The 142,485-nt window shown below is 40.1% G+C and overlaps 3 protein-coding genes across 5 annotated transcripts; all 3 read right to left on the bottom strand.

The window, feature by feature from the left end:
• Positions 1-60,253: 60,253 nt before the first annotated feature.
• dusp7 (dual specificity phosphatase 7) lies at positions 60,254-67,122 on the bottom strand. 2 transcript variants are annotated; one of them, XM_030777036.1, is made up of 3 exons: positions 66,361-67,122; positions 64,667-65,095; positions 60,254-60,738 (listed from the first exon to the last, which is right to left on the bottom strand). In XM_030777036.1, the coding sequence occupies exons 1-3, from the start codon at positions 66,761-66,763 to the stop codon at positions 60,431-60,433; spliced, it is 1,140 nt and encodes a 379-aa protein (XP_030632896.1). In that variant the 5' UTR covers positions 66,764-67,122; the 3' UTR covers positions 60,254-60,430. The 2 variants fall into 2 exon arrangements, with proteins under 2 accessions (XP_030632896.1, XP_030632897.1); XM_030777037.1 differs by lacking the exon at positions 64,667-65,095.
• Positions 67,123-75,292: 8,170 nt separating this feature from the next.
• On the bottom strand, positions 75,293-122,830 carry poc1a (POC1 centriolar protein A). Its single transcript, XM_030778252.1, has 11 exons — positions 122,816-122,830; positions 122,475-122,559; positions 122,099-122,270; positions 116,402-116,581; positions 115,689-115,796; positions 115,444-115,559; positions 113,545-113,678; positions 106,996-107,064; positions 106,325-106,477; positions 93,822-94,052; positions 75,293-75,427 (listed from the first exon to the last, which is right to left on the bottom strand). Exons 1-11 carry the CDS (start codon positions 122,828-122,830, stop codon positions 75,293-75,295), a joined length of 1,398 nt encoding a protein of 465 aa, XP_030634112.1.
• An 11,055-nt stretch (positions 122,831-133,885) lies between these two features.
• Positions 133,886-139,471, bottom strand: alas1 (aminolevulinate, delta-, synthase 1). Of its 2 annotated transcripts, none has more exons than XM_030776176.1 (11): positions 139,296-139,471; positions 137,879-138,095; positions 137,601-137,777; positions 137,353-137,487; positions 136,991-137,213; positions 136,699-136,883; positions 136,396-136,575; positions 136,128-136,292; positions 135,023-135,291; positions 134,528-134,690; positions 133,886-134,188 (listed from the first exon to the last, which is right to left on the bottom strand). In XM_030776176.1, exons 2-11 carry the CDS (start codon positions 138,072-138,074, stop codon positions 134,028-134,030), a joined length of 1,854 nt encoding a protein of 617 aa, XP_030632036.1. In that variant the 5' UTR covers positions 138,075-138,095; positions 139,296-139,471; the 3' UTR covers positions 133,886-134,027. The 2 variants fall into 2 exon arrangements, with proteins under 2 accessions (XP_030632036.1, XP_030632035.1); XM_030776175.1 differs by having other exon boundaries at positions 137,879-138,090.
• Between the last annotated feature and the right edge of the window lie 3,014 nt (positions 139,472-142,485).

Below are 142,485 nucleotides of genomic sequence, written 5' to 3'. Positions count from 1 at the left end.
TCTCATCTGCTATGCAATTGCTTTGTGTGATAGTTTCCTGTGTGGAGGATGTGACTGTTTGTTGGATGTGAAGGGCGAGACAAACCAAGCTTTCTGCTTCTGGGACTCAGAAACAGCCTCTGTTCAGTGCTTAACTTTTGTTTTAATTCATTCAAGGACACAGATAGTGAGTTGAGTTGAGGTCTGTGTGTGTGTGTGTGTGTGTGTGTGTACGGCACGGAATATCGAATGCTCAGAGAACAGGAGCTGTTCCTCTGGGACCTATCCCAGTCAAACATGCATACATAAGCTTTTTATACATGACAACCGATAAGTCATTCTATACAAATCACAAACATCCTACTGAAATGAAAAAGAAATGCATATATTTCAGAAGACAATGACGTAATTGGACATTATCCATAAACCACCAAAATAAAGAAAATGTACTTTTATATTTTCTTTACATTTGATGCCAAAACTGGGTCAGTCCTTACTGACTCACGGCAAATACATAACTAATAAATGAAACATTAAACATATTAAACGTTAAAGCATAAATTAAACGTTAAACATATGAGTTGTTTCTGTCAGACATTGTTTAGTGTGCCACTGCAGAGCAAAGTCTGCATCTACTTGTGTGCTGAAATTGCAGTTCAAAGATTTGGTTGCTGAAATGCCATAGATCTCATATATATTTGATTGAGGCCTCTGGTCCTACTTTAGCACGGGCGCTAGCAACCGCGGCCTGACGCCAGCAGAAACAAGGTACAGATGGTGCATCCGTTTAAAGCTGAAGCCATTAAATAACACAGTAAAAGATGTACCCCTCCGCCACCCAGTTCCTATAATTACCCCAGTTTGAGTGTGCCCACGCAACAGAGCCCAGAGGCATTGAAAACACACGCCCTCCATCCCAACCAAGATCAATTGAGTCCCTCGCTTTATACGTTCCCATCTACGCATATGGTTTGTGTTATGGAGACTGTTTGTGTTGTGTATTGTGTCCTATTACAATGAGCCTCTGGAGTGTGGGTAAGCTGTGGTTCAAGGAAGGAGCCATTTTCAGGCAAAGTGGTGATGGGAAGGCATTTGGAAGGCATTAAAGAGCAGGCTTCTGTAATCAGTGCCGTGGGCCTTCCTCTTTCTTCTTTAATCAGAGGCCTGTAAAAGAGCCTCCCCCACAGGCCCTCAGCAGCACGCTGGGCCCTGCTCCGACACACCACGGCCGCCTGTACACCGGGGCTCAGAGGGGCTCCACACCTGCCGCACACACAAACACACGCACACACGCACTAATGCACAGACACACTCACACACACGTGCATACATACACACGCATGCATATAAACACACACACTCATGAAGATATATACATACACACACTCACACTCACATACATACATACACACACACGCACATACAAACACACACACACACACACACACACACACACACACACACTTACACATGAAACAACTGCATATACACACAATGCACGCATACTCAACATCCTGCCACCCAGTAGCGGCAGGGGGCATTCAGGGTCTCGTGCAGCGCTGTTCACTTCGTTTAGTGCCCTCTCTGTGTGAAGGCTGTTGTGCTGTAGGGCAGCCTAAGTAACATTTGACATTCTTCATCCTCCATGTTGGAATAGCTCCCAGCCCACATGCATCAGAAATCAGTCGTGTGGCGCGCACTGGATGCCAAGTGCTCAGTGCTGAGGGGATTGTTCAATGGTATTCTGTCCTGAACGCTCATGGAGAGAGTGTGTCTTTGCTCCCTCTGCGCCATGCAACCCCCCCCCCCCCCCCCTCGCCTGCCTGACACCCCCTACCCCTCCCACCCCGCCAACTGAATACGTCACTCAACCTCACATCCCTTGCTCTAATTGGCTCGTAGCTGATACTGCATTGAGGGGAGGGACCAGGAGGCCTACGAGAATGGGAGAGGAGAGGGGAGGGCGTGGAACGGGGAGCATTGACGACACACTTTGAAACGAGGCGATCTGATTGGCTGGCCCCTAGGATGAATGAAGGCAGATGATTTGAATGAGAGCCAGCTGTCCCAGCGCATCAGGGACTGGCACGGTTGGGGCTAGGGATGGTTCGAGCGAGGATCCGGCATGAGGTATGTGTGAGTCACTCTCTCTATCTCTCTCCCTCTCTCTCTCACACACACAAACCCCTCCTCCCTGTGGGACCAGCTGATGGCTGCTCTCTTTCCCCTTGCCCCCTCTCCACTGCAGTAGTATGCATGCAAACACACATGCAAACACACATACAAACACACATAACTGTGGGAAATTAAGGTGTTAGACAGGAGTGCAAAGAGAGATGTAGGTATACAGACAGTCCATTAGTGTGCACCAAGCTGTTTCTCTTAATTAGATGTCCTTATTAAGTAGTAATCTGAAAAATGTACTTTGCAAAATGTTGTTCATCATTTAAAATCTAGTGCTGCATGCACAGTAATATTTCTTTGGAAAAAAAAAATGAAAAAAAAATGAAAGTCTACGTTTTGTCCTAATTTCGCTAAAGGAGCACTTACTTAACCCTACCTCTCAAGACTAAAATGGAAGACAGGAACATGCAGTAGACTTTCTAGCCTGTGAGACAATGAGTCTCTGGGCAAAGTGATTAAGTTACGTAAGGAACGTCTGGTGACTCATGCACCTTTGCCTCATCTCTCTCTCTCTCTCTCTCTCTCTCTCTGCCTCTCTATCTCTCTCTGCCTCCCTATCTCCCGTTTTGTCCTTTTCTCCCATACACATACACACACGGAGACTCGCACAAATCTCTGATACATACATGTACATGAACATATGACATAGCCTGTTGCAGTATGTTTAGTACATCTATATTGAGTATTAGTCGTCTAAACGAAAGCTTCGTGTTCCCGATCCCTTTTCTCTTTGATAAGGTCACCCTGCTCTTATTCCAGTAACCTTGTCTAAGACGGTTCCCAATCATAGACAGAACTTTTACTTAAAATACTTCCCTCTGATTAATAAAATTCAAGTTTATTCTTATTTTCTCTATGAACCACAAGGGGAGATTCATTAAATAGTCCAATATACTGTCTGCAACTGCACTACAGCATAATGATCTCATTTTCTTTGCTGTTTATTCATCAATGTCAGGGTTAGATAACAGTGCAAATGAGCCACTAAAAAGCTCCATAACCAGTTCTCTCTCAAACAGCCTCTTAAGCTTTCAAAATTAATATTATATTGAGCAAGATTCTGCTCTGAAGGAGCTGTATATAGCTAGCTAGATAGCTAGATAGATAGATAGATAGATAGATTCTGTAACTATGTGTGAAAAAAAAGGAAAAGGGAAAGATTTTGCTGGAGTGCTTAGAGTGTTGTGAGCTGGTTGAGGAGAAAAATAGGGCAAAAAACCATGAGAAACTGGTCTAATTGCAGGTTGTTAGTGTGTCAGGTACAGCTATGCTGCCAAGACACACCCTCTCTGCTAAGCAGCCATTTTCACACTTCCCACAATCTGCTGTTGTTCTTGTCTGTGTTTCAAGAATTTCAATGGCATTTCAATTACTTATAAGAAAGTCTGGAAATTTCTCCCAGATTGTACCCTGCATAGTTTCTCTCACTTTTGCTCCTAAATTACTATCTACACTTGAAGATCAGCTGTCAGTCTTTTGATTGTTCTGATAACTTTATCAGCTGCTATAGCACAGTATGGAGACAGCAAGAAACCTAATTCTGAGTGAGAGAGAGCCCACAAAACACATGGGTAATACAGTGATTTATGGTATAAACAGATTATGTAGAAGCCTGGTAGGATTTTTCCTTTTTAAATTTTTATGAAAACAGTAGATATGAACTTGTACCATTCTGGACATGAAAGCAGGTACAGATTACATCTAGCCAAAATGCATTTAGGAAAGGGCAGTATGTACTGTGTGTTGAATCTAACATCACAAGTGAAGCAGGCCTTACTAAATATTTTTGATTCAGCATGAAGGGCAGTACAAGATCACCTGAATCTCCCACTCAAGCAGGAGTTTAATAAAAACTAATTCCAACTCGTTAGAGGGGTTCTCATTCATCAGCTAAGGAAATCTTGGCTTATCACAAGGAATACAATCATGGGTCTAAAACAACAAAGACTGCTTTGGCGTTGCTCAACAAATTGTACCTTCCTAATCCGAATCCACCAATGGTAGCAAGCAGAGGAAACATGTTTGAACCTGCAGTGAAGGGAGACTCCAAGTTACAGTAGAGTTTCTTTAAAGGCTGACCCTTGGATACAATCTACATACTTAAAGCAAACAAATGACATGAATGAACCAAAGGATAAAGATAGGGAAAAGGATTAAGGATAATGAATGCATCTATTCCACTGTGGCAAAAGGAGCAAAAGATGGTACAGAACTTATTCTCCAGATGTAATGGTTCACTGAGTGTTTGGCTATAATAGACTCAGATCACAACCATGAGTTAATTGACCTGAAAAACAGAAGAGCGGGGAGAAATTAATAGTAACTGAGATGAGAGTAATCTCAGACTCTACTAAGAATCATTTAGCTGTGTTATTATAACTAAGGCAAAAATGATCTTTGGAAAATTCTTCAGAATAGACTGTTCTCATTTCAGAAGGTAAAAGGGGATGTGTGATTCTTACGAAAGAGCCTCTTGGGAGATGCAAAATGAAACAACAAGAACAACAAAACATTACAGTATTTATACTGCTAATATCACAGTTCAAGTGTTTGACCCTTGTGGCTTCGGGAACCAACAAGCCCCTTAGCTAAAAAGACCAGGGCAAGGGAAACTTCGTAGCAATTTTAAGAAAAGGTATCTAAGATTGTTTTAAGAATCACTGTATCATTATGTTGTAATGATGAAAGCTTGGGTATTCACGCAAACAAAACATGAGTTGCAGAGAATTCTTAGGAACAAACGGCTGTCAGGAAAAAAAAGAGGATGTATGCTTCTCAAAGCTTACTAAACCACATTATCTATCGGGACTTTTTGATAGGTATGTCTTCTGTTAGCTGTCTTTCTCACGGTTAAAGAAGACTCTTCAGACTGAAGGAAATTAGGATGTTCAGAAGCTAAAGTTTTGCAGCTGTCCTTACTTGCACTTTGAGGACTCCACAGGTAAAATTCACTGAGAGAGCCTAGTTATAATATCTGTAGTCATTAACGTCTGTAGTTGTTATTAATATCTGTAGCATTTTCTCAGCTTTGAACAAACTACAATGTAGCTGCCCATGCGTTGGTTTTCAAGACATTTGTGCCACAAAATTTATGATAAGATAAACTATACCCATTTCCAAGGGAGAATTCTTTTGTGTATCGGCATGGAAAGGTCAATAAAGAGAGAGAGAAGGGCAAATAATTGCCAACAGAGAATACAATAGACAGATGATACAATACACACTATACAATAAACGCCACATCCTGTACATTATACAATGTACAATATGCACACAAATGTACAAAATGCACAGTACAATACACATTACATAATAGACCATACACTTTCTAATGCCCAACTTATACAACATACCATAAACTGTTAAGTACAATATGATACAACATAGAACAACACAATACAACACAAAACTACTGCAAAGTGCAGTACTGTGCATTAGGCAATACAATACAGTACACCACAGTACACAGTGGACTTTCATAGTAAAGTTCCAAAGTTCAAAAGCAAAAGAAAGAACTACAATTCAGTGCTGAGTAGAGTGTCTTATTAGCCTTATTATGTTGTTGAATAGTCTGATAGCTGTAGGCACAAAGGACCTCCTAAATCTCCCCTTCGTGCACCCAGGCCGTAGCAGTCTGTTACCACAGGAGCTCTGTTGCTTGGTCATCGTGTCACAGAGTGGGCGATCAGTGCTATCAATGATGACCGCTGGTCTGATCACAAAAGGCACGATTATTTTATAAGATAATATTCATAATTGTATTAGGTGCTTCATCCGGTCCAAAAAAGAACCACGCTGCGGATGATGCCTGTCCATAGAGGGAAGGAAAGACTGACCAGCTAAAAGAGGCAAAGAGGAAGAGAGAGGAGAAGCGGCGACTCCAGCGTCTCTCTCTCTCGTCGGCTGTCAGGAGGCTGAGTCAGATCCTGGCTCATGACAGCCGTTCCAGATTACAGGGTTCAGACCTGCACTTCCCTTCCCACCAGCGTCGCCTACACGGGCCGTGTGGGTTCTGACAACTCTAAAAACGGACCCTGTTTCCCGGCCGAAAAAAAAAAGGAAAAGAGAAATCCTGACCGCAGGTTTTCTTTTCCTAAGAAAAACTAAGGTGGAGATGTTTCGTGCATTATGTCTCCTACACACACACGCACACACACACACACACACTCTTAACTCGCACCATTCTAAACCTGTCGCACTGACTGACATTCAGGGCCCGTCTAACCATAATGCTGTGTTGGTACTGTTGTTGCTATGCATCAATGTAGAGAGACATCATCGTGGTGATTAATTTGGGCGTTATTTATTATGGCTGTATTGAAACATGCCTAAAGCATGTCACATAAATCATGTTTTCTTTTTCTAAAAGTAGGAAACGCTCTTTTGTAACATTTCCTGAGTCAGCATTTCGTCGGTTTTCTGATAAGTCTTAGCTCACATAAATCACAATCAATTATTTCCTTGTTCCCAAAGCAGCATGTCTCATGTAACCTATTCGTGACATTTTTTTTTGTAACATGTATTTCCCTGTGCAGAGAATTGAGAAAAAATGTAAATGGTGTTGAATTTGTGTTCTCTTGTGACCCTTGTTATGCAGTATCTTAACTAAGTGTAACCCGTTGAGCAAGCCTGCTAGCTTGTTCACACCTCACTTGTTTTTCTGTGTTATCTCTGGATTAATCAGCACAAACAAGTTGTTGTGATCTTCTGCAGTTCAGTAATAATAATAATAATTAAAGAGAAGCCATTTCTGGCTTGAGCACCAAAATTTCTGATGATTTCTATCGCAGCTGAAATAATGTCATAGGTGACAGGTGGCAGACTGTTACAACCTGTGATCCATTTTATTTCTGTATTTTCCAAAACATTTTCAAACAAAGACATATATAGTAGTTTCTTAAGATATAGGTAAGTTAGTTAATGATATCAAATTAGTGAGACATAAAACTTACTAAGATCTTGATTCAGTGCTCTGGCATGGATTTTCCCATTTCAGACCATATTCCTGCTTTTACTTCACCATTTCTGCGGACAGAAATATTTGTGTATACTGTCTGATCTGCTTTGCTGTGTAAAAACCTAATAAAACATTAAAAATCTAAATAAAGGTATTATTTTTACTCATTGAAATGTCTGTACCCTGTACATAATATAAGGGAATCTACACGATGCTGTTCTTTAGATTTGTCCTTAAAAATGTCTGCATGTTGTAATCAAACCCTTAAAAAAATTGAAAAGAGCGGAGTCTTTTTGAAAGTGACCTGGATTACAGAAGCCTATCTGTGGTCTCCCATCACAGGAAATAATCAGTTGACAAATGGAAGCAAACAAGCATAATTACAGGGTTGATACAGAGTCATCTTCTAGGAAAACAAGCTTTTAAGAAGCAGAAGCTAAGAAGAGTGAATGCAAAAAGACATACATGGTTTACACGTGTTTCCCACGAGTTAACACGGTGAAATGTATTCATTTTTAATGGGATGTTAGACGCACCAGGGGCACGTTCCTATTTGCCTTTGCTAGCGGCTGCCCATTGCTCCCTAGTCCTTAGTCAAGCCTGAATGATAGCTGTTATGAGCAAAACAGCATACGGTAATCGACCCCACATCCTGAGGACCCATGTTGGGTAGATGCCTAAAGCACCAGCACTGCTCAGGATTGTTGGTTATGTTCTGTGTTGTGTGCAGAGGCAGGAAGTAGGTTTTTAGTTCTGTGAGGTTTCTCTGGAGGCCTGTTCCTCTGTCACCGGTCCTCATCCCGTGCGTGTCGGTGCAGTCTTTCTCTTTCACACATGCCGTGACTCTCGTTTGATGAAACAGTTTGAAATGTAAGCTCGTTTTGGCAGATGACAGTATTCTGTGTTCCTGAGGGCCTTTAAACGTCATGCTCCGTTAACAGTTGCACTTCATTTGCGACACGTGCAAAAAAAAAAAAAAAAGAAAAGAAAAAAGAAAAAAGAAAAAAAAAGAAAACATGAAAAGTTAAATTTGGTAATAGTTCAATGGAGCACTAAATGAAAACACTGGCACATTGCTCTACATGAATTATCCTGTATGTGCAGCACACAATATTTTTGAGCACTTCTCAAACAGAAGCCATCACAGTGAACAGTAAAGAGTACAAAATGATTTCTAAGAAGAACAAGAATTAACTAACACTTTTGAAATGCTTAGGACAACAAAGTATCACACAATGTGAGAGACAGACAATTGTATCATTTGATATGAATGGGTGTGTGTGTCCACATTATAATAAGACTATTGCATTTCTGATACATTATGTATATGTACACCATAAATGCACACAAAGTATTTAAAACGTTTCTATAACAGTGAGTTATTGACGGGCGGTCAGAGGTATCATCTGGACAAGCCATTTTTGTGTTTAATGGTGTGAGACAGGACTTTCTGGACCTCCCACACAGTCAAATCCACTGCTGCGGAGATGACGTGTGAATAGGGTCCAGTGTGATATGGCACAAGCTTCCCTTATCAGCAGGCTTGTACCGCCATGAGCTTATGCACTGCTTTATACAGCCTCCCAACTGAAACATTCAAAAACCTGAATGTTGCCTGTGACCTCCTTTCGTGCGAAGCCCTCATCATACTCACGTAATGCCTGTGAACGCTAATGGAGAAGTAAAGAGAGGGAAAAGTGAAAAAGGAGAGAGGTGTACATTTACAGCACGTCGCATGGATGCAAGGTTTGAATGAAGCAAAAGATATGCTCCAACATGGTGTGTGCTGCTTCCAGTCTCTCACTGTGGTCCCTGTGCGCGCTTGTCACGTCAGCCGACAGGTAATAGACATTATGTTAGCAGGGGACAAGGCTGCTAATGGGTTGCCTAGTGCATGCAGAGGGAGAGAGAGAGAGAGAGAGAGACAGAGAGAGAGAGAGAGAGAGAGAGAGAGAGAGAGAGAGAGAGAGAGAGGAGGGTAGTCAGTGCAGTCTGAGCCTGTTACTGCAGTAGAGTTAGTCATTCAGGAGCTGCATTAGATGGAGGAGGGGAGCACTCCCATTCAGCTGGTCACACTGCCAGATATCATTCAGCTCAACACAGAGACAGAGAGAGAGAAAAAGTGCACGCATGAGTGTTTAAGTGTATGAATGTATGAGTGTGTGTGTGTGGGGGGGGGTGTGCATTTGAGAGAGAGAGAGAGAGAGAGAGAGAGGGTGGAGGATTAAAAAATAAAATTATATATATATATATTTTCTCGTTATATAAATATATATTTAATTTCTCTCTCTATCTATATATATATATGGCTTGAGAGAGATGTGTTGCAGAAGAGAGAGAGAGAGAGAGAGAGAGGGAGGGAGAGGAAAGCTTAGGCTCAGGACTGAGAGGGAGGGAAAACGCCATGGGGAGTTCTCTGATCGGTGTACACGTTTTCAGCCCATTGATTGCCCCGCTATGAATGGAGCTGTGAGGAAGGTCACATGACAGGGCTACATTCGGCGGCAGCGGCGGCAAAGGCAGTGGGTGACTAGCTGCTCCCGTTCGCCCCACCCACCGTCATTACTGAGCAATCAAGTCCCTGGATTTCTGACAGGAAGCCTGCACGGCAAGAGATAAGATGGCTTAACAGGAACTAGATCTAACCGGTTTGTACCCCTGAGGGTTTTCAGATACAGCAGTGGATGTGATGATCACATTGGTACATGCACTGAGAGAAAGCGAGAGCTGGTGGATAAAGGCAGAGAATAAGTGGAGGTCTTTTATGAGAACCGATCATTTCCTTGTTCGCTTTGGATGACGAGCTGAAAGACTGTACTGTGCTAGACTATTCAAAACATTAGGAATAACACCAGATTTTAGGAAAATTCAATGATCCATGTGACAAAGTGAAAAGTCAAGACACATACTCAAAGGAGGCTGACAATAGCTAAAAAAAAGCTGAGAGACAGAAATGTACCATTCCAGTTAAGCAAAGACATGACATTGCACTTGGCACTTTTTGGTATGCATATTGATTGACATGAGATTATTCATCTCTTGCTGAAAAATAGCTTAGCGCTGACTCCAACATTTTGTCTTTTTTTTTTTTTTGTAAAGAAAGAGCAAAGAGTCACAATCATTAAGGTCATCAGAACCATTCACACGCACATACTCATATTGGATAGAAATGAAAGAGACTCAGCATTAAGAGTATGGTCCCACTTAACAAGTCATGAAAAAGGAGAATCCCTGTTATGTGTAATGATGACACAGTTGGCTATGGTTTATCTTGCTAATTCCTGGAATACAGCTGCACAGTTGAAGCTCTGGGGAGGAGAGGGAGGGAATCACCTGTTCCCGTTACCCTCTGCCTTTTGCGGAACCATAACTATATTTCGTCACACAATTCTACTAAAATGGTTCACATTCTGTGAGTTTGTTTGTACTGTGTGCACGCATGTATGTCCACACATTGTGTGCAAGTGCGTATGTACAAATTTTTGGGATTAAAGGTGTTCTTCCTTATTATTGATCATTTGTATCTTTGATTAGTGTTTAAGCATTACTAAAATCAGTGGTAAAAACTTGGCTTAATTTCAGTTTAAAGTACTGTACTTCCCCTTCCATTTCCACAGTGTGACCTCATGCTCCGAGAGTAGAGACATACAATTATTATATAAAGGAAACAACATCCTCTTTTTTTCAACTGTTACCGTCAATGACCACATTCCTTTTGTACTGACAGAAACAAAAAAAGGGGAAAAAAGGAAAGAAAATCCAAAATCAACAGAACAACCCTATTTTGTGAAATTTAATTGCTCTCCTAATAGTACAAATTGCATACTATTTAATGATTTCTTTCTTCCTCAGTAGGAATCTGGTTTTTGTCAGATATGAAATGATGCTATTTCAGACTGTCCTAAACAGCTCAGACCTTAGCTCTGAGACAACAGTTCCTCTGCAGGCGTTACATACTGACACCATTAATGTAAACATGTTCTATGGCTGTGTTCTTAGTTAGGGAGAAAGAACATACCATTCTCTACCTGTGTTGCCAGAGGGCAAGTCAAGAAGAGGTAAATTCCTCAAGCTTTCTTTCTGTCTTTCTAACATACACACACACACACACACACACGTCTCTCATGTGACCAAATAATCACTGAGTGTTTTCACAAGTATATATTCATCAACTCTAGAGTCCTACTACTAGTCTTATTTGTGAACGGAGGTTCATTGGTACCCTTCTCTCAGCAATTAACACTGCCATCAATACAGACAAATTCTGTCATAATAGTGTGCAGTTCATAGCTCTATACTTTAACATGGCTCTTTTTGAGACTTTAAATATGTTCACTTTGACTGAGCTTGAACCATGGTAAATTCCAGAAGCTGATCATTTACCAACACTACTCAGTCAGCTAACAGACATCAAAACAGTGTGACTCACTCTTCTCAGAATGATCACGAATCTTAATGTTTGCCCAACCTGTTTAAAAACCTTTCACTCCAAGTGTGCAGTTCCAGTACAAAAAAGATCTGTGCTATGTGATTTTATTGTTCACTGAAAATGTTGAAATATACTGTCTACCTCAGTCATGGTAAAAGTTGGCGTATAATAATCACAGCCAGTGATAATTGGCAGAGTAAATACATTACCAGCACCAGTGAAGGGAGGTGAGAGGAATTTACAGTGGCACACTTTAAAATACATTTGATTAACAAAATCTGCAATGCGGAATTTGTGTCTTGCTAGTTAGTTATTATCAAATCAATAAGACAGAATTGCTGTTTGTGTACAATGATAATGGCAGATGCTTTCTTTCCTTATAATTTAAGCGATCTGACAAGAATGTAAAGATGAAAACAGGGACAATGTGGTACATGGTTTAATTGAAGTAAATCTGGTTGAACACACTGTCAGAGTTTCCCAATGTTCACTCAATTCAAACTTGGTTCACTACTTGCAGTAATAAAACAGCTAAGATCTAAGAATCCATGCAGCTAGATCTAATGTTTTTCCTGGGGAATGGAATGACAATTTTCTTACAATGACAAATGACACAAAATGTTGACACTCTGGACAAAACATAGGATGCGGATGTGAAAATGAAGCACAGCTGTGAAAAAGAAATAAAACCTTGAGCTGTTATGAGAGAGGGGAGAGAAAAGTCTCAAACACAAAGAATGAAAGGTTCTTTCTTCTGCTTAGCGGATGTAAAATCAGCTTGCAGTATACTTAAAAAAAAAAAAAAAAAAAAAAACTCTACTTATGAATGGAAAAAAAGCCTAAAAAAAACGGACTAATCTGAAATTTCTAGCTGGCTAATCAGTATTAAATCCTCAACACGGACTTCCTCCTAAACTACTAAGTTTAGGTAATTTACAAATCCACCTCAAGCTTCCTGGGAACTGGTGTCATGAGTGTGAGTGTGGGTATGAGTGGCACACAGCTGAGGCCGTGTGGCCAACCCTCCTAAGCTAGCACTCCGCTTTGAGCAAAACAAGACCAAAACACTGGATCTCCTTGGCTACGGAGAGTATAGCAGGAATGTCTCTCTTAGTATTACAAGTGAGGGTGAGTTTAGCTCATTAATTAAATAATTAATAAATGCTTTAATATTTTCAACAAGAAATTACATGCCAAACAAGAATTAAACCAAAGCGTGTCAAATTAATATTTTCACCTATTATTCACAATATTATTTTTTAATTTAGAAGTTTAATAGTCCTGTACAGAATATTGGGTAGATATTAGAAAGCTAGCATGTCAGCAGTTAAAGGGCTATAAATCATTTACTGGTTTGGAAAGATCTCTCATTGTTGGAAATATCATTATAGTCAAAGTTCATTTTGACTGGCAAACTTTCCAGAGAAAGTGAAATCACATTTTTTGACTGTACTATACTGGCCCCCTGAGGGGAGGTCCTTGTGCAGCTCACAAACACTCTCTCTCACACTTGGCTATTCATGGGCTTAAGGATTGGGTTTCAGTCTGGCTGGGTATGCTGTTCTCTCGCCGCTTGTGTGGGTGAGACAAAATTCCTGAGCTATTCCAACCACTCTGAATGACTTACACCAAGAACATTACTCCAGAAAACAAATGTGTAACAAATATGAGTTTCACTCCTGAAGATGGAGAGGAATGTTGTATTGTTCACGTGCATAGTTAGGATGTCAAGGAATATATTTGTCTTTACAACACAGACCCTTCAAGAATCTCTCTCTCCCTCACTTTCTCTCTCTCTCTCTCTCTCTCTCTCTTTCTCTCTCTCTCTCCCTCTCTCTCTCTCTCTTCTGTTCCTTTCTTTTTGTTTCCCCTCCCACCCTTTCAGCCTCATACACACACACACACACACACACACACACACACATACAAATCTAATCCAAGCACTACACACTACTTGGCCAGCATTTCTTGCTGGACTTCAGAGGCCAGAGTAATTGGAAAATAAATAAAGTTTAGTCTGCAAGCACACTGATGATATCAATACTGTTGCGTAGGGACAGTGACCTTATTAAATTTCCTACAGATGGCCCCAGCAAGGCCAAGCTAAGCTATAATTTCCGGGCGCTCGGGCTGGCTGTTTGTTTAAAACGGTTTAGCCAAAAAGCAGCGCTAATTTTGTGGCATATATTGTTGTTTAGATGAAGGGTCTTGACTCTGCCACAGGGAGAAGAACAGGTTCATTTGAGGAGGCTCAGAGAGGAAATGAGTGTGGAGGAGCCCCAGGGCTGTCTAATCTGGAAAGCAGTGTGAGTTCAGCACATCTGGCTCTTCATTTAGGGATCGGCTCTGTGAGGCCAACGAATGGAGTCCTCTCCAAAAAGCACCCTGATTACTGTATGGGCTACTTGTACACCTAAGATGTTTGCTTAAATTTTTTTTTTTAAATCTTCTCCATGTCTTTGTACAATTAATATCCAAGAATGAGCATGGAAGAGCTCTATGACTAAAGAGAAACCCAACTGTGCTTCTGAGATTTCACCTAGTTTGTGGTTTTTAGATCAGTTATCACACAGGAAAGAAAGCCTACAAGGAGATGAGTGATAAAACCCTCCTACTCATGCCTGCCTTGAACACAGCTCTCTGTCAGCCTCAGAGACACGTTCTTCTGAGAAGATGTCATTCATACATAGTACCTTGACTTATATGAACTGTAAAAACTATAATCAAACACACAACAGCACATTGAATCGACACAACCATACAGTACCAGGCAGGACCCACGTTCGCCTGTTTGGACCACGGATTCCAGCATTTGTTGGACAAGTTCAACAGGTTCATCCATGGTAGTACACTGGTGTCGCATGTTTGAGGCAGAACAGCGGTACATTCTTGCTGTAAATAGACCATTTAATTTCTTCCCAAAGATGCTCCTTTGGGTTGAGGCAGAGGGGGGTGCCATACATGACCACTCAACAGTAAAGTGCATTTGATGTCATGTTCCTGGGAGCACTGTTGTATACTACACGCTTTGTCACATAGTTCATTATCCTACCGGAAGGACCCAAGTGATGAAAGGTAAAACGTAGCCAGGAAAAGATGCGTATGGTCACCATCAGTGTTCAGATATGCCATGGCATTCAAATATTGCTGAGTTGTTATCAAGGGACGTGTGCCAGGAAAACCCTCCAAACACACTCTACCTCTGCCAACAGCTCGTACTGTCGACACCATGCACTCATGATGCTTACGCCAAATTCTGTCTCTGACATTAGCATGATGTAAGAGGAACTGGGTTTTTGTTGGACCATGTGATGTTTTTCCACTCCTCAATTATCCAGCCTTGTTGATTGCTTGTCTGCTGAAGCCGCTTTTTTGTTTTATCTTCAGCCTTTCTCCTCAAAGAGCTATTTTTGCCACAGAGAGTTTTTTGCTCATTTGTTTGTTTGTTTGTTTGTTTGTTTGTCGGACCATTCATAGTAAACCCTGGGCCCAGAAATGCTTGAGAAACCCAGGATGACAGTCATTTCAGATCATACCGTGCCCAAAGTCACTTAGATCACACATTTTGCCTGTTCCAGTGTTCTAACAAAAGGCAACTGGATCCTTCAATGAACCCAATACTTGCTTTACACAGCAAACCATGGCTATGTGACCCATTGTATGAGGGACTGATCATTTTTCTAGGTGATAATGCACTTAAAATGCTGGCCAATGCATGTTTAATGTAGTCATGAAATAATTTTTAAAACTTTAAAAACAAACAAACAAATAAATGTAATTTCAAATTTTGCAGTATTTCTAAATGACTTGATGACCTTTCTGGGTGAAGACTCAGCTGGATGAGAGCTACAAGGGTCCACAATGAAAACAAATTTCAAATCTGTACAGGCTTGACATCTATTTAGGGTGTTTTATACTTTATATTTTGGAAACACTGTTAACCAGAATGACATAGAGGGTCATGCAATTATCTTAGGTGAAGCGTACTTTTCACTTATGTTTTCAGCCACCTGTGATTTATATATATATATATATATATATATATATATATTTTTTTTTTTTCTTTTTTTTAAAGAAGGGTTTATTTATGAATGCATAACATGGATTAGATATTGAGTAATATTATTCTACACAGTAAGATGAATATCTGAGTAGCTGGAATGAAGTGATTTAAAGGAAGTTCCTGAGAGGCCGTGTCATTCTGTTTCTGAATGGTTCCCTGTCACTTGTCCTTGGCGTCTACAGTTAGGCTACTGAAAGAGATGACTAACTGAGAGCTGAATACGGTCAGAACTGTACATATGTCACATAAAAGCTATGTGAAGTCCTCATTACAATTCTTTTACCTTCAAAAGCGATTCACATGCTTGGTCAGTAGAACCAGAAAGATGTCAATTTCAGTATGGGCTGCAGTCAGACAACTTTAAAACCGAAAGAGCATCGGAGCTTCCGCTGATGTTTAGGGGCATAGGTGAATGCAGTAGTATCCACTTATGCCTTCATTTGTGATGTATGTTTGATATATGTTTGTGCTATATGTCTGACACATGCTTGTTAAAAAATCAAACCCACCACCCGTCCAAATCCACCACCACGTTAGATATGTTCTGTATTTTTGGTAATTTCTTAAAAACCCAATCTCTGTATATGGCTTAACTGTGAAACTTATTGATGTTTACATTATGACACTTCAAAAACAACAACAATGACAGCAACAGCAACAACAACAACAACAACAACAACAACAACGAAAAAAATTAGACATTTGAAGATGTTAGCTGCATCACCTGAAAAAGTACGTGTGTTGTATGTTCAGTTTTCTCAAAAATGATTTTTTTTAAATCCTCTCCATTTCTTTGTATAATTAATATCCAAAATGAGCATGGAAGAGCTTTATGACTCAATTAAAAGCCAGAAAATCCAACTCAAATAAAAATTTCACTAAATCTGATCAACAGCAACATCCTGTTTTTGAACCCCGACATTTGTGTGATATTTACTATTTTGTCCTTATCTTATGTTGTAGTGAATGTGTGATTTGTGCTTTTTGGCATTTTTTAGATGAAAATGTTTGTTAGCCCAGATAATTTATGTAACATTTTGCAATTTATAATTTATTACAATTGCCTCATTGCTGAAGTTTTCTAACTGTTCCTCTGAACCACTTAGTCCAGCCTACTTTGCACAGTTTTCTTATTTTGTTTTTCTGCAATAAGTTTTGGCCAGCAAGCTACTTGTCCTGATATCATTGCTACCTGAATAAAATTTTTCAACTTTGGGTATTTATGCCTACAAATAAGACATAGTTTCAGTGGTAATCCTGTGATCAGCCAAACCATATTATATTGGATCATTCTATGTCTTTTCAACATGGCTAATTCAGACAATGCTTTCTCTTTTTTGATCAAAAGTAGCTTTGCAAAGTGGCATAATTATTGTGGTTTAGCTTTACTAGCATTTTCAATATGAGGACTACACCAACATAAGACGCTTCATCATCATTTCCTCCTGTAGCCTAAGAGTGAACAATGTAGTTAGTCAGGTTTTTTTTCTCAGAAATTATATATTTGGATAATAACTGTTATTTTCATTTCACAGTGATGTGATGCCCTGTATGTTTGGTTGTTGTGGTTGTGGTTGTGGTTGTGGTTGTTGTTGTTGTTGTTGTTGTTGTTGCTGTTGTTGTGTGTGTGTTTGTTTGTGAAAGAGAGAGAGAGACGAGTGGATCTTGTCCTGCATGCAAACGTTTCATTTATTCAGAACATCAGTATGAGGTTAATCATAAGCACAACATTTAGATGAAATGATATTTTGAAAGTGAGAGAATGGTTTGTAAATGCATATGCAATGTCTCAAAGAGTTCTGATGATGTCAATTATATCAAAATATGCGCTACAGAGAAATTTCTCTTTCCTGATTTAAATTTAAAGTTAAATGGTAACTAGCCTATATTTCACAGCGGAGAGAGAACACTTAGACTGCTCATTTCAGCATTGACATTTAAGTAATAAATCTAACCATGCAGACAGTTGTTGGTCTACCACAGTCAACAGTAGAGTGGTAAAAATGTGGTGTATTTCCAAATTTCAAAAATCGCAGAATGCAAACAGTAACTCAGTATAATAAGATAATTATACTGCGCACAAATCATTAACTTGCTGCATAATCAAAAAATAATTTATGATGCAAAAACTGATCATAAAAATCAAAGCTTTGTACTACAGAACACAAACAAATTCACCGCTGTCTGGTGTATGCCAGTTTTAAGGCGAGATGATTTTAACAAAGTCCCTCCGTACTCATTGGCCCACATCTGTTTTAAGTGGCATACTCTCTGCTATTCTTATGACATAGTTTAAACCGAGATGCTCTAGCCCTAAAGGCTCCCAGTTGTCAAAGTGCCAACACCCTAAGCATCTACTTTATTGATTTCAGAAGGCACTTAAGAAACAACAGCGTTCACTTGAGCTTCTCCCTCATCTCTAAATGCTATTCAGCATCCCAGAGTAGCTGGAATCTATCGATTTAGCCCCCTATTATCTTGTTACGATGATGTTCATTATACTCTGGTTATGTGCAATATTGTTTTAAAGGCAACTTTCATTTCTCATCAGCACGGTGAGCTGAGAGAAGATGGCCTGCACATGGCGCATCATCGATCTCCTGCAGGGATTACATCATCATTTTGCCGCTGTAATTCGACATGATGGCTAGCGCTCTGACAGTGAGTGTTAGAAACCAGAAACCCCTGTAAATCATTGATGTGTGTCATACTAGAGTTACACCAGACTCTCAAGTGAAGACAATAAACAGGACATTTAAGCAGAAATTGACCCTTTTTGATAGAAAAAAAATGTTTTAGGCTTACTGGATATAAACCTTTTTAAACAAATATTTGTCTTGATTTGAGTTGGAATAATGTCACTTTAATGTCAGATAAGTATCTCTGAGATAAGTAAACTAGAATCATTGTTGAGTAAGGAGTATAAAAAGTGTCATTACTGTTCAATATATTGAGGATTTTACAGCCATTTTAGCGTGTAATTTGAGAGAGAGAATTTTGACAGGAGCTGATGCAGGTTTGTGTGAGGTCATATGCTCTATCTGCCCAACTGATCAATTTAATCAGATTGTAGGCTCTCTCTCTCTCTCTCTCTCTCTCTCTCTCCCTCTCTCTCTCTCACGCTCTCTCTCACACACACACACTGTATCTGTATCAGATACTAGGAAAAGCCTTCGAATATAGAAATAAAAAACAGCCACTCATCTCACTTGTTGGTTCGACTTTTCTGCTGTTTTCTGCTGGTCGCTATGAGACCACAATGGTACTTAAAATGATGAAGGCCAATTCATGCCATAATGCATCCACATGGTTTTTCCATGTTCTGTGAAGAAAATACACTTCTGGATATGAAGTGATATGACTCTCTTAGATTAATGCAACAGAATGCCATATCTGCTTTTGTACAGGGACATGGATTTTAGAATACACAATTCCTCTTGTGAATGAGGGTCAATTTTTTCTTTAAAACAGTGATTTTTTTTGTTGTTATTGTTGTTTGTGTGTGTGTGTGTGCATGTGCGTGTGTATGTGTGCATGTGTAAAATACTACTTTCAGTTCTAACAATTCAAGTTAAAGGTTTTGAGGGCAAAAAGAAACACTGTGTCACCTGGGACATTAGTAGAAGACAACTAAATATTTTGGTTTACAACAAAATATATCAATTCGGACCGAAACTAATTTAGCATAATACTCAAAGAGCTCGTTTAAACAGTAGTTTTTAGTGTCTACTTTTAGCCTTAGTCCATCAAAACTAGACATGCTCAGAGCCACTTACAGCACAGACACTCACTGTATCATTCCAGTGATTGGTATGATTGTTATTATACACAGATTTAATTTAAGTTTATTCTATCAATATACTTTTTTAACTTTCTAAAACAGTGTAATTCAATGAGGGGATTGAATAATAAATAATTCACAATAATGTTGAATTTCCCTGGGGATACTTATGCTGAACTACAACACACAGAGTCTTGTGTGACACGGAACATGGCTGGTCTTGCCGCTGTTTTTTGTAAATAAACTTCTTGTTTCTTTCAAGGCTTGAATAGCTCATGTGACTGAGTTGTAACAGTCGAGCTTTCTTTTCTCCTTTTGACTCAAATACAACCACTTCCTTTTCTCTGTGCAATGCTTTATTCCAGCATTTTCTCAACCAACGTCTCTGGACAGGGGCCAGCTTGCCTAATGAGCCTGGTTTGTTTCTTCATCTTCAATTAAGGCCTGAAAAGACCCAGTGGTAAGTTTGGGGCTGTAGGAGGTGTCCTATGACCCTCCAGCCCCCTTCCTCATTCTCTCATTCTCTGTCTTCCTTTTCAAGCTGAAAGCTAAAGACTTCTAGAATGTATTCCATGGTCTATTTCCCTGCTTCTCAGAGAAGAGAACCAAAATAAAGAGTAATTTTTGCCACGGGTTTTGTCTTTCCAGACCTAGTGTTCACCGCTGATTTATGAAATTGTGAACTTTGAAGTTAAAAATGCATAAATTGAATTGCATATGTTCATAATTTAAATATAGTCATTAGACATGGGCAAAACCTACATTTCTATATGTGGAACTGCTCTTCTTTAGTAATTTTTTTAAAAATAAAATAAAATACAAAACCTGCAATGCATTATCTTACACCTCATAGAGTATAAGGCATTTATCCACTTTATTATTTTGAATGGAGTGGACATTTTTTGTGTTTCCTTCATAGTCAGTGTTTTGTTAGGTCTATTCCACATGTATAACACATTAAGATGACACCTAATCGTCATAATAATGTAATTCATTTTTGATGAAGTGACAACAGTTTGTCTTGCCCTTGCTTAAAGTGCTGCATCAGGCCATGTACTGTATGAAACTTAATCGATAAAAGACAATGGGTATATGTTTTCTTTTGAGGATATTGAATTAGCATTAAATATTAAGATCATAACAACATTACACTGACGTAGAGTACTCGCTCTTCCTCCTTAACGACAAAAAAGACCAAAAAAAAAAAAAAAAGCTAGCAACACACAGTAGTAACTGATTACCATAAAAGAAATGTCAAGTTATTAATTTTTTAATTTTTGTTTTATGAATGAGGGTATTATGCACACTGGTGCTATAACATATAGCCACAATGTATTGCCAAATGTCTAAATAATGTTGTTTATGGAGGTATAGTCAGATGTTTTTCCCCTCAGAATAATACACTGTCAGAGATATTTTCTGGTCAGCTCCACCTCAAAGTCACCCCAGCTGTCCAGGTGTTAACAAGTTGTTTACAGATCTTCAAAATAGTAACCTATGGGATACTGAAGAGTTAATGAGATGAAACTAGTAAATCAGATATTATATCATATTTAAATGGCATGTATGTTTGTGAACGATTCTCTGAATACATGCCAGTGAAAGCATGCTAAGACCTACATAATGTTCATCAACAACCAGAAGCCCTTTACATTAAACTATATGCTTGACTCAAAGCAGTTTTAAACCATGGTGAAAAGATATGTTAATTTTCAAACAAATACATATTCAGATGTGTCAAAGTCATTTATTATAAATTTATGAAAAACAAAACCCGCGTGAATTCCAGTCAAGTCTTTGAAGAAAAGACGATTCTTATTTACTGGGGGGTAATTTTCATAGAGTGTTATGCTCTTTGAATATCATTTTAGATTCTTCTCAAGCTGGTCTTTGTCATTACTGGATTTACAATGAGTGAGAACAGTGAGAACACATTCATACACTGTCATACACTCATGAGCCTCTTCCAACAGCCACTTTTCTGTGGCTGAGGACAAAAGCAGAAAATGAAATTCATTCTGTAATTTCTTTATAAATCAAGGCCTGACCCTTTAAATAATTCAAACAAACAAAACCCCAGTACATTCACCTGTATTAGCTATGCCTGCCATAAGTCAGACGAGGGTTTTGTTTTGTAATATTTCATATGTTAATGCCTGCTAAATGACATGTCAATGCCATGTTGTCAAAACATTTTACGATCTCGTTCCTCTTTAAAGGAATACCAGAAAACCAGTTTGTTATCATGGCACATCATGATTTGTTGTATCAGGTACTAGGTCATTCTGAATGCAGAGGTATGTTTTATGGTGGAATAGTCCTGTATAGTGTTAATGTAACATATCTAAACGGAGGCGCCAGTCACCTAATACTTTCAAGACACTGATGGCATGTTCTAGAAGAGTTGTAATGTTAGAGTGTGAATATTATATTATTCACACACGATATATACATGATGATACCTTGATATTAGCAACCAAGGTAACTTAATATATAGATTATGGCCCACAAGATGGACACCAGATAACTGTGTGAAAGTATGCAAGGATATAAAATAAAATTCATTCAGTGAATCCAGTCAGGGCATTATGGTCTATTCAACAGCGCACTTAAAACTAAAATAAATGGAATAATCATACCTTTTATCTTTTATGAAATAAAGAGATGGAACTTCAGACTCCATGCATGGAATTTTATTTCCTTGCAATAATTATGTTCCTACTCACTTAAGTGACAGTTTGTTCATTTGGCAGATGCTGTTATCCAGAACGCACTTGAAGAAGCACATTCAGACTTGGCAGGAAAATTAAAAAAAAGAACCTTTTTTTTTATGAAAAAACACTAAAAGTAATTAGCACATGTGCTTAGTTTTTTGTTTGTTTTTTGTTCATTTTGAGTGTGTTCAAAGTTAAGGAGCAAGATGTTAGTGAAGAGAGATTGTTTTGAAGTATGTCCTGAAGACATGTGTTTTCAGTCTGCTTTGGAAGATGGCAAGAGATTTCACAGCGCTTGCTTTAACAAGGAGGTCATTCCACAGCCATGGAGTGAGAGGTGACAAGAGTTGAGTTCTCGAGGAACAAGACTGGGGAACATGTAATGATGGAAACTGTCAGGGCCCAGGATATGGCAGAACAGAGTAGTCATGCTGTGGTGTAAGGGTAGTTCCTTGTATTTCAATGGACAGGTGCAGTTCTCTTCATACCACTATGCAAGAACCTTGAATTGAATATATCGACAGAGGCAGCCAATGGAGTGGGCTGAGGAGGATGGTAACCTTTAAAAATACGAGGAGATCCAATACCAGTCAGACAGCTACACTCTGGACAGGATACAAAAGCGTAATGGCATAGGTAGGCAGTCTGGCCATAATAGTTTTGCAGTAGTTTAGAACCTGTGCCATTTCCTTGATAAGAAATGGGGGAATTCCACGGATGTTATACGTGCAAGATGCTTGCAAGGCTGAGCTGTAAAGGAGACGTGAAAGGATGCATGATTCACCAGGGTCAATTCAAGACTCTCGATGGCCATGGGAAGAGAGGAAAACTTGACTGTCATCTGTGTAGGAAAGATGTTAAAATCCATGTAAACAATGACAGAATCTAGACACACTGGGTGGAGAAACAACAGTTGGGGACCAAGCACAGACCCTTGAGGAACAGTGTGCTTAAATTTGACATTGAGCATCTCTGAGTGACATGGTATTAGGGATGTTTTAGATAGGAAGCACACTATGATGTGACTGATCCTGGGATTCCTATGTCTGAGAGATCAGAGAGACTCATCAACAGTGATCATCAGTGTGAAACACAGCAGAAAGGTCCAGAAGGACAAGCACTGACAGAACAGAGGCAGCTCTGGCAAAGTGAAGTGTGTCTGTTGCTGTATGGAGAGTTGTCTCTGTCAAGAAGAAAGCTTTGGATCCTGACTGCTGCAGATCCAGAAGGGTACTCCAGGGTAGGCAGGCAGAGAGTTGATTGAAGATTGCACAATCCAGTGTCTTGATGAAAAAGAAGAGACTTACTTAGGAGACTCAAAAATATCCATAGGTTTTTGGTAACAGCTGGATCCAGTTTTGATTTCTTGAGAACTCTGATGACCTTGAGGTCAGCTGGTAAAGGGAAGCGTAACAGTTGAGAGTGCCTGGGGGAGAGATGAGGGCATTGGGTTCACACAGAAGGTAGTGGGTTTGCTAGACATTATGAGTTGCAGGACAGTGTCAGGTATGAGGGGAGTGAGTACAGCGAGTTTGTGTGCATAGTATGTGTAATCTTGAGAGGTGTTTCTTCAAAAGACCTCTGGGTATCATCAATGTTCTGCTTACAGAAGGTGGTGAAATCTGCAGTGCAAAAAGAGGAGGTTGGATTAGGGGGATGGGAGGTGGCGGGTGCTGAACAAGAAGTGAAACTTGAAAACAGTTCACAGAAATTAAATTCAGAGATGTTATTTAGAAATGTGAAAGTTACAGTTAGATGTAGAAACAGCAAAAGAGAGAGCAGCAATCAAAGTTCGATAAGATCCTGGTGCTGGGAGGATTTTTTCCATCTTGCAGCTTTGCATGGAGTTGCCCACATAGTTTGCAAGGACTCTGACAGCCAAGGAGAAGGTGAAGAACACTGGGCCTGTCTGTATTCGTTTGAGGTTCAGTACATACATGTCTTAGTGAGTGTTAGACTGTTTTGATTGGAACAGTTTGTTTTAAACAAATACCAGAAGACTATGATAATTTCAAGTAATTTCTCTCATCTCACTGCCTTAGAGTCTATCCATTTTCTTGAAAAGTTAGACATTCAGCAAAGACTTCACTTTATTAAATTCCTGTAGCCACTTTTGGATGACCTAAAGAAAGCTTTTGGATCTGTTCACTATTAGTTAGGTGGACTGATTCAGCTCAAAACATTGAAATAATAACATGCCATTGTACAATTATCAAGGCTTTGAATTGGTTCAAGGAACAAAAACAAAAACCAGAAACAATCGATATTTCGCTAGGAACAAAAATGAACCAGAAACTTTTTATTTTTTTAATGTTCTGGAACAGAAACATTTATTTGAAGTAATGGTAATCGGTTAATAACATTATTTTTTTGTTCTTTTATTCACTAAAACAAATTAAAATATGTTCTGCTTAGACATCAACTTCATCAATGTTTGATAGGCTACCACGTAAAGAGAACTAATGTTGGAAATAGCTAGCTAGCTCCATTTAGGCTTAACATAATGTGCCCCACATAGCCTATTAGCAAGCTTGTTAACTTCAACATTAAAATAGGTTCTCATGATCGGGAAACCACAGTGGATACCGGCCCAAAGACAGATTGGACTACAACGCTCCTAGTTAGTGATGCGATTTGTTTGTGTAATGTTTTGTGACATTAGCGATAGAGACTATAGAGTAACATATTTATCAATAGACAGTTTTATACTGCTGGAAAGATACCTGGTCATGTTGCACATCCCTACATGGAACGTTATTAACCGGTATTTTATTTGGTTCTAACCGGTTTGGGAGCGACAGTTTTAAGGTGGAACGCAAAACTGGAAAGAGCATTTTAAGAGCAAGTTCACTTTTGGATTTTGCGCTTTTCCATGCAGATAAACTGGAATGACTTAGAGTACCGACTCATGTTCTTGCTACTACCACTTTGGCTACATTTTATCTACCAAACTTATGCTATAACCATAATCGCAATGCATGGTTGTACTGGCATTTGAACAAAACCATATCAGGAAATGGGCACAGACTGCTGAGAGAATGGAGGACTCTTACAAGATGATATGTTTTTGGTTGGGAAAACAATTAGGTCTACATGTGATGGTTTATTTATTTATTTTGTACCTTCTTGGCATCAATGGATCTGATCCAACTGTAATCTGGGATTCATAGATCAAATCCCTGTTGCACCACTTTCTGACTCTACCTAGTGATTCAAGGGAACACAACCTTCTGTGTTCTCCTGAGGGAGGTAAGTCAGTAAGTCACTTTGCCTTTCAGTTCTAGTTGGTGGTCAATGATTGCCTATGTAGCTGCTTGAATCGTTGTACAAATAGCACAGTCCTCCAGGCAAGGTCATTCAGTTCATAGCAGTAAAAGATGCACTGATTGGCTTAAGACAAATCAGTGGAAGTATAGGCCAGTCTTAGACACCTTGACCTGGGCATGTCAGCAAAGCATAACTGTGCAATACAGTTAATCCAAATCATGCTCTATAAGGCTGAGTTCTTCATTAGTGTAATGTTCACATAAAAACATGTGCTCGATCATTTTGATTTGGATAATATTGTTGAAAATCATGCCATCTGAACAGTGTCATAATAAAGCACCATATTCAGATCATCACTGTAAGACTCTGAGATATCTATCCCCATAAAACAACACTAGGTGATATAATACTACATGTGTTATAATATAATAGTGTAGTCATGTTGTTCCATAATACACAAATTCACATGCTTAGAGATGTGTTGAACTATTCACTGCACTTTTAGAATGGTTCTCTAATCAGATTTGAGCAAATCAGTCAAGCACTGATGTCCATGACCTTTATGATCTGTCAAAATTAGGATTATGAAAAAAATATTTAGATTCATTTCTGTTCATATTGTATTAAATGGTACTTCACTTGATGAAAAAGACACTGGTGACGTTGTACTGGTGATACTGTTGGGACAATCCCAGTTTAATACAAAAAAACATGAAAAAGGCAGGTACTTCTGTGTCAAACTCAATCCAGACACTTCACTTTTCATTTATTCATATATTTTAGAATGTTTTCATTTAGTTTGTATTCTTGGTCATATGTGGATGGGCTTGGTGAAAAACAGCTTTTTGGAGCAAACTGATGTTTTTCATTTGAATTGTTCTGTATACCAGTTCCCCAATATATGCAAATATGATACATTACTCAATGGATCAGTCTTTAGAACACTGAAAGCGAACCCAGATAATTCACTCCAAGAGTGTCTGCTTCACCGTCTGCCTTAGTTGCATACTGTAGCTAATCGTTTAACAGTGGGTGATGGTGGCAGCACTTTGCCTCGGCACAGATCAGTAATGTGCCAATAAGACAGAAGGCTGAGACACTAGACTGTCAAACTATCACCGGAAGCACCCATGGGGCTAAGCCACTGGACCTCTCATTAAAGTGCTACTCATCTATAAAACAAGAGGCTGGCCAAGAGGTTTCCGATACAACTTGAAAATTAATGGGCTGAGGTGCTGTGTTGGCCCCTGCTTATAGTTCATTAATGGGATAGGAAGAGCCCCATGCAACCTGACACTCCGGCCCAGTATTAACTTTAATAGCATGTAGGGTACCTGCCCTGATGTATTTCCTGTACAGTAACCTCACACCAGCGTGCCTAGCCTCGTGATAGCTACGGTTTTTAGAATGTTACGATAGTCGCCGCGACTACGGATCAGCTCATGCCAAAGCATGATATGTTAGGCAGCTGACTTGGTATTCCTTTCTGGTTCATTAGCATTGGTTAATTAGTGACTGATATAATGGCCACAAACATCCTGCATGGGTTACACTAAATTAAATATTGTATAATTTAGGACACCACAGATTATTCTTCAACTAAATGTATGAAGTACTATGTGCAGTATTGTACAGTGCCATACAAGGTTTTAATGTGCTACACAAGACATATTAAATTGCTCTGGTGATTATCAGAGCACCCTTAAATTACTAATATTTTCTGATTAAAATTTGCAGGTCCATACAGTTTGTTTTTTTTTTAGGTTTATAACAATAGACTCTGTTTCAAATGATCAAGGTCTTGTCTGAGGGATAACAGCTGTTTTTCAAGACATTTGATGACTTTTGAAGACATTGTCCTGTGACAGGGAGCTGTGTTCTATCTGTTAGAGACATGCTGCTTTCGTGAATTTGTCCATCCCCTGAAAGACTCAGATAGCTTTAAATTCCTTTGGGCTTTATATCCATTACATTTTTAATCTACTAAATTTATGATGTGTGGAAATTAGTTTGACTTGTGTACTCTGACTCACAGTTTTACTTCCCTTCTAAACTTTCAACAATACCAAAGGCCATCTATGTGGTCTCCAGAAGAGGGAACATGTCCAGAATGCTGACCCCAAAAAGGCTAAATATACTTGATGGTGTAACAAGCCTCTTCCTGCTTCCTCGTTATGGAAACTGACCTGGCCTGGTGGCTTTTTTTAAATGAACTAAAACAAAGTTTCCTCATATTTACATTTTTCACATGCTCTGCTTCTCAAAACCATATAAAGAACCCTTTATTGTAACCGTTGCCATGTGTTTGCGTGTATTATTTGATTACCTTAGAAGAAGAGTGGAGTTTTTGTACAGTTTTATTCTTAATTACCCATGCTCTGTTTGTGATCTGTTGTTTAGATATCAACAAGAAAGATCAATATGATCCAAGTGCAATTTTTATTTCCCTCCGAAGGTGAACGAATTCTCATCTTTGACCCATGTCTGTCTCCTCGTTCCGGACCTCTGGTCTTTGGAGTGTGACACGGAATCTGATACAGCAGCTCTAATTGGTTACAGTGTTCCTGTGAGGACAGCCAAGGCCGTTATGTCCTTTGAGTGAAAGAATCTGAGACATGTGACCCAGACGCGACTCGGCCCTGGGAGAACACTTCCGCTCGGTGACATCATCTGCTTAGCGTTCCAGAGTTTTTGCTCCCACGGTCTCAGATGCAGATCATCAGCAGCATAATGTAGACTGTTACATTCCCAATCCCTCTAACAGCTGGAGAGCTGACCGTTAGGCAATTCAAATGATTTTCCGCTCGAGAATATTTATATTCGCCGTTTAGGACATTTAATTCTCCGTCAATGACTTGGGGAGATACACAAGTAATTAAAGTGTAATAATATGATTTTCATACAGAAATATACAGCATAACTGTACATTATTTTTATGTAATCAACATACATATAAAGTCTTTTTCAGTTATTGACACAATTAATAAAGCACATTAAGTGGAGACATTTCTATACAATAAGCCTGAGATAAAAACCCCTCAGTCTGCATTTTACAATATTGAATAGTAAAATGGGACTCTATGGTGTGTTATCATTCACATCCATATCCTAATAAGCTTTCCCTAAAAGATTTCCATGGAAATGTTTGGGAGTGAACAGGGGGGAAAGAATGACAAGGATAGACTGGGAGACGGACTTCAGAGACCAGGCTGCCCTAAGAGAGCCATCTCAGGCTGCAAGCTGTTGCAATGTAGGAAAAAATTCCTCTGTATTGCTTGTAGTGATCACTGGTTTTTTGGCCATGAACCAGTCCCAAGCATGTGGAATCAATCACACAGCTTAACAGAGCAATAATATTTTGATTGCTATAGCTTTTTAGACGATTGATATCATGGTAATACACGAGACAGAACCAAACTTCCATGAAAATGAGAAGAGATTTGTTTGAACTAAGCTTGTTATAGCACCTTCGCCAGTGCCCAGCAGTTCCCAGTCCGCCATTAAGTGTCACAGTCTTTTACACGTGACGGTGTGCTCTCAGGCAGCCCTCATTAACCACGCAAACATCAAAAGGAAATCAAACACCACAGAGCCAGGAGAGCTGCCAGTCAGGAGAGAGACAAACTGAGAAAAAAAAAGAAAGAAAAAAAAAAAACAGAGACACTCTGGAGCTTCAGACAGACATCCAGCGCACACAGCTGATTTTCCCACGACTCACTCACAAAGAGAGAACAAATGCAGGCACACTTAGGCACATGCAGTCATACACAAAGACTGTTATATATTTTCCACTCAAAAAAATCACACACACACACACACACACACACACACACACACACACACACACAAGCACACATTCATCCATACACACACAAACAGACAACATGGAGGTGTTTTTCATTTTTTCAGTGGAAATGGGAACACTCTGGTTCATGTGATCATGAAGAAGAGTTCCTGTTCAGTCGCTCTTTGTCAAGGAAGAAGCGTATTCGATGGGGCTTGCAGTAAAAGAGCACCATGACAACCGAGCTTTTTTTTTCCCCTCCTCACGTGAAATTCCTCCAGATAACTGTCAGTGTGTACCTGTGAGTGTGAGGATGTGTGTGTGTGTGTGTGTCTGAGCGTGTGCGTGTGCGTGTGCCTGTGCGTGTGCATGTGCGGGTGTGTGTGTGTGTGTGTGTGTGAGCAGGCAACCTGCCACTCTTGCCTCAGACACATGTGATGGAGGTTTATTACTGTGTCTGGTGTCAACAGACACTAAAATAAAGGTTTCCATCTGTGCACAGGCGCTCACTGCAGTCGCTGCAGTTATCTTCTCACCTCACAGAAAAACACCAATAAGGATTAAAGCAAAGGAATTAAAGATTGTAGATTAAAATGATGTTTTCTACCAGTTCATCCTAAAGCCGTTGACATCCACATCACAAGGCACACCAAAAACTATTCACAAGATATAACACGCTAACATGATTTGTGCAGTCTGATCAGATTAAAGTCACATTGTTGACTTGTTTTTATTCACAGAATGAAAAAGAGAAAGAAAACGATAAGTGAGATAAAAACGATAAAAGAGATAAGTGAGTGGCCAGGGATCTTCTTGAAATTACAGCAAGGGACATAAGTTCATTAGGAGGTTATCTAGAATGGCACCTGTCATACCATCTCTATTAGTGTCGGAAAAAAACTTGTCCATGGTTAATGCAAGGCTTAATTTTCATATTTGATGAGCCAGCTGACTTTATTTATTAAATAACAGAATATTTAATTAACATTTATTCCAGAAAGACCCTGATGTAATCCATTGCTTCATCTTAATGCGTGTTCATTAACAAACGAATCGATTGCATTTAATATAATTTACTTTCCTTACAAACTAAAAATGTGAATATGGTAAAGAAAGATGATGTATTGATCAATGATAACTCATGGGTTCCTTGCATATCAAAGATTAAATTTACACTTGTGGTGAATTATGACCAATACATATCAAAAACTCCAAATGTAATCAATTCCATTATAATAGTAGGTATATTTGTCTCACAGAATACTGGGTTGTACTGAATTAATTTAGTTTGCATTGATTTTGTCATTCCAAGCTAGCATTACATTTAAACCATAGCCTGTTGGCCCAACCCTTTCTTTGGGGGTACAATGCACAGTGTTTCTTTCTTGCTGCTTTTGGTGTAATTGTAAATGACTGCTTAATCACAGACTCAGAGTTACAGTGTGTCATGGCAGTGTAGGTATTCATGTTCACTTTATAAAAATATTATACGTCTAATTCAAATAATCTATCTATAATTAGGCTACAAGGCTGAGTCTGCTGTTTCTTACACTGTCCTCTGTGACCCTGAGTGACTACTAGGGATTGGCGCCAGAAAGAGGATGCATGAAATGATATAATTAGAAAAATATGAATCGTATTTCACAAGAAAATCACAGTAGCTGTTCTAAAGGTCTTTTCAGAATTGCGTAGAAAAAGAAAGAACTGCAGTCAGCAACCGCGGTCATATCAAACAAGCTCGAGCACGTCTTTTTACCAACATGTTTCCGACCCACATGAATGAAAGAGCTGGTGGAAAGACTATCATATGACACACAAAGACTAAACAGAGGCATCCACCGGGCAGGAAGTTAGGGCTCATGTTTCAATGCATTGAAGGTAGTTAGTTATCCATCTGCCTGTGTCATGACTCAATACTCCATAATTAAACCGGCTGAAGAGGTACACTGTGTTCACCTTCAACACACCATAAGACGTGCCAGTCATTCTTTCCCAGACAGCCACTCATACACACTCAGGGCCACTACTCAGCATTACTAATGGGACGGCCTCCCACACAGGATGCAAGGGCTCCATCTCACCGTGGAGACCATCCAGAAACAAAATATGCATACGCGGACCTTCATCAAGATCGCTCAAGGCCAACACACAAGCCTGGACTTATACAGCCTGTTGGATTTTTAGTCAGTACTCACCAGGCCAGATTTTTGAAGCTCGTATAACAGATGGACTTTTGCATTGTTTTTATCTTCTAAACGGGACAGAAATACCATGTTAGTGAACCAGTAGTTGGTCTTTCATCACGTTTTGTCCTTTTTGTTTCTGTTCTTAAATCACATTTGCTTTTTCCCTGTCTCAGATGAAAAAAAAAGTTACAAACAAACATAACTCTACAATAAGGTAGTACAAAAGAGCAGTCATTTGTAATTTTCCTATTGCCAGTGTACCTAAATATTTACAAGGGCATGTGCACTAGTCACAGTATAATTTGCTTATGAAGACTCGATATTAGAAGTCTATCCCTTACTCTACACCTGACCAACGCTGAATATGTAGATAATTTAAAAAGATAATAGCCAACAAAAATGTATGACCAAATACCCAATTTCTTATTTTTTCTTCTGAAGACACAAAATGAAAGGATAACTCACTTCGAGATACTAAGCAGTTATCTGACGAATATAATGATGCATTAAAGCCCACACAACTGAGCAAAATATTAAACTATTCATCTGAACGGATTTAAAAACTGTTTCAACGGCAGTGAAACTAAAAAATTGTTCAAAAATCCGGGCCACTTTTTTCTTTTGAAGTTTGGCTTATATCGATCTCCACACCTCTGTTATCGTACCTAAGGGCAACCAGAAGCGCATAACTATTTAAAAATAGATATTGTTCTTTTTTTCATACGGAGGAAGTTGCGCGGCTTTTTTCTCTCATTACTTGACAATAGTGTTCAGACACTCTCCGGAGGATTCTGCCTAGGATTTCTCGCCTTGCCATGATACTTTTCACCGCTGGAGCACTTCCGCCACAACAGAAACAAGAGCCTCGCAACAGCTTCCCGTTTTAATTTGCACCTAACCGATGCTTTCTCCTGCTACTCGCTTCTTCAGTAGAGGGGACGGGAGAGGAGGGGAGGGGAAGCGGAGGTTATTAAGAGGACACCGAGACGATGGTAGTGTCTCAAAAGAACAAAACCCTGAAGCGCTGCAATTGGTATTGTACGCTTAATCAGCAGACATAAAGACACGGAGTTAACATTTTTTTGTACTTGAACAATTCAGTAGAGAAACATTATAACCGTGTCGAAACTACAATTTAGGGCTATTAAAGTTCCATCAGCTCCATCTGAAGTGTAACAGCAGATGTTTAAAATGTGGCATGCGATTAACATGAGTAAAGAGAACATCTTTCACCGTGAAAAAGATTAATTTAACATTAAGACTTAACTGACTCTGATTTCATAGATTATGTGCCATCTTTCCATACCATCACTCGTCAGTGTGGTGCAGTGCTAAGAATTCAGTCCTTCATATTTGACGTGGAAATCTATAAGAACAGCCGGTGGGTTATTAATGAGTGTTATAGTGCAGGATTTATGATGAAACAAACAATGAACCAAAAATCCCTAATAACAGCATGTACCATGATGCATTTTGTTCCTAAAGTCCCCTGCAGTTCAGTCTGAAATGGCTGCTTTGAATCTGAAAACCTGGTATTGGTGTCTAAGTTTGTTAAGGTCAGTTTTCTGAGAGAATGTTCCCCCACATTTAGTCCATGCATAATCATAGACAAATATTAGCATTTCTCTGATCTTCAGAACAGTCTGTTCAACAACCAGGTGGTTACCTGGTTATCAAAACTGGCACATTATCAAACAAATATTGCACTATTCGACCAGAATTTGATATACTGGCCACTAATGGCCAGACAGGGCACTGAAATTGTTTTCTCAACAATTATGAACAGAATGGGTTACCCTGAAGAGCACACAAAGTGCTTAGTGGCAAAATAAATGATGAAACAGCTCTTCACGCTCCTAGACTCCCTGTGCTAATTGGCCAACCAGACGCACTGTGAACTCGACATCTAGGTTGGAAATGCCTGCACTCGACATATGAACACGTCAATAACTGACATTGGGTTTCGCTCCCCTGACCTGATGAGAAAATCTGGGAAATAATGAGGAAAAACTTTTTCTTTTTTTTTTTATCTGGTTCAGTCAAAGGGAACTTTGCATCCAGATCTCAGCGCCACTGAGACGGTTTTGCTGTCGGACACAGCAGACAGAGCCGCCAGACGCTGAGACGTGCCAGCGCTCAGACTATCCAGGCAATTGTGCTTAAACAATAAGGGAGGCGAATTGGAAGAGGGGCTCGACGACTCGTCATTTTCAGCGGAGCAGCGGCGTGTGAGTCATTCCCCACAGCAGCTGTGCGCCTGTTCTCCAAGGTGATGTGTTCACTGGCCCGCCACATTTAGCACTCACTCATCCTGAAACTGATAATTAATTTCGGCTACACACACACACACACACACACACACACACACACACACACACACGCATGCACATGCATGCATGAACCTTGGTCTGATCCTCAATTTTTTGGATATCCGTGAAAGAAATCAGTGAGTTCAGCTCATGTTATACTGACAAAAAAAAGGTCCAAGATTCACAGTCCCCTGGGAAATGTGTCCTGATAAATGTATATTTCAGTTGTGCTGATTATGAGCAGAATGTAAGAGATACTTTGACAGGCATCAAGGCGTGTTAGCATTCTCTCAAGCACTGTAATCCTAGCAGTTCCCCAGAGCCAAATCTCTGGCCTCCTGTGTATATTGGAGGTGTATAGTGGTTATTAAGTCTTCAACAGAGTAGTCTACAAGCTAAGCAAATACACAAGTTGTACTCTGCTCTTCCAGAGAATGATGATATCAGCTGCTTGCTGTTACATACTGTCACTGTTGCATTCAGATTTATGAAAGATATCCCTTAATTAAAATAAAGCATTTATTTCCCAAGAGCAATAGAACGGAAATTGTGGCTTGGAAATAGTCACTGGTAAGTTTGTATGGAGTAGCTATGCATTATTGATGTGCTTGCAGGTTGTTTGAAGTTAATAACATGAATATATAAGTATTATACATTTCAGGAGGTACATAGCAGCTCTATATTCTGAAATATGAGAACACTTTTTTTTTTTGGCCTCCTACCTGTTTTCAGTGTATGTGTGTCTTATACTGATATGAGTTCATAACATGTAATGCTTCACTCTTAACCATTTAACTATTCATTAAACACGGTTTATTATTGAAGAGGGTGGCTGTGATCTCTTCCTAATCCTGTAAGTCAACATGTCTCAAAACATCAGAGAGAGAGAGAGAGAGAGAGTCACAGTCATACTGTGGCCAACACACAACGTAAAGAACACAATGGGGATGACGACAGTCTGTGTAAGCTCCTGTCTCTTGCTGGATGCATACGACGGCTTCCTCTTTATATTTAGTCCATTTATAAATGAGTCTTATGGAATTACGCCCTCATGCCTTGCATTTCCGACAGTCTCAGACAATAGTGCAGTTCTTAATGCTACTTCATTCTGATGCTGCTGCTCTTCAGTCAGTCTGAGATGCACCCACTTACGTTCCCTTTGTGAGGACATGCTCCTATGTTGTCCCTCTGTCATTCTGTGAAAGCATGACGAATTCAATGTCATTACAATCCTTCACTTGCTTTTCTTCCTCTCATCATTTCCGTTCTGATGGCATGGTAAAATATGTCAACATATCATGCTGGAAGTTAGTGTTTTTGTTTTTGTGTCTTGTTGGGAGGGGTACTGTGTGTGTGTGTGTGTGTGTATGTGTGTGTGTGTGTGTTTTGGTAATAGTGTTCCATCTGAAGCTGTTTCTACAGTGATTAAATAGGAATCTAATCGGGGTGAAGAGGCTGCTGTGAAGAGAGAGAAATTCTCTCCATTTCACTGGCAACACTTCAACATCTGATAACCACTCACTGTCTGCAAAAATAGGACTCAGCTCCTCTTTTTACACTCCAGAAAAGGTATCTTCATGTTTTCAGTACACTTCAAAGGTCCATCACAGTTTAATGTGTGAATGATTATATTGCATGGGAATTTATTAATTATTGTTTAGTATCAAATAACTGATGGGTAACATTTAATATATCAGTTGACTGTTAATCGAGTAAATTTCTTAAAAGTGTTTGTTTTTTTCAATAGAAACATAAAACATGTAGCTTGGTTTCAGAAAAGTACTTAAGTTGTTGTGCTAAAGCAGACATCACTACATTATCCACAGCAGCAAATGAGTAACATGCCTTTAACTAATAGATATCAGAAGCAGAGTCTCGCCACTAGAGATGACTGTGCACACAACCTCACAACGCTGACAACTTTGTCCTGAGGTCAGGTTTAAACAACTCACAGTGAAACCTCTTCTGTCAAAACTAACACAGAAAACAAGCACCACATCAGCAAAAACACTAAAGAGCATGGAAGCGTAATCTGGAGAAGCAACTTTATAAATGATCATTTTCCATCCAACAAATATTGTCAATTATGATTTAGAGGGGGAGTACGAGACTGGTTTAAATGGTGATTTGAAAAGAGGGGAGTTGTGTAAAGATTTTTAGTGTGTTCATAAGGGAGAAAATAATATAAACATGGATCAAACTGCATTGGATTATGTTAGTGCTGTCAGTCATTGAGAGGTTTGTCAGTTAAGGACTAATGCCTGATTACAGAGTGTATTAGAGCACTGCAGGGAAGCAATTAGCTAGGAAAGCCACTTCCTGTTTTCTCTCCCCTCGGTAAAGATAATGTTCTGTCGACATTTCATCTAGTCCAACAGATACAACATCCTCTCTTCAAATCAGAGGAGGATTCAGAAGCAATATATTCAGCGCGGCTTCCTGTCCATTATCATCCAAATAACAAGAAGGTGTGAGATGGAAGCGTGTGTTTACAGGGATATGCAAAATTTCTCAGAGGAAGTGTAAACAAGTACGTGCTAAATCATCTCACTTTATTTATTTGTTTATTCATTTTTTTTTGTTTGTCTAAGGTTGCCATCTTTAATGAACAAATAAATCAATGTACTGATAGATTATTGTAATTTTAATTGGTAGGTGGACCTTGTGGAGGAACAACTGATGAAACAACTGAAAATGAATTGACCGGAGAATGAATTCATTGATACATGAATTGCTTTAATGGACTATGGTATTGTGTATGCATGCGGTGAGTGAATGATGGTACTGATCTCTATATTTGTCTCATAAGTTTTATTTTATAAATGTCAAGAGTGACCAGCCTCTTTAAAAACCTCCAATGGTGCGTGTAGCCACAATCAGCACTTCATCTGGGTTTCACAGACTCTGTAATCTTACACCATCAGCAACTTAGACTGCAAGCTGTTGTTTCAAAGTATTCTGTAGTTTTATTACTGCCTATGCCATTTAGATTTGAGTTTTCCATCTGAAGACGCAGCAGTACGGCAGTGCCCTCCTGGATGGTCAGGACCCTGGAACAGCCCTGGCCTATGGATGGAGTTTCGTTTCGGTAACTTTAGTCCTAAAGTCTCACAGGCAGGAAATGGTTTGTTGACATGTTGAATTTTAATGCGGCGGCTATTTTCAGCTTCAGCAGCGCAACACGACTCTCTCTCTCTCTCTCTCTCTCTCTCTGTCTCTCTCTCTTTCTCTCTCTCTTTCTCTCTCTCTCTCTCTCTCTCTCTCTCTCTCTCTCTCTCTCTCTCTCTTTCTCTCTCTCTCTCTCTCAGCGCTCTGGCCAGGAAGCCAGGGTGCTAATCCGATCCGCCTGATATCTGAAGAATTTGTCAGCGGTAGAACACAGTGGGAATGTGCCTAGGACACTTTGGCCCTTTCTCAGAGAGCTACGCTCAGCAACACTGAGCATTTCCACAGCTAGAGGCCAACGCTCAGAGAAAAAAACATTTTTATTACCTATATAATTACATCATAAAACATTTCAGTTACAAGGAATTAAACAGTGTACCATCACCACCCATACACTAATACATTTTATTGCATCTGTAAACACATACAAAGTCATATCGTGCAACATATAATCTTTGTGTAAACGGCAAAACATCCATATCCAGTTTCTCTCTCTTTCATAGATGAGACATATTTTGTCATACATTTGCCGTATAATAGACTCAGAATCAGAGCTAATAGTGAGACAGTGAGTTTTTCTCCTCATCGCCTGGTACACCTGTTTGGTTGCTGAGGAAAAGTCTATGTGGGAAAACATTTAGCAGTGCTAAGTCATATCACAGCAAATCTGATGGTCTGTGTATCTGTTTTTCTTCCCATTATCCCTCAGTTCTTCCTTTAATAGGCATAGCATCTGTGTGAAAGACAGGCCGGGTTTGACCCTGTCAGAAGAGTTCGACTTGCTACGACTAAAAATATCTCTCAAAAAAGCCCCATTGAAAAACAAAAGCTGCTCGTCACTTTGACAAGAGCGTGGTTGGAGAACAATATTGAAGACTGCATGCTGTTGCTGCTGGAGAAGGCTGTATGTTAGATACTTCTCCTGTGTATTACATGACAGACTGCTGCATTAGGGCTCAGGAACTATTGTATTAACTATGCAATGGGTCAAAGTTAGGTCGTCAAATAAAACAATCAAGACAAAAAAAAACCCCAAAATAAATAAAGTTTGAAGGTGGACCTCATTTGTTAAAAGAAATTATAAGGAGGATAAGAGGGGGCAGAAACGGCAAAAAGAGCCCAGTTCCTTTAACACCCCTGAGATGAGGAAAGTCGTAATTAGACAAAAGGTTTGTGAGTTACTGATGGCCCTGACGGTAGAAAAGCTGCTCTTTGATTCTCTGAGGGCTTTGGAATGCACAGGCACATGAGAGACAGTGTCCAAACTAAGCGGTTCAAGCCTGAATAATTACAAAACACCTATTCCAGAGGGGGTAGCAGGGGCCACGGTACGAGGAAGCTGCAGGCAGACTCACGCTCTCTGCTAATGGGTGTCAGCGAGACTGTGGGCCAGGCTGCAGTAATGCCTAAATCAATGGAGCTCAATAAGGCTGTTAGCCAGAAGCCCAGGCAGTGAGGGGAATTTGTTGCTCATTAATGGAGCACGGGCGAGACCTCACTGCCCTGTCTGTATTGCTCACCGTAAACCAAGGCCCTGTAGGCTACTGTTTGACAGGAAATGACTTGTTGACATCTCGATATTAAATGATGCTACTATTTTGCCCCCCAGAAAATAATACTGTTCCATAACCAGAAGAGGGGTGCGGGATGATGAGGGGGGTGGGGGGAAGCAATATAAAAGGATCAACAGAGTTTTTTTGTATTCAGCTTTCATTCTTTCAATTTATCTACTCCTTACAGCTGTCATTTCAACCCACACAGATCTGGCTGAATGTGCATTTTAGTATGTTTATGCTAGCCCACCTCAGTGTGTGTGCTTGGGTGTGTGTGTGTGTGTGAGTGATGAAAGCACTAAAGCACAGGGCAGAAGTGAGATTGCTGTGGCTGAGCTATGTTCCCTCTGGCACATTATGAACCTTATCACTTATTCACTCCTCCTGTCCACCCTGTCACACACACATGCACACGCACACATGCACACGCACACACACAGACACATGCACACACACACATCCGCATTCATAAATCACGCTCTCTCCCTGAGCCAAGCTACCTGGGAAGCTCTGTGAGAGTGTGTGTGTGTGTGTGTGCGTGTACGGGTGCGTGTGTGTGCTCAGGTTTGTACATGTAAGAGGAAGGAAGGGCAAAGAGTTCATTTCATAGAAGAACAAAAGTGAAGAGCTTCCAACCAGATTAACACACCAGAATATCTAATTGACGCACAGCATAGGCAATTCACAACTGATGTGCAAACTCATTTTCCCATTCCATGTGCCTCCATGTATAACCACAAAAATAATCAAACGGATTAAGCAGTAACACTATCGGGCCCTGATAATAATTATAGCTACTGTTGTGACAAGGGAAAGGCATTATGATCGTAGAACACGAATACAAGGATAATCAGACAAATGTAAATAAATATGATTAAGTTTGAAATTAATCATATTTATGACGGGGATAAGGATTAACCATGTACATAAACATTTAATAAAGGAAGGGAGTATAAACAGAAACACATTAGAATACATTACATCTGCAGAGACTGGAGACGTGTGTGTGCTGAAGCAAAATGAAAGCTCTGGTGTTGTGTTGTGTTCTTTTTTTTTTTTTCCTTTTGTTGCAATAATTTTCATATTTGATGACTTCCCCTGAGAAAAAAAAGGGTGCAGTGGGAGATTACATAATCTGCCTTTATGAGATGTTTTCCGTCTAAAGAGAACACATGAATAAGTTACAACACGGTTCAGCTTCCTGAAATGCCATGGGCTTGAGAGCCACTCTGTGTTTTAGTCCTGCTAGTAATAACGTGGCTAATCCATGTGTGTGGTCCCCGTAGACACACACACACACACACACACAGAGCACTCTCGTGCTGTGGCACAAGCACTAATGATTTTCCCTCCTCTTTGCCTGGATGTGACAGTAAAAGAGGATTTTATTAGTTAGTAAGTATTCCACCAGGCATATAGCATGTAGCGTCAAAACACAGAAGAATAAGAAGATGTGTGTTGGTGCCAATCAGATTAATCTGTTAACGGGAAGATACTTATCCTGACATGAGACAGATAGGAGAGCCTATTTCATTCCCTGATCCCAGGCCAATCAGCTTATGACTGGTTGAGGTTTGTCCTGATTGTTAGATTACACCAAGAGACAAATTTAATTCTTGAAAATCAGATTCTAAACTCGGATAGGTGAGGGGCAGAGATGCTACACCATAACCATAAAGACATCTAAGCTTTTAACGGTTGTGTTGAATGTCTTTTCAACATGCGTTTCCCTGTTTCACTGATAGATCAATACATGCAAAGCAACTGCCTTTTATCAGGAAACAAATCTACATTAGCAAAGCATGAGCTCATTTCCAAACAACTCTCTGTTTGGAATGGTTTGCACATCCGGTACGGTAAATATGCGACTTGAGAGTAGGTGTTGTGCTGTCAGTAATTTCCATATCCTAATCCCATTCATAAGAGCCACACATAGCTTAATGTGAATGTTACACACACTTGTGCTGCTTGTGTTTCGTAAGCAGTATGAAACTACAGTATATGAATGCCAGTGTGTGACATCTATCTGTGCACAATCTGCATTTATCTTCACTGTTTAAAAATTGCAGGTGTTTCAAGGGATTCCTGTATGAGATATTTTTTTTCACTTATTGGGGATTTTCAGTGAAAACACAATCAGTCCACACACAGTCTCTCCCTGTCTCTCTCTCTCTTCCTCACTTCCCCTGCTGTGGCAGAGAATTGAAGTTAATCCAGTATTATGGGCCAGGCTTCATCCATCACTGAGATGGGTGGCAGCACTAATGGCTTCAGATGTGACTCACAGCATCCGTCTGTAATCCCCATACAACAGGAAATGAAGTGGAAGCACAATCATTCTGAATTGTTCCATACTGAAATACGTGTGTGTGTGTATGTGCGTGTGTGTGCGTGTGTGAGAAAAAAAGAGATTAAGAGAGAGGGAGAAGGAAAGACAGAGAGAGAGAGAGAGAGAGAGAAAGAGAGAGAGAGAGAGAGAGAGAGAGATGATCTTTATCTCAATGGGCCCCATTCCTCTTATACTTAGCTGCAGCAGATGAACTAAATACTTTGCAGAGTCTAATGGAGTACAGTAAATATTGTTTTTCATCTATGGCATTACAACTCAATCCAATCTCCATGTTTTCACTACTGGATGCGAACTGTAGTCGCTGACTCCCAGCACGTGTGGACTTTGCCAAAAAAGATCAGGATTATGGAGCTCAAGCTTGGCATCACAATATCAGCATGGCTTTAGGTTAGACATCGCGTACACACACACACACACAAACACACACACATACACACACAAGCATCCACATAGCTGCACACATTCAAACATGCCTTCACATTCAGTCTCTTGCATGCACGCACACACGCACACACACATACGCACACACACTCACACACACACATTCATACACACACAATTGAATTTGAGATCCTGTACTTCCCATCTGCTGCTGATGGCAAAAGACCTCAGCAGTCAGTCGGCTCTGTTCACATCTAATCCTATTCACAGCTTTCATCTGGAGCCACAGGCAGACAAGATATCACCCAAAGCTGCCGTCCGCTGTCTCTCCAGTCCACTCAGCTGTGGGGCCTCTCAGAACCAAATACAGAAGCCACACATATTAGAGTGGCTGCAGTCCTGAACTTGTTGTGATGCAATAAAGGCAAGATTTCATGTGAACCATTCACAGTGTGTGAGACCAAGGCTATCAACAACATGTCTGACCAACAGATAAAGACACGCTGACCAGAAAGTTTTGCAATACCAACCCTTCGTTCTTGTCATGGTGAGATGTTTCATGCTGGCAGGGTTCGCATGTTATGTCATTTTAAGACAGAAATTACATCACTGCTGGCTAGCCCTCTACTTAATGCTCTACCTTTATGGAGGACTTAACATAACACACCTGGTTTAGAGATTCAGATACTCCTATAGACTTTCATTAGATGAAAAAAGAAAGCTGGTTAGATTAGGGCTGGAACAAAATCCTCCAGTAGGAGTGTTGGTTACGTAAGCTGTGGCTGAGAATGTTCTATGTCGTAATATATCACTGCGTTTGTGGAGTAAAAGTTTTTACCCAAGTTTCAACCAAGTTTTTACCAAGCCCTAGAAACATGGTGGCTGTAAAAATAAATAAACAAATAAAATAAATGGGGGGGGGGGGGGGGGGGGCAGAGTAGCTCCAGAAAACAGGAATGGAACGCAGACAGGCCATGAAGAGGAAGGATGTGGGCAGCGGATGGAGCAATGCTGTGCTCGTTCTTTTCTTCTATCTGTCTCACACATACATGCCCACGTATACAAAAACACACACACACACATCTCTCTCACACGCACACACACACACAGTGGCTACTTCTGCTGAGCAAAGCAGAGACATGACATGAACTTCCTTCCCATAGCGATTGCCCAAGTCCGGATGATGTCACATACTCAAGGACTGGAGTGCTGTTTCATCTGCTGGGGCCTGACACGCGAAGCCGCTTTACACAAACATCTGTTATCCGCCTCAAAGCACCGATGAAGTCTCAGGTCTGAGCAGGGACACTTTAGTCTGTTAATATTCGTTAGGAGCTGACTGGAGGGCTATGAGATCACAACAGGATCATTTCCACTTTGTGTTTAAGTCTTCTTTTAATCAGCTACAGCTGTGCATAAATACAGCAGAAAAGCAACAGAAGTTTCACACACACACACACACACACACACACACACAAATACTTTTGGTGAAATGCAGATAATTAATTGAAGTCTGCGATAACAGAAGTGGACGTTACGCTAATGAAATCTGTGGATCCATCATTAGCTCTAGTAACTAACAATTTCACATTCTCAGCCTGATGGTTATTTAAGTTGAGATAGGCCCCCACAACTGAGGGCTGCCGTTTAAGAGCCCTTCAATTTAATAAGAGAGAGAAACTCAACCACGACGCTTCCATTGTGTCAAAAATGAAAGCCCCTGTAAGTGGTCTTCAGTAGTGCACATACAGTACAGTTCACCGATCTGATTACAAATCTTTATGAGTCAAAGACATAGGAACTGAATTTATGTGACTCCCAGTAGATGAAGAAATACTACACCCATGTCTGGATTCGACATGGTGTCAGAGAACGGCCGGAATTGAATCATACAGATACTAAATTCACGTAACACCAGTAATCTCTGACCATCTGTATGTAACATTTGACTCTAGTGACGATGCCACCCAAGGATTAGCACACATGGGAGGCTGACCTCTGTCATAAAAACACACAGATAACAATATAGAATGAAGAGGATACATCTGGGCCTGCAAAAGGATTCACTTGGTAAGAAAGGTCTAAAATATGAAACGGAGGCACAGTGTATTCACTATTCACAACTAAACCTTAAAAAAAACATGACAATACACCGAGAAATCGGGAGGAACCATACATAGTAATCAAATATAAAATTTTTTAATAACTCTTATTAATTAAACATAATTGTCACAAGCTTTTGTTAATTCCTCTTATCCACAGCATTCAGTGTAAAGAGACAAAATACCGTCATTATAAAAATCTATTTAGATGACAGATTGGGTGGAGTGAAGTCAGAGAGATAAAGAATAATAGATGCCAAAATTACAGCTACACTGCAGATTTCAAAATAACACTCAAAAAGAAAAAATATAAGAAGATTCGAGCATTACTCACACACACACACACACTCACGCAATTTGACAGTGATGTTGCTAGTTTGATGCTATTTTGACATTGTCGTTATTGTACATGGTGGGTCTTGTCACAATTTCTTTTGAAACTTTTGTATCTTGACAGAGAGTTTCTGGAAATTTGACAATATCTTGATAAAATAGCTTGCGACACAGGACAGCTAACCAATGACTGACTCAGATGTGAATCAAAAATTTCAAATTATTCAGCAAAGAGGAAAGAAATGTTCCGAACTGCGGCCTGCAAAACAATCGGTTCAATTTTCTATATTTCTGACTCGATATTAATTAAAGTTTTGCCATCTTTCATCGTGTGGCAACAAGAGAAGTTACGGGGAGTAATACAAGCCAGTCCTTTTCCCAGAGGAGAGTAGAGAATGATAGCAGAGAAAGGGGAGAGAAAGAAGAGAGCTAGCGTAATAGAGTCGCTCTAATGACTGTTAATCCAAACCCTTCAGAGTTAGACATGAGCTGACTCCAGCTCTCACTGTTGTTTGGGAGGGTCAAAGGAGGCTAATGGAGGCCAATTAGCCAGCACTGATCGCCATTTCAGACTATTTTTTTTTTCTTTTCTATAATGGCCCGCGGCTTTGATTTGAGCAAAGGGGGAAAAAAAACAAACAAAAGAAACAAACATATTAGCAACAATTTTCCAAGTGACATGCGAATATGAGAACATAATATGCATTGCTCTCTGTCAACTGTTTTTCAGAGGGTATGCTTGACTTCAATTGAACTTCCCCGCGACAAAGCTAGGGTTATGTCAAATGAACAAAACGAGCTGAGGATGGTATTTCTTCTGGCTTAGACATTGTGACATTTACACAAAATCAAACATTTTAATAAAAAGGGGGCTGTTCTTGATACTTTTATTACATTAATGACCCTGTCTTGTACACTCATACACAGAGCATCATACACCTTACACATGCATTACTGATTCACGTACTTCTTCAGTAATACACAGTATAGCCTATCAGTCTGTGAACATGCCAAAGCAACGTGAAACAGCTCATGCTGATAAAGGGTAGATTAAGGTATTGCTTATTGCATAAAGAGGGCATTCATAGAAAGTGATTCTGTCATTACTTGGATGAGTAAAACCATAGAAATCGCCTTGGCGACAACGTTTATAAGGAAAGTAACAAGTGATATCATGCTCATTCAGATAATTCTTAATTATCACCTCTTCTGGAACAGACCATGCTCTTCAAAAGCCGCCTGTGGTTTGACTGGGGAGAGATAGATTAGTAAAAAAAAAAACTGTTCTTGCCTTTTCCTGCCTAATTATTTTTTGCCTTTGATGTACAATTTGCCATGTTTTTCTTCAAGGACACTGCGTCCACTAACATCCGACCTGAATGTGTGACCTAGTATCTGCAATTTTCTGTTAAGTAACCATATAAAATTTGTAATTTCATTTCTAGCAGCTTCATCTCATTGCCTCGGGGGGGGGGAAACAAGCCTGTCATTGTTCCCTGTGACGTCGGTAAGGAAGTGAGTGGGATTTCCATCGGTGCTGGTGACATAACACACTGAATACTTGCCATAATGTCTCAAATCTGACTCTCCAGGCTGTGTTTTGCAGTGGGAGACAAGTACATCACTGGGGATTTGATGTTTGTTCCTGCTCATTTCCTTTACGTTTGTGTGTGTTTGTGTGCGTTTGTGCGTGTTAGTGTGTGTTAGTGTGTGTTTGTGCGTGTTTGTGCGTGTTTGTGTGCACATACGTATCTATTTCCTCGCTCTGACCCCTGGTTCACTCTGCTGCCACTATAGAGCAAAGAGTGTGGAGGCTGGACAAGCTGCCCGTTATGAAAATGGTCTCACAGAAGAGAATTAGGGCAAAACGAGGGGTAAAGAAGAGTCAATTCAGAAGCTTTGGAAGGTAAACCCATGTTATACATCTGCTGTGGTTAAGCCCCCCCCCCCCCCCCCCCCCCCCCACTTAACATCTATTATAGTGTTTCAACGAGAAGGCAGTGTGGGAACAAAAAACTCTGACCCTCTTTAGCTCTCTGACTAAATACTTGAACCCCTACATTCTCATTCAGAGCCAGCCCCACAGAAACAGATGCATTTGGTAAATGACGTTCATGTACTTCTTTAATACAACATTTTTTTTTTAATAAAACATTTGAAATTGTGATAATTAGCTGTGAAATCAGTGTACTTATTTTCACAACTGACGCAACCTTTTTTTCTTTTTTCTTTTTTTTTACTAAAGGAAGTTTAAAACAAGGATTAATTAGTCTTCCACTAGCTTTGAGTGTCCAAAACATGACTTCACTAAAAATAGTGTTTTGTATGAATATAATTTGTAGAATTACTGTTTGAAATCCCGGTTGGTCTCTGCTCCTCTGAATGAGTAAGGTCACTGTTAATAGGTTATTGCCACAGAGATAAAGACAATAGCAGCCGGACTGTGTCAACAGACTTTCCACTGCAATATTTACACAGGCATATCAGTTCTGCACGTAACCACTGCTGGCCTGAACAACGTCTATAGCACTGAGCTGGCCATAAAATCTGACCACCTTAATCTCTCTCACTCTGTGTATGTATGCGTATGAATGTGGGTGAAAGAGAGAGAGAGAGAGAGAGAGAGGGAGAGAGAGAGTGAGAGAGAGAGACGTTTTCTGGTTTACCTGCAGCTAGGCCTAGCTGGCAGTTGTTTAAGGCTGACCTGACCGACAGTTTGGAGGGCTTTTAATAAGTCTCCACACGTCCCTCACACATCTCTCTCTCGTTAAGGCCGGCGACATGAGAGCTCAGTGCTTTCGTAATCACCTGTTACATTTTAACTGGCCGCCGGATGCACAGCAGTCTTATCAGCCTAGCAGCTGCTCCCCACAATCTTTTTCCACTGGGGGGGAGGGGGGGGGGGGGTTGCATGTGTGTGTGTGTGTGTGTGTGTGTGTGTGTGTGTGCATAAGGGAACCAGAGACAAGGAAACAGAAGGAGGTGAGTCAGATACTAAACGAAAAGCCAGCAATACATAAAGAGATAGTGAAACAAGGAACAAAACAAACAAAAAAAAGACAAAAAGAAAAAGAAGAGAATCCCAAAATCTGGTCCAGCAATCTGGAGACTGATAGAGAAGTTGCTATGATTCAAAATGCAGTTGTAGAGAGAAAAGTGCAAAACACAGGAGGAGATCTTGTCAGGATTGAACTTCCTTAACACTAATTAGCCAAGTCTCACTCTTCGAAGGGCAATTCTTTTCCTGTCTAGTGGAAAAGAGACGCGTAGACAGCTTATAAAAGGGAGTGTGATTACGAAAATGAATCCATTTGTAATTCGAAATACATTCATCCTTAACATCCATGGCTGACTGTCAGTGTGGAATGTTAACCTGACATGGTGAATGGACCTTGAGAGTACAGGAGGTCCCGGCTGTCTTGCCTCTGGACAAGTTCAGACACATAGTGCCATTTGAAATCTCCTCTGTCCCATTACATTTCCTCTTGCATGGAGCTCCTCTGACTAACCTAGCAAACATCAGCTAATGGAATGCAGACAACCACTGTCATTTTCTACAGATTATAACATAGGCTTTTCACTATCCCGATCCATTCATCGATTTAAATCCTAAATAACGCTTTGTTTATATTGTGTGGCGCTTTTTAGTCTGTGGCACATAATAAAGGAGTTAGTCTTAAAATAACGGAAAGTATGTCCGTGACTAATAGTAGAGACATGTTGATATATCTGAGACGTTTTGTTGAAATCCAGCTCAAATTTGTGAAGAATATTTTCACAGAAGAATAGATTTTCTGAAAGCTGTTAAAATTACTGTAATGTAATTCTATATTGAAACGTTTAAAAGTGCAACACACATTATGTGGTGCGTGTGTGCGTATAAATTTGTTTCCCAGGCAATATAAAACCAGTGATAACCTGCCAAGTCATTGCAACTGTATTTCATCAACGCTCACAAACTACCACTCCTCAATAGGGCAAAGTGTATGTGATAAGCAAATTTGTGACTGTTTGCAACCCGTGTCAACTCAAAGTCCACAGCGAGACACTGAAGGTTAACTTTTGAAGCTGTTTCTGCAATGAAGCCCCTGTTTTCCCTTCTTCTTTTCCTCCTTTCATTTCTTTTTTTCTTAAGAGAACCTTAATTAAGTTCATAAAGCTAAAAAGAGGTAAAAAACGAACTCAGCATGATATATTCACACTGAATAATTAATATTAACACTGAATTTTTACAGTAGTTATAACTGCTTTCATAACATTGGTATGATTGTTGCTTGTCATATCAGCTTACGAGACTGTATCATGCAAACAGTTCATTGCTGCTTGAAAAGCGGGATGAACCCATTTCAGGTCAGAGCATTATTTCTGCATCCAAGCTTTCATCATAAATAGACCCACCACTAGAGCTCTAATCTCTACCAACATTCAGGACCCTTGTGACAGACCCTCAATACAGATCTTTAACAGTCAATCAGGCCCACTGCAGTAGGCTGTAAGTAGCAGTGCAGAGTTTTAAATGACAGTGTTAGCAACTGTGCAACTGCTTAATCTCCACTCAATTAACTCATTGTTGTTCATTTGTTGGCATTAGCAAGATCTGAATAGTAACCTACAGGACCAGATATAAAAGGGTCATGAACCATTCAGAGCTTGTGTGTCCATAACAGTGGCTACATAAACTGTTATCAAGTCAGGCGGATTACAGATATTGCTATCTTTTTCCAAATGTCACCAGTCGTGACGTGACGTTTTGTAGTCAAGGGATTCGGGGCCCCCTCCCTTTCTGGACGGAGCTCAGGCCAAGCTTCTGGTGTAAAATGAAGGGTGCTAAACTTCGAGCATGTCACCCCTCACAGTCACCAAAGTCATGAGGATCTGCTGTCATCTGGGGTTTCACAGCGTGGCAGCTGTGGGGAGGAAGTGCCACTTGATAGCTGGTAATTACTCAAAGTGTGGCAGGAGGAAGGTGTCATCGTTACGTTTCCTGTGGAGCTAAAGGGGTGAAGAGAGATAACTTTCCTCCCCGTCTTGAGGTTCATTTCATTGCCTGTTGGAACAGCTTCTGCAAGAATGGGGGAGAGAGAGAGAGAGAGAGAGAGAGAGAGTGTGTGTCTAGTGTCCCAGGCCAGGCCTTGGGTGTATGACGTAGGCAGCATTCTCAGACAGCTAACTAATGTTAGCAAGCATTAGATAACATGCAAATACTTACTGGCTGGCATGTAAACCAGCCTTCCATTCAGCTAAAATGGGAAAAATGTAGGAGAGGGTAATGATAATGTCAAAAAGCTAAGGAATACATGTGAGGCAAACAAAAGTGAAGTTTCAATGAAATCTCTGATGGTAGTTACTTCCTTCAGAACAAACTCTTCCTCAGGCTAGAAGATGTTGATCAGTGATAGTAGAGTGTTGCTGAACATCAGCAAATACAAGCCTATGAGAAAATTTGAAATATGTGTTAGTATCTGATATAGCTTTTGGGCCTGATTCTATCGTTACCTCTGTTCCTGAAGAGACTCACCTTTTCACCCCTGGAACACATAAAGCCCTGTTACCCCGGCCAAGCCCTCTGGGTGGTGGAAGTGGCAGCTAGGCAGACACTGTTGTCGCTAAAAAAACTAAAAAAGTACTGACGTCATCACCAGCCCTGGAGGTATGCGAGATGCTGAAGCGTGGGAACATGCCTCACCTTGTTAACATTGTTCCCTGGAAGGCGTTGCCAAGCCTTGCTATGCTGGCTTTATGTAATATAGGACAAGGCAAACCATCTTACAATGGGAGAGAACCAAATAAAAGAAAAGGTATTGCTCTACATAACACCAGTTATGCACTGTAATTATGCTAATGCCTTTGGCAAGTCACATCAGGTCGGGTTACGTAACTATCCAATTCAAAATTCTGGTTGTGTTATAAGTATTGTTTGTGATCTCACTATCTGCCTTCATTCACTTGTCATGCTTAGAGGTCCAGAATACACATGGAGAATTAGCAGTGCTAATTTGTGGATTGGGTTGAGGCAGTCATCAATTTTTAATGACCAGAGAGGGCATAGTGTGATGGAGAAGTCTCCATACATAATATTCGGTAAAGATTACCACTGTAATATTGGGACCTAAAGAGGTCATTTTTCATACTCAGGATACATTAGCATTCTGTTTGCCTGGCTGAAGGTCAGATCAGAGACGATGACTGGCCAACGCTCTGCCCGCACACTGTTTGAGTTCAAAGTTCACTGACATGAATCATGACACAGCTGCGTCACAGCACTAAGTCTTACTGACATATGAAGAAAGCATTCACATGAACATTCAAACTTTGTTTTAAAAGAATCGCAAAACATGCAATGTTAACCACCTGACTGGCAGTGTACAATCTTGTTTTAACAAGTGATCTTTGAATTCACTTAGCATAATGATATCTGGTAAATTTTAAATCCTCAACTGGCTGTATATGCATGGACGTTACAAGTATTCTATTGTGTCTCACTACTGGAAAGCGCTACAATGATGAGTTAAGGAAGACTTCTGGAATGAGCTAATACCTAAATAGCCAAAATACCAAACATGGAAACAAAAAAAAACAAAACAAAATACAAACAAAGAAAAAAACTTCACCATAACTTTTTGATTAGAAGAAGCAAAACATAAGCCAAACAAACTGCGGAACATTTACAAGAGATTTTTGGTGCCATATTGGGTGATTATGGAATCTGGTGATAATTTTTACTTTCACTGGAACACGTGAACAGCTGTCGCATTAGATGATTACGCTGAAGAAGTTTTTTGGACATGATGAAAATGTTCTTCACTAATTTGAGTACAAGAAAAAATGTACATTCTCCATCTGCTGCAGCGTTGTTGAAAACAAAAACAACAAAAACATCATAAAAGCTTACTGGGACAAATCCAAGCGCATGCAAAAATGCACGCACATTCAAGCACCCAAATGTGTGAACAGATAACAATTACATAGAATATATCTTGAGGTCTAAAAAACAAACACCCCCCCTCCCAACCCACCCACACTCTCTCACACACACACACACGCACACACACACACAAATACATACATACATACATACATGCATGCATGAGGTGGTGATGCATGCGAAACCTCAGAGGGCTACGTACATTTCAGTCATTCCAAATAAGACTGGTAATCCAGTCCTCTTTTTCTTAACTACATCTGGTAATCCACCAACATCATCATTCACACAGGAACAGATTACGTTATCATGCTGTCCAATTCCATGTCAATAGCATTTGTAAATGTCTGTTTAAAAGGTACAGCCTCTGATTCACCTTACACTGAACATATTTCAACGTCGTAACATGTTTCTTTTGTGACTCTAATGATCTGTGAAGCAGATCCAGTCTAACGATAACAGGAGGCAGTTCTGTTTGACTTTGTCATGTGTTCTTCCTGGAATTAGCATCAGCTGACTGTTTGTTAAGAGTGAGCTTCAATCAGATCAAAACTTATGACACAGCAACTGTTAATATGGCATTCTCACATCCTCTGCATGGAAACACGTGTAAGCAATGATTTACCAACTCTGTTTTGTGTGAGTGTCCCTCCCTCTGTTTAACTCAAATCCGCATGCATCCTGTTGCCAACCCCACTGGCTCACCCATTTAAGAGTCAGTGTAAACCGAAAATAATGAATGAAATGGAAATTAGTGTCAGCTCTGTCTTTAGAATACAGTCACGCCCTGTTGCTTTGAGATGACTAATCTGAAGTCAGCTTGGGTGGATATGTCTTTTTACTATAGTTTAGTGTACAAGTGAGGAATTTCATTCAGTATGTTCTTTGTGTTAGAAGATGGTACTCTACGCTAAAGCACTGTGAAGTTGCCCAGGCCTGAAAAGACTGTCGGTCGTGAACATAACAAACTGAAAAAGATCATTCTCATTCAGAAGATGTCCTTGACTATAAAGGCCTCATATTTATCACTAATGGCCCACTTAGCAGCTCTGGGACTTAGCCCAAAAAACAGCCCTCAAACTGGAGGCAACTAAGCTGCCCGCAACCATGAAACCCCTATGAAAACAACACAATATTTTACATACGCTTACTGGCTAACGAGATATCCAAACACTCCTCCACAGAACATTCAGCAATTTTGTACAACGCAGAAAGCCAGTTTTGGTAAAATGCTCTGTTTTGTTATATGTGTTTCCAAAGACATTTTTTTTAATAAGAACAGCAGGTGCCATAGCGGGATTTTGGCTCTTGTGTATTTTTCTTTGAATCCTCCCATATAAACTGAACTGCTTTTTTCTTTGCTTTGTCACGCTGTCACAGAACCATCTTAATGCATGTTCAGTACAGATGAGTCTCCCCACTCTCCTTTTTCTCTCTCTGATTGGAAAGCTAGAACCTCCAGGTCCGGTCATTTTCAGGGATTTGCTTGTAGTTTGACGGAACTTTTACGTCTGTGGCTATAAACACCAAGAGGCAAAAATGGTGAGGTCTGATTTGGCTAGTTCATGTCACCGAAGACGGCACCTGTATTTTGTTGCTTTTGGCTGTGTCAGGGAATTTTTAACTGGACGTTTCATCACTCATAAAAATGTTAGTGAGTGAGTGAGTGAGTGAGAGAGAGAGAGAGAGAGAGAGAGAGAGAAAAGAGAGAAGGCGAGAGGGGTGACAGAGATCTGGGCTTTTCCCTTAAGAAAATGAAAACATTTGGATTGTAGAAGACATGTTTACATGAAGGCATATGTGTTCCATTACTATTTTTATCCTCTTGCCGAAAGGCAAACCATCTAAACCAACTCAGTGAGACAGGCTGTGGTTTTAAGTGACCATTACTTTGCTTCAGTTGGAGGGGGAAGGAGAAATCATTTCATTCTTTAAGAGGCCACGAGGATAAAACACCAGACAGGTTCTCCTCCTCTACTGCTCACTGGCATGGGAGACTCGCAATTTTGACACAAAAGTATGACATATTTTAAGTGATGTTTCACATACATTGCAGATTTCAAAACGAATAGATAGAGAGTAAAGTTATCTATATACCATCACTGTTAGCACAGGCAGTGGTGCTAAATATCTCAGAGAGTGGCTTTTGTTCTTTGTCCTTTACATTGAAAGGAAATGAAAAGACTAGGAAAAAGCAATGAGGAATACCCAAAAATATACCCTGGTATTCCTCTACAGGAAGCTGTGTGCTATGAAAAGTTATATTTAAGACTAATGCTAAGGATAATCGTTTGTTTCTGCAGGAACTAAAAACAAGATCAGGTGGACTCAAATTTGGAGTGAAAATGGGAGTTGCTTTTTGAGTAGAATAAAAGGACTGTGGAAATGCAGTATGAAACTGATGGTGAAACAGAGATATGGGTCACATATCACAATATGACTTATGTTATGAATGGGAGACAGGGTGATTATTTGAACTGGGACAAAGCCACCCAGTGCTCTCTCAGGGCATGTCCACACCTGTTGTGCAGAGAGTAGCCTCTCACACTCTGATGAGTCCTGACGTGCACGGCACACAAGAGCAATTGTTTTTGTTTTGTTTTGTTTTTCTGGATGATTCACACTCATACACAGTTACTGCCAAAAAAACAATATTCAATTTCTCAGCTTCTTTTAGCAAAGCAACTCAACAGATTTTAAGGATTGTCCAGAATGTGCGATTTCAAGTTCCCAAAGCTGTCAGTGTGTGGTATATTTGGACATCTTGGATTGGTTTATTTCTGTCGCTAAAAATAGGAGTCGGTATCGCACGAAAAACAAGCTGCAACTGCTACCCAGGAAAACATGTAAATGTGAAATTTAACAGTGGTAGGGGTGGCACTTCACAACATTGACGTGTTGTTGTTGTAACAGTCAATGCTGCAATACACCTTAGTGAGGCACTCAGACAATTGAAAGAGTGTTGGTAACTAGCACAGTAGGGTAAGTCTCTATTGTTGTTAAATTCAAGTCATCCAGAGTTTACAGGGTTTTTGTTTGTTTGTTTGTTTTTGGAGGGGCAGGATGGTTCAGGGGATGGGGGTGTGGGGGTGGGCGGTATATGTGTGCAAGAGCTTCTTTGTTGTGTAGGCTTCCAAATATAGGCCTTAAATTGACCAATTAACACATGGATGCCCCCAGGCAGGGCTGGCAAAAGCTAGCCCAAATATAAATGGTAGAGTGTAGCAGTGTGGAGAGAGGCTCACGACTGTGCCACTTACTGCCCTGAAGAAGACTCTGGAAGGTTATTTATAGTCCTTCCATCCCACAATGCAGTGCAGCGCACACTCTTCCCTATTTTTTTCTCGTCCTCTATCCACCACATGTTGTTCTAATGCCCATTTAAGTCACATGTAAAACGAGACCACAATAGCATATCACATTCTAACGTTCACACATGGGAGGGATAGATTGAAAGAGAGGGAAGAAGGAAAGAGGAAGAAAGAGTGAAAGAGCCGGAGTTAAGACACACCATTGCATGCATAGCGCTTTGCTTTTCTGCTTGTCTTTAGATCTGAAAATAACAACAGTGGGCTTTCTCATCGACGAGCTGCCAACTTTTCCCAAGGCCCACAACCTCAAAACATCCTTTACTTTTTTTGTATGGAGAGAGGAAAACCTGTCTTGAATTTTTTACATTTTCTGAATATATCTCAAAGGAAAACATATCTTTATATACATACTGAAGTGGTGCTACTCTACTCTTCTCTCTGTTGCTCAATACCAGTCTTGTCTGAAGCAAGAGAAGACTTAGTCAACATATGGCCACATATGTTAACTAATGTCTTTTACTTCCCCTCTGTCATTTCACAGTTTGAGAGAGAGAGCGAGATGGTGGTTGACAACTTAACTAAACCACTGACTGGGCGTCGCGATTTCACCTGTCAGTTTTTCTTTTCTTATGAATGGTTGAAGGAAGTCAACAATGGTACAGATATGCTCTTCAAGAAGTTTTGGGTGTAAGCCAAACAAAATCAGTCAGCACCATTGTTTTTTTCTTTGTGGTTCTTGACTGAGGCTGGTGATATGATCTGAAGAAGAAAGAACAAAGGAACCAGAAATAGCCTCAATGATATAGACATTTAAAAGTTATTCTTATTGGTACTTTGCTCTACACTGCAGTCCTAATCACTCATCCAAAGGGTGGTGACTTAGCAAACAAACACCCTGCAGCAGTCTTGTACAAATTATGTACAGTTACAGGGCCTAAGAACACCAATTTTATCCAAAACAACACTTGCAAACCTCATATTTTCTTACCCCAACACGCAAGTTATGATCAAACTGAAAGTCTCATGAAAATGTACACTTTATATAACATTACTCTTAAATATAATTACTGCTTTATTTTATGCAAGCAACACATGAACTGTAGTAAGCTTCACATTCCAGGAGTTTCCATTCTTCTCACACACTTCTTCTTCTTCTTCTCCACTCTTTACATTTTCTAATTCCTCCCTCTATATTCTATTGTTTAGCTGAATAATACTTTATTTGATTTAATTTGCTTACTGATAGCACTCACTCGTTCTTACCATCTCTTCAACTCTCACTTATCCTACTGCTGATTATTGAACCCACTATGATTCTCCGTGAGTGCCTCTACTCTATCAGTCCATGTCTCTCAGTCACCCATATCCATTCATTCTGTAACGTTTTTTCTTTCTCTCACAATATCTTTAAAACCTACTAACTTCATCATTCTGTATCTTATTAAATCTAGGTCATATTAAGTCTGTCAATCCTTTCTGTCTTTCTACATAAGCTGCTCCAGAACTCACAACCTCTTTCATTCATTTTCTTCATTCCGCCATCTTTCCATTGACTCATATGACTCTAACACCACAGGAATCCGTCCAAATGAGTTATGAGTTCAACGACACTAAATCACTACTGTGTTACACTCCAATGCTAAATTATGTCAGATAGCTTCGCTTTGTGTGCGTGTTTTTATGAACTGATACAACATTACCGCAACATTTTCCCAGTCTCATTACGTAGGTGTCGTTGATTGTTTCATTTTGAGTTAATCGCTACTGATTTAGATGAACTAAAAAGTTCTGGGGCCACATCTCCCGGATTCTCTGATTCCTCTTCATTGTCGGGGCTCTAGCCCAAGTGTAACTGAGGCCTGTCTACTGTATCATGACTCACATGGTGGATGGCCTCCTTATGCCTCCACTCCAGCTACCCACACAGTGTGCTGAAAAGCACTGGCCTCCATCCAACCTGCTCTGTTTGTGAGTGGGATCTGTTCAGCTCAAGAAAGAAAAGCACTTGGTCAACAGATACAGACTGGTTTGTTTTGCCTCACTAATGTTACTGTTTGAATGTTCACATTAATTTCAACAAAGAAGAAAATTTGAAGATGCAGTCTCTTCATTGTGGACTGTGATTGTTAGTTTCATCACTTTTTTTTTTTTTTTAAATTTTAAACAAGCTTGATTAGAGAAATGGTGTCAGTGCTATAGATTTGATGATAAATGTGCAACTTGCAACAGCAGACCTAAAGACACACGACTCAACCAAAACAGTAAATAAATGTTTTGAAGAAGAAACATGAGTAGGATAGTGGGGGTTGTACTCAAGGGACAACGGACATAAACAGTTCTGCAGGAGAAATACCAGATGCACGTGCACGGCAAAACAATCTCAAGCATTACCATTGGCTCACGTTGCGATATACATGAGTCTGCATGCATCCACTGCAACGGTTTGAGGAGATGTATCACATGTCACCTTAATGACAGAGAAAATTTCACAGAATTATTACAGCTGCCACATCATTGATTCAGCCTTCATTTTCTATCCCAACCACATCCAGTATTGTAAATTACAGAGGAATTATACGTAGGCCTACGTATTTGAATTATACGTAGGTCTATGTTTAATTTATGGTTTGGATGAATGAACGATGTGGAAACTGTCACGTCTCACTCGTAAAGAGAGTATATAGGTGTTAATGCAGAGTTTGTCATAGTGTTACCCAGCTTTTTGTGTTACGGCTTTCACAACTCTTAACCACTTGATCCTTTCAACACCCACTGTGTGTTGCTAGATTACTCATTGAAAAAAAAAAAACCTGATAGTGTTGTTCAGAAACAGCAACATTATGCTCCATTTAAAATATTTCCTATTGTGCAACCCTTACTCAGTGTACAACAATTCATACAACATGGCCTTTGATGTTAGATGAGGAAAAAAAAGACGTTATGTATTAAAGGCAATGAATGATATCAGCAAATTTTTGGGGGGTTAAAGATACAGGCTATGCAGGAGTAGCGAAGGAAAACCCTGGAAGCCTTTAATCTCACACCCAAGCCTGACTTATTGCTATGAAAAACGCGTCTCTTTTACAGAGTATCTGATCTGGCCCTCGGCTTTCCACAACACTCAAAGCATGAGGTAAAAAGAGGAAGCAGATCAGTGGTAGTTTGAGCAATCGGATGTGGCGCTATCACATGCTTCAGAAACCATCTGTATCTGAAATTAACCACAAGGCAACAGGAAACCAGGCCTCAGAGTGGGCGGGAGAGAGGAAGTCTCACCTACTCTAAGCCATGGAGTATTCACCACAGTGTGTTTAACGTGAAAGACACATACTCCTGTGAGAGTTTTTTTTTTTTTTAAATAGATCTATCTGCCAGAATCACTAACTTTGTTTGACTACAGAACATTTGAAAACACTTTTATTATATGTAAAGCGGCAGCATTTGAGATTAAGTGAGGATTTAGTGAAGTATGAAGCTGGTTGAATTCACAGGTCGTGTAAAGTGAATGGTTGATGGTGATGATCGTCGGTGAAACTTAAGCAGCAGCTAATGTTCTTTTTAATTGACTGCTCAAATGACTATTCTGATTTGCCTGCAGATACAGTAATGATCTACTTAGTACCTCAGATGTAAGGATAATGAAATGATTCGATGAAGGAGTGGCTTATGTGTGAACTTTATAAAAATGTCAAACACCAAATGTCACACCACAGAGTCAGCTTGGATGCTAGTCTCAAGAATTCTACTGCAGCCACTGAGTGTATGTTTTAATAACAAAACAATAGCTGATATCACTATTTAGCATACTAATGGTTATGACTTCATGTTTAACTTGGTAGAGGGTTTGACATAAACATTCAGATCAGTAATTGTAGAGAGACAACCTAAGAACGGTTCAGCAGGAAATTAAAAAATAAGTAAACCAGACAAGTTAACCAAAAAATAATTCAATATTTATTTGCAGTATAAACAAGTCTTGTTGTGTTGGTTTTCATATACTATACAATACATAGGGACAATTTTATATCCTTCATAAATGAGAAAATGGAACTGCCCTGTTACCAAGCCCAGTTTTATACACATATATAGATTGCATCTTTAAAAAATGTATACAGCACGTATAAAACAGCTATTTGACGTAATATTTGAAGCTGTAACACGATGCAGATGCATTGTCAAAAAAATCCCTGAAAAATTCCTCAGTGAGGTAAGATAAACATTTTTTGTTATTCACTACTCTCTCTCTCTCTCTCTCTCTCTCTCTCTCATTCTCATTCTCACTTCTCCCTCTTTTACCATGATGTAGCTACAAGAAATTTTCACAGAAAACTTTGTTCCTGTGTTCTGGCAATATACAAACAGAGAAAAACATTTATAGTTTCTCTTTTCCATTGTTACAGAGACACAAACATTCCTCCACAAGAAGCAGCTTGAAATCAAGGATTTTTACATTTAAATAAAAAAAGGAAAACTCTGTACTGAAATACATTTCAATCCTAGGGTGCAAGTGTTTGACTTGAGATGTTTCCTTATTGTGACTGGGTACTGACTTCCAACAGATTAAGTCATTTCAAGCATGAGAAATAGTCACCTACAGTGCTATATTCAGGAGATGACTCTTGCATATCTGCTCAAAATATATAAAGGCCACAGGAACAGCATATAGCACATTATGACGTTTTGCCAAGATTACTTACTAAAATCGAATGGCATTATCTAATACAACAGAACTAAAGCACGTTGAATAGCTAGGTGTAACTGTCACAATATTTTTTTTTTAAATGAATTTACCCAGTTCTTAGGTATGCAAATCCAAGCCCTGCACTTTGGACACCCCAGGTGAAAATCTACCACAGTCTCAAAGCAAATCAAGCCGTAACTCTTGGAACACAAGTACAAAAGTAGAGGAGTTAAAAACCCGAGGCCATTGTTTAGAAAATACTGCAAAGGGTGTTTCAGTATATTGCAGAATAACAAATACAACCTTGACTGACCCGTTAAAGACCATTAGTTGTTGATTATTACTACATATTGATTTCTTTTAAAAACGAACATTGTTTTTTTTTTTTTCTTTTTTCTTAAACAACGATTTTTCTAAAGTGAGATACAAACAGTATTGAACAGTCAGAATTAGAAAGAATTAAAAAGGTTATAATAAGGCCAGCTTAAAGCAACCCTGCTTTCTCCAACACTTGTCCATCTGAAACCAGTCTGATGTTTCTGTCCCCAGAAACCGTTTTGGCTACACACTGTCTGCTGTCCCGCTTACCTCAAATGCACCCCCTCCTACGTGGTGCAGGTACAGCAAAAAGTAGTTTAAAAAAACAATTCTAAACTTTCGGTTGTCCAACTGACTAATGATTCTTCTCAATACCCCTTTTGCTTGCGCCTCACTGCTAGAGAGCACGGCATGCTCATATACATATATAGCGAATAATTCTCATTTTATTTCATAATACAATATAGTATATTTATACTGTAATCATAACCACCAAAAAGGCCAGAGGGTGAATCAACCCGGAACAAAAACACTTTTTCCTTAAAGGAGTTGGGGCTGGTTCTAGGAGAAAAAAAGATCCATCTTTTCATACGCAGTTAAGGAACAATAAGCTTTGAGTAAGTGCATGGCCTTGCCCAGTCCTGCCCCATCCGCCCCATGCAGCTGCAGGGGCTCGTCACAGCCTAGAACAGGCTGCTCCGAATGGGCCTCTGAATGTCTCTTTATCTGTGTGGAGGACAGTTTTAAGTGCCAAGAAGTGAAAGGCTTCACCACTGTGCAAACCGCATTAGGTCATTACAAATGTAGAAAAAAAAGGAAAAAAAAAGAAAAAACAATTCCTACAAAAAACAAAACAAAAAAAACCAAAACAACCAACAACCTCCAGATATCACAATGAACGTTCGTTTTTGTTTTGTTTTTTTTTTCTTTGTAGGTCTCTTTAAGCACTATCTAGATTTTCTCTTCGGCCGCTGATTAAGTCATTGCTATTTTGGACACGATGCTTTTTTTCTTCCTCCGTGTAGATGTCTTTTTTTTTTTCTGTTTGTTTGTTTACAAATATACAAACGTAAAATCACACACACAGACTGTAAGTATGTGTTGAATACATGTGCACATTATTGTGTTGTGTTTATGTCTTTTTGTTAAAAAAAAACAAAAAACAAACAAACCCTACATTCAGTAGAGTGAGATTACCTCCTTTTAAAAAGTCCCAGTCACTACATTGGCACCTTTAGGACAGAAGGTCAAGGGTCAAGGGCATCGTTGCTGCGATACAACAGTAAGTGAAGCGCAGCGTTTCCGCCTCCCTCTCTTTGTATGAAGCTTTGTACGGTACAGTCTCTCATTTCTTCTCCCCCCCCCCTCCCCACAGCAAGAAGACGAAAAAGAATAGTCTGTTCCTAAAGGCAAAAAACTGTATTAAAAAAAAAAAAAAAAGAAAGAAAGAAAGAAAAAAAAATTCACCAAAGTGGTAGCAGGGGCCCCCTAGGTAAAGCCCTGTGAGCAGAGCCCGTCTGAGCAGCAGTCCCAGGTGCCTCACCACCCTCCGCCCCTCTCCGGCCATGAACCAAGCCTGGGCCGGTAGCTCCAAATGCTCCTGGAGATGGGAGATTAACATTCAAAGGGTGGCTGCTTCCCACCCAGCCTTCTTCTGGCCTTCATGTGGACTCCAGTGTGTCCAGCTGGAACACGTTGTGATTGGTTGGCGTAGTGAAGAAGAGCTGGTCATTGGGCGAACGGTTATCGCACGGGCTGTTGAGGCCCAGTGTCCTCTCAAAGTCCAAAAGCTGGCCCATGAAGTTAAAATTGGGTGAAATGTTGGACTTCTTGCGTTTGACAAAGTCGTAAGCGTCGTTGAGCGACAGGTTGAGTTTCTGCATCAGGTAGGCGACCGTGACCGTGACAGAGCGACTAATGCCTGCCAGACAGTGCACCAAGATGCCACACTTTTTGGAACGAGCTTCATCTGTGGATGAAAGCAAAAAGGAATGTCACTCCAGGATTCTGAAATATACCCAAAATCTTCATTCATAACCAGAAACACAGTCCTTTTTACAGGACATTAATTATCAATGAATTACGAGCTTGTCAGAACATCTAGAGAGAAAAAGAAGGAAAAAAAAACCCCACAGAAGTACAAGAATAATACTGCAGCTGTCTGACAACATAAATTTATTTTTGGCAAAGACTATCAAACTTTCATTATCCAAAGTCTGAGTCAATTTCACCATTTTTCACTTGGATAGGAAATAAAAAAAATATCACCCTAGATATCAATGTTTTTATTATCCAGGAAACATTTTTTTTTCCCATCTGGTGAAATGGTTTGGTCCATAGTAAACCCTTAAAATCACAGTGAATAAAAATGTGTTCAACTTAATGACCTTTGGATATGTATGTTACGCGTACGTGCCCTTAACATAACTCGTGTTATTCAACGCTCAAGTGCAAAAGTGCAAAAACCTTTCAGAGTTGCCTTTGAAGAAGAAGCTGTGGTGTGTATTCAAAGATACGGTTTCCAGTTCACAGTGCTATGTCATTTCAATACCGCCCCTGGTCCTCAGGAAGAATTAGATAACTGAACAGAGGATTTGAGAGTAACCTCTGAATCAGGCTTTCCTGAGATGCGTGACACAGAAAATGTGAATGTATGTAAAAGCTCGAACACTGACAATTTCCCTCTTCCGAATTAGCTTTGTTTAATCTGTATAGAGCACATGAATAGGAGGTTATGCATTATTAACATGCCAAATGCATCTGGTTCGTGGTACATGGTGTACCATTGAGCTATTAGCGGTAGCCAAGGCAAGGTAAAGTGGCTTTTTCCTCTCCTGATGGATGGCAACAACACATTTTCATTCCACCAGCATCTCTTCAGATTGAGGTCAACTCTCTCTCAGAATGACTCTCAGCTAAAGGGCGGGCAGATTCATTTTTTTTTCCTCAGCACTCTCCTTCTTAAAAATATAAAGAGTCAAACGTCCTTACTGATGATTGAAAAAAAAGAAATATATAACTGTTATTCAGAATAAATTATTCAAAAGACACAAATCTGAGTCCAATCTTTTTTTTTTTTTTTCCTTTTTCACCATTTTAAAATGAAGAACCTCAATAACGTGGAAAACACGACGGTCTTTAAATTGACACCCACACTAAACAGAAGCCCGAGAGAGCTGAAGACGAGGTGCATTAACAGATCCGACGAGACGAGTTTAAACAAGCAGCAGCTAAAAGTGAAACCGTTTCAGGCTAGAATAACAATGTCCAGTCCAAAAAAACAGGATGTTATGATATGGGTTAGTGTGTGGCACTTTTCCTCCTCTTGTTCGAGCTTGTCTGATTCTGCTTTTGACACTAAGGCCACAGGAAGACATGTTTATGGTTTAGAGGTGAAACAACCTAACATTTCCTGTTTGTGCTCAACATTTTTCTCTGTGCATCATGTGAGGGCCACTAACAATGAATGATAAGCAATAATGCGTGTGACAAAAAACAAACAACAACAACAACAACAACAAAACCCCAAATCATCATTCTGAAGGACAGTGAAACAAATGAAAAGTGCGAGTGCTCTAATTCTTAGGCGGTGACGTATTTTGAAACACGAATATAATTTTAAACCAGATCAGCAGGTAGGCCCGCTTAACTCAGCCGCAGCAATCTCCTGATCTAATGTTCAAATCTGAAACCATTATTAAAACAGATACATGAACAAGTAGAGAGGGGCTAGTAGTTACTATTTTCACTGAAATAAGCTTAGCAATAGCACCAAATAACTTCCACGCTATGAGATCATTACTGTAAAAAACAATTATCACTCAGTAACAACTAAAAAGAGGTAAAGAGTCAGAAAAGATCATCCTGAGTGGCAATTTCACGAGCAAGTTTCCTCGTACAGTAAAAGTTTCAAATACTTGACCAAGTATTTGGTTAGAACCCTGAGACAGACTGAGCAAAACCAAAACCTCCCCCTACTGTTTTGACCTTTTCGCCGATCGTATTTCTTCACAACAGTGGCACTTTGTAGAAACAAACACCACAACAGAGAGCTTTCTCAAAAAGCCAAATAAACATTCCACATTCACAAGTCTCCAAGCAAACTTAAAAATGAAAGTGATACTATTATTGTAATAATATTGTCTCAAAAATAGAAGCAGTTTAAAAAAAAAAAACAGACCTGAAATGTAAGTTTAGACAGCCAAGGAAGGTTTCTTTTTCAAAAGGAGAGTTTCCCTCTTTTAAAATACACCATAAAAATTTTGAATACTCACTTTCAATAACAATAACACTGTTTAAAATTGCTTGAATGCATCTCATTGCCAGTTTTCATATCATTCAATTGCCTCACATCACTCTCCACACAGGGTACTTCATTTGGAGGCAATTCCAGTTCCTCGTGTGTAGACTCAATGAAATTTTTGGACTCTGCTTTCACTAATATTACACGCTGGCAAAAACTGCAAACAAAACAAGACTAGACCATGTCACACACAGCAGCTGTCAAGAAAGGCAAGGAACTTGAACTAGGTTCTGTTTTTTTTTTTTAAATCTTTTTAGCACATCTGAAAGTCACAGTATGAGTAGAGAGCGGGGTCATCGGATGTGGCGCAAAACACACATTCGGTTCCCACACACACACTTCCCCAAAAGCACAGAGTATCTAACATGATCCCTGTGAGTCACTACATCCAAACTGTTGGCACAGACTTAGTAAACACTGTCCTACTCCAGTACATATTACAAACAATTCTAATTGTATGGTCTGGTAAATAAGGTTAAATAAGGATAACATATTATCCGACTAAACAACAATACAGCCGGGGGGGCACATACATTACACCCAATAAACCTAAATAAACAGAATAATAAAGGAACTTGGCGATGCAAATGTGTCTATGGACAGGAAGTCATGCAGAGATTGCCAAAGAGTTTACAATGCTGTGTGAGTGCCGCCACACACAGACGGGCTGGCATTTCCTGAAAGCCATGCCACCTTTCTCATAAGTCCAACCTAGCGAAGAGACGCAACGCCACTTGAGCTTACGAATTAGAGATACTCATCAGCAAACGCAAAAGCCTTTCATACAGCCTCCCACCGTTTATACGGCTTATCATTTTAATGCCTAACGCAATAAACAACAAAAACGAATGTTCTTAATGAAATAAAGGTTGTGCTGAAAATAAAATTGTCATTCATTTTTGGTCTTTGCAGAAGCATTGCAATAATATAAAGCTAAACCACCTGAGAATTAACACCTAATAACATGTTTGTTTGTTTGTTTGAAATAAATAAATGAATACCTTTGAAATGAACAGTGGCAGTCATCTAAAATAAGATTTGTTTACATGTTGTGCGACTACTTATTTTTGAATGGCCGCATCCATTCATACTTACTCGGTCTAATTCGCGTCACAGACACTTTTGTAATCTCTGATTAAATCCTGGTATCTGATTAATAAAGCAAACTCATTTACTGAACTCAATCAATAGAGCTTCCACAGCTTCAGCAGGATGAAGACAGGTGGCTTTATATCCCTATAGTTGCCACTTGATAAAGCCTGTAAGACACAGGGCACTGACATGTATTGCCCTCATCTCGGGTGAGTAATCTTGCACGGATGACTGCAGGTTAATCAATAACTTGACTTCCTGTGTTTCAGTAATCATTAAACTCAGAGATGGATATCAGTATCACAGGAGTCGATGAGCATTATCACACTAGAAAAATGAATTCATACAAAATGTATCATTTACAAATGTCATTTCTGAGGACAGTTGCTGCTGTGCACTCCCCCCACCCCCCTCCCCCAAAAAAAAAAAAAAAAAAAAAATGTGACCCAGGAAAAAAAAATTTCAGCAAGAGTGTAAAAATTCAAAGGAGGAAGACACTCACCGATGAAAGAAATAGCCTCTGGAAAAAACTGTGACAGGTTTTGGCTCCAGTGATCTGAGATGGGGATTTGTTTGTACTTGAATTCTCCCTCGTGTTCAAACATGTTGGGCAGGTTAGGAGTAACATTCAGGATGTACTTGATGTTGTACTTGCCCAGAACGTCCAGGTTGGTGGAGTCTTTGGCACAGCCCAGGTAAAGGTAAGGGAGGATCTGGACAGGAAACGCTGGCTGATTATTGGGTAACGGGCTTCCCTCCGACTCTGTGGCACTGCCTGGTTCTCTGTCTGACTCTCCATCAGAACAATCAGAACTGATCCTCAGTCCACCCAAGCCAAGAACTGATGCAGGGGGAGAACTACTTGGGCAGGAGCTGTCCAGGTTAGTTTCGCAATGCTCAGGATACTCTGTCTGAAATTTATTAAATCCCCCTAGAACAGATAAGGAGAATACTGATTAAAATTGGGTTTAGTCACACAGAACACATAAAAAAGAAGCACAATAAAACCTGCCAAAATGTTTTTTTTTCTTTTAAAGCCAGTGCAACAGGAGAAAATACTGGACAGTATCGTACTATGGTGTTGTTTTTCTTGTCCTTAAACGTTTTCAGCACATTCACAATATATCTGTTATAATAACAGGACAGGTTTATGCATGCATCATAAACTTTATTATTAATGACCATGCAGGAATGGACCCTCATGTGGACTGTCTGTTTACTACTTCATGAGCAAGCAACTATACCTCAGTCTGACATTTCCCCTTAGTAGTTATTTTTGTGAATGGTGGCGAAACGGAACATAATATACTGACACCGCATTTGACAGACAAAAATATACACAAAGCGGTACGTTTATGTTTATTTATGTGTCAGATTGCTTTAGAATCGAAAGCAAATATGCATATTATCACTGCAATACGTTTAAGTAACTGTTCCTGTTCATTCATGAAATGCGTGCCTCCTCCTGAAAGAAGACAACATGGCGGAGCCATTTTAGGCAGTTAATTGAAAACATCTTTGTGGTATCCGCATTCTTTCACAAAGTTTGGGTCATAACGCTATCGGTATGAATAGACTACGTTAAAAACGAAACATTTAACAATAAAATACGCCGTAAATCATTTCAGAGTTATATGTTTCATTTTAAGGCGAATTCTTACATTTACTAAAACACTCATGCGACACCAGAACACACTTATAGGCGAAGGAGAGCGCTGTGAACGCACAGTGAATATGTATCTTTTAATTGTAGTGCAGTTATGAGGAACCTAACATTGTGTCTCTAGATTAAATAGCGTTCTTTCGCGGTGTATCCAGAGCAGTAGAAAAAACGATACATTATTCTGGCTTATCTTGTTTGTGTGTTACAAATACAACACATTTATAGAGAATTGTACAACTGGAAACAATGACATAAACGCACGGGGAACAGGATGCGAAAAACTGGAACTGCGATCATTTGAGAGAGCAATGAATTGACAGCGTCTACAGACAAAACTAATGTCTTTCCTTAATGCTAAAAGTTTTGAATGGAGAATGTCGAGTGTGATGAGCACTTTCTCGCGCTATACGTAGACTTGTAGCTAAATGCATGGACCTTTCCGCACGGGAACATCATGAAGATTTAATTTCTGTCTTTTCCTCTTGACACCGGCCCCATATGACATATTACAAAACTGGCAGGCTGTATCTTACCTTCCAGGTAATATGCCTTGCATCCGTCGTCCCGCAGTTTCTGCAGGAGAAGCCCCAGGACGGAACTCGCAGCTCCATTCTCTTGTAGATCTGTAGTGGCCTCGTCGTACAAAACCACGGTGTCCGTCTTGCACCGCTTAACGAACTTCTCCTTGTCCTCGTTATTTGGGATGATTGACCGTATAGGTAAATTTCCCTTCTTGAGCCTCCGAAGCATCAAACCAGGAATTGCTAAATTGATGGCCGATTCTATATGAGATGACTCAAAGAGCTCGTGTGATCGGCAATCCAGCAGGAGCAACGAGCTCACCCCGGATTCCAGTTCATCTTGCAGCCATTCCACACTTTTGCTCGACATCATCATAAGCACGTCCCGGGAACTGCTCCAAAGATTATTTTTCATTAGGGAAATATGATGAGTCTGCTGTTTAGAGTAAAAGAAGGGGAAATCACACCGTAAAACTTCCCCCTATCTACAGACCCACACGCAGCGAGCCTGTAACAGCCTACTCTCAGTCAAGCAAGTGGCACGGTGCTGGTGAGGAGTAATGACGATGAACAGAGTGTACAAAACACTTCAGAGGTTTTCAAGTCCGATCCGTTGAAACTGGAGGATGCGCACAGTAGCGTCGATGTCCATGAGAGATTTGAGTTTGTGATGGTCCTTGCGGAAAAGGACCCCTATACGAAGTTACTAAAATTTAGATTCCGAAACAATCTATAGTAGTTCATAATACCGGCAAATCCTACGTTCTTTACAGCCTTCCTCCAGTTTGTCATTTTCAGCGAGCAGTTTGACAGCCAGTAATAAAAGCCTTTTGCAAAGGGTCGTGTCACAGGGGAGGGAGGAGTTTGCTGGAGATTTTAAAGACGCAGTATACGTTCTCTCAAAATTTCGATTACTTTCATGAAAACATTCTATCTTACCCGGAACGTTCCAAATAAACACAATCACTGTAGACTGTTATTATAAAAGTTGGGGAACAATTGCCTACATCTCCCTAACTCACCAGTTTATAACTTTCAGTTTATTAGAAACGGATTATTGTTTCACCGATACGCCAGTTGTTGGAGCGAAAAGTTTACCATCTCTCCTCTGTACCATTCCAATTTGCTCTTAGTAAAGGCGCTTGATACCCTGCATTTCAACGATGTATCAGTTGTCGTTATTTTTGCTTCGTCTAAATGCGACTGGGCTCTGCAATAATTTAAATATGGTTGTAAAATATTGTGCCCCTCATTCCCATTTTACATCGTGGAACATTGTTGTGAATGACTATAATGACTAAAGACGGAATATGAAAGTGAATTTTCCCAGTTGTTTCTAGTTACCGGCATGTCCTTTATCAAGAACACATAAACTATACTTTCAGGAAAAGTTATGCGGGTAAGGTCTTACAGGTGATACTGCTGTCCCTTTAAATAACAAAGACATAGTCTGCGTAATATCCTTATTGGTAAGACAAACGATTGTGAATGGAACGCCCCCGGTTAGGATGAAAGAAACATAATAAATAAAGAACTTGGACATTTGAGAAAGTCTCAACACTGATTCTGAGTTTCTGCTTTCAACTTCATTGCAAGTTCACGTAGAATGTAGTCCTTCTATATTCTATATTGGCCACTGTAATGCGTCCTCACATGGGATTGCGTCTTCAGTTAAACAACTGACATGACAACGAGCTATTGAGTAAAGGCAGGAATTATGTGGCATATTATCTGGCTTTGAGCACCACCCTATAATATATTTAGGGCTACTTTTAGGGAAATGGAAGTTAAAACACCGTGAAAGTTAAAATTAAAAAAAGAAAGAAAGAACGAAAAAGAAAAAAAAGAGGAACTTTTGATTTCATCACAGCTGCAGGACAGGAGGCGTTGGGTGCCCAGACAGCACACAATGGCCTTTTATACATCCGGATGACTTACAGTTACTCCAAACTGACAGCTCTTCTTTCCATCCTCTTATCCCAAGGCCCTTCACAAACAGCCAGTAACAGACTTCCTCTCTGAGAAAGGAACTTCTAATGTGGTTTTCCTCACTCAATGACCTTTTTCTCGCATATACTTAAGAAAAACACGAGAGATATCAGTGAGGAAGCTTGCTGTCAGCATGACATGTTAAACATGCATTTATGAAAAAGGAGTCCGCTTATTCACACAAGTATTTCAGTGCATCATAGTGATGTTACTGAAAGAAAATTATTACACATGCACAGGGAAGAGATAAACCTTACGTCAGACATTTTCAGCTGTCAGTCAAAGCTTTGTACTGCCAGTATTTTCAGCATAGACATGCAATTCTCTGGGAAGGATGGTTGATGTGTTGACCTCAAGTTTTGCTTCAAAGATATTGTTTGTCTTACTGTTTGTTACATATATTCCTCGACTACATTTTACATCTCAGTGCTCAGTTTTTAGGTACAAATTATGTCAGCCATGAGTAAGAGTGAGAGAGAGGGAGAGATACAGAAAGACAGAGTGTGAGAGAGGGAAAGAGACAGAAAGACAGAGGGAAAGAGAGATATTAGCTGTTCACTGAGGGCAATCTGTCTATTAGTGTTTGTTCTCTTTTGAACACAGGAAGAGATCCCGGAAACAACACTTAACTTTAATTTCCTGTCGGACTTAAGTCATTCGCAACCGCTTGGAGGAACCAACACCACAGTCGTGAACACTGATAAATTAGAAACTGAGAACTGAACATAGTTCTCTTCTTCTTCTATTCAAAACTGAATTTTGATATGACTCAAAAAGGTGTGTCTCAAGCTTGTCACACAGAACAAACAGTCCTCAAAAGTAAATTTCCCATATTTTACCAGAGCAAACACTTACTGTGACATCCACAACATAAGCCAGTCACATGTCTCTGTTCCAACAGCACCTAATGTATAAGGGTTGTTTGAACCTGCACAAAATGAATGGTTCTTCCTGCTGAAACGGCGTGATGGTTTTCAATGCCCTGACCATTAGAGAGCTACTCTCAAATGTTTATGCCATTTATGAAGATGAGAGATACAGTGTGCTGCAGCCAGATGAAGAGCTGTTTCATAATTCGGCGGTACTGAATGACACTGCTTGGATGTGGTTGCCAGAAAAGCCCACTCAAGTGCTAATCCACCTTCATAGTGTCAACTCCCACGCCTCTTCTGGCATTTCCTCCTCTCTTTCACTGGCCTACAATGCCTGAATCCCCAACTCATAAAGTCCTTGCTGGAAAATCCATTAATTCAAGTTTCCTCTGACTCTGACTCTCTCTCTCTCTCTCTCTCAGCAGAGTTTGCATTACTTTTGCTCTCTGACTTTAACAACTGATTTTCAGATTGACTCGCTCCTAGCCAGTCACAGTATTCACTGCTATGAGCGACAAAAACAATTCTGTGGCCAGTTTTTTTTGAAGGACTTCAATCAGTGGAACCCTCCGTTTGATATTATTTCTTTCAACGTTTGTTGTTTTTGTTCCAATCTGAATTAAGATCCAAACCCTCAAACATAAAGCTGATGACCTTAACTAGTGTGAGGAGACAGAAAATGAGTTAGAATAAGTTTTATCGTAAACCTAATTACAAAGCTGTAGAACACTACAACTCCACAATCCTGCCAAGCAGATATGACAAAACAACCACTTTTTTGTCCTTTTCCTTGCGTATGGTGATTTAAATGCCATCTTGTGAAATCGGTCCTACTCCAAACATTTCTGTGTGCAATAACACAACGTTAAACAACTATAGTCTAAATGAAGTTGCTGTAACGGTGTTAAACATCCACAGCCACCTCTGGAGTATGTGCTGAGAGAGCAGAACATGAGGATGGCGTGATCTTAAAGCACTCCCAGGGCCCGGGAGGAAAAATATTCACTCCATACATTATTAAACGTGTGCTGGAAGGAAAGAAGTAGGATAGGAAAGAGGGAGATGTTAGACATGTAAGGTGGGATAGGTACAACACAGAGGTGAAAACTCGATTAGGCAGACTGTGTAAGGTGACACATTTCAGATGATGTGAGTTGTTTTAGGTATGGTCTCCCTGCAACAAGATACAAATGGGGAAGGCTATTCTCTCAGCACTACTCATAGGACTACTACTGCTACTACTGCTACTAATGATAATAACACTACTACTACTACTACTACTACTTATGATAATAACACTAATAATAATAATAATAATAATAATTATAATAATAATAATATAGGCACTTCGCGTTGCTAATTTTTAATTTTATATTTATATTATAGCTTTATGAACAACAAAGCATAGTTGCATTACCTGTTAATCTAATCTAAACAAATGTTTTCGTAAATAACATCAATGGAGAATCGGCACATATTAAACTCAAGACTTCTCTTTGGAAAATGTTTGACTTGAAATGAGGCGCATTGAATGATCACACAGTCCAATCAACTATTTTTGGAGAAAGTTTCATGAGCATTTCACATATGATTTGCTCTCAATTTCAGTATTACAGTGCTTCCTGGATTAGTCTGAGAACATGTCTAAACACATCAGGAAATTCCACTTCACTCTCTTAAACAGACTGCTCTCAACAACCAACACATGGCTATTTGCTCTTGAGCTCTCAGCTCAGGACGACATTAAAGAAAAAAAAAAAAGTCCACTACTCATACGTAAAGTCCAGTTTACAACTACCTCAAACTTCCACTTACTGACAAAGAGAGCAAAACACACACGAAGCTTTCTATTTGTAACGTTTCATGTTTCCATATATAATGGTTTCTCTTCCTGTTTTCACCAAGCCATTCATGGCAACCATTCTTGGCTATAAGACTTATGGTAAATCAGCAGCTTTTTGGTAACTCCATCTGAATTTACAGTGTACAATGCACACGCTGAATGGGTTATCATATATATTTGGGGATTTCATGCTCTTGGTTCATACTATCATCATATGAACCATTACACACGATTAATATTGAACAGATGGGTCATAAACACCATGTTTTGCGTTAAGTAAAATATTATTGCTTTGGTTCCATAGAGAAAGGGCGGGAAATGCTAATTAGCGAGCACACAATTCTTTGTGTTTCTCTGGCTGAAATCCATTACCATGCAAAAGAGGTGCATCTTTCAGTTACAGGTACAGTTACACATTGTTAGAGTGACACTTTCTTTAAACTTCAGTCGTAACTGCTGGGCTGTGATATGAATCACACACCAAACAATTGTTTACCTGCGACTTTCAGCGAAAGAAAAGGGTACTTTTCTACAGCACAAGAAAAACCACTTGGACACATTCACATCTGGGTGTAGATCCACTTTCATTTTCGTTTTTTTTTTTTTCTCACTGAGGTTGACTCACATTTGAACTTTGTCTTCGATTCTTCTATCTATCTTAACTATAAATGTAACAAAGAGGCAGGGACCCTACTGAACCCATAAAAGTATATACCTGAGTCACTTCAAAAGTAAATGTTCCTTAGCATTTAGATACAGCTCAACAGCAGTAAGGCGTGAGGCTTTATAAAAGATTTATAGTAAGTACAAAGACATGACTAGGTCATGGTTACACAGTAATATGGTTAACCTTTGCATTTTAGTCTATACGCATCTCTTTTACACACATCATGACAGGGGTGTGCTTCCTCAGGTGACATGAAATGGGGTGGGGTAAACAAAGCCTGCTTCATGCACTGTGGCCTCACCTTGGAAAACTGGGTCACTTCCTCTGAATTACAAAACATCTCTAATATTCTTTTCTTTCTTTTCTTTTCTTTGTTAGACTTGTCGTTTAACATGTGTCTGGTCAACACTTATTTAATAAATGGCATGTTTAACTAGTCCAAACATGGGTATAATACCAAGTAAAATTCTACGCCTAATAACAAACAATTGACAATTTGTAGGCTTTCAATATTATAAAAGAACCATGACCTTTATAAGACTGTTTTCGCCTCTGTTTAGATGCGGCGATCACTCTATGAAGTAATCTGTCATACCGTTGCTAATATATTAAATTCTAAAATTTTGCTTTCTCTTCCCCTTTAAACATCCCCAATACTCTTCTTTGTCATCACAGCACATGGATCTTTTGAAAGAGGTTTCTCTCTTTTTTTTTTGTGAGCAGAACAGGAGAGAGAGAGGCACCGGAGAGGCAAGTGGAAACATGGATTTTGCAGCATGAGCGTGGGCTGCTTTGTGTAGAGGGCCCACATGAGGCTAAGGCAAAGGCCTGGATTCCCAGACAAACACAAAGCCAATACTCGCTCAGGGAGAGGAAACGGGAAATGAAGCAATGTTTCACTCAGCCAAGCCCAAGCAATATTAGTGGTCAGGGGAAACACAAGAGGTCTTTAGCCACACCCCCCTCATCTCCCCCCCCCCCTCACCCCCAGAGCCAAAAAAACTCCTGTCTCACCTCAAAAGTCAAAAAAATCTGAACACATTTTCAATATTGCCTGGGTGACTCTAATACGATATACCCAATAAAATGACGCACTACTCCCTTAACAATCACTTTAAATCAACAACAAAGGGCACGTATGGATCGATCCATATCACGCATCTACGCCCACAGCATCATGCCCGCTCTAGTCTGGCCCATTCCCGTCAACGCGGCACGTCAACGGCAGCTGGCACGGCTCGGATCTGACATGTCAGAACGGCCCGTTGCGCTTTCACCTCCTCCTTCTCCTCCTCCTCCAGTGGAAAAGACCTGGTTTTCATTTCAGCCGCTAATCCTATTGAAAATAAATAATGAGGAGGCAAATTAGAAGCTAAGAAAACATACAGAACAAAGCCATGGGATCATTACAGCACCCAGTGAACTCTGACATAGTGCTCCTCTCAAACAAAGAGTGTGGCACAGAGAGAAAGGGGGGGGGGGGGGGTATATCCAGATGTTATCTCCATAAGAGGCAAAGGAAAGAGAAAAAAATGTGGCCAAATACACCCCCCCCCCTCCAAAACACACACACACACACACACACACACACACACACACACACACCAGCCTCGTGGGCCACACATGTGCTGCATGAAGCACAGAATTGCTCTGGGTTTCTTTTCCCCCAAACAAACACATACAGAGACATAGCGCCAGAGAGGAGGGAGGGGAGGGGGGCTCAAGCATGCTTGTAATTAAAACCAGTCTTGGTGACATTCCCTGCACCCCCCCCCCCCCCCCCCCCCCCCCCCACTTTCGAGACTCTTTGCATTGCCAATCTCTGGCACTGAGAGGCCATTGGCAAGACACTCGTTTTCTTGAAGTGTGAAGCGAGGCCCAGTCGAGCTTGGGTCGCGGGACCAGGCCCGAGCCCCCAGACAGGAAGGAAAAGAGTGGGCCCAGCTCGAGAATTCCGGTTTTGTTTTTCTTTTTCCATGAGCGTGGAGTGGTCTGCGTTCACCAGGCGGGTCCTCAACACGCTCTGTGGCTCGCAGGCATTAAGAAACCACCCCCCCTCCCGGGATCAATCAGAACACTGAACAGCCTCCATGAGCTGCAATGAGCTCATTCGTCTGGCAACGTGGATGAAAACAAACCACAAAGTAGTTATCGTTTTCTCTCTCTCTCCCCCTCTCTCACAGAGAGGAATTTGCTTGAGGTGCTATCTTGTGAACTACAGAAATACTTTTACCAGAGTCGCTAGTTTTTTTGGTTACATCGACATTTTTTCAAGGAAAGATGTCGAGTAACACTGCGGTAAATAATCTATCAGCTCCCATAACCCCCACCCAAAAAACCTCCATCTTTCTTAAACTTAAATAAGGCCTAAATGGTAAAAGTTACCAGAATCTGTAAATATATGTATATATTCACAATAGGTAAATACACACACACACACACAAATGTATACATATAAATGTACGTATATAAGTATGATTACTGTTGGCTGCTTATTTCAAGCCGTTTGATGTGTAAAGCTGTGAAAGCGCTATACATCAGAAACTACCAGGATAAGTCCATAAACATCAAAGGCTACAGATTAGCCATGTCTGTGACCCAGATGTCTGACTGCATCACAATAGATGTGCATGTGTAACACAGAACAACGAAGAGTTTTATAAGTTAAAAAAACTTTTTATTATCAATGGCTCAAGATAAAAAAAAATTTAAAAAAAAGAAAAAACGTTCCAAAAAAGAGTTTTCACGTTTATAAACACGAAACCTCAGTCGAACACCAAACACATTTGTAAAGGCATTGAGCTCATAAAGGCTTTACCAAAAAAACACAAAATCATTATAGACACACAGGAAATCCAGTTCAAACAAGTTCAACACACATTTATAAAAACAGCAACAAAGCATCTATAAATTAAAACTCAGAACATAAAGTAAAGCAGTGTCCTATAGCTGTGACCTCACACTGAAGCAAAGGGTGTTCTGTGTTCTTGAGTGTCATATTTATGGTACAGATATGTTTATCGGAGTCATCAGATAAACATTTGCCAGGGGTCTCCAGTGAATGATATGAAGGATGTATTTCAATGGAAGTCATATTCCTTCCTGTTTTTCCACTGCCTCTGGTCAGGTGTCTTCATAGTCATTCTCAGGAGACAATCTGGGACCACCTTACTCAGCAGAAAACAAAAGCAACCCCAGCACTATTCCTGACTAAACAGTCTTTTTTTAACGCCAAAATCTACACTGTCCATTGTCTAATGTTCTCTGTTTGTCAACTAACTGCTTTAAATGCGACTTTATCAGTATGCAACTTCATTGTCCTGGCGACAAACAGCTACACTGGTGAACACATGAGTAAGTGAGAAGTGGCTATGACTATGGCTGTGTTTGAGGAAGTGAATGTAAGAAGAGGCTGGAACTCCCCCAGTAGGGTCAGCTCAGGTCACTGAGAGAGGGAGACACAGATAATAAGAGAGAAATACACACAAACATTGAGCGAGTGAGACACAATAATACACACACATACCCACATGCACACACACACAAAACAGAGGAAGTGATTTGACAGCCAGTTCATCCTTCACTGGGCATGTGTGTGCCCCCTCCCTCTTTGGACTGGAGCTGCAGGCTGATCTTGTGTTGGTTGTCAATACACTCCTTTAGCTTGTCTTCTGTCAGTGTCAGTCTCTGTTCCAAAATGGCCACGGTCTGTGGGGGGACAGAAGGGGAGGGAAGGTGGGGGAGAGGAGTGAGTTACGGACGGGAAGAGTAAAAGGGGGCGGGGTAGGAGGGGCGAAAGTTGCAGGGAGTCATAATACGGCATCACAAAAACGCATGAATGCATCTATTTTAGCCGACCACTCAACAGATGTGCTGTTCTCCTCGCAGACAATCCTTCTGATTATGAGGGAGTGGAAGAGGAGCCGCTCACTGGGCAAGTCCAGCAAGGGCAAACACGGCGTTCTCTATGTGGGGCGGAAACACACAGAGACCCCTCAAGAAAGCCCCTCTCTCTTTGTAGATGGAGGGACGGGCAGCTGTGCTCGTGTCAGCGGGGGTATGGTGTGGTGTGCCAGGCTGAGGGGGCATCGTGCTGGGCATGGCCAGATGCACTGACCTCTGGGTACAGAAGGGGAGGGAAGGGTGACGGGTGCTGGAGGGAGGGTGGGGCCGGGTGGCTCCTGTGTTACTCACAACTGCACATCTGCTTGTATGCAGTTGACACACTGAGTTAAAAAAAAAAAAAAAACACTCAGCCCCTCAAACATGCATTTCCCACACGTCAAACTTCACATAAAGGGAATAGGGAGAGTGCGGTCAGAGATAGCACCAGAATATGTGTTGGTATATATCATATTCTAAATTAAAAAACAAACAAACAAACAAAAAAAACACATAGAAGACTCTTAACCTATGTTAACTGTTGCGTTTATTTTCAACTGACTGCAATCCTCCAGACTCTTCACTAAGCAAGACTGGATTTCTCATCATGGGATCATAAAAGCTCTCTATGGGTCACTATGTTAGCAATCACCCTCTGGTCCTTCTTTAAACTGGTCCTAGTACCTAATTTAAAAAAAGAGAGAAGAAATCATATGATGTGAGTGTTGGCATAATTTCATGAGTTACTGCGTGTGTGGTCAAGGGTTATCGGGAATGGGAGGTTATAACTTATAACATGGTTATTGTATAACGGTTACTCTAGAGAAAAAACAATGAAACACTGTCGGGTACGATCACTTTTCACATCATTTTACACCTCTGATGACACGTTTGTTCTTACATAGCTGTGTTGTAACAGTGAAGGTGCTATGCCAACTGCACTGCTGGTCAGTACACATAACCAAGAGCAGTGGTATCCTATGACAGCTGGCATGTCATGTTTATGACCCTGTTTTTGCCATTTTACTACCAACAGGTCAAAAGTGTTGTTAACATCTAACATTTCATGTGGGGAAAAAAAGGGACTACAAATGTAACCCCTTTTTCCTGGTGCTATACGGTACTCAAGAGTCACACTCATATATATATATATATATATATATATATATATATATATATATATACACACACCGTATGTGTGTGTGTGTGTGTGTGTGTGTGTGTATATATATATATATATATATATATATATATATAAACATATGAAACAAAAACAGAATCCCAGGTTCCCAGCTGTTGTTGGTGAGCTGTCTGGACTTACTGTCTACCACTAAATTTAGGAACTTTAATACTACAGTTAGAAAAAGTGAGTATTGTTGGTATCTAATGCGTAATAACAAGAGAAAGACATAAAATATGAATGAACCAAATAAGTAGCACGGTGTCTACACTGAAGAAATACTATCAGTGTACCTGGCAGGAAATATGTAAATCCTCATATGTAGTTACAATGAAAGTAATAAATGCAATGAGTAGACCCTACCAGTACTTTTAGTTAAGCAATAGTGATTAAATGGCACACTGATGAAATTTAACAAATAGGCAACATTTATTTTCACCTTTATGTTCAAATGAAATAAAGGAAATGTGTATATATATCTATGTTAATAAATGTAATTGTCTAAATATGAAATATGAAGTATGAAATATGAAGTTTCAACTCAATTTTGTTACCTTGGTATCAAGAAATTTTGTCAATCCAATGCTCTCAACAAACACCCCAAGTTGGAAGTAACATCAGTTAGTTCACTAACTGATGCAAAATGGCACTATTAATTCCACTAAAGTAAGAAAAAAAATTAAAATAGTGGTCAGGTTGCAATGAACAGTGATTGCAATGCAAAAGACAGTTGGGCTTCACAAATAAAGCCCTGTAGGCTTCTCACGACTTAAGCAGTTCCAAGATGTGTTGCGAGCAGGATGAGGTCACCGGAGGCTAATTTCCTGTAGTAGCTGGCAGTCCAGACGACGATGAGCCTTGAACGTGCGAGCTGTTCTTCCAAACGTGACTTCGCTAGCTTTGTCAGAGTTTGTTTTCACTTATTCTGATATCTTGCTGCGATAAAAAAGAGTTCGAAACACAACAATTCTGCTTGCATTTACAACTATGCTGCAGCACTCAGTACGTTGTGAATGAAGAAAAAAAAAACCCCACGAATGTGATTAGCTAGCTAGCACATCTCAGACAACTATCTGGAGCATGTCACATGTATAGAATGTACAGAACAGCGGTAACAGGTTATTGCTGTGTAGTGTGCTTGTATACAGCTAACTGATCGGTCCACAAGTTTGTTTGTTTGTTTTTAATTGCTTAATTTCCTATTGAGAATGTGAATGGGGGTCACTAGGACCAGCACATCCAGGTAAACCTCTTGGGCCGATTCTATAAAAGGTTCGGGGAAGCACCCACTTCAGGTCTCACGTTAATGCTACGGTTTGTGTTTGAAACAGGGGCTCTGAGCTAGATAGGTAAATTGCAATATTTTTATCGTGATGTAATGCTTGGTTGACATGGATGTGTTTTGTAGAAATGCTGTGTGAGGCAAGCAGGAACCCGAGGTGACGTAATGTACTGTTAAACCACTGTAATGAAACTCTCTTAATGTGTTTTCGGTTTTAACAATACTATTTGTTTTTTTTTAGTTATAAATGTGATTGCTGAATGTACATAGCTTGATGACTTTCAACAAACTTCATGATCTGCTGGGTAAACAACCTCACGTAGCCAACGCGTTGCTGCTCGTGGCTGAGAATCATCCCTGGTTCTTTGAAAAAGGTACAGAGCTTTTAATAGGAATATTTGCTCTCGTCTTTAAGTATTATGATTGTTGACTGCTGTGTGTTTGATTGGTTCACTCGTTTTTTTCTTTTAATTGCTGTTTTGAATCGCTTATTTTCCCACCGAAAATGGATGGGGAAAGTTTTAGGTCTCTAGTGGTACGACGAGGGTTGGCACATAGCAGTCGATAGCTGGATTCAGTGGTCTTTTGCTCCACGAAGCAATTGATCATATTTAGGCTGCTTTCACACTTGGTCCTTTTGGCAGGTTGCATACCCGAGTGCGATTTCTCCCCCCTCCCCCTACCCCCGCTGGTCTACTTCCACATTACATTTTTGGGTTGCGAACCCTGGTCTGTTTACGTCATCAACACATAAGGAATGTGCAGCTTTTATTTACCAATGTCGCTAAGCAATGACGCAAAAGGGAGCCTAAATGGTAATTATATTTGTTTTCTTATTTATCTTTTTGTTAATTTGGTGTCAGCACCAAAATAACCGTGTTTGGTATTTTCACTTTGCCATAAATGCAGTTTTGGACCGGATAGTTTTAACACCAATGCGAACCGCATTCGAGCTCAAGTCAACTGTACCCCAGACACCCGTTTTCTGGACGACTCTGGTACGGTCCCTTGGTCAGCATTTGAGTTTTGGGATTATGGTAATTGTAGTCATAATATATGGTGTTAATATCAATTAATATCAATTAACATATTATTATTATTAGAAAGGCACTAATAAAATAAATCATTTTCAAAAGGGCCTTAAACGAAGATGACCGTGATCAGAGAACAACAGTTTGTCAGTTCTGTTTGTATGGTCAAATAGGACTGTATTAATATACTCTCACCTTAATCTAATCTCACCCTCATCATTTCCCAGTTTGTAATATTTAATTACCTGTAAACATGGTTGTCACCTCACTCAAGTTGAATTAGGCGGGCACACGCTGCCCCCTTAATGTGTAAAGCCAGTTACTGCATACCTCATACTACCAGCTCGGCAGTATCCTCAGCTACTGTGATATGCCAGGAGCACCATTTTTCATTCTAACCACTACCACATGCCTGCCTAACCAGTGACTATTACGGAACACCAGAAAGGAGTGATCCTGGCCGAAAAACCCGACTGACGGGAATGTGGCCAATGAGATTCTCAGAGAGAGCCAGTGAGTATGCATGAAGAATGCAGATGTGTACTGTAAGACAGCGTGGTCACTACTGTGCTACTCGAGATATATTCATATGCTAAAAACTTGTCCAATACTCCATGGCCTGAGGTCATTCATATGCATCAGACAAGTCCAGGCTATTGCTTTACCATTTAATCAAGTGGACTAAGTACACGTTCCCAAGGCACATAACAAACGCTGTGTCTTGCTACATATGCATTTGTGTATTCTCATATCTATAAATAATTTGAGAGAAGAGAAGAGACAGCCCAGGTCATGACCTAAGGAAAGGAGCATACTAGTGTCCAAAAAAACAGAAACAGGAAGCACTCTGCTCATTATATTAGCGTCCCTTTGCTTCCATCTTGCTTTGTCACAATGCATAATCAGCAGTGCTCAAAAGAGACAGATAAAATTAGCGAACGGGGGATAAAAGCAGTCATGCTAGAGTGTCGGTGAGAAGGACTGTCATGTACAATGTGTTCTAAATGCTCTTCAAATTAAAGCATTCAAAGTCTACCCAGCTCCAAAAAAGAGACATCAGTCAAACACAGGGAAAAAAGAAAAGTCTTAACGTGTGCAAATGATAGTGTTGTTCAGAACACCAGTTCCCAAGCTGAAAATAAAAAGACCAAAAAAAGAACATGTCACAAAAGTGCATGAGAAATATAATCTTAGGATATAGTAAGCCTACAACTGTTTCCCCCAACAATAACAGAGATGGGAGGGGCACAACTTCAGTAGCCACAAAAATCCAATTTTGGATATGTTTCCCTGGTTCAAAATGTTACCTAAGTCTGTGAGTTCACAGCTGCGCACCTACTGAATACTTTTATCTTTAAAGAGTAAAAACAGAGGTATGAGTTTTGGAGAGTATCAGATGTTATTTAACACAGTAGGAATTTGGCTAATCCATGGTCAGAGCAGAGAAACAGTGCAAAGAGCAAAGTCAAGCTTTGGCTTAGATATTGGCGAGACAACATCCTTGAATGCATAAGCAGCAAAAAGCATTCCTTTTACCAAACTCACTCTTTTAACGGTTGTGTTATCTGAATGTTTGTGTAACACTGAAAGATGTGCTGTCATGTTAAACCCTACCTCTTTTAAACTGACAGATCCATCTGATCCAAACCAAGGGTTAAACGGTTACAACTAAATTCACACCATGTAAAACACAGCAAACATCACACACATCCACACACACTCGTCTTCAAGTAAACTGTGAACTCTAGTCCGACAAAGACTTTACAGCAGACGTTTTTTTCCTCAGGACCGTTTTTTTTTATGAAGCATGAAATCAATTTACAGTAACAAGAAATCACTGGAATGCTATTCATGGCTGGCAAGATATTTTTGACCTCGCTTTAACACATCCTCCACAGTGCCCCAGTGTTCTCCGATTGCTGTGTCTTCCCCACATCCCCCCTCTGAGCGAGTGCTTCTGCTGCAGCTACAAACCCAGTCTGGGATACGCTGGATGTGTAACTCCGGGGTAGCACGACCTCGGGATGACCTGCCAGCGCACGCAGCTCTAGAGTGTGGATGGTAGGGAACTCTGCAGGGCCAGTGCACAGTAAACAGGCTTCCTGAACCAGCCCCCAGGGGTTCCAGAGCAGGAGCCCGATAACATCTGCTGGTATTTCATGCTAGAGGGAAAGGGTTTTGCATTTCCTTCCTCCATGAGTGTGCTTTTCCAATCAATACTTGCAGAGCCTACGAGGCTCATCTGAGAATGAAAAAAAGGCACTTGTTTTAGATGACAGTTGGCCATTTCTAGAGGTCATTGGGAATATGTTGAAATGCGAAAGCAAAGCTCTTGTTTACGTGATGTTTGGGACAGCGTGGCATGGGTAATGTTAAATGGTGATACTGGCTTTACTGTGTTTCCCTCAGTCATGAGGTAAGATTGCTTACACTTGCATTTTTTTTTTAAAATCTGTGGCATTCTGTTTCACGTTTGATAATGCGTCTCAAAGGGAGAATCTTCAGATCTCCACTAGTGACCAACCATTATTCAAGAAAAACACAGCAGCTGTTTGATCCTAGTTCCAACTAATACATTATACTTGACCAAACTCTTTAATCAGTGACCAATCACATCCAATGCCGTCGCAAACTTTAAAATTTCATTTTAAAAGTGGTATGTGAATTAAAATGTAAAAAACTAAGTATTTGAATAATAATTCAGTAATATTATTTTCTTGTCACAACCACAAATCTTGTAGAGTGAGATCATGTTTCCAATTTTAAATCAGTGTTTTGCATAGATAGAGGAGTGAAAGTTCACAATGACCCACTGCGGATGGAAATGACTTGTAAATGAGGTTATCTATGACTGTCTCCACGCAAGTTTTAACAGGGTGAACAGGAGGGCAAAATCAAGGAAACCAAAGGAACTCATCTGTATATTAATGGATTAAAAGGACGGCTCTGAAGGGAAAGACACCACGTGAGAAAAAAGAAGAGAATCATATAAAACCAGCTAGTCAAACTAGGCTAAATGAGAATGCCCCATAAAACCCTTTGCATTGTAGGTTGGTGGCCCACGCCGAAATAGTGAGAAAAAACTTTGAGTGTGAAAGTAATTCTGCAAAGCTTTGTTAATATTTTCCCTCCAGTTCTTCATTTACTTTTTAAAACTCGTATTATGAGGCCATTAAATCCTGACCGAGCTCGATCATGCTCTATTTTTGTAACGCTGGCAGCCTGTTTCACCATCCCACAGCTGCGGTTTGGGTTTTTCAAACTGGAGCTGGACGTCAGTTTGGCGAGTGCCATGCCCGTTAAGTGATGGTTACGACTTCTGCGCTCATTTTAATATAGTCTCCTATTAAATCTTTCAAGATGTCACCGTCCAGTGGATCCTGTTTCTCATAATGGAGCTCATCATCTATTGCTACGAGAGGGCGACGGGCTCCGGCTACAGCTTTGGGTGGCTCGGGGAAAAAGTGTGAAAGTGAAGACCAGCTAACGCAGCAAATTCCTGCGCTTCAGGTTCAAATGTGAATTATTCATCGTCGTCTCCAGGATACTGGATACACAAGACATTTTAAGGCCCGCGCAGCTGTGACTAAGAATATTCATCACAACTTACATCCAAGCACAACTTGACTTAGCTTACAGTATTTTTTTTTTTTTTTTTTGAGGCAGAAATAGCAAAAGCAATGGCCCTTTTAACAAAGGAACCATTATTACTGAACAATAATGGTTGTATTAAGACGAAACATAAAGAATATTTGAGAAAGAAAAGATGTTAGAGAGTGAAAGAAATTAGAGAAAAAAAAAACACAGAAACAAAAAAAAGGACCAAGAAGCAGTGCAAAGGACAGTGTGAATGAAGAGCTAATGAAACATGCAGTCACACTGAAAACATTCAACAGAAACTCTGATATCTCCAGATTTTGGGTTGGTAAATACTCTTTCAGGTTTTTAGAAGAGAAATCTATCCACTAGCACTGAAAGAAAAAAAACAGCGACAGCACATTGGCAGAAACCAGTTAAAAGTAGACTATATTTGTAGAAGCCATTTATTGCTCAGCTCTTTATATTTCCAGAATGAAGTCCAACAGTGGGATGTGTGAAGTCTGGTGGCAAATGTAGAAAACTAAATAACAGTGATTTGCCAGTTAAAGAGGTCTAGCCCTGTCTGAACTACAACTCTTTGGTTGGGGATTTATCAAACATTGCTGTCAATTCAGATATCAGTTGGTACAATATGATGTTGGCCCTATGGCGATTTCTTCATTGCACTTATTTTTGTCATTTCATACTTTTGCACATTTTAGCTAACTGTTTTTATGCATTTTTAACAAATGCCATTCGTGTTGACAAGTACGCGGAGATACTTCGACACGCTGTTCAAAATCTATTTAATTTTGACACTGGTCAGTACTGATAAGTTGGTACCATTTAGAGGGACTTCGGACAAAGACCTGGTCTATAGAGACGGTGGTTGGCTTAGCGCTGTTGTTTCTCTTTTTAAGATATTACCACTCCTTTGCGGATGCTGGTGTTATGGTCAACATGGGGAAGATCCGCCATTTTCCTCAGAGTGATGTCCAGGATATGGGGGCTCATTTTACAAATACTAAGGAAGCACTTATGCACGTTAAGTCAGTTTCAGACGGTGCGATATGACACGTTACCACTGTCACTGTCACTGTCTCCAGAAACAGACTCAATGTTGTGCAGCGCAAGATTCTGATCCTCAATCCTAGATTCTGATCCTCATTCTCTGCCAGCTCACACTATAGCAGAAGAAATCTTCAAGGCTTTGAATGATTTCATTCAGAAGAGTCATATTGATTGGGGCCACTGTCATGGAATATGTACTGATGGCATAAGGGCAATGACAGGTCGCCACAGTGGTCTGGTGAAACAGGTGAAAGCAGTTGCCCCAGTCGCTGTTTGGAAGCACCGTATCATCCATCGCCAGGCCTTGGCGACCAAGAAGATGCCCAAAGAGCTGCGCACAGTCCCGGATGATACAGTAAAAACCTAATTTAATCATGCGCCATGAATGCCTGTCTCTTCTCCACCCTCTGCAATGAGATAGGCGCTCAGTTCCAACAGCTGCTCCTGCACTACGAGGTCTGGTGGCTGTCCCGGGGTAAGGTCCTCACCTGCTTGTGTGATTTGCACGAGGAAGTCCTCCTCTTCCTCGCCGAAATCAACTGCCCACTAATGAAGCGCATGGCAGACATGATCTGGGTTGCAATGTTGGCCTATTTTTCTGATATCTTTGACTGGATAAACATACCGAACACCTCTCTGCAGGGAAAAGAGTGCCATGTCTTTTTGGTAAACGATCAGGAAAAAGGTCTGGATTCAGGAAAAAGTTGGACCTGTGGTGTGCTCATGTTGAACAGGACTCGGTGGAAATGTTCCCAGCCTTGGAAGATGTGGTGGGGAGGGCAGGGCTGCAACTGGACTCCGTACAACAGGTGGTTATTGCGCATTTGAAGGGGTTGTGTGTAGGGCTGTCACGGTGAAGGAATTTCCCCTGCGGTGATTTAGGGTGGCTCAACAGCGCGATATGTGGTACTTCCGACGTTTTTTTTACTTCTTGCAAATTACTGCATTTATCCTGATTTTAGTGCTATATAAACCATCTTCATTGTTAGATTATTATTAGGTATATTGTTCCTTTTTAAAATGACAAAGATGACTCAGTTTTAAAACAAATGAATAAAACAACATACAAAATACTTATTTATTGTTTAACGGGTGGGCGATCTCGCCAAAATATCATATGGCGATCTTTTATGGTTGAATCACAATTTTTCTTACCTCTTTTAAAATGTAGGCTAGTTATAGCCAAACTATAAATAGTTTTGAAGTTTTCTATTTGTACCTGATTAAAGAAAATATAACATGAATGATGCCAAAGATAAACTTTTGGCATGTTCTTTGGGATGTTTTCGTTCGAGATGGCTGAACATGTGAGAAACCAAACCATTTCCAAACTACAGAAACGCATCCTTTTTTTTGGCACCGCATCTTCTTCATCCGCAATGCTGTCTTCTAACAAAATAAGTTACACGTTTAAGATGAGTAGTGAGTCCAATGAGCATCAACCTAATTGTGTCACAACCAATCACGCTTTTTCTTAGTTCATACGGAGTAGAAAAGTTTGGACAGCGCTGTTATTTATTTATTTATTTAATGACGCGATCTGTACAATTCCTCTGAAAAGCAGATCATATGCCAAATTAGGATTGCCCATCCCTGTGTTAAATGCCAAACACAGAAGGGCAACGAGGCAATAAGAACGCAAAGTAGGCTATACGCCTTTGAGAATAAATAAAGCAAATTGTTTATGCTAAATCTTTTAAGTGCACATCTACGTAGCCTCTGGGCCATGAGCAAAAATAAATAGTGGACATGAGAAAAAAAAAATGATCAAAGTTTCTCGTGCGCACAAGAAACGATTTAAATTTTATTTTCCCAACTGAAATAGTGGGCTCGTGCGCACGCATTAAAGTGTAAAACAAGGTGGGCCTAGCCTCATGAAAAAAAGACAAAGACTTGAACATAGCGGTTGTGGCGGTTGCTTGCTATCCCCTGCGGTTGGCTTGTCAATAGCGTGGTATTGCAATATTTCGGTTATTGCGACAGCCCTAGTTGCGTGAGCTGTTGGAGAGTACTTTGGAGAGGAGACCTTCGCAAATCAGTGGGTGAAAAATCTATTCTCTTTCCCAGTGACACCCCAAGCACTTCTTAACTTGCTGCTTCACTGCTGATGTTAGTAGGGCAGCCTGGGCCTAAAGGTTAGAGAAGCAGGCTTGTGTCCAAAAAGTTGTCGGTTCGATTCCTGTACTGGCAGGAAACATCCACGGCTTAAGTGCCCTTGAGCAAGGCATTTAACCCCCAACTGCTCCACTGTCCAAGACAGCAGTGTGCGTGAATTGCAGTGGCTTCTTACCATGATCCCAAGGACACGCAATTCTGTCCACCGTGTATATGGTTGAATGAGAATTATTATTATGTTGTACTGCTGTTACAGTCAAAACAGGGGTGATCAGTTTGTCATAATTTTCCAAAACTACGCTGCTAATGTATTATAGCATGCCATTATATATTAGGTTCCATCCCAGGTTCAAAGACAGGAGACAGTTGTTTAGAAGCTTGCATTCTGGTGAAAGGTCAATGTCTAAAGTCAATTGAACTATACAATTTCAAGCCTTTAGGAGCACACAGTGGCTCAAAACTGATTTTACATAAAGGTTCTCTCTTATCTTTTAAACTGGCATATAATAATCTGGTATTCTTTTTCCTTCCAGTAGCATGTCATAAAAATTATTATGTCAACAGAATCCAAACAGAATTTATTTTTTAGGAGGATGCCCAAACAAAGCAGGCCTGCTTGATCTACATCCTTTGTATATTTAAACAAATGTTGAAGTAGGTTCTGTCATTAAGGTTGTTAAATGAAGGCTGAGTAGCTTTTGTCATGGTACAGGCCAGTATCTGAGGTGAGCGGAGCTCCTTTCAGTTCCCTTTGATGAAACGGCGGGAACAGCCAAAGTTCGATAGGGCTTTGTGGAGGAGGGGGAAAGGCTGGTTTTCTCTGTGAAGGAGACTGCAGGCCTGGAATGTACATAAGTGCTCCCACACGGGGCCAAAGAGCCCCCTCAGACAACGGCCCCCATCAAGGCCAGAGTTCTTTACCACATGCCAAAGGAATAGCGTTGGGACACGAGGACTTCCTCCTCTCAATTGAAACCATCTGCCAAAAACCTCAGTGCCCCTTGCTAGCAACCAGCACCCGGTACCACCAGCATGACGACAGTTTAGGTATACATACGATCAGGAAAGAGGAACATCAAAATAGAGCCCTGAGGAAATAAAAACGAACCAAACCAAAACTTAACTTCTCCCAATTCATGGCCAATCACAACACATTAATCTATAACAATCCTGCTCTGATTATTTATGCGATTAAAAGATTTATGGAATAATTTAAGAACGGAGGTACACTGGATTCCACGAAGCATTCCAGGGTTCCATTTCCAGTGCACTAGCACAATAGTACTGTTTGATTTACAATACATGAATCATGTTGTCGTCCACTGAGATTCTGACATTAGCATTTCCTCTCAAATCGTGTCTGCCTGGAAAGAGTCGTCTGAGTTCATGCTGAGTCAAGTGGCATAACTATGAAACATTCATAGTAGCTCTCCTTTTTGATTCATATGAAACATTCATAGTAGCTCACTCCTTTTTGATTCAGCCTGGTCATATGACTCATTTCTAGAGAAAACAATTTCTGAGACAACTTTGCAGCTGCTATTAAAACATATGGAGTTAGTTAGCACTGTTAGTCAGATGACAAGAAGGAAAGCTATGGGAAGGAGAGAGAGCTTATTTGACTCAGTCTTTAGCCATTTTTCAAGGCTCAAAGCATAGTTAACTTAAACACCAGTGAGAAGAATAACCAGTCAGGCCATTCTCACAAGGGCCTTGTTGCCTGTAAATGTCCTTAATCAACGCTCAATGCTCAAAAAAAAAAGAAAGAGCAGTGCCGCTGGCCAAAGTCAAAGCCTTTGGTCACAGCCATTTCTCTAACAGACTGCTGATGAGAATAACAACAGCAATAGTCCATTTCATGTAGAGAAGTGGCACAGGCTGGTAAATAATACTGCTCCTTTTCCCCAGGGAGAAAAGAGCAACCCAGCACTTAGTCACAACAAGGGATCAACTGCTAAAAAGGAAAAAAAAAGATTACCTATGGAAATAAATTATACTGAGGGCGTTAGACACTTTCATCTGTGAGCCGACATAAATAAATAAATAAATAAATAGATGTGTGTGTGTGTCTGTACGTGTGTATACATATACATATATATATATATATATATATATATATATATATATGTGTGTGTGTGTGTGTGTATTTATACATACATGTAAAATACATATGAACCATGTATGTTAGTATGTAGTGAAGTAAGTATGTAAGTAGGGATGACACAGGTACCGGATTCACAATGAAACATCTCGATTCATGGGTTTTATCAAGGATGCATCAGAAGCATCAGAAGGTGACTGGCGTGGACTTGGGGAGTCAAGTTTCCCAGAATGCATTTCACCCAAATTTCACAAAAATAACGGCAATGGCGACAAGCGAGCTACCACATAACTTTAACTTTCGTATTACGACTGTTGTTCTGTCACCAAATGTAGTTTTTAATATTTTTCAGGTGAGAAATTAATATTTCAGAATCCGAAAACTGGTAGCGCCTCCTTTAAAGGCCTAAATGTTCGGAGATGTGACATCTACTAGTGGACCAAGCTAACTAGCTCCAGAGCCTCTAGCCAGCAAGAATGCTGCTGTTTCAAATGCAGTTTGAGCGTACTGCACCCTATTGCACGGGAGTCCAGACTCCTGAGTTGAACTTGCAAGTCCAAACGGGAGTATGTACTTGGCGTACTTCAACTGAGAAACAGCTACGGGCTGACATAGAAAATGAATGACTTCCGGTCGCTTTGATGCTCTTGCCACCTCCAGTATGAATGCACAGCAACACAGAAAGGCACACAATATAACTGCATGTGTAGAACATACACCAAAACCACTGATATGGTGAATTATGACCACAGTCTGCTACAGCAGTAAACTGATACAGTGACCTAGAGTAAACGCTGCTGTTGAATGCATCTAATACAACATGACTGTCTGCAATGAGGACTTGGGCCTTTGGGATATCAGACTACACGTTTGAAAGAGAAGCTAGATAACATTGTTTGGCTACCAAGCCATGTTAGATACATGTTCAGCTCACACTTATTTACGTGTACCCAGTGGTTTAATAATTTCCAGTGCACAGACTGTAACTACAGACTGCGAGTCGCAGATATATTTACCATTGCTTCATTTAGAAAGAATAAATTAAACATTATAGTGTAACTGCTCGTTAACGTTAGTGGTCTTCCACTGATAAACATGGCATTAGCTAGCTTTGTGGGTAACCTAATTTAGCAGTGGACAGCATTATAAACTGTTGTAAGCAATGTTACCAGAGAATTTTTAAAAGTGACAATGGAGAAATGACAGGACCGTTGTTTGTTTACTCGCCAGAACTGCCACACTGTTTCATAAATAATCCTACAATCAAGTTTGTCGACAGCTTAGCCTACACCTCTCAACTACCATAACGTTAAGCGTAATTTTGATGTTTGACTGACGGTACCAGCTTTCACGTTACTGCAGCAAAACCAGGCATAGCTGACATGAATGTCATAACATGGTTGAAGGATCCATCTTCCATCTCTCCATTTCTTTTTTAATTGTCATTTATCAGTCGTTATAAACACAGAGACTGATTTATCTGCAATTAGCCCATATCGGCACGCCAGTTTATTGCTCGGGCTATAACACGCACACGCATATATATATATATATACACATACATGCAGATATACAGGGGTGGACAGTACTGTATTTAAGTACATTTTTCGAGCATCTGTACTTTACTTGAGTGTTTTTTTTTTGGAAACTTATGACTTTTACTCCACTTCATTTGAAAGACAAATATTGTACTTTCCACTCCACGACATTTCTATGAATGTTCGCATTACTTTGAAGCATAGCTTTGAAATCAGCAGTTGAATTTTCTTTTCTAAAATGCGAAACGCCATATTGTGTTCGTCACACGAGAAAAACCAATTACAGTGAACTACTCCAGTGCTGTCAGTCAAGTGCGTGCTGCATCTTTTTAACATTTGAACTTGGCGGTTTTACTGATGGCTGCTACTATGGCAGAAAAAGATGATAAAGCACCCATAGCCATATCTTAAGTCCATGTTTGAGATTTTTTAAATCAACTGGTTTTCGAGCTAACTGCTTCCCGGATGCCTAACTTTTTTCGTAGGTGGCTGTGATGTGGTGCTCACTGCTCACTTACAGTCATATTCACTGCAGCAGATATGAGATGCGACTTGAAAATCGCAATTAATATATTTGTGAATGTGTGACGAATCTGGTGACAGAGGCAGACCACAACTGCTACAGTTAACACAGCTTGTGAACACAAACGGGAACCAGTTAGCTTGGAAACCATTTGGGACATAACCCTGGGTCCTGCTTACGCATATTCATGGTTAGCTAGCAAAAATGCTGAGTTAACGTTACTAACAAAAGTCCTTTCAGAAATGTATGTTTTAATCTTGCCTCATAAACACAGTACTATTGGGAAGTTCACGTGAAGGCAGTGGATTCACCCAGGACCCAGTCCGACTATGAGGAGAGGGGGCGGGAATCAAGAAGCGACGAGGGTCATTGAGCTGTCTCACATTTCAGGCAATGCTATGTAGTAGAAGTAAAATTAACCTAGCTTACAACATTGTGACATGTTTATCCTTTTAAGGCCAATCTGAGTTAACCTAGGGCCTATTCAACTGAAGCTATACACTGTCTTTTATGGAGGAAGCATTCGAGTCAACTGTGTTTCTACAGGCTTTGTAGCATATTCCACAAGCTTTTTATTCTACAGGTTCTACAAGCAAGTCTGTGCATTCAGTAGGTTGTTTCAGAGTCATTAGGCTCTGTGAATGCATTGTGGCAAAAATACAACAATGTGTTGACATTAAAAAGAAAATGTACTTTTGAATACTTAAGTATTTTTAAAAGCAAGTGCTCCAGTACTTTAACTCAAGTAAAAATTTAGCTGAACAACTTTTACTTGTATTGGAGTAATATTTGACCAGGAGTATCTATATATATATATATATATGCGTGTATGTGTGTGTGTGTGTGTGTGTGTATGTATATATATATATATATATATGCGTGTGTGTGTGTGTGTGTGTGTGTATGTATATATATATATATATATATATATGTGTGTGTGTGTGTGTGTGTGTGTTGTATGTATGTCTGAGAAAGAGAGAGAGAATATGGAGTCTAGACTATTCGGGACTGTTGACCAATAGTCTTGCTGTAAGGACTGCAGAGCCCATCATGAAAGCAATAGACCATCTCTTGCACAAATGAAAATACTGTCAAATTCAGTTAGTATATACCTGCTCAGGTTTGCCAACTATTTTCATGTCTGACTCCATGGGTCTTGGTCTGATTTCCAGCCACTCTATATGAATGTCTTAAATCATCCTCAGTGCTGCTTCTCTCACCTGACCTAGGACCTGTTGATTTAGGTTCTGCTTTTCATATCAAGTCTCTTATTTAAACCTTCATGAGCAGCATCCTGTAACGGGCCTAGGATCAGTGAATCAATGCACACACATTTCCAGCTGCAGGCAGTATAATAGGCCAAACTCAAGACAGTCCAACACAGGTCTTGGACAAGTCCTCACTATAAGAATTTAGCACCATGTTCAGTACAGGGGAGCACCTTACTGTCCAGCCCATATAAAATAAAAAGAACACAGATCATAAACTAACTACCATCACAACTGACAAGTAAACCCTAAGAAGATTAATCCAGAAGAAATCTGGTGACCAGCAAAATAATTATGAAACACACTTGTTCAAATTTCACATCAAAGACTTCATCTTAAGTGTGTAGCTGTATAATGCACGTAGCAGTTAATCTCTGAAACAATGACCTACGGCTCCAACCATAATGCCTTCACACATTTCAGTCAGCATCACCTGCGAGATGAACTAATTAAGCTAAAATAATGAGAGTGTTGAATGGTGGGTAGTTTGTCAAAATGATACAAAACTTGGTGGGCAATGTTGCTTACAGCTGTGAGAGAGAGTTACAGGGGAAGGAGAGAGAGAAAGAGAGAGAGAGAAAGAGAGAGAGAGAGCACTGTTTGGAGCAAGGAAAACAGCACCCCTCATTTACACTGTGGGACAAACTGGAGACTCATGAATCTAACCTGAGACATAGTAAAGAAAAAACAGACTGCCACTTTTGTCTGGGCACAGAAGACAAACCGACCACGAGATTCTGCCCCTAAAGCAACAAGGAGAGAGAGGGTCAAAGCACATCAAGTGGAAGTGTATGAGCACCATAACTTCACTATAACCTCCACTGTTAAGACGAGGCTGGCACAAAATTACTCTTACAGTCAGAGCAAGCCTGACATCAGTGCCTTTTCAAATGAACCTAAACATCAGAGAGTGAGTGTGTCTGGGAAGAATAGAGGCAAAAGAGGAAGACAGATTGAGAGAAGCGTGGAATACCGGATTTGACGTGATGGCATGACCTACTTTGTGCCCCCACAAAATGCTTTATCGACGATGTTCGTCTGCGTTATCAGCACTACAGAGAGTGTGCCTTGCATGAATCGAAACGGAGTCTAGTGCTCTCACTTGTGTAACCAGAGCCATATACACAGAGCTTGGCACTGTGGGAAAGTAAAGGCTACTTTGTCTTTCTACTGAAAAGGAACGCTACGAGCCTGACAAAATGAGAGCCCCATTCAATCAAATGTAAAATACCAAAACATGAAACTATGACATCTCACCACCGAAATGAAAATGAAAGTGTTAACTGAAAAAAGGCAGAATAAGCCAGTGTAATGTTCGATCAAATATTTTAGAGTCGCTTGATTTTGCGACGGCTGCATCTGTGGCATTGAGTAAGAAGTGGAGAATCACAGAAATAATAGAGATGGATATGTTATATTATTTTAGACATATCTTACCCACCTTGTTTAATTACCAACATCAAAGCACAAAACGGTATAACATAACGCTGTCTGTTATTATTGGGAGTCAGGGAACAAACTATGACATTTTCTCCTGACACAGAGGTGACAGGTCATCTTACATGAAGGGTTAGAGTCAGAGCTGAATGAGAACAGGAAACAAGGGCGCGCAGATTCACCGCTTAAAGCCGACTCCTGCTGTTCCATGACATCTCACACACAGGAGCGTCAGAGATCAGTGGCACAAAGCAAACGGTGCTGTTGTCAATGGGAATAAAGTTTAGATGCGCCGATTCCCTGCTGAGGTCCCTGTGGTCCACTGGAAAAGAGTGAGCGATGAATAATTCAGTGGCAAGCTTATCAGGGCCTCAAAGCACAGCACAGCTGCCCAGGACAGTCATCAGAGAGGGGAAAAGACAAACACTAATGGAAACATGGTGTGGCCGAAGACTCCAGTCACAAACGCAGACCTGGGATTAGCCTTAAGACTTTAAAAGTGCACGGGTCGAAGAAATAAAGATTACAAGAGCTGCACTTTGTTTAGGGCGAAGGGCTTTCCAAAGGTTAGGCTTGGAGTTATAGTTAGAGTTTGGGGTGAGGGTTAGGGTAAAAGTCTCTTCAGGATTTAGGAGGGTAGGACAAAAAGTTCACCAAAAAAAAAAAAAAGGTGAGGGTACAGACTTTCTCATCCAAGATTTGTCTCTCTGTGAATTTAAAGATTTACTGAAGAAAACTGACTTACAACAGGAAAAGTCGAACAATTTAAATATGGGTACAGAAAGTGGAGTGGTATGAATGTCTTGTCAAAGAGTTTTCCTTGGCCAAGTGTGTGCACGTTGTTATAGCGTTTATGTAAGCCTAGCTTCGGTACTAAAAGTAAAGTGCTGGTTGTTGGCATTTGATAGTATTTATGTCTTTTGGTACAGCAAGTCTGATGGGGCTGTTAATATACAGGCTGGGAAAGGGTCAACATCTGAATTGTGCATGCTAATTCAGTCTCTCTTGTATCTGTGTGTGTGTGTGTGTGTGAGAGAGAGAGAGAGAGAGAGAAAGAGAGAGACACACAGTAAGAAATACATGTACTGTGTTTACCTGCGTGAGCACGTCAAGCTGACTCACGATGTGCTCCAGGGTGTTTGCCAGGGCAGTGGGCACCTCTCCATCTGGAGATGCTTGCTGCTGCTGCTGCTGCTGCTGCTGCTGGGGGCATAAAAGGGAGACACTGGGACCTCTGGATGTCTGAGAGCTCCGACCTGGGCTACTCCGCCTCCTCCTCCCCAGCCGAGAGCCATGGCCGTCAGTCAGCTCAGCAGCCTCTGACGCCTGTGGAGAGAAATGTCCAAGGTGATTTGTTTTAATGGAAACATTCAAAAAAAAAAAAAAAGGATGGATTCAAAATGGATACATTTGCCAAATGAATAAATTGCGTAAGCCACAGAAACAAACATGACATGACTTGTGCTACAACAGGAAGTGCAGGTTACACGTGGCCACATATGTGTGACTGTCAAACTTCATAGAAACAGAGAGAGAAAAAGAGAGAGAGAGTCAAGGGGCATGTGTAATGTCTTGAACTCAGAGACGAGATGGGGGAAAAATAAACAGTCAATGGAGTAGGTAGTCAGCAGGGCAGCTGTCTTGCCATAAAGCACCTCCTGGAAACATCTGGCTAGCAGGTGCCATTTGAGTACCTCTTCCCTGGTCCAAGGTAGGTAAATATTTGCTGTGCGAGGCTGCTGATTTCCAGGCAAACAGGGCCGCTGTAGAACGCCGCTAATGTGATGCTTGTGAGGTAAAGCTGGCTTTACTGAAAACAAATAGGGTCTTTGTATGGTAAACAGAGAAGTCCTTTAAGATGAATCCCTCCATACCAAGGAGTATATTTAGGTACTGAGTGAGAAAGATTAGCACAGAGAGCGTGTGTGCCGCTCCTTGGTTTTTACAGCAGAATTTAGTTTGAATAACGTCATAGCGCATTGACAACAAATACTAAAAAAAACCCCAAAAAAACACTTTCATCTCTTACTCAAAAAAATTTACACATGAATCTGGAAATTATAAACTGTTGGAGAAGGTTCTGGGATAAAGAAATCGTAAGTCATCATCAAAATGCTTCAGTAAGTATATCTTGCAATTCTGGCATTCCATGTGTGCAGTAATCAATAGCATCTTGCCTTCCTTTAATTTTTGTGTTATGTTTGCTAGAAGTCAAACCATGATGTGATTACATGTGTAACTGAACTATCGATGGCCTATAAAAGTATTCTTTTTTAGTTGATTTTTTTTTTTTCCCCAGCAATGGGTCTTGTCAGAGATGTACTATAAACTGCTTTTCTTTCCAGTCTGGCTCAAAGGGAACATAAAACTAGCACTGCCAACACAACTAGCCCAGCTGTTGGATGCTAGCATGAGCTAGGCTCTGTGTGGAAAATCACCTTGCCAAGGTTACAAATCCAAAGCCTGGGGACCAACTGGAAACCTTCAATCACAAAATTAAAAATTTATTCTATGTTGATGACTAAGTCCTGCTGCCTTTTTTTTTTTTTTTAAAGAAGTATTTATTACAGCGCCAAGGGGAGGACAGTCTTAACCATCAGGATCCATCTCTTCACATCCAAAGAAAAGGTGAAAACGTTTAGTCATTTGTCAGGTCTGAGTAAACTCTGTTTGGATTTCTATTGGTCCCCCAGCAATGGTGCGAGGAGAAGACGCCACAAGGTGCATTTTTGCAGCACCTGGTAAATGGAAGTGAGTTTGCCAGTTCAAATATTGACTTACAGAGAGGTATACCCCTAACATAAACCATGGCTGAACCAACATGCTCCTCAGCTATATTTAATCAGGTTAGTCGGCTTGTGGGCTAAAGCTCAAAAGCGTACAGTTACAATGAGATTTTCTTATGGCGGGAATAAAGGCATAGTGTTGGCAAAGCATTGCATTACAAAGTCAATAACGCTGTGATCAATCACTGGGATCACCCAGCAGTAACTCAAAATGATAAATGCATAAAAGCTGCTGACCGTATCCAACCAGTTTTCTTTTGGACCTGCCGCGTTCAGCGGGGTTTGCTGATAAACACGCTTTTTTTCTGTTAGTGGGGTTTCCTGACAAATAAAAATGTGAAACGTGCGTTCATGTCTTGCCATGATTACACACTATGCCAATCGGTTGAGTGGTTCAGGAAAAAAAAAAAAGAAACTTTTGGCAGAGCAAGTCCTTTAAATACTTCTTGAATTGTTAACTGTCCTTAATTAAAAGAAGGTACAAAAACATGCTGACTGAAGGCGTGAAATTTTTAGCCTATGTTGAGGAGGAATGGAGGCAGTTGGTTGGGGTGACAATTTGTGAGAGCATGTTCTACAGCAAGGCTGTGCTGTAATGGACCTAGAGTGCCATGTTACTGGTGGACAGCGGACTTGGGATGAATGTGAAAGGAGGCAGAGACTTGAAGTGAATACAGAAACTTATGAAAGTGGTTAGCATGTGCTGAGCCAACAAGCTTCAACAAGACAGGATTAACTCTCGTTGAGTGGAGGACGTATTTGCAGCTCAGCAGTCAAACAGCTGCTCAAATACAAACACACACGGAGACACACACAGACTGGCACAGGGACACACATTCACACACTAACGCACACACACACACACACACCCTTTAACACCCTCCTGATGAATTACCTGGACTGGAAAAACCAACAGTGGAAAATTTCCTGGGGCCCCAACGAAACTCTGAATTGCACTGGTCTGACAGAACCATCAATAGCTGCTTCCTGCATACAAAACCATTCATCAAGCCTTGCTACAAACACACACAGCAAAGGAGCTTGTATGGACTCCTATATACAGAGGAGAAAGTTTTGCCAATTTATGTAGGAAAGGCACACGCAGAGAAAATTGCCACAGACAAATCCAGACAATGGATAGCCAAGGACTACAGTAACATGGTGGTAACAGCCATATCATGTTTACTCAACCTTCACCATACAAGCTAAAATCACAGTCAGTGTGACAATGGAAAGTAATGCAGAGCTTCAAATATGGCAGGCATATGTGAATAATAATAATGAACTAGTCTATATTTCAAAGCTTGAACTTTGAAAAACAATTGTCAGTTTTCAAATGTGTGCGGTTTCAGGCAATTTTCACATTTTATTGCCATATGGCTCAGAGCATATGATGCAACCAAATACGTCAATTATGTCTACACGATGCCTGGCTTCCATTAATGAGCAGACTATAAAAAAAATACATTTTGCATTGTCCTCTATAACAAGTCACACAAACAAATGAATATATGAAGGTGTATACTTAATGTAATGAATAAAACAAACACTTAAAAGCAACAAAAATCTTCACCCAAACCCCCCCAAAACAAACAAACAAACAAACAAACAGACAAACAAACAGACAAACAAACAGACAAACAAACAAAAACAATCTCTGCTCTGAAACTAGTATTGAGAAAGGGTGAAAACAAAGGAACTAACTACAGGGCGACACATCTGCTTCAGTCTGAGAACAGTTTCAAACAGATTCACTGTTCTGCAGGACAACTCAAAGTTATCTTATGGGAATGACTCAGAAACAGCTCGTCTCAAACAAGCACTGAGTTGTTGAGAGAAGAGCTCAAACACGAACAACAAGTGAATGAAAACATTTAGACACTGTATACACTCACAGCATGCATTAAAAGACATGAGATATAGTGAGAATTCTTCTCTCGCTCCATGAGAGTGTGTATGAGTACGTGTGTCACTGTGTGTGTGTTCTGTCTCATAGCTCATCGAGGCTGGGGGAAAGAGAACAGAGCTCTCATTCCAGTCTTGCGACTGCGTGTCACGGGTCTTTGGCCTTTGATGTGTAGGCTTGTAACCTTGTTTCTCTCAGCACTCTCTTATCAATGCCTGCACTAGCTCATGTGCTGAGATTGGGCCACAAAGAACAGCAAGCATGGAAAAGGTCCAACCAGCCTCGCCAAAAAATATGAACCAAGTTGATTACAAAGGGTGCTGAAGACACATCACTTACTTTCCATATTTTTGTGAGGTAGAGGTTTAAAAATAAAAAAGGGTCACAATACACAAACACAATATTTATCTTTTACATACACCATATCTGAATATTTCTCTCTGAAAATTTCCATCAGATCTATAATATGCCTTTATTTGTAACACCACACATATGGCATTTCTCACACTCAACATTCTCACCACTTAGACACATAGCGCCTCATTTAAATGATATACTGTATCTCTGTGTTTACATTTGCAGACATTACTCATCGCTTAAATATGTCATCATCCCACGTACACTACCTTTTTTTCCCCCTTCATACATTCACTTTATTTAAATCCAATTTGCATACAGTAACTTCCAGATTTATCCTCTGTATCCTTCTTAACGACCTATAGGAAAACCTTTTATACACTTACGATGAAACAGTTCACTCAAGCCCCCCTCCCCCTGGCCCACACAAAAATCAATTTTGTTAGTCAGTGGCCTAAATATTCTCTTCCACGTTCTTCTTTTCTGAGTGAAGTGTGACAAAGCAAAACAGATGTCCATTAACGGCTATAACAAGATCTCACTTGTCCTGATGTGCTCCACTGGCGTGTTGTGTTTTCCTTCTCTTTACTGCTTCTCCACTTCTCTCTGCCGCATGCCCTTACCTTCCTACACGGCTAATAGACTCCCTGTTCAGGATAGGCAGCTTCATATTCATGATTCATTTAACGTGCGAGCTCTGCACTATGACTACAATGGTTCAGTACTTGAACTACATTGTCCCACTCAAGTTTTTTATGTTCAGTGAACTTATGCCACATGTCCTACTTTTTTTTTAAGATGAAAATGTTTCTTGGCATTCATAAAATTTTTCATGGTTTAGTAGCACAGATGGGAAAGATGAATACGAGGTCACAGAGAGCTTGATGTGCAAACAGATGTAGAACATTAATATATTTACAGTTAGTTCATTAGTAGCAGTGAAATGATTCAAATATACAGCGATAGGACATTTGATCCTGGTCTGATAGCAAGCAGTGTTGTTGTAGTGTAGGTTGGGATGCCGATTACTGAAGTCTTTTCCCAACCCCCACCCAGTAGTGCACTGCACTGAGAAGCCTGCTGTGTTACTCGTCTGGCTGTGCACGTGAGTGGGGGTGTGTGTGTGGGGGGGCAGGGGGGGGCACAGATGTGGAGCAGAGGGGATTACAAGGAAGGTGGGGGGAGTTGGTGGTGGGGGGTTTATCTGCCGTCAGCTCTGGGCGCCACACCATTGCCAGCATACCCAATCTCACTCTCTAAACACATCCCCCCACCCCCCCTCCCCACCCCCAAAACCACCAACCCCAAGTCCTTAGATGGCTATCTTCATTCAAAAGCTCCTTCATTCCATGGCATGAGTGGATGCTGTGCTGTGAGACTGCCAGCTGCAGAGGCAAATCCAGTTGAACAGGGGCGGGTTTTGGCGCATCAAAGAGCGAGCCAGTGCTAGATCAAGTTGCCGTCACGCGAGTGAGATCGGCCCGGATTAAATTGCCTTCTAATCTTGGCAGCCTCATAACCTCACGAAAATACGGGAGCTTCTTTCACAACGTAAATAATCCGCTGTTGTCCAAAAATATCATCACTTACAGCATTTATCCATCAAATTAATTTCATTAAATATGCCACGCTTACTTTATGAAACCACAGAGATTAGGTAACAGTGAACAACCACGAAAAACACCAAAGACTGTCTATTTTAAGTGCTTGTATACTAAGTAAAATCCTGCAGTGTGTTCTTACCAAACAGAAATGTGAAACATCAGGGGCTGGGTGGCATGGTAGGTCTGTCAGGCTGATTTATAAGACCAGAGAAGATAGAAACCATGTTGTAAAATCAAGCTCCGAGCTCCAAAGATAAGAAAGAGCAAAAACAGAACATCTTTAGAATTTTCCAGACGCCACAGCGTAACTGTGCAGCGCGAGATGGTCCACCTCTCAGATTTGGGTTTCTCCTCTGTGACTCTGCTTTTCCCCCCTCCGGCCTTAGTTAATTAACACACATCTTCTCCATTTCTGCTGAGAAGGAAATCTTTATCATTTTAAAAGATATTATACATGCAATACTTTAAGCAACAAACACAAAAATTCAAAGGACCATATTAATTCCAACTCCGGGGAACAAAAAAAAAAAAAGGACTAATGTATAATTTTTATTTCCTGGTTGCTTCATTGCCTTTTACAACTGACTGAGATAAAAGGCCTCACATTCATAATAAATGTGGTACACTAAATAAAACAGTGATAAAAGGATACATAAAGTTCACGTTTCTAGACGGAAATCAGCAATCAAGAGCTTTCTCTTTGCCTGGGTTCCTCAAATTTGTGAGATCTGAGGCGTTTCTTACCATGTATGAAAACACACAATCCATAAAGCATAACCAACAACACAGACACATTAATTAACTTCTGTTCAACCTGAAGCCAGCATGAACCCACAGAACTTTTCACTTGTAAAATGAACCCATTAAAGCACAGAAAGAGGCCATAAATCCAAATCTAACAACAAATGCTTCCAGTTTCCAGTTAGTATGCCACTAGATACTTAAAGGACTGAGGCATTGTACAAGTTAACTGGGAGCTACAAGTTGTTAACTGCATTGTTATTTGTGGTTCTGTGTGGTATAAGAAGTGCACATGCTGAGCAGTCAATCCTAAATTTAGCTGATCTCTGTGGAAATGGCATTCTGAGTTTTACCATTGGACAGCTCAGGTACGAGACAGATCCCACCTCCCACTTTAGGTCAGAGCAGTGAGCTACTGGACCATACAAGGCCATACAGCAACCACCAAAACAGGCAAGACCCATTGCCACCTACAGTATCCCACTGTTTTTTTCGTCTCTTAACAAAAGCCATCACTCAATGCTCTCAGCTGGGCCTAAGGAGAGTTTTCCGTGGGTTACACGAGACCAGAACATCTGGAGATACATGAATGATTTAGTCCTGTCAGGTAACTAAACATGTAATGTATTTACCAATTTAAGAACAGATGTGCCAAACTGAACCACAACGAAAACAGCTACTATTTCACCAAACAGCAGACTGATGGAGTAACATTGCTTATCTTCCAAGACAGCCAAAAAAAAATTAAGTTTATCCACTAATTTTCTATCTTATTACTACCTATATGACCATATATGTAAGCAATATCACAAGAGAGGGAGTGCTGTTATACTGTATATCAGAAAGACCGTGATTCGGTTGAGGGTGTTGGATCTGTGAAATATAAAAATATAATAAATGTACACATACACACACACACACACACACACATATATATATATATATATATATCCCACAAGTATATTTCAGGAAACACTGATATATAGCTATAACGTAGGCTATATATAGCTATAACGAAGGTAACCCCTAAACAGGACATTTGTGTTTTGATAGCAAAACAGCCTATTAACGCATTGCAAGTTGCAAAGACACATTAGACAAGTTGGCAGCAGAGGACTTTGCCACAATGAAAAAAAGGAGAAAATAAAATGTTACCTGGTAGCCTCTAGGCTACATTTGATGCCATGTAGGCCTAGCCTTTTTTTTTTTAAACAGACTACAGGTGTTACAGGTTACAGATGTTGCATAATAGCCTACATTTTAGTGGCTGATACTGAGGTTTGCGAAATCATTACTGTTTGCTTTGCTTAATCATCACTGTTCATTAAACAGTACACTCTAAAATAACAATAAAAAGTACAGTATAGTAAATACATAAACCAGTAACATAGTTGTTTATTATCATTATCAAGTATTATGTACTGTACATAATTGTATGTGCTATACTTTTATACGACTGGCAGCGCAGTAGCTTTGTTTAAACCAGCATCGCCACAAACACGCAAGTAATGCATTGCGCTACGACGTTACGACAGCGAAGATGTCACTAGGTGATAGGAATTTTTAAGCTCCATTAGAATCTTATGGGACCACTGTCGTATATGTGGTCCGTCACTGACCAAAATGTTGCTATGCAGCGCATGACTGTATTTGAATACACATAAGTCACCAGATCGGCAAAAAAACATTCTAGCGGAAACTCTGATACATGTGTGCATGTATATGTGTGTGTGTGTTCTGTGTACACACACACACACACACACACACACACACACACACTTTTTTTCCCCCACACATACACATATTTGTTACTATAATGTCTGAAGAGTTGCCAATGAAATAGCAATGTTCGTAGCAATTCTGGATCCCATTTTCCTGCTCTTCTGAATATTTACAGTTATTACACACAACACCCAAATCCCCAGAATAAATCATGCTTAAATTCCGTATTCCGCTTCAAGACTCCTGACATGAGCATGGCCGAGGACAGACTGGGTGCATACCTTATACAGACAGATACAATGAATTCAAATTGAAAGCACATGTGTGCTTCACCTAAACACAGCACCTCGGTCGCTCCTCGGTCGCTCCAGATTCTAATGCACAAGACATAGGCTTGAGAGTACTGCCTTCTGAGACTGGATGTTTCATAAGAAGAGATAAAAGGGCAGAGAGGCCCAACAAGTTATTACTTAACATTCTCAGGATGCAAAGATGTAACTCCATTTTCTTATGACATGGCTGTTGTCCTCTTTTTCGTCTAATTACACCTGACAAATATAATGAGTCTAATAAAGGCCATTATGTGGCAAAAGCCTTTCTCTGGACTATAGCACCATTAAAGAGTCAGACTGACATTTATCGAACACACAATCTGACACTGTTCCACAGAAAAAGCTTAAGGCAAGTCTTTAAAAAAAAAGAAAAAAAGAAAAGAGAAGAGTGAGCGAGGCATTATACAGTACAGTGTCCTCAAGAGCCCTGAACTCCCCTGTCAGATATTTGTATTCAGTGGAGAAAAAAAGATGGGGAAAATGCAATAAACAATATTCATCTTTGCTTCTGGGAAATCTCGGCTGTCATTTTTGAAATCATATAAACTTAGATTTTTTTTTTTTTCTTTGAGTCACCCAAGGATGGAAAACTTGCTAATAAAAAAAAATCTTATTTCTACATGCTTTGCAGGCATGAAATACCCATGTGCATTAGAGCTAATCTGTAAGCACTTACAGTCTGTTTCTATTTTCTCCAAAAACTAAAAGCACCAAAGTGTTAAAACGAATCCATCATCGCTAGTTTCTTGACCTCTTAATTATCACAGCAGTAACATAATTAGGCCTTAGATTTTTTTTTCTTTTCTCTTTCTGTAGCTGTGTCCTCTGTTCCCAAGGTGGATGTGACCACAAGAAAGAGTGAAGTGGTTTCCTTTTACAGGAGCTAGTAAAAGGCCTCACTTAAAAGCTCTCTGTCATTGATCCGTGAAACAATAGAATCAGGTGAAGAGGGGGTCATGGCGCGTTCACCGGCTCACAGAGGCTACGGCGCGGCTAGAGGGAGCGTTGGCTTTGCCCTTGTTGATGTAAGTAACACTGCTGCAGTAAAAGAGCTTGAAACCCAACACTCGCGGCTCTCGCATCGCTCTGCTACTCTGGCGACTGCTGCTTCCCGCCGTCCTCTCCACGACACTGACATCTGACGCGGCCTTTAATATTTAACCGCCACTAATGGTGTGTTCCACTATCGCTTCTCCGCTCAAACTGAAACATCATATGTTTTCAATGCCGAGCCAAAAGTGCAAACAGCACAAAGACAAAGCCTTTGAAGCTTGTTTTTTTTCATCTGTTTTTCTTTTGTCCCGAGTTAGATGAAGCTAAAAGGGATGCCTGTATCGGTGATTAAAAAGTGTAAAGGGTATTCAAAATGGCGCAAGGTGTCGTGTCTTTGAGGATGGCAGGAATACCAGTCAGAGCATGGTTTTTTTTTTTTTTGGCAGACGCTTCTGTCTGGTTTACTTGGCAGTATGGTCAGAACATGGTTTCAGAGCGCTGAGGTGTCTGTGGAGAACATTCCACAACCAGTGTGCTCATTACATCAGCGGCTGCCACCCTAATAGACACAGCCTGTCTCCCACAGATGGTGGCCAGCTTCACCCGCCAGCTCGTTAGGCACGGGCACTTCCACAGGGCCGCGGGTCGCCCTTCTAGGGCACACCTTCAGGCCACCGCCTTCTGGGGATCCATCTGCTCTAAAAAAGCTCTGAAGCAGAGGATTTGCTTCCCACTGTGATACAAAGGCGATCAATTTTCTTCACTGGTCGTGCGTCTTCTGTCTCACACTGAAGGAACACCGTGTAGGCAGTGATAGGTTAAGAAATCAATTGGATGCTAAAGCTATATATTTAGGCTTAATGGTTTTACTTGGCACCATTTGTCTCATCTGTAGTGAATGCTTTCAACTTCTTGCCTTGGGTAGTCTTTATCCCTACAAGTTCTGTGTCGAAGCAGAAGGTTACTTGGGCACTTACACCTACACCGACATCTATTGCCTTATCACAAAGGGCAAGAGTGCACTAGCGAGGCTGTGCTGTCTACAGGGACATCTGCAGGATCATGAATAAAACACTGGTTGGCTGTGCAGAGAGTCACATGGGTCTGAGTACCTCCGAGTGCTCCCCTCACTCTTAGCTTTACTTCACTTCTCATTCACACTGGGTAAAAGCAGCAACGTTGAACTATATTACACAAAATTGCATACCCATCCTTATGTCAATAAATATATCAGTGTGCCTCTGTCACCAGATTGTCTCAATGTTTTTGGAGCTCTCACAACATTAAGATTTATACGTATAAACTGTGCGACCGGACCAACATGCATTAATAAATCTTAATCTACTGAGGGCAGAAACAAATTGTGTGGGTCTTGTCGATATATCACAGAGAACCAGTGCAAATGGAAGCAGGCTGCTAAGCCCTTGGGCTTTTGTGATCCCTTTCAGCGTGAGGTACAGGTACAGCTGACTTTGGCCTGAACCGAGAGAGACGAGCCATTCCAGATTACGTTAAATATCAGCCCAAGTGGCGCGGGAGATCTGGAATAAATTAGCGGTTACACAACATTTTTTTTTTGTCAGCCAGATGGCACCCCTTCTCGAAACGCAGCTTGGAGAGGGTCACATGGTCTGTAGCCTCGCTCAGCTTGTTTGTCATGTCCCCATGTGTCTTCATGTCCAAGACGACAGATCAGGAGAGTCCTCCTGCATATGCTTGCCTCTCTTTAGATCAGGGACACACACAAAACAGATCAGGCTACCACACATTAAATACATATAATCCACAGAGACTGGGTATTAGAGAGCTAACATACACAGTCTGATACACACAGACAGAGAGAGGCTACATGAGGCTTTAAGAATGCTTATCATTATGGACTGATTAGCCACAATTACAATGATTAAATGAAAAATGCCAAAGTCTCTTTAATGACATATGAAGTATGTATTATATCAATAATAAACCAGGACCATAAGATTAAGAAAGTGATAATTATTAGCACGACTGACGCTTATTCTCTCTTGACAACGAATCTGAAACTGTATCTCAAACATCTGGCAAGATGCTAAGGAATTCAGAGCACTATTACTTCAAGTGCAGAGGTCAAAAATTTTTAAAAATGGAAGCAAACTCAGAGCAAGAAGCCAAAACAAATGGGACAGCAAGAGAAGGTCAAGAATGTGTGGAACAAGCATGTCACACACACACACACACACATACACACACACACACACACGTTCCATCCAGCCATGATAGTAATCTACACACTCAGGCCTTTCCCTCCCTTTTCCATTCAGCTGGAGCAGTGTTCTTTCTCGGCTCTTCCGTGCTACGCTGGCCCTGATAGGCAGCCGTGAAAAGGAGAAGTCTGGGGCTCTTTTGTTCCAGGCAAACTGAGTCTGTGAGAGCAAGGCATACTGCCATTATGCTAGGATTTGCCTTTGGCCTCCACAGGACGATGATAGCGTGATGAGGCAAGAAAACAGTGGCCTTATCAGATGGCAGTACCGTACTCAGAGCCATGCCGACATGTCTGGGTAGGTCTGAGGGTGGCGCAGGCAGGAAATCATGTTTCTACGTCAGCACACGCTTGTGCTAAAGGCACAAACTACTGCACTTCTCTCTATTGGGAGGACATCATTTAAGAGAACTGAATTTAAAAAAAAAAAAAATGCACTTGAATAGATGTCATACATATTTAGCGTTTTCCTAATGAGAACACATGGTCAGGCACGTAGTGAAAGTGGCAGCGGATGGGTTTCAACACAAACGGCTAACAGCAGCTAAAAAGCTGGACAAAAGGAACTGGCTACAAAAACAATGGGCCCCTGGTGAAAACTTGCTTATCTATGTGGCCATACAAGGACAACATAAAGAACAATGAATTCTCTGTCCCTAACTTTTGCTAAACTTTCTAAATTGTGCCAACAGTTCAACATTCTCAAACCATGTATTTTAAAAATTTGTCTCAGTGAACACATGAAATGAACGGAACTGATGCAATCATAGTCTGACTTAATCCTGAACGTTACAGGAAGTAAAACTCAATACCTCACAACATACAGCAGGACGTCGGAGAACGGTTTTAAATGCCATTGATCTTGACGTGAAATGGCCAGGGGTTTGTGTCTGTGGTAGAAGGTCGGTGGAGTACCTGGGACTGGAGGTGGCGTGTGGAGCCGTGGAGGGAGGCCTTAGAGCCTGCGTTAGCGGAGGGAACGTCCCCCTCCACACCTGAGGCCCTCTGTTGTAACTTCAGCACTTCTCCATAATCCGCAGCGTCGAAGTTAGTTCTCCACACCATCACCTGTACAGTATCAGCACGGTCATCACCTGACCTCAGACTAACACTCATCATTAACTGACTTTATTAAGGACTAAAGCACATTTATCTGGATTTTTTCTAAATTTACAACACAATTAGGGTAAATGTAAAAAAGTCACTTCATTATTAACTATTCATGTATTTGGTATCGGTTTTCTTTTTAATAGTTTAGCTACCGTACTTTTTCTTTTCTTTCTCTTCTGTCTTCTGGAACTACTGTTCTGACAATGTACCCTTAATCCTCAAAATAATCATTGTTTAGGAAACACTCAAAAACACATTAAATACACATCACCACCAAAACTCAATTCTGAGGTTTCAGCACTATGTAATGTACATGTATTCAAAGTTCACAGGTTATGTCAGGACTTGGAAACACTCTAATTGTGTTTTTAAAAACACAGCTGAATATTATGCTTTAATGAGAGTGATTTCATATCATGTTACAGCCCGGTTTGTCCCAAAACAACTTTAAAAATCAAAGAGCTGAACTGAGTAACCTGTTCATCTGATCCACCGGACGCAAAATAGTCACCAGTCCTGGAGAAGGCCACACATGTGGCAGGGCCCTGTGAGGACACATGATAAAGAATAACATGAGCTGGCCGCGTAGCGTATACATGAATTTAAATTTAGAAAAAATACAGTGTCATTTTATTAGTTATCTGTGAGCCTCATGATTACCTGATTCTTTTTTTATTTTGACAACATTTCTGCTGAGCACAAATGGCCAGACAGTGTTGCTCCACTGTTCATGCAGATAATTCAATATCAAAGACCCACGGCTCAGTGTCAAAAAGTACATAACTTATGTTCAAATCTAACCATGGTATAGCATGGTATAGCACAACTCCACTTTACACATAGCTAGATTCCAAACAGCCAAGTTCAGTGGAACACTATACAAAACAACAGTCTGGTACATCAAACATTATTTCAATACATAGGTTTTTATTTCAATAAATACATTTTAGAACAAAATCTAATATTACCACCACGAATAACAATAGTAAGAGATATACAGGCATGCTCATTTATTCAATATAAAGGTACAAAGTACTTCTTGATCAGATAGATGAACACAGAAAGCATTATTATAGAGAAAATCAAACTGAATCAGACTGAACAGGCCAAGATGCTAGAGTCTGCACATTGTCTTGGTCATCTGATCGTTAAATCCATGTCATGATTACATAACAAGTGCTTTCCAAGTTACGAGTCTTGTAGTGTAACCATTTTTGTGCAAACAAAAAATAGCCCGGCAGCCACACTCTCAATTACCCACGCGGGAAGAAAACTATTGACCGAGCAGCAAAATTATAGCATCGTGATGCCATAGTGACTTTGGTCAAATCCAGTGGATGTAAAATTAGGCACTACTCGGAGCTAAAGACAGAGCGGCAATAAGAGACACAGAGCAAGTAGACACACCATTGGCATGGACTCTGCCCCACCCACATTGCTGGCCTAGTATCTCTCAGGACAGACAGGCCACCTTACCAATTACACTTTTGTTTACCAGCGACTTGGATGGCAACAAAAGTGTTGACCAAGTGCTCAGACCGAGATCAGGAGATTATTTCGCTAACCACTGACCTAGCTTTTTGCCATTTGTTGATAATAAAACACACTGGCTGGCAAACACAGAACTGACTCACAAGATAGATTAGTTTGAGAGATCTGATTGTGTTGACTGACAATTTTTGGTGAGTTTCCTTGATATCCTAGAGATCACTTTTGTGAGTGCTACAGTGCACAAATGAGATGTTGCCAAGAATGCCAGCCAGCTGGCTAAATTTCATGTGGCATACTGTTACAGTTTGTCTAATAATACAGAATGTAGGAGACACTGATGCACAGGTTTAACTGCCAATCTTCTTATGTACCATAAATGGCAAGGAAGTCCCCTGAGATCTGCATTAATGGCATTGCGAAGACAACAGTCATAAGAAAACTAATCAAGCCTTCCAATAAATGTTAACATTTTTTGTTAGAAAATACTGAATTTATTTTACGTGACATCACCCTTGGACAATGCAAGATTTATATCATAGATTTCTGTGGCATTAGTAAATTTACCAAATGTGTGGCCCAGAGCACCTCTGATGATGTCGCTTCCAGCATATGATTGTAAAATATGGGGATTTGGGTACATGCTGCTCTGATTAAGGCCACTGACTGTGTAAGAGCCTAAGTGCATTTGTGTGTGTATGAGTGTGTGTTTATGACTATGTGTGTGTGTGTGTGTATTTGCCTGTGTAGTCTAGGATGACTCATGGTGAGTCACGCAACTGACACCTCCTGCAGAGTCCTCAAATGCACCTCCCCCAGACTACTCTGCCCAAAAACAGAGAGTGTGTGTGAGTGTGTCTGTTTGTGTGTCAGTGTGTGTGTGTGTGTGTGTGTGTACGTGTCTATTTGTGTGTTTGTGTGTGTGTGTGTGTGTGTCTGTCTGTGTGTGTGTGTATTTCTATGTGTTGGGAAATTCAGGCAGTCCTAAGCCAGCCAGTCATCAGTGACACACTGCTCCCCTAGCCTCGCTCCACTCAGTGACTCTAAAATAAGCAGGTTCAAGAGCCTTCCTCCTTACACACCATTCCCTCAGGAATGTGCACAACATATCTGGGCTAATAGCCCATATCCGGCCTGGCTTTACGTCAGACCCAGTTCACAGCAGACTGCCAAACAACCTCTGTCTTTCCGACAAAGATATGCATCCAAATAAGATAAAATCGCTTTCACTAACTCATACTCCGTTCCACACGACACAGCTGAATGAAAATGGAACTAATCTACGGTAAATACCTCCACATTAGGCAAACATGACTGTAAAATAAACATATGTGAAATAAATCGGAATTACTGCTTCCTTGTTAGGCTTTTTAGAAGTGAAATCGTGGGTCTTGTTAAGACGTACTGCATTAGTAAAGGAAGTCCTGAGATTATGTGTAACTCCATACTAATCAGAATTCATTAATATCACGATTCACTTCTCTTGCAGGGTTAATACATAAAACCTATTTCCAGTGGAATGCATGTCTTATTTTATTGGGCTTAGATATGACAAACCCACATCTAGTGCACATGATGATGAATGCTATCACTATTACTGCTCACCAAAACAGGAAAAGAACAGACCTGTTGTTCTGGATAGGGAGTGAAGATGATTACAAAATGAAGGGCTGCTAAAAAGAGCAAACACGTCCCGTTTTGTTTTTTTTTCTCTATACAGACAGAAAGCACTACACTTCCTTGCATGACCCAATTGACTCCTGGCTTTACAGAACAGCAAACACCTGGAGGCCAGTGTTTGGAGAATGGGTAAAAGTATCTCTTTTGACCCAAACTGCTGCGGTGGCGTCAGGAGAGGACGCTCAGGACGAATTGTACCCAAAAGGCCTCGGAGGCCAGCAGCTACTTGTTCTCCCACCTGCACAAGAGCTAATCCCACCTCCATCGTTGGCGTCAGAGTGCGAGAGAAAGAGAGGGTGAGTGAGTGAGTGAGTGGGATAGGGAGAGAGAGAGTGAAAGAGAGAGAGAGAGAGAGAGAGAGAGAAGCTAAAAACCATAATCATAGTCTGGAATGTAAACTTGGCAGGAGGGTTTCAGTAAGACAGGAGCCCTCAGTTGGCAGCAGGCATACCAGACACCTCGTGCTGGAACAGGTCTGCGTCACACGTACACACACGCTGTGGGATGCCTAACATCCTCATGCTCTGCAGACAAAGTCCACAGAGGTCAGAGAAGGACAAGTTTCTGAAATATAACCCTCAGCCCAGTTCAGCTATGCCATTGTTCAGAGGTTTCAAGCTTGATGAGGAAACCAATAAACTCTTAAGTGAATATTTTAGGGAAGAAGGGACAGAGAAAACATTGGCCTACGTTAAAATAACTTCTTTCAAACTTATTTACGCTGCAACAAAAATACTTTGGGGTTTGTTGCAGCTAACTATAGAATGAGAACATTTTTGACGACAACATTAGCCGTTAAAAAAACAAGGCATAACAGGACCATGATAGTATATTTATCTTATAAAATGCATTATTTCAAATTCTTATAAGATGGAGGCACATAGACACTGACAATCACTGCAGTGTGAAAAAACAACAACAACAACAACAAAAAAAACATACCAAACCAAAACAAACAAAAAAAAAAACCCCAAACCTTCAAAAAAAAAACATTGGCGGGAGCCAGACAGGCGCTCTGAACACATGTGATGGACAGACTGTTCCATCTTTCCACTGACTAATGCCCTCTCTCAGCCTGTCTGTCTCACGACTCCACCATCCCAACAGGCAGCCAACCACAAGCTGCAGTGTCTGCCACAATGTGTTAGTAAACTAAACTGTTAATAACCCCAAAATCTCGAAGCACCTTTCATTGCCAAACCTGGCTCTGGGGCGAAGAACAGGCACTGCTGGGAACAACATTCCTCGGTAACTGTGGTAATGTTTCTGACTCTGGTCAAACTAAATGAAGTGTAAGCTACAATTATGATTTGGAAAGAGAATCACCGATGGAGCAAGACCACAGGTGGAGAATTACCAGACAATGGTAAGACAAGGAACAGATGGTATTGCCAACAAAAAAAAAACCCTGTGTAATGTGAATTTGGACGATAACATTATAAATCATTAAGCAAAAAACAAATACATTTTACTGTGCTGACCTCACTCTACATGTCCTACTTTTCTCCATGTTTTGCATCACAGAAAGCATTATGTTTGCTTACGGAAATGTTTATGCTCTCTCAAAGAAGACTCTTTATCGTCTTTTAACCGGTACACTAGCCTACTGGTCATCTTCAGAAACTCTGAATCTCACCTCATTTTCATCTTTCATGCAATGAAATGAAGGCACTAGCAAGATAAACAGCAGTGTAAAAAATCTTACTCTAGTACAGATGTCCCAATATAACAGATGAACTGTTGTACGACTCAGTCCTAGGTTTGTCTAAAACATTTAGCATACCATATGGTAGATTAAATCCATTTTTAATGTTGTAAACACATGTCTCAGAAGGTTTTGACAGTTTTAAAAAGATTTTTAACTTATTTGTGTCAGTGTTACCAACCCTCTCAGTCAGTACCTCTTTAAAAAGAAAAAAGAAAAAAAAGTACTACCTTGGTACTGGGCTAAGTTGTGTTAGGTAATATTACCAGACAACATGACATTCTCAATTTTTAAGAGTCTGACAGACAGGAGCACCAGTGGGAGAGGCCTGAAAAGTACAACCGTGTCAATCTAAGACTTCTATTTCTGTCCTCTATAGTATTTAAGCAATGTATTCTCCTGTTTTACTGACTGTGATTGCGATTTGGCACTGAATACTACAAAGTCTGAATTTGATATCGAGACAGTCTATACAAGCACTAAAACTACACCAACACAGGAAATCCAGCGTTAGCCATCATGCTACAGAGCAGCAGATATCAGTGGTAAAAACTCAATACTGTGTCTGGTCTGTCTTCCCTTTCTACTCTGCACCTGACAATTCATTTTTTTTTTCTTTTTTTAATTGTACATAGTAAATGATCTTCTGCCTAGCATTGCTTCAAAACCTGCCATTGTCAGACATTTCAGCCAAAACAATTGTAGCTTAAAAATTAACCATAATTATAAACATAATAACCCTTAGTAGATCTTACAGAAAAAAAAAGAATCCGCATGATTGGCCATATACACAATACAAGGCGTTCTGTTTCTGTCCTCAGACAAAGCAGTTGCTCCAAAAAACACTTCGGCTTTAAGTACTAATGTTTTGGTTACGCTCTGAGCCTCAAATGATGTCAGACTGGCCGACCACTGTGGTCAGTTCTCTGTCTAACAACTCCTCCGCTCCTCTTCTTCTCTAAACACAACCGAACATTGGTCACATTGTGTCTGTGGGTGACACTTTTCAAAGCTACCTAAAGCTCTTTACCTTAAAGCTGTTTTGTCTTTCTGGCTGACAGTGGCAACCCACATTGTCACCCACTCCCACTACTATGCAAGTACCTTGTTTCAGTGCTCCAACACACACACACACACACGCAGACAGAGGAAGCTCAAGGTTCCTAACATTCATGACTCACTGTTAACAGGTGGGTGGATTCTCACCCCTCTTTTATTTTCTTTAAAATCCACTTTAGAGGGATCGCCACAATTGCACACGAATACAGTAGACTGGAGAACAAAGGTGAGATGTCTAGGTGAGATATAAATGAGTGCAGACAGTCATTTCTGGGATGTGATCAAATCACCTGAAAATCTTGTTTCCATAAAAGGGGAAGTCGATATCTACACTGGCAAAGACACGGCCGGCAGAATCACAGTCACATTCTACATTGTCCTCTTACAAGGATTAAAAACACTTTAACAGGTGCATAAAACTAACTGTGGATTAACGAGTGGCCCATAAAACACTTATTTAGTAACACCAACTCAATACATTAGTTTTCTCCCCATAATGTTAGTTGAGGAAGGGTTAGTAGATGTTTATTCTTCAAATGATTAATGGGTATCAAAGACTGACTTGTTACCTAATCTACTGTGAAGCTGGAGAGTCTTCAGAATCACTGATCAAACATAATGACTAACTGAACTCAGTCCAAAAGCTGAATGGTAGAGTGTGGTATCAAAAGCATCTAAATTTGCACCTGACTAATATGACTAACAATCATTTTAGCCTTTCAGAAATTACACACATAGGTAGTGACGATCAAAACTACGGCAAAAAACAGCTTGCCTTTTTGCAGTGTCCAGGAACCTTGTACAGATTTGAGGGTCAGTCTGGGAAGGCCTCCAGAACTAATCTAGGTCCATAAACTATACCAGCTGTTGTACATATCTAATTTCTCAAAGGAAGATTGTTGAGCCGAGATCAGTTTTTACCTTTTAAACCCCAAGAAATACAGTTCTAAGGATCAAAAGGGAGCTGATCCCAGATCAGTGCTCTGACTCTGAGGTATTTGAGCTGTATCATTATGACATGTTGTCATTTGGCCTCATTAAAACACCAGCTTTTTCTTTGTGTGTCTGTGGAGAGAGAGTGCGTGCGTGTCACCTGATGTCCGTGCAGAGTGTAGAGGAGCCTGCCTTCCACCAGGTCCAGGATTTTGAGCGTGGAGTCATTGGAGGCCGTGATGAGGTAGTTTCCTGAGGGATGGAAGGCCAGCCCATTCACCACCGCACTGTGCACTGCAACAGTCAAACACACACACACACACACACACAGACACAGACACACACACACATACACACACACCCTGTAAATATACACCGTGCAAAACAAGGCACAGCTATCGCTGTCTGTGTGGGACTGTGACACACCTTTTAAATGCTGCCTAAAATAGTTTGGCTATGTTACTGAATGACAAATGCAAGTCCAAATTATTCAAATTCTAACTGTACTCCTGGTCATTTTCAGCTAAAAGTACACTTGACTGTGATCCTGAAGTTGTGGTGCAAGGTAAAAAGAATGTTTATTTTATTCACCTGTTTTTTGGTGGGGGGGGGGGGTTGATAAAGTATTATCAGTACCAGCTTGCCCATAAGAAAGATTCGGGGATTAACCAACTGTAGTAATGAGACTGTGCGGTTAGGAGTCACAGCCTTACAATTCTATTCACTTTATCTTTCCTCTTTTTAAATCAAGCTTTGATTTTGTATGTATCAGTCCTTCAATAGAAAAGTCCTTGACAACAGATTCAGTATGAATGAACGCATATAGTACAGCAAACATATGGATAACATACCCTAAACGTGCTTCACGCTTACACATGACATCATACCTTTATGTGAGTATATCACACAGACAGTATAAGACATCCCCCTAAAGGAGAACGCCTGTTACTACAGTTAGAAAAATAAAAAAAGGATAAGAGCAATAGATGCATAAAAAAGCAATTAAACAGCTGTATCCAGTCATGTGATCAAGTTTCCTTTTGCTAAATATTGGCCATATTTCATTTGATAGATGGTATTCAAACTGATCCTAACTGCATTCATAATGACTGATAGAGCTTTGTTACAATGGCAGTAGAATGTCTCTCTTAATGACATGCCAAACGAAATACCAAACTGGCTGTACTCTGACACGGGAACATCTCCACAGCACAGACGAGGTTCATTTGCAACCCCTTTGACTTTTCATTGTCCGCGTAATACCTTTGGCCATTAGTGGGTTGTGGCAAATGACGGTCCTCGATGTTAACCACTGCAGTATAAGGGCTAACATTCAGGTAATTACCCAAAGTGATTCACTGAACCACAAATGAGTCGGAGGAGACAAAAATCTACATATTCCATATCGTCGGTAAAAGGGCTAATCAGAGCCACTGAGAACGACTGTGTGTCTGAGTCAAATTCCTTGCTGTAGTCCAATTACACTAAATTGATTTTTTTTTTTTTTCCACAGAAGAACCTTTTGTTCCCTCTGGTTCATTTTGCCAGTGCTCGGCTCTGTGCCAGCTGAGAATAACCAGGCGAAAAAGCATCATCTTCGATCTCACTCGGATGTATAATCCATTTATATAATTTCAGGCATGATCTAACAGTTGTGCGATATTGATCTTCAAAACCTGATGCCTTGTTTTAAAAATCACAGAATCCACAGACATTACACAAATTGAACTTTCAGAAATGACAGGTTCAAACAAGATCAGACCCATAAGATGCCTGTGGCTTCCAGAGCTTATAATGGTCATTTGAGTTTTAAAGATGTTATTGGCAATATGCCGTATTCTTAACAAAAACAGAAACTCAATTGCCTTGGAGGACCTGCTTGTTAAAATTAACAGAACATTGTACCAAAACAATGCACCATCAAGCTGATAGCAGACATACTGCTTTTCATGCTACAAGGAAAACAGCACAACACAATAATTGGCCTCCCCCCCTTACACATAAGTGGCATATATGTTGTGGATTCAGTAGGCCTACATACAAGTGTAAAATGACCCACCTTGATAATGCTGTAGGAGCTTACTGGAGCGAATGTCCCAGACTTTAACAGTGTTATCTGTGCTGGCCGCAGCAATGCATGTACCACTGGGGTGGAAGTCAGCATAGCTCACATAACTATAAGAGAGCAAACGATAAGCAAAGAAAGAAAGAAAAGTTCCTTTTCCATGTAAAAGCAGAGATGTTATGTGACTGTGTATCATTTGAATTATGAGTGCATGGGTTAGTGCAACACGATAAACTTACCCCCCGTGTTCATAGAAGGAGTGGATGCACTCCCGGCTAGTTTTGTCCCATATCTTTACCGTTTTGTCATCGCTGGCAGACACTATTAATCGACCATCAGGCGAGAACCTAACGGAAGGCAGTTGCAAAAATTAGAGGACATATGACATTTATGTACCTCTAAGATAAGCTACGTAAAGTAACCCAATTCCTAAAGCCAAACTACTAAAAACTTGACAAGAGGGTAGCTCAACATTATCCCATTGACGTAAAACAGTCTTCCCGGTTAAGTACTCTAATTCTCAGTGGCAGACAGCTAGCGGTAAACAATCTTAGCACACCCTGTGGGAGATAGGCAGGCAAAGGGTTGAGAGGCAAGTTAGGTGACTGTGGATGAGTGGTGAGTGGAAAAACTTTCAAGCAGTTTAAGTCTTGTGTGGTCATCGTATTCTCCATGGTCATGAAGTTAAAAATGTGCTATCAAAAACATTCAATTCTGACAACACATCTCAACAAGCCCATCTCTTGCCAATGTCTACAACAAAATAGATATATCTACAAACAGAGTAGTACTTTAATACAGTTTAACGGTTTTAATATTTGAACAATGAATCAATAAATTTGAGCTTTAAAACAGAACATCCGTCCCAGACATGCCTTGAATAACTGAGTGTGGCATTAACAGAAGTGATATGCTACCACTCATTAACAGCAAACCATGAAATGGATCATACTTTGCACAGCGCACCCAGTTGATGTGCTGACTGAGGGAGAAGAGAAATTTCTGCCGATGGACAGTCCAGACTTTGATGGTTTTATCATCAGAGGCAGTGACCAGGGTCTGGCCATCACTAGAGAAGTTAACACTGCGGACTGTTCCGGTGTGGGCGCGGAAGACTGTAGACTCACTTTTCCTGAGATAAAAATATACATAAATATAGATTAGACACTTAACAAACTGACAGAGTCAGTAAGAATAACTTCACAGTTTATCTAACAGTGCTCTACACAAAAGATATATATATAACAATCGCATATAAAAACACAAGCACTAACAAGTATTGTTTCTTAAGCATCATTGTTTGAAATATCAACAATAATTCAAAGGGACAGTGTTCAGGCACACCTGAAAAAGTCAACAGTTTTTTGGGGGGGCTAAAAATGGGTATTTGAAGGACACGCAATCGTAAATAAAGTATAATATAATAATAAAGTCATCCATACATATTGATAAAAAAACAGTGTTGCAGATTAGCATTATGGACACAGGTCAACATCTTTACAAAGCCCAAACTGTGCTGTAGTCATGACTTAATTAGAATTGGAACACAGAATATAATGAATCCATGAAATGAGATGGAGCAAATATAGTCCAGAAATAGCTTCTGAGAGAAAAATCCATAAGCTTAAACCCAAAAACTCTTGCATAAGGAGTTAGAGGAGTTGATGAGAACTTCTTTCTCAGGACAAGGACAAGCTTTCTCAAGGGCCAGTTTAACTCAGCAATGTCTCACCACTGATAATGGAGCAGTAGTCTTCTCAGGCTCTTGAAAGAGGCTTTTCAGAGAACATGATTATCTGCCTTCTATGGGTGGAGTTATTAATAACACATCTTTACACCCACAGCATGCTCTCCTCTGACTGAAAACCTCAGAGAAGCCGTGACATACGGGAGTATTAGTCACTCTCAGAGCGGGGGTTTTGTCTTCTTTGGATTCATGCAACTAGAGCATTCAATACTCAGTGTGAGTCAGCTCTGAAAAGCTACACAGGGACTTCAGATAGGCCTATCTTTTTTAAAAAGCATTTTTTTGTTGTTGTTGTTAAAATCTAACATACACTGAGGTTGCTTTGAGTGCTGTCCACTTCAAAGAAAATCTTTAAAACAGGTTCAGAACTTTATGGTAAACAACTCATTTGAGCATGTCAAGGCAGAGAGACACGCTTAAGAAAAAAAAAAAAGCGGAATGCATGTCATATACATATGGACACTTACTCAAGTTGTAAATATCAAGGCATTTACTGATCTGGTAAGCACAAGAATATCAAAGATTTTTTGTTTTGTAATTTCTTTTGTATGATCAGAACGTAGCCAGCTCCACAGTGCCCTGATGTTGATAACTTACTTGGACATCCAACAGGAATTCTGTAACTGTCAAGTTGTCTGAAATTTTGTGGACAAGGGCTTATGGGATTTCGGTACGAACCTCGTCTTTTGAACGAAACTTCCACTTATGTCAGAGTCCATGTGTTAAATGATTCAAATGACAAAGGAATATCAACATAATGTCTCACCAACAGAGACATCTGGAGCGCACGCACACACACACACACACACACACACAGACACACACACACACACACACACACGCGCGAGCCGGTAACACGCCACTGAAAAAGTCTAATAAAAGTCTCCTTTTTAAGTCTGTATGTATTTATCTTATGGCAATTTTGTTTTATGTCCAGGTTCCAATTTACAAAGGTAGGATATATTCAGCACGCTCTGTACTCTTGTTTTTTTTTTTCCTCTCAGGAGAGCTTCCCTCACAACCATAAGCTTGAAATTTATTTTAGGCAAAAGACAGCTGAAGTTTTTTAAACAAAATACAAACAAACCAGTAATTTATATTGTAGTCTAGCTGAACAATTCCTTGTGCACACGGGTTTAAAACATGTCTACACTCCTGCAGAGGGATAAACAGGCCAAATACTCTGAAGATGTGACACTAGAAGAACCCAACACTGCACTTAGGTTCCCCTGCATAATTTACTCCAAAGTCTGGGCAGGTCTTCCACTGAGACCATACTTTCAGGAAAAAAGCACGCCGGCTGCTGTCTTACGGAGACTTGAGGATCGGCGAAGAGAAAGCAGGAGAGATTTTCTGCGTGCCAGGCTGCTTTTATCGAGAACCTTTGACCAGTATTAGGAGTGACAGTTGTTACCTGGATATAAACCAGGGCTTGTAGAGAACTGTTTAAATGTCTTGTGTTACCTCTGACATCAAAGAGGTAGAAGGTCAGTCGCTATCTCAGAGTTCAGAATGTCCCAGGAGAGTTAAAGACCCACAAGACAGTGAGAGATGGTCGGCACCAACATTTTCCATGAGTAGAGTTGTCAAGGATTTCTGTTGAACGTGCCTAAGTGCTTTGGTTTTCAAGTGATTATAGATGGGTTAAGCAACGCACGGGCAGAATATCTGGATTTCCCTTTGAGATGTCAGTCAAGGAGGCGTTTGCGGTGGTTTCTGCATGGAGGGGCAAATGATGAAAGTGCCAAATTCAGACTGGATAAGTAGTACCAGTCAGAGTGGGGATGAGTGAGGATTGCGTACTGGCTATGTCAGAGGTCAAACTGGAAAGTCTAGAGCCACAGCTGGCACAACACCCCTGATAAGTCAGCTAAAGGCTTTGTGACTATGAGGCAGAACTATCCCGTAAAGTGAGTTTCCAGGAGAATAAAAGAAAGATTACAGGCGCAATCAAGATTATACTGTGGCCTGGCAACACACCATAGTAAAAAAAAAAAAAAAACACTCCATGCCATTACTCTGTTCCACGGTAATCAGTGTAAAATACCAGCACACCGCAGTGCTCTCCCATGCCACAGAGCTACAACGAGGATCAGCAGCCACAAACAGGCCAGGCCAAACCAGTGTTACATACCATCAAACAACCTCATACCACTGTTACATACCACAACAACACATTATCAAACAACTCCCATACCACTGTTACATACCACAACAACATACCATCAAACAACTCCCATACCACTGTTACATACCACAACAACACATTATCAAACAACTCCCATACCACTGTTACATACCACAACAACATACCATCAAACAACCTCATACCACTGTTACATACCACAACAACACATTATCAAACAACTCCCATACCACTGTTACATACCATAACAACATACCATCAAACAACTCCCATACCACTGTTACATACCACAACAACACATTATCAAACAACTCCCATACCACTGTTACATACCACAACAACATACCGTCAAACAACCTCATACCACTGTTACATACCACAACAACACATTATCAAACAACTCCCATACCACTGTTACATACCACAACAACATACCATCAAACAACTCCCATACCACTGTTACATACCACAACAACACATTATCAAACAACTCCCATACCACTGTTACATACCACAACAACATACCGTCAAACAACCTCATACCACTGTTACATACCACAACAACACATTATCAAACAACTCCCATACCACTGTTACATACCACAACAACACATTATCAAACAACTCCCATACCACTGTTACATACCATAACAACATATCATCAAACAACCTCATACCACTGTTACATACCACAACAACACATTATCAAACAACTCCCATACCACTGTTACATACCACAACAACACATTATCAAACAACTCCCATACCACTGTTACATACCATAACAACATATCATCAAACAACCTCATACCACTGTTACATACCACAACAACACATTATCAAACAACTCCCATACCACTGTTACATACCATAACAACATATCATCAAACAACCTCATACCACTGTTACATACCACAACAACACATTATCAAACAACTCCCATACCACTGTTACATACCATAACAACATATCATCAAACAACCTCATACCACTGTTACATACCACAACAACATACCGTCAAACAACTCCCATACCACTGTTACATACCACAACAACATACCGTCAAACAACTCCCATACCAGTGTTACATACCACAACAACATACCGTCAAACAACTCCCATACCACTGTTACATACCATAACAACATATCATCAAACAACCTCATACCACTGTTACATACCACAACAACACATTATCAAACAACTCCCATACCACTGTTACATGCCATAACAACATACCATCAAACAACCTCATACCACTGTTACATACTACAACAACACATTATCAAACAACTCCCATACCACTGTTACATACCACAACAACACATTATCAAACAACTCCCATACCACTGTTACATACCACAACAACATACCGTCAAACAACTCCCATACCAGTGTTACATACCATAACAACATATCATCGAACAACCTCATACCACTGTTACATACCACAACAACACATTATCAAACAACTCCCATACCACTGTTACATACCACAACAACATACCGTCAAACAACTCCCATACCAGTGTTACATACCATAACAACATACCATCAAACAACTCCCATACCACTATTACATACCATAACAACATACCGTCAAACAACTCCCATACCACCGTTACATGCCATAACAGTGTACTATAAAGCCATTTCCAGACTTAACTACTTATCAGTTAAGAATATTAGGCCTATAAAACAACTCCCGAATCATTTATACTGACCATCACACCATATGCTTAGTGACACTGTGTTTTTATCATATATTATGCCATATTACACCACACTATAGAGTTGCACCCCAACATGTACCATACTCTATGTTGTGACCGCAGACATTCTGTCTGGCCAGTAGTGACTGCTATGACCCCAAACCTGTGAAGCTCAGCAGCTCAGGCAGTGAATGTGTTCACTGAACAAAATACATCTCTACTGCCACCTGCTGTCACAGTTTTACAGTGTACATTCCCATATTATCAATGCTAATGCAATCTCACTGCAGAAGAGAGAATCTACTCTCAGTGTCAGAATTTACCATGGTGATTCAGTTAGACTAAATACACAGTGGGCCATACACTCCTATGTTTGCAAAAAAAAAAACAACAACAACAAAAAAAAACCCCTCTCTCTAAGCATGATAATCAGATTTAATAATTCCAAGAGGAAATGACTATACATACAACCATCAGTTCTGATTTAAAATACAATTGCATAGCCTTCCCTTTTAATCTGCATTTATATGTCGTGTTATAATTGCTCTTCGGGACTCTTGAGACAACACGGCCATAAAACATCAAAGTTCTCTGAGCTCTCAGGCCTAAGCTTGAATACCACTAGAGACCCTACAGCCACTATAAAAGTTTTACAGATTTATTTTGGCAAGAATCTAGAGTGAATATGAATCAGTAACAGGCAGCTGGATTCTACATCAAGAAGACGAGCTGCACTACAAAATCTCTCCAGAAATTTAAAAAAAAAATGCAACTTAGAGCTCAGTGTAAAATGTTAGACTTTAACAGTTAGTCTGTGACATAGATTTATGAATGTGTTATGATACACAGCGGCGCACTGATACTCACCACACGGGCACTGAAATTTGATCATAGTTGTTTCAAAATCTTTTGACTCATTGACTCTATGAAAAATCTTCATATTGCTTGTTCATTAATCAATGTGAACCGATAAGTATAAAACATTCATACTGCTTGAGCTGTAAACATTTACAAGCAAAAGATAAGACAGAACAGAAAACTTACACACTGGGCACCCAAAGGCGGACAGTTTTATCTCTGGATGCTGATGCTACCAGGTGGCCAGAGGGGGAGAACTGGACAGACATCACAGCATCTTTGTGTCCAACAAACCTATACGCCCTCATCTGAGGTTTCATATTCCAGATCATTAAGCAGGAATCCATGGATCCTGTCACTGCAAAAGACACGTTACAAATTCTGAATCATATCTTTCACCGACGCGAGTGTTTTAAACAATTTAAAACTACTGTCACGTATGCAGTAAATCTTGCGGATGAAGCAAACACGTATCTGGCTTGGAAAAACAAAAATAGCATTTTGCAAGTCTATATTAAAATAGACATGTTACACTACATTGTGTTAAGGTACCACACTTTACCTATTTGCTTCATGTTGCAGTTGAAGTCAACACTAGTGATGGTGTCCCGATGACCTTTAAAATGCCTTTCCAGAGTAGGGTCATCCTGTAGCAGTTATTTAAAATAGTAAGCATGATAAAAAAAAAGACTGAAATACAGAAGTGCTTGGCATATTCTTATAAACTACAAATATGCTCCTTTTAAGTGTGGAGAACTAAAGATGTAAAATCAGTCTGTGTGTGTGTTTGCAAATATTTATGTTGTAACAATGTGTTGTCTTCACATTGTGCGCGATTAGCTGGCTAAGTTAAGCGACACGTTGAAAGAAAAGGTCCTGCAGTAGAAAACATAAGCTACTCACCAGTGCGGAGGTCATTTTCCCCCTAAGTGTAAGACTTAACAAAGAAAAAAACTGAAGCTACACTTGTAGACTAGTGTCAGTGGTTGATGATTAAATTAGTCGGCTGCTAATATGCTGACGGCTGCTTCTTGTCTTCCGATATGTCTTTAAGGTCGCTATTCATCGTTTGTCACTGGTCAGTCACCTCAACTGAATATGTTAGCTAAGTTAGCACAGTCGCTATCAAACCAAGAAAGGCGGTTAGCTACTAAGAAGCCAAAGCAGCAGGTAATTTGATAGCCTGAGGATATCGATTAAAAGCTTGTCAGTTTACTCAATAGTAGAATACTCAATCTTCAGCTTAGTTATAAACGGTCGAACTTGGGTCTAAAATTGCACAGGAAACGAGATGACCAGTAACCATGGCGCTCATTGACAACAACGACAAAAAGTTTCATTTTACGCGCCGCATCTGCCGCTGCCAAGGCACGCCCTCTGACGCCATACGCTGTTTTAAAGGAAAGGCTTTATTAAAGGCAGCCGAACTATCTGGGCCGACCGAAATCTTCAATGTCACGAGGCAAGCTGTCTCATAACAGCTTACATCAGTCATATTTATACTGATCATATATGGACAGAATCTTATATCGTATTTTCTGCCTACTCACAATGTTCCGCAGAAGTAAAATATTGCCTCGAAACAATTTCCAAAGAGGCATTAGAGTGCAAATGCGCAAAGCACAGCATTACTACCATACGCAGGTCCTTAAACAGACGCTAGATGTCAGTGAAAAACTACAGGTCGCACAGCAAAAACACTGAACTCCGGTGACCCCAAATGTAAGGCCCTTTAAACTGCCGGTGTTACTGCTGGGTTTAATCTTCTAAAACTTTAAACTTACATTTAAATGAAGGTGTTTTTTTTCCCTTTAATTTGGCTTTATTTGGCTGCTATTCCGTTAGGCATGAAGTTTCAGTTTTTCATTTGTCTGTTTCGCTTTTCTCTTTCATGGACATTTGGTTACGGGGCGGTACAATGAACAAGCTTAAGGTGTTAACCTCTGCCACCCTTTCCCATAATGATGGTGACTTTGCTCTTTTTCCCCTTTGACATAGCAAGATAAATGACCATGATCGTTTTGAACATAATACCATGTGGAGTGACTCAGGATCATCACAGAAAAGTATGACATTAACTTTATACCTTAACAGAACAGAAAACACGTAAGATTAGATACGACGACATTTGACTTACAGCGTTAGCAGATTAGTGTGATCTCTTTAAATGCTTAAGTGATCCATAAAAGCACGTGTGTCCTGCTCTCTCTTTTGTAAAGCTGAAAATGTTTGTGTTATACCATAATGCATAGCTCAGCAAACCGTTCTGTTTGTTTGTTTGCCTGTTTTTTTAAATATTACATTTAATTTATGAGTGTAATTCCTCATCTTACAGCAGAGATAATGCTAAATACAAGTAACCGTAAACCTATTCAGTTGCTGTATTAAGACAGCACCACTGTTTACAATAAATCATTTCTCAAATGTCGCATATCGTTTTCAGTTTATGAGTTCTTGAGCGAAATCCAAAAAAATCACATAAAGTATACTCTGTTTCAAAGAGACACTAGGGGGCAAAATAACTCCTCACAATACTTAGAACCAAAACAGCGTAATAAGATGTTAAGTTATCAAGTACTAAGCTGGCATTTCATTTCATGGTTTTAATTAGACAAAAGGGATTCATGGATTTAATCGAACAAAAAACAAAAAAACCTCATACACGTTCCAGTCTTCATCTGAATCAGACGTGATCATGTCATCGTCCCCTGAACTTCCCTTATTTTACAATAAAGGAAAACACTTCCTGTGTTGTAATTTTACAGTAAGATTCGCCTTTTAAAATAAGATACGCAATACGACTCACTTAGCTGCACCACGTGTACAGATTATCTATTTTCTGAGTAATTTTAAACCCTCTTTTACAGTTTTATGCCTATTTCACAGGAAGGAAGTACTAATCAGTCTGAATTATCAGCGCCAATGTTTGCCAGCTTTATTAATTTCTCGGAGAAAAACTTCCTGTTTCTGGAAGTCGGAGAGTCAGTGAAGAAACACTACTCATTTGTTATCAGTTTACCGTGCTAGAACAACAAGTGGCCGCTGCGTACCGAAAATCTCTTTAAATAAATAAAGCATGGATTAACCATAATTTCCCCAGCATGTTTTAACCCAAACAAACAGCTAGTGTCTGATTCAAATACCATGTTTGAACGTGTATCTTACTTGGCACCATGAACTGGTACCCTTTGGCCTTGAACCTTTCTAGAAAGAAGGGTATTTTGATGAGGTTAATTATAAGCCTGACTTTGACGGTGGTCTTGAACTAAATCTTTTATCTTATCTTATAAGGGTAAATGACAGTTGGTATCTGCTTTTATCTGTCTGTTTCACTGTTGGGTGTTTTTTACTCATGCAGGAGACTTCAACCATGTAAGAAATTTTGTTTGCTTTGTATGATTCCTAATCCCTTACCCAATTTACAGTCAATAACGGAAGAAACAAACAATACCTCCCTTGAGCAACACTTACACAAAATTAGCTCAGTGCACAGGTGCATGTGATTAAGAGCCAGGCTGCAATTGATGGTCATGTGTTCAGTCGAGTCCATAATGGTGCACAAGAGGCCAGCTGTTTGCATCCATCTCTCAGACATCCAGCAGACATGCTCTGTCTAGGTGACCATTAAATTCAATGTAATGTTTTTTTCTGTTTTTGTTTTTTTTAATACACAAAGGACCTATCCACAAATTTTCAGTGTCAAATATAGTAATTATGATTTAATATATATGATAATATTAAATTGTATATTCATTATTTCACTTACTGTTACAGAGAAATCTGTGTGTGCATTGTGTGTGTGTGTGTGTGTGTGTGTGTGTGTGTGTGTGTGTGTGTGCGTGTGCGTGTGCGCGTGCGCGCACATGTTTTAGAAGAAAATGAGATTTTTAGAATTTTTTTTTCTGAAAATAGGGGTTTTGTTTTTTGTGTGCTTGTCACTGAGGTAATCTGTCTTCTCACTGTGGGGAAACACAGTGATATACTGTGAAACAATTCTAACCACAAATGACAGTCTTGTTCCATGACATGGTATCTGTCTTCTTGAAGTAGATGGCTTGCGTGAGCTTATTAGAGTATGCATTCCAAAATAAACAATGGGTTTCCTTTTACTGCAGTTTTAGGTACACCCACCCTCTTGGCAAGAGCTGATTTTAAATCTTAACATGAGGAATTTTGGCAGCTTCTGTACCATTGTTTCAAAATACTTTAAAGCTCTAATGTTACTAGAGAACTGAATAAATAATGTTACATTTATTGACTCTCAAACAAAATACTGTGGAAGAAAAAAGAAAGGTTATCTTGTGCATGCATGCACATTATCTGAAGCAAATCTAGACTTTTATGTTTGCATTTCTGCCTGCAAAAAGATCATATGAACTACATGAGTTATGCATTAACTTTACTGCCAGTAAGTGAAAAATATATCTCACTGTACCTGACAGTTTCATGTTCTGTTACTCAGGAATAGGATGAAAACATTGTGGGACTCCTGTTACTGTAAAAGCAATTAATACAATGTGGAGGAACCCAGCACTTGTGGTAATGACTGTGTTTCTGGCACAGCTTCCTGGTGCTGGGTTAAAAAAAAACTCCACAGAGGTTAAAAAAGGACACGTCTTTGTTGAACCCTTACAGTACAATACATTTAAACGTCATTTAGGTGTATAATAGAAACCATGAACTGCAGTAGATCTCAACCCTAAATCTTTGGGATTTGATTTTGATGATCCTCTACTATTTGTTTTGTTTTAAATGAATAGTACAGACTTTTGTTTTGTTCTGGCTCAATGTCAAGGAAATATTTATGAAAGGATGACTAACCAGTCCTACTTTACTTGCCTGGGAGTAAAGGAAAAGGTTAGGTCTTCTGGTCTGGGATTTATTTTAAGTGCTGGCTACTGTTTAGTATTCAGCATGGCTACAGGGCACGCATTACAACCATTCTCCTGAGGTCATCCAGTCTGTTCAAATAGGTGGCACCTTTTAACACAATAAAGACCCCATCATACCAAATATTACACAGAGAAAACACACAGCGAAAACATTTTTGAGTGAAATTCACTCTAATGTATGCAAGAAATATTGTTCATGTCTCTTTAAGGAAAGCCCATATCTTCTTTGGATGGTTTCCTACTGTTTGCGTGACAAGCTTTTGTTTACATAGCTCTTTACTGATGGAATCAACAGTCCCTCTTGACCTACGCCAGAATTTGAGCCAATTTTGGTCACGTCTGACATGTAAGGGGAGGGACTTTAGCTAGCTCGATCGGGAAAGTGAAGCAAGTCAGTGCTCAGTGCTCATTAGTCTTTTACATACTGAAGGTTTGTCTCAATATTTGGCCAACGCCATTATCCAGAGTATCAAACAACACTCTTCTCTAATCATACAACAGACTTTGCAATTTGTCAAGATTTAATTCTTTAGCCTTGATCAAATGTTGATCATTTGATGAATTTCATCACTATTTTTTGTGTAAGACTAACAATACAGTAATTATTTTTTTATTCTGTTTAGAAAACTCGGTGGGGTGTGTGTGTGTGTGTGGGGGGGGGGGGGTATTCAGGAGCAGTTCATTTATAAGTTACGGCAAAATGTAAAACAATAAAAAAAACTCACAGAAGGAAACTAAACAAAAAAAGTTCCTTAAAACTAGACGAGCAACTTCTTGCTGGTCAGGAAGTAACTTTACTCCACTAAACTCAGGAATGCTTTACATTTATACATCCTTGTTCCTGAACATGTCCTAACTTGAGCAAGGGTTGTCTGACTTTTGTACAGATGAGGTATTACAGTACCACTCCTTACCTGTTCAAATGTCATTGGTCAGAAGTTACCAGTTCAGAACTGACTCAATATCTATTACGTAATGGAGTAAACAAAGAACGGAGTAAGTGAGCCTCATCCAATAAACTCTCACCTTTGCCTTCCAGGTAATGAGTCAAAAGTAAGCACAAGTTTATAATAGAAGAACCTTCTGGTTTTAAATATACATCTAATTTATATTCAGTTTCAATGTACACATACACGTGCTGTTTCAGTGGCACATATCTCTGTCTGACATACAATATTCATTAATTATTTTTATCCTTTTATTTTTATTCTGTTTTGTCTGATGCAAGTACTGGCTTTCTCTGATTAAGGTTGATGTCCATGGTATAAATTTTCATAGCTTTGGCATGTTAATTTTGAAAGAACCATGGGACCAATCAGAATAAAGCTGATCCAGGCTTTCGTCTAGCACTTTTAATCTTATCTCTTGAAGCTTCCAGGAAAGTTGCCGAGAGGGGCAAGGGTAACTGAGGGAAACATTCACCCAGCTTTGATGGACAATGCCTAAGTCGAATCACAAAGCATCGGGACCACTTACAGTCGAGAGTCTGTGCAACAGTTTGCAAATGGCAGAGTGCTGAAACCACACAAGCACACTCAGTCATGTCTTTGTTTCTGCTTTTCTTTTCTTTTTTTTTCTTTTTTTTTTCGTAACTTCTCCCAAAAAAATTCACATAAAAATTCAGTCATCCAAGATATGAGAGTTACTTGTGTATTACATTCAATAAAAATTAAAAAAAACAACAACATATGACCATATTAAAAAACTTCATGACAAAGAGGAAGAAAAATAATTAAGAAAGCATTCATGAAGACAACAATACCACAAGGAAATGCGGAAACTGCTTTTTATGACACTGAAACCAGTCTGTTCCTTATCATCAGACTAAAAATAGACAAAGACAAATTAGACATCTCTCAGTCTCTCAACACAAAACTCTGCTCTCACCCTCTGATTTTTAAGTTTCTCTTGCTAGTTTTAGAGAATGACTGTTTTAGTGAGTGATTAAGCATGCGGTAGACTCACAGAGTGGTCCATTTTCTTTCTTTCTTCCATTCTTTCTTTCTTTCTGTAACCTTTCCACATTTAGCAAAGCCATGGTACTAAGTATTAGCTATGTGTTGGCGAGAACAGTATCCTTCATAAAATAATTTATAGTTAACTCATTAACTAGACCCAGGACCCTGGTTTGCTTGAGGAGAAAAAGGAATTCTGATCTTGTTTTTTTTTTTTTGTGATGAAACCTGAGAAAACTCACAGTTTGTTAACATATCTCTTTTGCTAAACAGCAAACTGCAGTGTGGAAGCCATTTCCTCTGTATGACCTTAAATGCAAATCCTACATTGTTAAAGCAAGAGATGGAAGTAGAAACTATACATGTGAAAGGACACTTGCACTAGAACATGGGATACCTGTTCATACTGATAAAACATATTATGATCTTCATATGAAATACATGTATTTAAGAGGTTTAAAAAAAAATTATGACTTTTTTAAGAGTACACATTTGGGACTTCTGTGGCTTATTTTTGTAATCCAGCACTGTAAAGAATCAGGTCACACTACCTGAAACTCAAAAGGAATTTATTTACATGACATACATAACATTACATTTACATATAACATTCAAGCACATTAACATTCCAACATCCAGACTGACTCACCTGGTCCAGACAAGTCAGTCTGAATGTTGGCGCTCTAGAGACCAGCCTTTAAAGTATTTTACAGTTTTGAGAAAAACTGCTGCTTATTACCTCAGACCTAATGCACACACATGATCATGAGATTCTCTCAACAGAATTGTTTCTATCTCCTGTCCCAGTTTCACTTCAGGGACTAAACCTACTGGTCCTATTGGTAAACCTATTGGGAACAGATACCTTTTTACGCTTTTGATTTGCATGATAGTTGGATCAGCAGTGTTTAGATGGAAGGAAACCAGTTACACCAGTTACACAAACCAGTGCTTACCACTGGGAATTAGGCCTGGACCTCAAAAACTGATTTTCTGGACAGACAGGATTATAAAAACACAGGACAAAAATCTTTCTTATTCCACATTCTTGAGTATTTTCATTCGCCTCCATTTCTTCCTAGCTAAAAATCCAGCAAGTTAATAGTGTCTGAGGTGAGTAAAGATATTACAGATACTTTTAAATAACCGAATCTTGGAAACAGCATGAAAGGGTATTGTGATCACAGTCACTTACATTAGCTTTATCATCTCAGCTGAATTAACATACTCCTTAAGCCAGTTTCCCATGTAAGTCAGACATAAAAAAATAAGTATTTAATGTGACATCCAAGCAGAGTTTAGAGTACACCTTTTCTCCCAAAGTGCTCTTTACTGGAAGTGTGTGACGTTAGCAGTTATTGCATGCTTGAGAGGCAAGGTCACATGACCGCATACCGAGAGGGGGCCCAAGGCCAGAGAGAGAGAGAGAGAGAGAGAGAGAGAGAAAGTTCTTGATGAGGATCTCTTTAATGAGCTCTTGCTTGCTGCTCCAGAAGATTACATTTTGACAGAGTATTTCAGAGAGATGTAATGTACAAATTCCAAAATTTGTATTAATGCTTGCTTGTAATGCCACTGGAATGAGGGGTAATGAAAAGCTTATTGTCTTCAACACAGCAGGTGTAACATCAAGTCAAATACATTTCAAAGCACATTTTCTTTTGATGTGAGAATGTTCATATCAAATCTGGAATTAGTTCTTTATCTGCCAGTAAAATTCCCGAAGATGCAGAGAAGACACTGAGGAGCTTTCATTCAGTTTAAGCTCAGTGGCTCTGTCTCCTTCATTTTCCACCTGCAGATATAAGAGGAAGTGACCTTTAAAGCAGATAAGAAAAGCAAAACATTTCCCCAATTGGGTGAGGCTCATTCTTTGTTACTGAAGGAAGTAGGCAGATTTGTTCAGAGATATTTTAAACACATGAAAAATGCCTTCAGAAACATCGTAAGAGATGTAGTTATTACAGAGAATGGTGACCTCTCTGCTTTCAGTCAAATCTGAGTGAAGCTTCTCTCAGATTCTCCTCAATGGAGACTGAGATTGCTTTTCACAGTGCTAACGACAGCCGAAGCAGCAGGGCATGCTGGAGTAATTCTTATATTAAATGTGTAACCTCTTGCCTAAAGCATGTTTATCTGATTCAGTTTATGCAGACAGCACAAAACCCTGAGATGAAAGGAAATTTGGGGTTTTTCATGCGTCAGAATAACCTCATGTTTACAGTGATTTGAAGCAGATGATTTTATGTTTAGTGAGTCCATAAATAGGGAATAATACTGAAAAGAGGAGAGAAATAGCTTTAATTAAAGATTGCCTTTGTTTGGATAGGTCAAGCTGTGTTGTAAAATAGGAAATTTTTAACTCAAGGGGTCTGATGTTTCTGTCACTTTTTTGGGAAGCTACACATCACAGGAGATGTTTGATGTTGTATTAATTAATATTGACTTTTGGGATGATGATATGTTTTACATGTTTTAACCTGGTCTGACTGATCCTGTGGACCTTGGACACTGCTGTTCATGATCCTTTTGGATGGAATGGCTTCATGCAACCTATGAGGCTCGCATAAGGCTACTTATTTCACTGTTTTAATGATAAAAGACACTATTTCTAATGGTTTAGATTACTGTTTCATTGCCTCTGAGGTTGTGAATTGCCATTGTTTGTAAAGCCCTATATTTCACAATAAGGAACTTTTACTGATGAGTCAACACAAATAACATTTTGGGGAAAAAAGCATTTAAAAGTATCATTGAAACAGTAACTCTATTTTAAAGAAATAATTTTCTGTGCTGTCCAACTTTTGTGCTGAACCCAGCGGTAAACATATGGACAACTGTGATGTTTGAATAAATTGAACAGATTTTGTTTAAATAAGCTGTAACATATAAAGGAATATTAATTTTCCCCATTGAAATTGCTCTCATAAGATGCACTCATCTGGTGAAATAGATCCAGTGAAATATATGCAAAACTAAAACTTGTGACAAGCGATGTTGGTCTTCCCTCCTCAGTTTGCTCTGTGAAAATGAAATTAATAAGAGATGCATGTTCACTGTTAAATTAATCTGAGACCCCATATAAATGTATAAAGAGCAGCCAGCCATGTACATAGTAACATTCATTAGAGATGCGATTATCTGCAGCTGACTTAAAGACTACCTAAAGTGAACTAATGAGGAAAATAAACATTTTTCATTGCTGATGTAGTCACCCTTTCATTTCATTGCAGTCTGACTTTTCAGTGCTAACACTTCAGTACGTAATTGATTTGTATGAGCTGTAGAGCAGCTAATGTTGTTTGGATGACTGACATTTCCCAGGCTAAAAACCATGGCAACCATATTAGTTCAGTCAGCTGACATTAGCTGACCAAACCTCCAGGCTCTCTGGGTCTAAAAGAACAACATTGTTTTATTTTCATACACAATGTGAGGCAATTTTTTTGTTAAAAGAAATGCCCAGTTCCCCAGTATGTGTACCAGCTCGACAGTCATAAGAGTAGGGCCACACCTGATATTCTCAAGCCCGAAATGAGAAAAATTATAAAAGATGTCATTTGTATTTTACGATAAGGGAAAAAAAGACAAGAGTGAAACCACTGATGTTCTGTTTTTCATAACCTTCGATAATGTGGAAGTTGATGTGTATGAAGGACTTCAGTTACTGAGAAAGGAGAAATGGCAACACATTGGCCGGTGTCACACAGACCGCAATAAACTTTTGAAATGTGGTAAGACTGTGTCGGCGACACTCATTCCGCCATGTTGTCTAGGCAACAGCCTATCCTAAGCAATGAACTGGATTATTGCACTGTGTTTGTTCATTCAGCCAGAAACCCCTCATTCCTTACGTGTGGGGCACCCAATATCCTGTACTTATTTTAGGACCGCACTGTCTTCTTATAGCACTGAGTGGGATGGCCTACATTTTACAAATGAGGAAGCATTCATGTGTTCTACTTTGAATGCTGTTGGACAACGATTTTACACTTAAACTCACCTCATTTTTTTCTTTTTTATTTAGGTTACCTGTTTTTCTTTCTCCAGGCAGCATCAAGTTACTATCACAGTAAGTAGGTGACATGTAGGTGAAGCTTCAGGAGGTTCCTCTAATCTCTCAATGATAATAAGAGCAAGCAGATGGGGTTTCTCCAGTTACTCTCTCATCCTGTCTGAGATCGGAGGGATTATGCATGTCCCTTTCACTGACATAAAGCCAGATGTTCCCCCCAAAAACAATCCTGACTCGTACCTCATATAGAACCTAACTGACCCAAAAACCTGATCAATCCCCACTCCTCCTGCCTTTTCCACTGGGGTTAGTGTGTCAGGAAACCAGTCGCTAACAGAGATTAGCTTTGCATCAGCGACTGAAGAAGAAAGCAAAGAAGAGTTGGGTCAGTCATCGCTCAGATGACTACGTTTTACCTAAATTACCCAAAGGTTCATGTGATGCATTCCACTCTATGAAAAGTTGGAAAACTTCTGTGACGTAGCCGACTGTCTGACCAAAACACTCTGACTCACAGGAAGTTTGTTAATGGGAAACAGGGATTTACCAAATAAATGTGTGTAAGATTAAGCAACTAGCAGCTTGAAAAATAAAGTTATTTGGTGATGCATTTGTGATGTTTCAGCCAGAGAGGGTGAAGACACAAAAAACCCTGTTATACCACTCTGCCATAGAGCACAGGATTACCTGTCTTTTAAAGCTAGACTACATAGACTATAGTGTACAACACAAGTACATGGATTCTAAGTCAACTACTGATGTATATGTATCTGACTGCTGTATTGCCGTATGACTGTATAAATGTGAATGACCTTTAATTTAGAATGATGCCGTCACAAAACAAGGATCACGTACATACATGGGTTGCAGTACGCACGGTTTATATTACAGCTGACTCTAAAAAACGCCCAAAAACTTTTTTTGATGTAACTTGTACCCTTTGATTTCACAGGATTTCTCAATTGCCAGATAACTGACAGTTTAAATAAATCATGCAAAGCTGGATTAATACTGTTCAAGTTCTCAGTGAGCATTTCTTTTGTAGTGAAAAACTTCAGTACACAACTCACCAAGACCAAACAAGAAACAAAAACGCACATGCACGCAAAGATTAGGTGATCTTTTAAAATTTTTATTTTTTCGGCATACGGTATGATAGACATGGAGTAGCCATTTCAATAAGTTATGACACTTATAAAAGACAGCAATTAGATCTTTGACAGTAGCATGAAGGGGTGATGAAGATGCAGAGGTCAGCCACAGGCCGATATGGGGTGACTCATGCCGCTGAAGTACGACTTCTCCCTCTCACTCATCAGCTCAAAGTGGAGCGGCTGCCTGCAGAAGTTGCACTCAGCGGACGAGTGCGGCTTCAGCTCTAGGCCAACTTCCTTCCAGGTCTTGACAAGTTTTTCTGTAGGAGAAGGGGAACAACAAATTGTTACTTTTTGCAGCAATGGAAGTTAATACAGAAAAGAGACCACTCCATTTTGCCCTCACGGGCCCAAATTAATTCTTATGTAAGTGGCATGTGCTCAACCGTCTGCTTAGTCGTCAACAAAACATTCAGCTGTTGACTCACAAGCATTGGGCGTAGCTTTCTCAATATTGTTACATAATGATTTTTTTTGTTACAATTGTCTTTAATCGTCCAAATATTTTACTCTGCATTACTCACAGATTACTTCACAGTAACTGAAACTGATTTACAATTACACGTGACTTCCTTAACAGACTACCACTTGACACTTACCCACAAAGTATTTCATCATCTGTGGAGCGTGATGCGGTGTAGGAGCGATGCGGAGAAGCTCCTCGCCGCGGGCTACGGTGGGATAATTGATGGCCTGGACATAGATGTTGTACTTGTTCATCATGATGTCACAGATCTCTGTGTTCTTCTCTGCATCTGCAACCTGATTGAATTAGGACAATTAGCTGCGTTAGCAACACTGCACCGTAACAACACAGTTCTTTGCAGGTCAGCTACACTCTACACGTCATATAACAAACATTAGCTAGCATTAGTATTACTGCCAACGACTGAAAAGAGGCATTAATTACCTTATACCGGGAATACATTGGCTAGCAAGTAGCTCACCTACAACTATTTGGTAAATGACAGTTTGAAAAGCACCAAACTGAAGTGCACTTAGCTTCGACAACTCGCTTTTTTTGGGGGGGGGGGGGGGGGGCTGGTAACTTTTCTTTTGTTTGTTTGTCTGACTTATTAAGTCCCTCCTCTTACCCTGACTGGAATGATGTGACTTGGGCAGTGGACCACAGGCAGGCCTGAGTCCATGAGCATCTGCCTCATCAGCTTAACGTTGCGCTGGTGCTTCCGGCGTAGTATCCGCCCCTCTTCACCCTTAAGGGTCTGGATGGATTCACGGGCTCCGGCCAAGAGCATGGGCGGCAGGGACGTGGTGAAGATGAACCCCGCGGCGTATGAGCGCACCGTGTCCACCAGCGCATTGGTGCTGGCGATATAGCCTCCTACACAACCAAAAGCTTTACCTGTGATAAAACAAAGAGAACAGAGAAAAATAAGTAAGAAAGTATTCCTCTTCATTTTTTCATACAGTTTTGGTAAGCCTGAGACATTAACCACAGTTAGAAATAATTTTTTTTAAGGGGACATGACCAGTAAACATCTAGAACAAAATTCAGATAAACCATATCTGACAGAGCATTGTTTTGTCACCTAAACAACAAAGAGAAATGAACCTTTGCTTTAAAACAGGGAATCTAATAGTTAATACTGCAATAAGAGCCTCCAAAAGGCCTAAAGAATCTGGAGTTCATTTGAGTTCAGTGCTTTTAGCTTTTCAGGAAGAGGGGGGAATAAGCAGGTCTTTGTTCCTTTTCTAGGTCACACGGAGGGCTACTATAAAAGAGTCAATATGATCTAACAAAACGATTAGAAACGAGCAGAGCTGCCTCTTCAAACGATCCCAGCACAATTTCAGACGTTTCGGAATTAAACCAAAGTCACATGGGCTGTTTATTCAGTTTGAATGGTTACTCGGTCATCTTAACCTGACAGACAGAAAGGAAGCAGTCTAGCATAATTAGTTTGAGCTTTCCACAGGCTTTGAAGAAATTCAATAAGAGCCAAGCAGATGCCCCTGTTTCTAGGCAACAGGTGAGCAGCTCCGGTTCCACTAGTGTTCTCAGGAGCATTATGTGACAAAACCAGGGTTGTTGTTGTGTTCCAAGGAAACACACAATGGGACCGTGTCTCACTGGGTTGAAAAGAGTTCTGTCCCATGGTCATGTCCAGCCCAAATAAAAAAGGATGCTCTTTTTAAAAACTTTTTTATTAGAGGGATCAAGAAAAAAAAAATATTCACCAAGCGTTCCAGAGATGATGTCCATTTTGTGCATGATGCCATCCCGATCTCCGATTCCACCCCCTCTCTGACCGTACAGGCCCACAGCATGGACCTCGTCCACAAAGGTGATGGCTCCAAACTCATGGGCCACGTCACACATTTCCTCAAGCGGACACACAGCACCTGTAAAAGTACATAAACACCGTCATCGTTCTGTTTGACTGGGTCAGAGTGTTGCTGGGTTATACTCATGTTAAGAGACTGGAGCTGAGGGCTTGTGACTAACCATCCATAGAGTGCACAGTCTCAAAGGCCACGATCTTCGGAGTAGAGGGGTCGGACTTCTGCAGGAGCTCACGCAAGTGCTCGACATCGTTATGACGGAAAATGAATTTCTTTGCCCCGCTGTTCCTTATTCCCTGGATCATTGAGGCATGGTTGCCAGCATCCGAATAGATTTCACAACCTGACGTACACACACAAAAAAATGATAAATTCAAATCTTGCTGTGAATGTCTCAGAAGACAATCCACTTCCTGAACCATTTCACAGAAAATGGAATCAAACACCATTGGTTTGTGCACATTACCTGGCAACATCTTGGCCAATGTAAACAGGGTGGAGTCATTGGCCACGAAGCAGGAGGTGAAGAGCAAGGCGGCGTCTTTTCCATGGAGGTCTGCGAGCTCGTGCTCCAGATCAACGTGGAATTTGCTTGTGCCCGATATATTCCGCGTTCCTCCGGCTCCAGAGCCGTGTCTCCGTAAAGTGTCCCTGGTAAAAACAACAGAGCGTTAGACCACTTTTATTTTTAAAGAATCAATAGGTAACAATGCAGATGCCAGTTATATTAATTGTTTAATTCTTGAAACATCACTCACATTATAGCTTGAACAACCCGCGGATGGCGGCTCATGCCTAAGTAATCATTACTGCACCAGACGGAGACATCTCGTTTATAAATAAGGGATTCGGTATAATCATCGGCCATTGGAAATTCTGTGGCCCTCCTGTTTACAGTCTTGAACACACGGTACGTGTGGTCCTTTTTCTTTGCCTCGATTTTCTTCTCAAAGAACTCATCGTATTGAAAGTTGGAAATAGCTGCAAGAGAAGAACAAGAGCAGGGACGTGAAACAACTCTTTACTCTCGAATAGCTGATATACCCAACTAGCAAGCTCCAGCACAACCATCTATTCCAAACTAATGGTTTAGAACCAAGGTTAAGGCCTCAACACTTACTTTTGGGCATATTCTCCTGGAGCAAGTGGGAGACTCTGGTAGGACGTTGCTTCAAGAGCTTCTTCATCAAGCTGCCATTGGGAATAGTGTTCTTTACCATGGGATTCAACTCAGGCGGAGGCACACCTGAATCAACTGATGGAAGACCACACAGAGTCAAAACAAAACGCAATAACCTTCAACACTGAAAACAGTACATTTTGCAAGGATGAAGAGGGGTGCCAAAAAAATGAGCTCTCGGAACGTACCTTTTCGTACAGTGCGAACTTCAGAGACATCCTCTTGGAGTTCCATGCTGGCCTCCCGAACTACACTGCTGTTCTTCTGCCCTATCTCAGCAGCCAGAAAGGGGCATTTGGAGGCTGCTGCTTGTCCTGCAGGTGATTTGGGGTGGCCAGCTGGCAACACTGGGGCCTGTTTTGGTCCTACATAGTACCAGAGCAAAAGACATCAGCAATTTCTCTCATAGACATTATCAGTTCAGTTAAGCATGTGGTTAATAACAATATGTAGAAGAGCTCCTAACCCTCATTGGTTGGTACTGTGTCTTCTGCCTTTTGATAGGTAGAGGATGATGAGCAGACTGCACGGACCAGCGGTCTTGAAGCAAGGTCCATCATTACGGGACATTTCACAGCATAGGCCACCAGGGACTTCCTGGCCTGCTGCAGAAAGGTTTGAGGGACACGGGAAAGGAACGGGCAACGGATTATAGCGTCCATGGATGATTGTCCAAGCCTGAGCAGGAAAAGATAAAGTCAAAGTTTTAGAAATATAACACTGAGGAAAATTTCCGTTAAATTATGGAACAGAGGTATTATGTTATGCTATGAGAGACCCACAATATACAGAATTAAAGTTTAAACTTTAAGCATTTTTCATGTTTTTTTTTTTTTTAAGTCTCTGCAGTCATTCGACAATTTTATTGTTTGAGACTCTGAAGTAAAAATGAACATATTAATCAAACAAAATTAAAATATTAATGTTTACAAAACAACACAATGACGGGTGAATTGAACATATGCACTACTTTCTTTTTGAACACCTCCAATCGATTTGAAGGGAGATAAAACTAAGCCAAAATCCTTTTTCACAAACGCATTAAAAAAGTACGTATTTCAGTATCACAAACATTTATTTTTCACGTCCCGATCTTTAAAAGTAACCATTTATACTATGGATATTCTATATATTATAGCATATATGAATGACCGTGGAATAGTCAAGCACATACACTATTAAAAGAACTAGAAAGATCTATGTCGACCACTCCTCTAAGTTTATCACATACTCTATTTCCTCGAGGCCGAGTTCCTGGAAAGTCGTAGATTCTAACAGATCAGTAACTATTCTAAACAAATATTTGCAACCTCCTTAAACACGATCTCACAATAAACGCACTCAAATATATTAGCCTTACCCATCTGACCAGAAGAACTACATGAAGCTAAGCTCTAAGGTTAACCTAGTGCTTAAGTCACACACGCCCAAGCATCAAATTAAGCTTCAGCTGTCGAGCTTTTGTAAGAGTGCTGTTGATGAGAGTGGTGATACCTGTGCCAAGGAGAACTACACCCATACAGCATCAATTAAATATATCAGTAATTGTTTATTCTACAAACATCCACACGACAAAATTCATTTTACGCAATCTCCGTCGTTGCCTTACGATGCTACGTAATCCTCTTGCGCCATCAATGTCACTAGTTAGCCTGACCAGTAGGTAATTTTCTGGCGGTTATGATGACCAAAACCTTAACATCTGTGGTGACGAATGACGGAATAAGACGTAATTGCGTTGAAATGGTAAATTTAAAACCCTGGATCAATTTAAGTTATCAGCAGTGCCCAGGTGAACGGCAGTATCCTGTAAAGCTAATACCGTTAGCATAGGAGACCGGTGTGAATATAACTCATTAGCTCAGAAGTCAACATTTACTTACCTCGATGTTCTTCAGATCTGTCTTTCAATCACAGTTGCAGCAATATTCACCTTGTCTTGTTGGAGCAACTTCTATATGTTAGTGTGAATGTTAATGCCAGACGATTCAATGCTCGGCGTTAATGCTTTTTCTTTTAGGGCACCGAATTTACTTCTTCTCTGTTATCCTGCACTGAGGACGAACAACGAGTCAAACAGATGCATCAAGGTTTTATGAAGCGCCGTCGCATGGTCTTCTCGCGATAACTCCATCCGAACTTGCATCACATCTACGTCATCTGTTATGGCAAAAGGCCCTGTAGAGGGAAGGGCATCCATCCCAAGGTTGTTAAGGATGCTACAGAAAATATGTTAAGAAATGATTTAACAGTAGATAATTTTATAGACATTTTAACAATTTTGTCCCGTTAGTCCCAAAACTATTTTGATTGTTTAAAGGACTTTCATTTTTTTTTAACGTCGTAGTGTACTATCACCAGTTCCTGAAGCCTTGATTAAATTATAGCGTTGAAGAAAACAATGCCATAAAAGTAGAGGACTCCTTGCGACCTCCAGTGTTAGTCCAATATATTTTTTAAGTGTACATACGTACTGGTAGACTTAGATTTGTAATGTTTACTTTGCAGTAGAACAGCAGTTTTTCATATTCGACACCGACTGGTCGTGCAATACAGATAAGCTGGGAACCGGCTAGACCCGATACGGAATATAATGGGTTTTTACTGTGGAATTCCTATTTGTAGGTCTACAGCAGGATTACAATGCCTTCTATGATTTTTTAACAAAGTTAATTCACCAGAGACAACAGGGAGACACCTGGTGGACATCAAGTGCAACATGTTTTGACCTCAAATAGTGAGCCACTGCAAGATTGCAGATTTTAGAATGGTTATGTTTTCTCTGGGAGAAAACAATTAAGTGTTGTGCTATGTTTCTCGCGGTAACGGATTCTTTCATAGCCCAGTGAATATGCCTCACATGTCTTTATTGCATCTGAACCTGTGAAAAAAAAACATGAGGTAACCTCCCCTGTTTTTTTTTTTTTGTTTTTTGTTTTTTTTTAAATACAGAAAATGACAATTGTATAGTGTCATTCTTACAATATGGCAGGTGTGGTTTCGTATTTATCCACATACAATTAAAAAGATAAACTGACATTCAAGAATCATGCAAATTCATTTCAATTCTGGGTTTATCACAGGGTGTGAGCAAAGTGGTTTTGTCTGCAGTAAGTAATTTTGTCTGTCTCAAAGGCATGACTAAAGAAGTCACCTCACATGTTACAAGCATATCATTCCTCAACTCACGCATGCTACGCTTGTTTGACAACTCTGTTAAAATGGGTTCTCGACATGCCTGTATAAAAGGAGCATAGCACAAAGCAAGACACTTTGTACATAAAGTGTGAAAAAGGTAAGCTGTGATGAGAAACTGACTTGTGATGAGAGTTCTTCACAGAGGAAGTCAGAAAGTATGTTAACCTAAAGTTTGTCAGTGGCCATAATGAAATACAATGTTTTATTTGGGGTATATATTCACATGTCTGCAGTGTCTCAGACTAGCAGTTAAAAGAAAAACACTACATTTCTTTAAACGCTCAAATAATGCAATGAGGGGTCCAGTTGTTTTTTTTTCTCTCTAATCAGTTTAATTGTGGGACAGCTAACAATAGGATGTATTTGGGGAGGAGTTCACCGAGAGGAATAGATAGGGCTAGAACAAAGTCCTTTGACAAATGCACAATGTTGTTGGTTGGCTTCCTTTTTCATGAAACACCAATGTCTAGGATGAAACTTCAATGCTGAGAAAGTTCATGCGGTACTGAACAGCTGAGTAACTGCAAGAATTCAGCAGGCCAGCAGAGGGAGTGCTACTCATCTTTTACTGGGCTGCATGGACTATTTTTACACTTGCCAAAGGAAGCAAAAAGTTGGAGTGAAACTCTGTTTAGGGTCAGACAAGAGCTCTATGGTGTGTGGTCTATGTATTAAATCTAAACAGTTTTTCAATCTTATGATGTACAGTTGAAAAAGAATACAGAGCTCCTAAATAGTCCATGGTGATCACACAACCTCAGTTCTTCACAGCCTAGCTTGCTCACAGATTAAAACTGCTTCAACCAACTGACTATTAAAAAATGTAACCAGTTTTCAGACCAATATGGTAACTAACAGTCCAGTAGAATACCTTAAATATATCTGCTATATGACCAATATGTCATGAGCAAAGCAGGAGAGAACGACAATTTCTGCCAAAATATCTAGTCTTCATGTCTGCTTAAGCAGCTGCAGTTGGGAGACTGCAACTGTGGCACTGCTCTGATTTACACCAAAACTCAATGATCCTGAGACAGATTTTGGAGCTCTCACAGATTTTGGGGAAAGTTATAAGTAGTGACAGTTTTTGGGGACAGTTTTTAATTAGTGAAAGCATAAAGTTAGCTGGAGAAAGCATTTTTAAATAGTTGAGCACTACACTGGAATGCTGCTGATATAGTCATTTATTCAAAGGCTGACTTCTCCCTACAGAACAAGAGTGGTCATTCCCCAGACAATCTGAAACTTTGTGGTAGTTGACAGAGGTAAAATCCAGCAGGACGTCTCAAATCCATCAGCCAATCATTTAAGCAACTGACATGACAGTTCCTATATCACTCTTTCGGATTTGAAGCTGAAGGCCAGGTGTGAATTTGTCTGCTCATAAAGACAAGAGAGGACTTCAAATAGAACCAGTCAAAAAGAAGGACTTTTATGCCTCATCTGTAGAGTATTATTTTTCAGCTTTTAGTTATTAGTTGATTGCGCCAGGTGCCATCAAGTTTTGTTTGGACAGACGAATCCTCCAAAATGAATGGTCCACTATGCTGCCCCTCCACTGGCACGTGCTATCATTGCTGTCATAAATGTTTTCAACATTACCACTCATGTTGTATAATGGTCTGCAAAAGGATTTTTGTGAGGTTTTTTTTTCTACCTGTAAAAAAATTTGTAAACTAGTCCTTGGCCACTCACTGGATAATCATCAAATTATATCTGGATAGAAACTGGCCCTGACCTCAATAATGAGCAAATAAGCAAAAACTACTGACAACTGGAATATAACTGAGAAATGCCCAAGCAGTACTCAACCAGTCAACAAATAAATTTACAATTTAACATACCTGGTTCTTACCCATGGGTATTATGGCAAGT

This window comes from Chanos chanos, chromosome 6 (assembly GCF_902362185.1).
Source record: "Chanos chanos chromosome 6, fChaCha1.1, whole genome shotgun sequence".
Classification (NCBI taxonomy): domain Eukaryota; kingdom Metazoa; phylum Chordata; class Actinopteri; order Gonorynchiformes; family Chanidae; genus Chanos; species Chanos chanos.
Note: the sequence above shows the minus strand (reverse complement) of the source record. Positions and strands in the feature narration are given on the sequence as shown.

What these genes read in the sequence shown, in the direction of transcription:
- dusp7 (XM_030777036.1), bottom strand. Translation starts at nt 66,763, where the DNA reads ATGAAAAATAATCTTTGGAGCAGTTCCCGGGACGTGCTTATGATGATG. An exon ending in CAAGGCATATTACCTGGAAG is followed by an intron (nt 65,096 to 66,360) that starts GTAAGATACAGC and finishes TATCTGTTCTAG; the next exon opens with GGGGATTTAATAAATTTCAG. An exon ending in AGAGGCTATTTCTTTCATCG is followed by an intron (nt 60,739 to 64,666) that starts GTGAGTGTCTTC and finishes TTTCATCCACAG; the next exon opens with ATGAAGCTCGTTCCAAAAAG.
- poc1a (XM_030778252.1), bottom strand. An exon ending in CGCCTTTGGGTGCCCAGTGT is followed by an intron (nt 116,582 to 122,098) that starts GTAAGTTTTCTG and finishes TTTTTATCTCAG; the next exon opens with GAAAAGTGAGTCTACAGTCT. An exon ending in TCCTTCTATGAACACGGGGG is followed by an intron (nt 115,560 to 115,688) that starts GTAAGTTTATCG and finishes GCTCTCTTATAG; the next exon opens with TTATGTGAGCTATGCTGACT.
- alas1 (XM_030776176.1), bottom strand. Translation starts at nt 138,074, where the DNA reads ATGGACGCTATAATCCGTTGCCCGTTCCTTTCCCGTGTCCCTCAAACC. An exon ending in AGTTCGCACTGTACGAAAAG is followed by an intron (nt 137,488 to 137,600) that starts GTACGTTCCGAG and finishes GTCTTCCATCAG; the next exon opens with TTGATTCAGGTGTGCCTCCG. An exon ending in ATTGGCCAAGATGTTGCCAG is followed by an intron (nt 136,576 to 136,698) that starts GTAATGTGCACA and finishes TGTGTACGTCAG; the next exon opens with GTTGTGAAATCTATTCGGAT.